The 144,179-nt window shown below is 36.6% G+C and overlaps 5 protein-coding genes across 13 annotated transcripts in view; 1 reads left to right on the top strand and 4 right to left on the bottom strand.

Moving 5' to 3' along the window:
* LOC121426710 overlaps positions 1 to 3,557 on the bottom strand; it is a 10,625-nt gene extending 7,068 nt beyond the window's left edge. The window contains exons 1-2 of the mRNA XM_041623084.1: positions 3,432 to 3,557; positions 277 to 327 (exon numbers count right to left, since the gene is read on the bottom strand). Of these exons, the coding sequence (XP_041479018.1) occupies positions 277 to 327; positions 3,432 to 3,437 (57 nt within the window). The 5' untranslated portion in view covers positions 3,438 to 3,557. The remainder of the gene's footprint in view (positions 1 to 276; positions 328 to 3,431) is intronic.
* Positions 3,558 to 8,358: 4,801 nt separating this feature from the next.
* LOC121426389 (spermatogenesis-associated protein 48-like) lies at positions 8,359 to 15,557 on the top strand. Its single transcript, XM_041622675.1, has 9 exons — positions 8,359 to 8,506; positions 9,332 to 9,908; positions 10,556 to 10,650; positions 11,980 to 12,050; positions 12,537 to 12,678; positions 13,551 to 13,618; positions 14,549 to 14,692; positions 14,997 to 15,104; positions 15,400 to 15,557. The coding sequence occupies exons 2-9, from the start codon at positions 9,338 to 9,340 to the stop codon at positions 15,533 to 15,535; spliced, it is 1,335 nt and encodes a 444-aa protein (XP_041478609.1). The 5' UTR covers positions 8,359 to 8,506; positions 9,332 to 9,337; the 3' UTR covers positions 15,536 to 15,557.
* Positions 15,558 to 26,310: 10,753 nt separating this feature from the next.
* Positions 26,311 to 52,224, bottom strand: LOC121426730 (protein boule-like). 2 transcript variants are annotated; one of them, XM_041623107.1, is made up of 11 exons: positions 51,938 to 52,224; positions 47,398 to 47,517; positions 43,022 to 43,116; positions 38,561 to 38,618; positions 37,855 to 37,914; positions 37,292 to 37,316; positions 36,176 to 36,342; positions 34,593 to 34,706; positions 33,235 to 33,279; positions 31,284 to 31,445; positions 26,311 to 27,485 (listed from the first exon to the last, which is right to left on the bottom strand). In XM_041623107.1, the coding sequence occupies exons 1-11, from the start codon at positions 51,956 to 51,958 to the stop codon at positions 27,090 to 27,092; spliced, it is 1,263 nt and encodes a 420-aa protein (XP_041479041.1). In that variant the 5' UTR covers positions 51,959 to 52,224; the 3' UTR covers positions 26,311 to 27,089. The 2 variants fall into 2 exon arrangements, with proteins under 2 accessions (XP_041479041.1, XP_041479042.1); XM_041623108.1 differs by having other exon boundaries at positions 43,022 to 43,113.
* An 11,754-nt stretch (positions 52,225 to 63,978) lies between these two features.
* Positions 63,979 to 95,128, bottom strand: LOC121426625 (solute carrier family 23 member 1-like). Of its 4 annotated transcripts, none has more exons than XM_041622985.1 (14): positions 94,716 to 95,128; positions 76,636 to 76,899; positions 75,547 to 75,704; positions 74,293 to 74,384; positions 73,683 to 73,789; positions 72,262 to 72,407; positions 71,664 to 71,787; positions 70,568 to 70,724; positions 69,257 to 69,510; positions 68,222 to 68,351; positions 67,877 to 68,026; positions 66,364 to 66,459; positions 65,723 to 65,932; positions 63,979 to 65,142 (listed from the first exon to the last, which is right to left on the bottom strand). In XM_041622985.1, the coding sequence occupies exons 2-14, from the start codon at positions 76,873 to 76,875 to the stop codon at positions 65,090 to 65,092; spliced, it is 1,917 nt and encodes a 638-aa protein (XP_041478919.1). In that variant the 5' UTR covers positions 76,876 to 76,899; positions 94,716 to 95,128; the 3' UTR covers positions 63,979 to 65,089. The 4 variants fall into 4 exon arrangements, with proteins under 4 accessions (XP_041478919.1, XP_041478917.1, XP_041478918.1 ...); XM_041622983.1 differs by having other exon boundaries at positions 94,721 to 95,127; XM_041622984.1 differs by lacking the exon at positions 94,716 to 95,128 and adding an exon at positions 88,344 to 88,630.
* A 4,420-nt stretch (positions 95,129 to 99,548) lies between these two features.
* LOC121426087 (solute carrier family 23 member 1-like) lies at positions 99,549 to 137,260 on the bottom strand. 5 transcript variants are annotated; one of them, XM_041622238.1, is made up of 15 exons: positions 136,806 to 137,260; positions 128,466 to 128,815; positions 124,934 to 125,164; positions 124,202 to 124,359; positions 123,493 to 123,584; positions 122,909 to 122,991; positions 122,005 to 122,150; positions 120,275 to 120,395; positions 116,344 to 116,500; positions 115,348 to 115,601; positions 114,448 to 114,577; positions 113,794 to 113,943; positions 112,963 to 113,058; positions 112,114 to 112,326; positions 99,549 to 99,633 (listed from the first exon to the last, which is right to left on the bottom strand). In XM_041622238.1, the coding sequence occupies exons 2-15, from the start codon at positions 128,523 to 128,525 to the stop codon at positions 99,584 to 99,586; spliced, it is 1,941 nt and encodes a 646-aa protein (XP_041478172.1). In that variant the 5' UTR covers positions 128,526 to 128,815; positions 136,806 to 137,260; the 3' UTR covers positions 99,549 to 99,583. The 5 variants fall into 5 exon arrangements, with proteins under 5 accessions (XP_041478172.1, XP_041478168.1, XP_041478170.1 ...); XM_041622234.1 differs by having other exon boundaries at positions 122,909 to 123,006; positions 136,806 to 137,259; XM_041622236.1 differs by having other exon boundaries at positions 122,909 to 123,006; positions 136,906 to 137,259.
* Between the last annotated feature and the right edge of the window lie 6,919 nt (positions 137,261 to 144,179).

The following is a 144,179-nucleotide window of genomic DNA, read 5'->3' as shown; positions in this document are numbered from 1 at the left end:
GACTTAAAAGTTTAAACTCTGTGAGTGGCCATTTTAGGGTTAATATTGCTTATTATCAACTCCTACATGTACAGGAATACTCAAACCAAACCCTGTGATGCACAGGTCAAAACCACTGCTCCATGACACATCCACACATTTGACTGATGTGCTTTTTTATTCAAGAAATAAAAAAACTTTTAATGATTTTCACTTGATTCACAATGGCTTAACCAAATTTAAATGAGCTCATAATTATTCATGAAATTTAGAGAAAAATACTCTGCTTCTACTTACATCATTGTTAAACAGGTCATCTTCATCCAGCTGAAAGAGATGGTCAGAGCCCTACACCAGGAAATAGAGATGGAGCACGCAGGAACAGAGAGCAGATGAGTAAGAGAGGGAGAGATTAAAGGAGAATGGAAGAGAGAGAGAGAAAAATGTAAAAATATACAATACATTTTATAAGGCCAAATTTTATACTTTCCCTAAAATTTACTTATGTAAATAAATAAGTATTGATAAGAAAACGTTATGGAATACATAAAATCTAAAAATTTAGGAATGTTGATCTTGATAACGTATTGTCTGATAACATGATGAAAAATGAATCATTTGAACATTTTGTCCCAAAATGGCCCAAACTGCTAGAGGGTAGAGTCCTACAGGTATTTCCAATATTGGCTGCTCTTGGCACAAAAATTCATTCCAACACAGTTGGTTTGAAATTTGAATAAAAATTTAATAAAATCAAGTTAACATAATGCTGAAAAAAGTTCATAAAAATGAAACATAAAGATGAAAATAAAAATATGTGTACACTTTTGAAAAATAAGAAAGCAAGATTTAAAACTTTACTATTTGTCATTACATGTACATAACAATTCTGAACAGAACTGGGCTTCATGCACGAGACACAATGCTTTTTGTTCATGCATGACGTTGACATTTTTTTCTCTCTTTTTTTCATGGAAAAGGATATGATTTGATGGGTGGGACCCATGAATGATGGGCTTTTTTTTCAACCTCATTTTTTTCAAAAATTATACCCCTGGCCGTGGCTGGGAAACTTGACCATATCTAGGCAGTAGGCACCTGCATCGCTGATTTTGGTGTGAGTGCTAACTTAGTGTGTGCACTCAAATTTCGAGCACACACACGATATTATAAGTGCGTGCAAATGAAATGAAGAGACACTCAGACAGAGACTGAGAGAGATGACAATCCTCACAGTTCTGTTCAATCAACATTTCACAATCAGTCACTCATCATACTCCTCAGCAAAGACCCTATATCTAGTCATAAACGTCATGGTATTGCATGCAATAAGTAGTCAGCCAGCTTACATGTAGCTAGCTGAACTCCATACACACAGCGTGGCGGTCGCTGGTGTTAGTATTAAGCAAGTGTAAGCCAATACCGAGATTTCTGGATAAAGATATAGGCCTACTCAAGAGAAGAAGGCTTTCGTTCAGCCTCATCCAGAGAATAGTCATGCTGCATGGAATTCATACAAAAAAAAAAAATCATTGATGCACTTGACGCAAGCGCCCGCAGTCAGACTGCAGGTCCCCAAAAAGTGGCTTCTTTCATCCAAGTGATATTCATGACTTGAGATGTTTTGCATATTTAATGAGCTTGATGCGGACCAAAACACCTCTTTTCATTCGGTCATTGCTGCTCTCATTGTGCATCGAATTTCATGAATTTGGTATCATTGTAAAGACAAAGAATCATTCTTTCATGTCATGTGTTTGGATTTATTCAAAGATTTTGTAATATAGGTTAAAAGTTTGATCTAAAATATGCTAAAAAATAAATATTTTCACCTGACAAAAGCTGCTATTTTCACACTTTATTTCTGCTTGAGCCCAAATGATTTTTATATCATGATAAAGCTGAATATGTATGCTTTGAAATGATATAGGTTTCAAAATAAGAATTGGTTTAATTGGGTCAAGATCACACTTTTCATTTGCCAAGTACATAAAGCAGTTTGAAAGCAAGAATACTGCACTCTGATTGGTCAAAGAGACCACACAATGGCAAATTCCAACGGTCCCAGTGCCTGGGTTCGTGGGAAGGTCACACTTCCCATGTGGTAATCTCCTCAAATACCCCGCGCCTGTTTTTCTGTGAACCTTATCCAGCCAATCAGAACTCTGGATTTCATGCAAGTACAAAATTTCAGAAATCTCGTCTTGTACCTTGGTGGGAAAAGTGTGATCTTGACCCGATTAAAAGGTGCCGCATATCAAGAGTGGCATTGTGAGAAAGTACAGAAGTTCAGCTTTATGGTGATATAGATATCATTGAGGCTCAAAATAAAAAGTTTTGCACAATTTGCAAAAGAAAACAGAGGAAGAAAATTCAGGTTTGAGGCACATTTTCAGGCCAGATATTTACTTATTTAACAAAATATTGTATACAAAATAAATGACCAAAATGAAAGAGTAACTTTTACTCTATCTGGTGGTGCAATAATATTTCATTTAACTTGAGGTTAAAACAGGTAAATTCTTAGTGAAAGAAAATCTCACGAATCACGAGATTTTGCAAGGAGGAGGATTCAGCCACGAGATGATTTGGATGAATCTGGCCTTTTTGCTCATTAGCATAGGGACCTGCGGTCTGACTGCCCGTATCGTGGGTGAAGAACACTAGAAAACAAGATAGCGGCGTAAACATCGGGCAAGTCTCTTCCTTCTTTTCATGATATTTTTCTCATTTTTTTGATGAATTCTTGTCTAAAAATAGAATCCATAGCATAGAAATGTCGGAAATGAAGTTGTATCCCATGGCCATGCACATGATTTAGCCTTTTAGGGCTAAATCTTTTAGAGAGAAAGTAGAAATCTCTGGAGCGAAAGTTTGAGGTTTTTTAGATAGTGGTACATGTAGTATGTACACACAAATGTATTTAAACTGGCTTCTTATGAGAGTAAACTTATGAGTACGTTAGTAAATGATATTTACTCTCTAAGACTCTAGTCTAGATCTACTCTCTCGAAGCCTCCTGCCAAGGAAGGAGTCAGTCAGGTTATATTCATAAACCTTGTTCATAGAATGAGTGGGAAATATTTAATATTATAGAGATCTACGACTATTGAATTCATATTATTAGGCCCTAGTGCAATCCAAAAAAAAAAGGCTTCAAAACTAGTATGTGTCCGGACACCCGACCCCAATCCTACTGACTGTACAAAGTCAAACTCAAAAGTCAAAGTGCGCATTTCGCACACTGCTCAGCTGCACTGCCGAGCTGATGGCCGCTTGGCCTCCTCATCACACCAGCTCACCAAAAAACGTGCCCACGGGTGCGGGACCCCTGACGATTGGCCTTCGCTGAGTGAGTGATGAGAACGTGAATGCGAATTCGATAATCGTATTTGGTCTACGAAATCACGCCCAACGATAGGCCTACCCCAAAATAATCAAACATAGATTACCTCCATATCTCTGGTTTATTTTTCAGCAACCCTTTCAGGAAGGGATGTTTGTCCAGATCAGATGTAGAGTTTCATTTTGAGTCATTTTTAACTCTGAGAGATTCGTGTTTACAAGACCACTCCGCAAATTCGTAAATCGCGGTGGTACATAAAAAGTGATATTCAGCATATGAATTCAATCTGTCATTTGTTGGTATACCGTGCATGTAGTAATAATTAAAAACGAAAGTCTTTAGTGATAATCGAAATCTTTTACTCTGTTAAAGTTTTATGGAAGTGGAATGTCTCTGGACACAGGGGCGAATCTAGCTTTTTTACAAGGAGGGGTTTGACCGAGAAATTAGAAAAGCCTCCCCCCAAAAAAAATGATAATATATAAATGAAATAAAATAAAGGAAAGAAAAAGGCTTCACTACAAAATGAAGGACATTCATGGTTCCGAAAAAAAATGACAAGCCCCCCCCCCCAATAAAAAAACCCCTCAAGGTTACACTAGCACACCACCAATTAAAGTAACTGCTTTTGTTTTTACTTGGCAACCCAAGGGGAGGGGTCGTTTAAACCCTTACCCCCCCCCCCACACACACACACATATATCCGCTACTGCTATTATCTTGCACCGGGATCTAGTAGGGCCCTGGCGGCCGGGGAACGAATTTTTTAGTGGGGGTGCTGATGTAAATTTGAAAAGCAAAAAAAAAAGAAAAGAGAAAAAGTTTTCCCTTCAAAAGGGAGATCAAATTGGTCCCGAAAATTTGGAAAGCCCCCCCCCCCCCCCATAAAAAAATGTTTTTACTACAAAAGGAGTGTGACATTTTTGCCTGAACATCTGGGGTGCAGCTGCCATGGTCCATGATCTTACCGTACAGATAGATAACCACACTCCCTCGATTTCCCCCTATCCCCTCAGTGTGGTGGTATAATACCAAGGGCGAGAGAAAATTTTTAACAGACCCCACTGACTTGGAAGGTTAAGGTTATATACATGAAGAAGAGATTTCACTAATAATGTGAGCGTGAAGCGCGAGGTGAAAAATCTAAGATTATAAATTGGGCGTTAGCAGTTAAATAAACAGGATGAGAATCTAAATAAAGACCAATGAGTACGTATCTCGCTAAAACAAAATAATGATATCACGAGAGGAATAATATGTGCATATTGACTTGAACCGCTGGATTTTCAGCCCAATGTTATCTTATTGAACACTTATCATTTATTAATCTCAATCAACAACCACTGCGAGCGAGAGAAGCGCGAGTGACTGGATGTGAACATTTTCAAAATTGTAAGAGTGAAAGTGCCAATTTGGAGCACGTGTGTATAGGGATGCTTTTAATAAATTTTCGATACATCTTTTTTTTTCATTTATCTTTTTTTTTTTTTTTTTTTTTGGGGGGGGGCAATGATCCTGACTACTGACTAGGGGAGGGCAAGTGCCTCCGTATACCCCCCCCGTGGTCCCACCATAAGTGTTCATTGCGATCGAGAGTATTTTGGGTGCTACGTTTTTTTTTAACAATGTTAATAGGCCTAAGTATTAGATTATAAAAATGGCGATCCTTTATATTAGAATAGTATTATCTTAATGTATGAAACCTCATGAATTTTCGACTGCTATTTCTGCTGAATTATGATATCATTTCTGTATACTTTGTTTTCCATTCCAGTCCACCCCTTTCCCTAGAACTTAAAATTCATTCTAAATTCTTAGGTGTAATTGTTGAGAAATCTTTGACTTGATATCGACACATTCAACATGTTACACTGTCCGTTTTTTTTAAAGGACAAGTCCACCCCAACAAAAACTTGATTTGAATAAAAAGAGGAAAATTCAACAAGCATAACACTGGAAATTTCATCAAAATCGGATGTAAAATAAGAAAGTTATGACATTTCAAAGTTTCGCTTATTTTCAACAAAATAGTTGTATGAACGAGCCAGTTACATCCAAATGAGAGAGTTTATGACATCACTCACTCACTATTTCTTTTGTATTTTATTATATGAAATATGAAATATTTTTATTTTCTCGTCATTGTCATGTGAAATGAAGTTTCATTCCTCCCTGAACACGTGGAATACCATTATTTTAACATTTTGTGCTTCAGGCAAGGAGGTCCTAATCGTAAAAATTGAAATATTGTATAATTCAAACAATAAAAAACAAAAGAAACAGTGAGTGAGTGACATCATCAACTCTCTCATTTGGATGTAACTGGCTCGTTCATATAATTATTTTGTTGAAAATAAGCGAAACTTTGAAATGTCATAACTTTCTTATTTTACATCCGATTTTGATGAAATTTTCAGCATTGTGCTTGTCTGATTTTTCTCTACTGATTCTAATCAACATTTTTCTGAGGTGGACTTGACCTTTAAGTATTGGGATAATTTCCAAGTTAAAATTCATCCTTGCTTATAAAACTTTATTCTTACTATTGGCCCTTCCTTATATACATTTTGCAATGTCTGTCGTTGGGGAAAATTGTGGTTGTTCTAAACTCAATTCTATCTTTAAAGTCAAACTTCACAAAAAATGAGCAATTCGTATGTACACATGCTGGGTCACCTTATTTGGCTCACACTGACCAATTGTTTTACACCCAAAACGTTAACAATTTCTGGGGCCCGTCTTACAAAGAGTTACACTTGATCCAATCAATCGTAACTTTATGGAAATCTATCAGTGTCATACTTTTTTACAGGAAATTTACACTATGTCTTTTGTAAACAAAGAGAAACACAGCGAATTGAGCGGGATGAATATACATACATCATAGTTAGAAAATAATTTTAACAAATACGCAATATATATTGACGTTGCTAGCCGTCCATAGTTGTGATTGATCGGATCAATCGTAACTCTTTGTAAAACGGGGCCCTGTTATCAATACGATTCTAGAGCTATCGTTATGTTCAAATATTTATATTTTCAAATAATCAACTCTCTCAGTCCTTTAACAGGGGCCGCGGAACGGTTTTCAAAGGGGGGGGGGGGCTGAACATGCTAAAAATCACAATCATATGGTCACTTTTACGTTTTTGTACACGGTTTTGGAAAAAAGGTGGGGGGGGGGGCTGAAGCCTCCCAGCCCCCCGGTTCCGCGGCCCCTGTTTAATTAGGTTCAACAGGTCTGTTCATTCCTATACCCAACCGGCACATGCAGGAAACCTCTACCATCCTAAAGTTATTCATAACACATAAATCAATTAATGCGACATTATGATCCTGATATTTAGACAATATTCCAGACAGTATCAAGTCGTGTTTAACAATATACTCATTGAATGGTACTATTGAAACAAAATCATAGAATCAATTTATGCATCCCCTTCTTAAAAAAAAAATAATAATTCAACTGCCTTCTACCGCAACAGTCCTGCACCTGCATGTACGGTGAAGAAAAGACTATTTTGACGATGCCACTTATTAATCGCTCACGATGACAGTCTTTTGCATTCTTTTAAATTATGACTTTTCTTTCAAATGAATAATGCATCTTGTTAATATTTATTTTTCTTTGCTTACATTAGGAATTTTGTATTATTGTATTTTGTTATAGCCTTTGTATAATTATGTTGTATTTTCATCATGAATGCAGAAATGAAATAAAATGAAATAGAATGAATGTGTGCCTTAGTAGTATGACTCCTTGCTCAACAAGCTTTGATTTGATTAGCAGTGATTACACTGTAGGGATTAATGAAATAGCCAAGCGGTGATGGTCGTATACATTCATAATTCCGAAGCTTCTTTATTCCAAAGGTTTGTTAATCCGAAAGCGAAATAAGGTTCGTTATTCCGAAGGTTCGACAATCCGAAAACGGAATGAGGTTCGTTGTTCCGAAGGTTCGTTTATCCGAAAATGAAATGAGGTTCGTTGTTCATTTCGTTTTCGGACTAATGAACCTTCGGAATTACGAACCTCATTTCGTTCTCGGATTAACGAACCTTCGGAATTACGACTCTCATTTCCTTTTCGGATTAACGAACCTTCGGAATTACGCCATAAATGTTAGGATTAACAAACCCTTTTTTCGTTTTCGGATTAACGAACATCGAGGTATAGGCAATTTACGTGTTTCGGAATTACGAACCTTCGGAATAAAGAACCTTCAGAATTACGAAGTGTAACCGTGATGGTAGCCCCCCCCCCCATCCACCCACCTCCAAGCCAAGACCCCCATTTTTTCGACCACAGAGAAAAATATAGATAGGCCTACATGTCGACCCTAATGTAAGTGTTGTGCGGTGTCCCATTTATGTCGCCAAGAGCTTTGAAATGAAAGCTTTTTCTTTTCAAATTCGAAATTTTTCGCTTGCAACATGCTCTCTCTCTCATGATGACATTTACACCCTCCCCCCCCCAAAAAAAAAAACAACAACGACACGATCTTGCAACCTGAAATAAATAAAAGTTTGTATATTGCTCAGGACCATTTCATTTAAATACAGTTTCTGTATAAACAAAAAATATATGCTTAAGAATGTCAGGTGACTCAAATGCACTGATCTGAATGATAACTCAGATCAAAATGTGAGAAGCAGACGAAAACTGAAAATGCACCCGATTGGTGGAAACTTCTGCTTAACTTATCGAAGAAGACGTAACAGGTGTTTGGATTCCTACATTCGTTTCAGAGGGGAAACCGGATAATAGTATCCAAAGTGAGCTAAAATAGTTTTGCCTCATTCACATTTAAACATTTATTTTCAAACATCAATCTTATATTCAGTAAAATATTGAATTATTCAAATGCATTAATTTCACGAGAAAACCCTTAGCTAGATATTATGTTTGAACATTTTAACCCCTTCAATATAATGGACTCTTCCAATCAGCTAGATTTGCGATCTCGCTGGAATCGATAAACATGATTGAACTCCGTTTCTTGGCAACTGTAGTATACTATTGTTGTTTCGGCAGACCACAGCACGGCATATACAGACATATATGACACAGACGAACACGAAAGCACTCGAGGAGAAGAGGAAAGTACAAGAAACTTATAAAACGAGCACCTCAAAAAAGTGGGAAAGGACATATCATCTAAAGCGGAGGACAGGCATTAGGTACGTATATGAATGCCATCTGTTTAATTCAGTAAATTTCGAAAAATATAGAAATACAATTAGGTTCGAGCAAAATATATCAGTGTGTAGTAGACTCTACCCCGGTCCCATATGCGAGTATTCGTGTTATGTATTTTTTTCTAATGTTTTAGATATACACACCAGGGCTGGGCCGAATTACCGATGTATGACTGAAGGGCCTAACTATAAATTGCTGATAGCAGTTCATGAAAATTCAATTATAAAACATCATGTTTAATTATTGTTGTATCATAAACCGTTATTCTTTTATTATATTTGTGATATCTGACTTCATCAAGACTTCGTGAAGTCTAAATTATACTTTGCGATATCACAAAAATAATCAAAATAATGGTTTGTGAAGTATTCGTGAATTGGATTCTTTCAATATGATTGTAAATATCTACTTGCGAATTGATCTGCAAAGTAATTAAAAAAAATTATTCCCTTTTTTCTGTGGGCCATACTAAAGATATATGAAAATGTTAATTTTGTCTGATCCAAAGCCAAGAAAAATTTAGCTCTCAGTCTCACATATACCTCCAGATAAGCTGCAGATATTCCAACATAAGTTTCAAAATTCAATGTAAAATTAGTAACAGCAACATTCCTATGGATTATTTCTTTAAAACCTCTGTCTCTGCCATTTTTAATGATCGATTCCATTTCAGGTCATTGTGAAGAATTTTCCAATTTTACAAGAAAATGAACAATTTTGCTATGATACATGTAGTATGCCGTTATTCCACAATCAATGAGCTAGAACTGTAATTCTTACCTGATTCTGGTATTTTTCAATTACAGATCAAGATGGCCGAAACTATGGTGAGGCCGAGGCCACTCGGTGATTTGAGACTTCATCTTCAAGTAGACACGAATGCCGGGGCTAACGACGTCCAAGGCATTGTGAGAAATCGGCGACAGCGCTTGATGAAACTGCCGATCTCAAGAGGACGTTTTGATGTAGCTAGCTTTCAAGATCACGGCCACCCAGGTTTTGTGAAATATAATGATGACACCCTTGCTCCTAATCGAGACAATTACCCAATTATTGACCCAACTAGTGGGTTTGTATCGGTTGCAGCAGATGTGGACAGAAATACGGGGGTCAAGAATATACCGAACATGCAGCAGTCGGACAATCCACCAAACACAGTCACCCCGTTCTCACCGCGACCGACGACCACTCTTGCTCACAGAGACAAGGTAAAGGAGTCTGACTCGCGGGAGAGCAGTGGAGCCATGAATCCTTTGAGAGCTTCTGCCCCTGCTTCCTTGCAATACAATGATCCTCAGTTGCAGAAGACAAGAGTTTTAAATGATCCCGGTACTTGGAATAGCAGGAAAATAAGCGATGCCATGATACGAGCAAAGCTAGGAGGTCAGTACTTCTGGTGCATTTTTTAAAAATATATAACGTTTTCAAAGAGAGTATGTTCAGACAGACTTAGTTAATTAGTACATTACACCTGTAGTTAACTACAGTAAGTTAATTTGAATCATCTTGTCCTGACTAAGAATTTTTGTTTAGGAAACAATAAAGATATCTTTATAGCATGTGATCCCTTGGAAGGACATATAAAAATGATTTATAGTTTTATTCTTTGATTACCTTGGATTCTGAGTTTTTGCAGTCAGGGGCCGCGGAACGGTTTTCAAAGTGGGGGGCTGAACCAAAAGTGGGGAGGGCTGACCATGCTAAAAATCACAATTATTTGGTCATTTTTTACGTTTTTGTACACGGTTTTGGAAAAAAAGTGGGGGGGGGGCTAAAGCCCCCCCTTCCCCCCGGTTTTGTGACCCCTTGGAGTGTCATGCAAATAATATACATATAGGCCTAATAACTTTCTCCACTCCCTGGGAAGCATTCCAGTAGAGGTTTTCAAACTGTATTGTTTAGGATACTATATTCACTTACTTTATTAACTAAATATTTATTTTCTGAAGATTATTCTAGTTAGACCTTCCAGAGTCATAGCAAGGGCGACTATAAAATAATATACTAAACTTCTCTCTCTCTTATTCCAGGCTGGACAAGTGATAAAGATCCCAGAAAGACAGAGAAAGAGCAGGACCTTATATGGCAACAGATTCATTCCAAGAACATTAAAAATCAAGCAAATGTAAGTGTACCATTCAACTTGAACATAATAATTTGCTTAAATACATGTATAGCATTCGATCAGAGGTTTAGATAGAATGGAGAAATGCAGCGCTCTCTTGTGCGTTGTTTGGTCAAATTATTGCTTATAATGATAGTGATTTTAATGGCGACTTGTTTTAAAACAAACTCAGGAATCCTTATGAAGAATAATCTTATGTATTTCATTAAACATTCATTGCGAGCGGGATACACAAGCAAAAATGTTTTATAGTTATGTAAATTTTCATTTTCATTTTCATTTTGCTATTAATTTGTTAAATAGTAAAAAAAAAAATGCTCCCTCCAAGTCATGGTATTTTTTTTCTGCCTCCCCCCATTGTAATTCCTATTTCCATCACGGATTACAAGAGTTAGCAGTCATTCAATATTTAGATTTCAATGACATTTGCCATAATCTTCATTGCCTTATGAATTAGGCCTTAGTTATGTGTTCTTAGGCCTTAGTTATGTGTTCTGGTCTAAGGGATAAAAGATGTGATGATAGAAAATTTTTTTCTTTCGTTGTTTATCATAATTCTTATCCTCTGCTTTACAAACTTTTGTATGACCAAAAATCTTGATATACTGAATATTTGTGATTGGAATGATTTAATTTGGATTTCCTTGTTAGGTAGTTTTCAGTGTGCTCCTTTAAATTGTTTAGGCCATTCTTTAAAGCCTGTATATAGCTTTGGTAAAGGGTCAATAATGTGATTGATAATCGAATATCATCTAATATGACAGTCTTACTGAAGCGTAGAGACCGTTAGATATTTTTCCAACTGCACTTCTCTGAGAAAATTTCAAATATTCAAATCTTGGATATATAGCGCCCTCTCTCGGCGATACTTGTTCAAATTAAAAAAATGGGCATTCAAGCACTTATCTTATAAATTTAGTGATTAGATATCCAAAAGTAACAGACAAAGAACATATCTTGAAAGTTTCAGCCCATTCCATGATTTGGAATAGGATTTAATTGAAAGACAAAAACACACCGATATTTTAATTTGATTGGGTGACCCGATCAAGTTAAATTTCCATGTAAAATTGCAAAATTTATCCTGTAAAACACATTTTCATTTCATATCCTCCACATCATAACTGTTATAGGGCATATCCATTCATATTAGCTAGCAATGAATTGGAATAGTGATAGACCTGTGCATTTTGGTGGATTTACCAAAACTATACACAAGCTTTAATACAAATATAGCAATTCATGTCAGTTACCTGTAGGCCTATATAGTGTGTACATAATGATTACAAGCCCTATTCAATAAATTTGATTCTAAATTTATCTTTGAAGGTCATTGACAAAGCTGAAGATTGGAAAGATGAGGCAGCACTGAGATATGTCTACTTACCCTCTACCCAAAGGTGAGTGTAGTAGATTTGACCCGAAAGGGGGTGGGGGTAGTCATTAAGTGGTTTGTAAAACTATGTGAATATGATTATATGAGACCTGGGGGTGTTTCATAGCTGTTTGTAAAGTTACGCACAGCTTTATGCACGACTGGAACATGTTCTTAGGTCATATATCAATTATACAGGGATATCATTTAGCACAAGAAAGGATCACCGGTCGTGCGTAAAGTCATTAGTATCTTGAGAACAGCTTTATGAAACACCTACCAGGATTACATACGTGTTTACATACTTATTTCATAGAATAAAACTATGGAGGCTCTACAGACTATTTGTGGTATGAACAAAAGTAAGATAGAAAGCCCACTATGTAGAAAATATTGATTTCCAATTCTGTACATCAAATATATTGATATGTAACAATATCCTCAGTATTTTTACATTCATATTGCTATTTTAGGGGTATTACTCTTAACTGTTCTCTTTTTCTTGATATAGGGCATATGAAGCGGTGAACTGGGATGCCAAATTGGCGCCCAAGGTCCTACCCCCAGCCACCACCCTGGAGAGACAACCAGACCCGGTTTCACATCGCTTCAGTGTGAACAAACGTTATGAGTCTGCCGCACAGCCATGGCAGGTATGTTCTCAGTTTATGGAGCCCTGTTTCATAAACACATTATTATCAATTCCTTGAATGTGTTTTGTCAGCCCAGCCTATTAAACTGAGGAAACTGTAGCCAGTGGGCACTTTGGCGGCATAGGAAAAGAAGTTGGACTGCAAAGTATCATGGGTAACACAAAAAGTGAAGACTGATCACTACATCGGAAGCATAGAATTCATATTATTGATTTGCGATTTTGATATTGTGTCCCAACCAAGAAAACAGTTTTTCCACCTTCTTATCCCCCATTTTAAATTATTTTGACTTGATTGCCGCGGTACCTTTGTAATCTACTTAACCTTATCTAGGCCGGGGGGGGGGCCTCGGAGGCCCCCCTCAACAAATCGCGCGATATTTTCGCCGTGCGAAATTTTTTGATCGCGCCGCTCGCTGAATTTTTACTTTCAAGTCTTGCGCAACTTTTGAGCATAATCACTTAATATCGATTCGCATGAAATAAATTACTATACAATCTTGTAGATTATGTCTCAGACAACCTGCGTGCCAATTTTCGGCGCGATCGCGCGGTCGACGGCCGAGATCTTAGGGGGGGGCCTGAGAGGCCCCCCCCCGGCCATAGGAACTCCCCAAATACCCCGGCCTAGATAGGGTTAATTGTCGAGGGTAAGCACTTTTTGGAACCGAGTTGAAGTATTGGTGTCTGATTATCTTATTTCTTTAAGTTTTGACATAAAATGTGAACAGAACAGATCAATGGGTAAGAAACATGAATTTGATGATTGGAATGATGTTATTGACAATAGACAGATATGACTGAATGCTGATACCATGTAGAAATAGGAGCAGAAGCAATTCTAATACCTATATTTTTTTCTTCTCCATCTAGAATCTTGGAAGATCATTTGACATGTTTCAGATCAGAGATGGTTTTCATATCAAAGGACCGATTGAATTGTAAGTACACAATTAAGTATAAAGTGGAATAGGTAAAACCCTTTTCAGATTATATTTTCCGATCCAGATGTTCTTTACTTGTTCTGAGTCAAAGTTTGCATATTTCAAATAGATCTCTGGGGTCCCAGTGGATTTTAACTTTTAGCAGACTCTCCTTTATTATATCATATGGTTTTGAAATCCTCTTCTGATGTTTGATAATGAATATATGCAGAAATTCCCAAGTGGTGATTTGTTTTACCAATTAAAGCCTTGTGATTTAGGTAAAATATACATGATTAGAGTGTCTGTCTTACAACTGGGAGGTCAGGAGTTCAAACCCGGCTGCTTCAGACCAAAAGACGTTAAGATATGGGAGTTGTTGCTGCCTTAATTGGCGTTCAACAATCCAAGGGATAGAGCTACATTGATCTGGCGCTGTGTAGTGAATGCCGGCCCACGATCAATTGGGCAAAAAAAAATTGGAGTAATTCTATTTCAGATTTCATTCTGAAAAATAAAATATGGATTTTTCATTTTCATGTTTGAAGGATGGTTTAATATGTAGATCTTATGGTCATTCATGTGGCATCTACCCTAACATTTACAAAATGTACTATAAAATTGTCATTCATCCTTTATAACAATAGGCTCATTCAATGCCGGGTATTTTAAATTTCATGCATACTAGTTTGTATTAAAGCAAACATTGACAATTTGCAATGCTCCCAGTGACTTGCCATATGTGCAACAATGAGTAATGTATCTGAATTGTTTTTGGAATACATCATTGCTAGGCCCATGGGGGAAGAGAAATCCAAGAGATGAATAGCCTAGCAAAGATGTAAATTTTATTATCAACAAGAGAAAGCTACTTTGCAGAATTGATTTTTTTAACAAACAATTTTACCCTAAATTGTTATTCCTAATTTCCTGTCTTTTTATCAACAGCTGTAGCCCCCATCGGAAGAACTACCAGATTCCCAACTACACTGGTTTTGTCGGAGGTTTTGGCGAGCGAGATCATCCTCAGCAGTATTTCTTCCCTTCTGCTGTCCAGAGAACCAGCCTTCCCTGGTACACAGACACAGCAAAGTAAGTTTTAGAGGGTTGTTTCCACAGAGCGTGTGTTTGTGAAATTTTTAATCAAGCAAGAATATTACAAGCATGATTTACATATTTGAAATGCCATTCTTTCAAGAGAATGTTCATCAAACTTTGATCAACTCTGATTCTATGACAATTATTGTTAAAGTTTAATTTATATCATCCATGATTTGGATTACTAGTGCAAATGTCAACTGCTTAACTAGCTGATATGCCCTTACATTAAAAAAATAAGGAGATTATCACAAGAGTTTTAAAACTGACCTGTTTGCTTCTTGATTTTTCTCCACAGTCGGCCAAACATCCCTGGTTATACAGGCTGTACACACTGGAAGTCTGAGAAACCAGCAAATGCTAATGTGCCCATCCCGCCACCACAAACTACAGCTAGAGTTCACAGGTAGGTTTGATTTATTTATGGTAGATTCCATATGTAGGGGCATCGTGGTCTAGTGGTTAAGACTCTCGTCTTTCAATCTGAGGGACGTGGGTTCGATTCGCAGTCATGGCATGCTTTCCTTCAGCAAGAAATTTACCCACATTTTATGTGCTGCACTCAACCCAGGTGAGGTGAATGGGGTACCTGGTACGAAGAAATTCCTTGAATGCTTCAATTATATAATCATTCTTTTATGTATTCATTCATTGTATTGATTCATTTATTCATTATCAATTCATTAATTCCTGTTCGACAGGATTGACCGGTATGACCCGAACCAGTCAGCGCACAAGAGGACGTCACGAATGTCCAAGATGGTCACTTTGGTACCACCCTGCAACCCGTTCAACAAAGTGGACAAGGATGAGAGGACATTAGAACAGTATAGGTAAAAGCCATGTTACCATGGTAACTGTAAACCTAGTTTTCAGCTTTTCCCAATCAGATCTTGAGCTTACTATGAGTATGGAGTGTTGTGGCTTAGTGGATAAGCATCCAGACTCGGGGAGTGTTTCATCAATATTTTCATTCGACAAGTTGTCAGGTTTGACATCTTTCCATGATTTTGATTGGCTGAGAGGCACTGTTCCTATGGTAACTGTCAGATAAAATGGGACTTGTCGGATAAAACGTCCGACCAGTCCTTTCATAAAATGCCCCCCCCCCCCTGAAGTGCAACGGTCCAAAGTACACTGCAGTACATGCATCCATTGGCAAGGCATTTATTTGTATTTGCCACCATCCATTCAGGTGTACTGGCAGGAAGAAATTCCTTAAATGAGTTACGCACCTGATCTGGGTAGCCATATCTAATACCAGTGTACACTGGCAGATTCAGGGGGGGGGGGTGGGACAATTAAAATTTTTAATGTAAAAATGCTGATAAAACAGAAGTGTGCCCCCCCCCCCCATCCTGGATCTGCCCCTGCCTGTGTTATGGTATTTAGGGTGGGGAAAGATTGTACTAAGTGCTTTTATACATGTAGCATATCATTATTATTTGCCAGTATTATTATTACTAAGTAAGGGCCACAAATAGTGGCTTTTTTGGAGGGGGAATAACCTTAAAATAACTATCCCAGTCAAATTTTCTTATGCAGTAACAACCTGTTTTCGGTGAATTTCAGCTAATTCTGAAGTGAATATGCACTAAACTTTTGGCTCTAGATTATAAATCCATCTCATCATCATCACATGCTATATATATATATACAAAAAAAGAGAAAATCTGAGATGCAATGCTTTTTTTTGTCCTCTTGTTTCATTTTTTTTTGTGGTTTTGCTGATAACTTCTAATTCAGTCTTAAACTCAAGGGACTAATCAGAAGAGTGAAAAAACATTTTTACCTATTTCCTCTGCATTAGTATTTTTAGTGAAAATATTTACAATAAGTATTTAAGGGAAATAATGGCTGTTAAGTTGTTATAAAGCATGAAGAGCTTATATGTATGCTGCCATTGCGTCACCTTTTCTTCACTTGAGTGTTAGAGTAACCTTTGCAACAGCTGTGTATACCCTTGTAACAGTGTATCTATATGGTTAGAGATCTATAAATTAATTGATCAAAATAAGTTATGAATTAACAGTTTTCTATAATCGTAGTATTCTTCCAGATGTAATATACTAAATATGCAACATGCATTCAATGTTTTAGGTGCCTTCTTCCGTAATTGTATTATCATTATATAGCAATACTGAGTATTTTGCCCCGCACCTGTATTTCATGTACGTGCACTAGATCTATGCAATTAAGTATGCCTTATACGACTATTTTGAATGCCTTTGCTACATTATTACATGTGTAAATGTTTGTCTTTAAACTGTATGTGCAATCATATGAAATTATGCAGTAGCCTATATGCTGTGAATAAGACAAGATTGGTTGAATAATTATGTTTTTATGATTGTATTTTGTGATGATAAGCTAAAATTATGATATCTTAATCCTCAACATTTACTGGACGATAGTATGTGTATATATAATTGATTGCTGCCTTTGAGGATATATCTGTCTATGTATAAAGTTTTATACTTGTTATGATATATATTAAAGATTTACTACATCTACTGTAAATTTGTTATTGCACTTTATTAAATCAAAATATTTAAGTTGAAACCCATGAGGATCAAATAGGATTTATAAAGTTATATTGGTCTCAATATTTTCATAATATTGATTTTAGGATCTTCAAATGTATGTATTTTGAAAAATATGGAAATACCTTTGTGACATTGTGTGAATATGAAGACCTATGAATCCTTTCTGGACTTGACACTTATTCAGTATTTCGAATATTCAGCATTATGATGTGCTTCAATGGCTATAGGCACAATTGAGAGATAATGAATATTCATGAGGGTCAATTCATGAAATGTGTCATTTTTATACTGAGATTGCAACTTATACATCATTCTTCCCAGATTTCTCTTGCCTCAAAAACTGAGTCGTTTAATTATCCACACACGCATTTTGCAATTGCTGATCATGTTTTTCTATGTGATTATTTTCTGAATATCATTTAGGAACAATGAGCATGATAGTCTTTTTTTAAATTTAATGAGAATTTGTATTATGTGGAATACAAAGCACTATATCTTATTCAGATTAAATTCTGGTGCGGTTGTAAATGCTGTAGGTTGAATAATAATATTTACTTTCTTTTAACATATTTTTTATTCAAGTATTTTTTTTTTATCTGAGAACAGATATATAACTTTTGTCTTTCAGTGTATAGCTTAATGTAAAATATGAGAACCTTCTCTTTTATGTAAGTTTTTGAATATTGGACCCCCCCTTTTTTTTTTTTACTTTTGTATGGGTATTATTATCATTGATAAAAAATGCATCCCTCTAAATCTAAATCTATATTGTAATCACTATATTACTCTATATTTGAAAAGCTGTTATTCAAAGTCGTTGGTTACTTTCTATACTTATAGATCATTATTTGGAATGATATGCAGTGCAAGATTGCAGTGGAACAATATGCAAAACTAATGTCTATTTTATTTTTTATGACAATGGTATCATTGGACACATTCTAGAAAAGCAATAGATATCCGTCCATGTCAAAATAAACTAAACAATAAGTGTTGTTTTATTTACTTCTGTGTGCACTTGAGCTGTAAATGGGGCCTGGTTCATGGTATTCACTTTAATAACTGTATTAAACATTCATGTACAGGCCCGTATTCTGATCGCAGGTTTAACTTAAACTCCGGTTTAAAGTTGTGGTGTAAGTATGGACAGCCAATCGTTACATAATCACTAACAGTATAGATATCATACTTCAGCTCATTTGGCTCTCAAATCATTCGTAATTGTCTAGGAAGTATAAATAGATGATTGTCTTCACCAGTGATGAATCAGGAAAGAGCACAGTAAACATAAGAAACATATAATAAAAATTTGATAATTTTGGCTTCCTATACTTAAACCACAACTTTAAACCCAAGTTTAAGTTAAACCTGCTATCAGAATACGGGCCACAATGGATAGCAACAGAAGGGTTGGGAGGGGGGGGGGGGGTCCTAGTGATTCCATAGAAAATTGTTACCCTCTATTTTATTCATTCCTTTTCATCTCTGAACTTCCTTGATGTTCTCTCTTTTGATTAAATGAACCCTACGTTTAATACCATAAACTAAAAGCAGGGTGCTACATAAGCACTTTCCCGAGGCAAGTAGACGTTAGAGTCGGGCAAGTATTTTGAAGTAAAGACCAAAACTACTTGCCAGAATTGGGCATGCAAAATTTCACAGTAGAATGACCAAAATTAGGGTCGATATGATATATCGACCCTTATTTTGGTCTTGGCAGGCCGAGGCAAGATAAAATCACTTTGGAAAAAGATATGCAATAAGAAAGATCAGTTCAAGGTCAATGTTGATAAAACCGCAAAACTTTCTTTTGAAGAGGTAAAACTTTTGTTTTCAATGAATTTTTGGGGCAATTGAAATAGATTTTTAGGCAAGTGTATTCCAGCTATTTAAAAACTTACCCTTATTTTGGTCTTGGCAGGCTGAGGCCAGATAAAATCACTTTGGAAAAAGATATGCAATAAGAAAGTAGATCAGTTCAAGGTCAATGTTTATAAAACCGCAAAACTTTCTTTTGAAGAGGTAAAACTTTTTTCAATGAATTTTTCGGGCAATTGAAATAGATTTTTAGGCAAGTGTATCCCAGCTATTTAAAAACTTACTTGCCCGACTGGACAAGTACCAAAAAAAAGTTATGTAGCACCCTGCTTAAAGCTTTTTTCAAATTGATATGGTGTAAACACATGATTTTACAAGTTTCAAAGAGAGATATCCCATGCACACACACCATGAAATCATATTTTCTTCTATATGTATTACCTTTATTTTTATAGTTTGCAATTTTGTTTACCCTTTATATTTTGACAACTTGGTCACATGTTCATAAATGCATTCATAATTTTATGACCAGTTTCATAATACATGAAACAGCCCCTCCTCAAGCGGCTTGCGAAAAAAAATTGGATTTGAAAGTACTCCCAGTCTTTTTAACACAAAGTATCGATCTTGCTATAAAAAATATAAAAGCAACTGTATTTCCCCTAGGTACACGTTCTACAATCAAGAAAAGAAAAAGATGTTCCTTTAAACATAAGCTAAATAGTTGCATATCTTAATATTAGGTTGAAATGTTTCGGGCAAGGGCAACATCTCCAGTTATAATTGATATTGAAAATATCTCAGAATTCACATAAAACACAATTTTCAGGTGATTTCTTGTTGAAAAATAGTGAAATTCGGGATACTCTTAAAGTAAAACCCCACAAACAAAATTGTACATCACCTATGAATGCAGAATTATAATTTTTTAAATGGAAATCTTGGGCCGGTTGCAAGACAAGCTGCATTTAGACATAACATGGTCAATTGCAAGTCTAGAATGCACTCTGTTGATTGGCTGAAAATCAGGTAGAGATTGATTATAATTCCTCCTGCAACAAACCCCACGAGTCGATATAATAATAATAATAATATAGGGTATTATATTGCACACTTATCCACCTTGTTAGGTGCTCAAGGCGCTCCTACATTACCCAGTTAGCTAGGCGTTCATAGCGCACACAGCTTTTTAAGGAATTACTTCCTACCGGTACCCATTTACCTCACCTTGGTTGAGTACAGCACATTGTGGATCAGTTTCTTGCTGAAGGAAATTACGCCGTGTCAGGGATTCGAACCCACGACCCTCTGTTTCAAAGTCCGAAGACTACTCCACTGTGCCACAACACTCCTTATAAAAAAATTACTTGAAGCTTACTCACATAAACAAAAGCAATGAATGAACATGATTTTTTTTCTATTCATCTTGTTTTATTGGTTGTCCACAGCATAAATTTCTTTATAAATCATTACTATAGTTCACAACAATCTGTCTCCTTATCTTTAATAATTTCATAGAAATCTTTTTATTTTTCTTTAAAGCACTGATCATACCCTTGATTTTACGTGTAAGCAGCACAAAACACACGAATACTCTGTGAAACTTGGTAACTATTTAACAAGGTAAACATTATAACTCTGAACATCGTCATGAAAGAACACTTTGGCAATTTTTTTTTTGACAAAACCATGTCTAAAAGTACACAAGGCATGAAATACAAATGGTGTATAGAAAACTACCACTCTTTTAAAGAATTGTGGCAAATACAAAATGCATGAGAATACAATTTTGAAAGATCACAAATAATGAAGTTACTTTTATTGCATTTTTCTGTATTATTTAGATATTAATTTTGAAAGAGCAAAGATAATTAAGTTATGTTTCATTGCATTTGTTATTATAATTCAGATATTCCAAATGGCCCATGCCGAAATTACAAACACCCTAGTACAAAATATTCCATGCCTGATATGACAAATTGCCCCCTGCTGAATATACAAACGCCCAAGTACAAAAACTCCCTGCTCAATAATGCATGTCATTTTAGTACTGTTATTCATTATCAACTTGCAAAAATCTCATAATTTGCTGGTTGAAAATTTGTTGGCAACCATACATTTACAAAGTTTTCCTAAAATATGGTGCCATATGAATTGCAACGAAAACAATTTCAGATACACAGAATAGGTGTCTTGAAGAAATCATACATTATGATTGTTGTACAATTAATGTGCACCTAAAATAACTTGACAAATTATGGTATTAACTAATAATTAAATCCTGTGACATACATTTTATATCATCCCAATTGTGATTGTTACATTATTATTTTAATACTTTTAAAATATCTCTGCACAATATATGTGGATATTATAATCATTCAAATTTGAACATCTCTGGCACAAGGAAGGCATCAACTTGATAACAATGTAGATTTATTAGCTAAATGAACTAGAATAAAACATTTTCAAAGAACCAGAACTTTTTCATAACATCTGAGCATTTAAGTTTTAACCAAGTCAAAAAAGGACAGAAATACTTGAAGGATGACGTCAACAGTCACATTTAAAACGGTAGCAAACCTTGAATAGGGTTTAGCAAACACAACAACATATCATCATAATCATTACAATCAAATGAAGAAACAATGGTGCATCAAATACCTTTATCAAAATGAGATTACACCAAAATCCAATAGCAGAAAGTAATTTCCACATAGTATCAAAGTGTTATTTCAATTTTTCTTCATAAGTTTGACTTTAAATCCAGTCCAAGAATACAACTTTTAATGAGGTGAACTTCCAAAGGTTAACCAATAATATTGTCAACCCAACTCTGAATTTATAAACTTTCCCTTTAATCAATATGAAATGCATATCCAAAATTTAACCTTGAATATTTTTTAAAACTCTGAACTTTTTAACCTTATCTTGTTTGAAAAAAATGTTTTGAACGCATTACCCAAACCCCAGCGGAGTTTAAATGGTCTCAGAATTGGAAATGTGTGAACACAAACGACAGATCATTCAGAAACAAAATACAAATGAACCCCAAAATAGAAACTTGCCAAAAGTTTGAACAAAAAGTGAACTTTAACATGGCAACTGGGTGTGCACTTACATTCCTTATCTTTCTGTAAAATGTCAAAATAAAATTCTATCATTTTTTGAAAAAGATATTCTTTCACTAAAAAAATTCATCGTAGCAAAATAGAGACCTCATTAGTTTGTACATAGTTGGTTTAAAAAATTGGATATATAAAAAGTAGACTATTTGACTGAAGTACAAAAACATTTCAAGTTGATTGACTCTTTTCACACAAAGAAAATCAAGTCTTTTGACATTAGAGTGTAAACCTTTTCATACTATTCATAATTGATAATCTTTACTTTTACAACCATGGTTCATTTTTCTTTGTGATGATCCAATTTCAGTTAAGCATTTTCAGCTTGGAAGACTTGCTGCTATATTTCATTTTGCAAGCAAAATTTTTCCACAAAATTGTTTTAACATACTAACAGGTAGGGGACAACACAAATATATTTCAACCATCAATTTTGGAGGCATTTATCTGGAAGACATTTGTGACTATATGTTTACTTGTTGCAATTATAAAAAAAACAATTTTTGTATTCATATTCTTCCCTTACTAGATCGCCAAAAGATGTTTAATCTGTTTACAACATCAACAACTTAAGTGGCATCTTTTAGCCATTTAAAGTGATACTTTTTTTAATTGATTAATTAATGATTATTTTAAGCCATTTAAAATTACACAATTAGTAGCATAATTACATAAAATGAAACTTGCCAAATCTCTTTTTTAATAAGTAAAATACTTAGTGTTATTTTTGAAACATTTCGAGTACAAAATATATACAAACACAAGGTAATGTTTCATACAAATATCTGACTGTCACCTGCCTTTTCTATAAATGACAAGGTAAGCTGCAAAAGGTTTCAAATCAGAGGAACTGTAAATACAGGTTAAGCTCACAAAGTTGTGCTACACAAATAAATATCCCATGTTTTCTATCCATATAGGGAATTCGTAGTTTGCATAAAGAAGGGGTAAAATTGTAAGTATTAATATTGTTCTTTTAACCAGTTACATGAGATTCCCATTTTAATAGAGTGCCGTGACCGATCCAACACAAAATCAGAATGAGATTAATCTCAACTTGTATCTTTCATGTACACAATTGAGATCAATTGAGTTTGATTGAATCAATCACTAGTCTTCTTGGCACAGGGCCCAATTAGATCAATATACATGTAAAATATTCGACTGATTATAACTGCTGTATTTCAACTGTATCCAAACTTACAGAATTAGACCCCGATGAGTATTGTAAGATCCAGTTGAAAGCAATTGGGAGCACCAAAAATCTTCTGGAATCTTTTCCCATTTTTGAAACTTAGTTTTGAAAGTTTCCAATTTTTTAAATAGACAAACATTACCCTGGATAGGGGAGAGAAAACATAAATCCTGGACCCCATCTTACAAAGTTACGATTGATCAAACCAACCTCAACTATGGAAAGCCAGCAATGTCAACGTCTGAATTATTTGTTTGTTATATTTTCTGAATATGACATGTATCCATCGATTCCTAGTTTCATAAAAATTCAGTGTGCTTATCTTTGTTTACAAAGGACAAATTTCCTGAAGAAAAAAATGTGACATTCATGGATTTCCATTTACCCGAGGTTGATCGGATCAATCACAACTCTCTGTAAGATGGGGCCCAGATCACTTTTTAGCAATCAGCAAAGATGACATACAAACCAGTTGTGAACATACGTCCATGAATCCATTTCTTCCACTTCAACTAGAACTAAATATAAGCCTCTATGAATAATATTTCCACTGTAAAATAAACTCATTTATGAGTACATTGCATATGATGCATTACAGTTGTACTTGAAAGAGTTGATGAAAACTAACCATAAACATAAATATCAAATTACTCCACATACAAAGAAATTCTCTTTACAAAGTCGTGTATGATGCATAGAGCAGTACTGTAACAAATAAGACAAACATAATATCAGTCGCACATAAAAGAGTCAATGAAAACTAAATCCTAAACACAAGTATGAAAGTACTCTTACATCATATATCCTTAAATTTTTCACACACAATGTTTAACCATTTTCACTTGCCTGTTAATTTTTCCATGAATATATGTTTTTTTCTACTTCATATAGCTTTGCTACAAATCTATACCACGAGACAGATGTTCTTACAGCGACAGGCGTATACTGGCTTTAGTTATTTAATCACACACTACTGACGGCATCTTAATTTACAAAATAATGAAGTTTGATGACTTTATTATTTGATGACCATGATACATGGCTAATGGACTATATAGGACTATCTACATGACTATTCATGGATTATATTTGACTATCTAAATGGCTAATCGTTTTTTACCATCTACTTGACTAATCATGGATTATATTTGACTACCCATGGCTTTCCTGTGACTATTCTAATGTATTGCATACCTGATAAAAATCAATATATACATATAGTGATTTAGTGTATATGTTCACATGCAGAGTAAATAATAGCAAATGTATTACTTGTTTGCCCAAATGTAGAATTCTTTTAAAGATACCTTCTCATTTGGGATATACTAGTATAATAATGCTACTAGAGTTGTTCAGTGTTACATAACCAACCCCTAAAAATAAATAAAAATGAATCACATAAGTTGGACTTTTATGCCATGGACTTTTTACAATGAATTTATCTCTGTCAGTCATTGACCCTTGATAGATAACTTTTATTTGATATGTAGTTACACTGTAATGCTGTTGCCATAAATCTCAAAGATTAAAATAAAAAAAAAAAAAATTATCTGAAGATCATGACGCCTTCTTCGCATACATTCGTAATTCCGAAGCTTCGTTATTCCGAAGGTTCGTTAGTGCGAAAACGAAATGAGGTTCATTAGTCCGAAAACGAAGTGAGGTTCGTAATTCTGAAGTTTCGTTATTCCGAAAACGAAATGAGGTACGTAATTCTGAAGGTTCGTTAGTCCGAAAACTAATGATTAACAAACCTTTTTTTGTTTTCAGACTAACGAACCTTCCGAACAACGAACCTTATTTCGTTTTCGGATTAACGAACCTTCGGAACAACGAACCTATTTTGTTTTTGGATTGACGAACCTTCGAAACATCAAACCTTATTTCGTTTTCGGATTATCGAACCTTGGAATAACACCATAAATATTCGGATTAACTAACTCTTACGTTTTGGGATTAACGAACATCAAGGTATAGGCAATTTACATGTTTCGGAATTACAAACCTTCGGAATTACGAAGTGTAACCCGCCTTCTTGTAGTTTAAACGAAAGTGATGTTTGAATGCCAAGTTTGGAGGATCAATTTTCTATTTTTCTTACTAAGTCCCTTAACTTAAAAAAAAAAAAAAAACATTGTTTTTAATTCAGATGACTAATGAACAGTCCCCCCCCCCCTCTCCCCCAAATTTAGATTCCTTTCAAAATACCTCTACTTCTTGCATTAAGAAAGGTAACATAGTTAGTGAATTGAAGACATGTTGCTCATGATATCACTTACAAGTACATGGTATCAGTTATACAAGATATATGACTACTGAGATATATATTTACAATTACAAGGGCAAGAATTTTACCATTTCAAGCAAGCTTTTGTGTCAGTATTTCAGGATGTCTAAATGGTACTGTGGGAACTGAGCTATCACAATTTAAATAAGCCCCTTTTTATCAAAGTGATTTATAGCAAGTAACCAGGAAACAATCAATATTTCTTACAAATAATAACTATGGATAAAATGAAAGCAATTTTAGCAAGATGTTTCAAAACAGTGATGTTGATTCAGCAACTAATGAAAAATCCCAGTCGTTTGTAAAGTCAATTACAACTTCCAAAAAGCTTTATGAAACATTTACCTGGTTATGAAATAACTTATCGAGCAAACTTTGGCACAAGAAAAACCCTTTTTTTGGTAATATCGGTATTTACAATTTGAGAAAATATTGCGCATTTCCTGAACGCTCGAGGTACATTGTGCATTCTGTTTGAGAACAAAATGTGACAAGGATTACAGCTAATCTATCTTCTTTCCAAAATAATTCTAGAGCACACATGATGTAATGGTAGTATTTTTTCAGTACTTGCATGACTGTTACATATATCCTCTTTAAGCACAAAATATGGCAAGGATCTTATGTTTTTCTATATTACTTCTCGCTGAAATAACAAGAGCACACATAATTTGTTTTATTACACTCACAAAAGTTTTATATTTCGTTTAAGCACAAAATGTGGCAAGGATTTCAGCTTTTTGTCTTTTTTTAATATGATATTAAACAAGAAAGCTCACACTACTGTACATGTAATTGTTTGACTACACTTGCAAGACTTGGCACAAGGTATATAATTTTCTTCATTTGACACTACATCCTTTGAGCACACATCAATATCTGTTGACTGAGTGGCAGACAGATGCGATCAAACTTATGCAAAATACTCATTACTGTATAACACCAATCCAAAACCCGTAGAATTTTCTTTATCAAAGCCTTTTGCACATAACTACTTCTGATAGTCCCATATCCCGTAATTGCAAGACAAATTTTCTTTGAGAAAATTCATGGAAGACACTTGGTTGCATATACCCTGATTGGAAAAAAAGACATCTATGATCTAACTGATTAGACTTACAAAAAGATGTATCAGATACAATTCTGATCTTCTTATGTATTAAACATATCTAAACTTTGAATGAAATATATACAGCAATCTAAGAAGTAAAATACTGCCATTTCAAAAAAAGATTTTCAACTTCACATTATAAATGACAGTATGTTTACAGCAGGCACTTTTGAAACATACACCTGCACATAGACAATAAGTTTAGGCACCTATTTAATAGCCTCTGTCAACACTTCAAGCATTACTATGATGGGACCGACATGTACACTTCTAAAATGGGTGTGGGATAGAAAAGGTGTAGGTTACGAGTTAGTTGTCCCCGCCTCCCGACACATGGGTGGCATTTCCCATGTGAGTCGAGTTGCCATATTGGGTGGGGCCAGCCATCATCATCGCCTCGTCCATTCTGGGTGGGGCCGCCATCATCATGGTCGGGTAACCGATGGGGGAGGTGCCGGGTTGGCCTGGGATGTCGGTCCGGATGGTCTTGACGGCGCGGTCCCCGCGTCTCGGCATCTTTATGGGGCGTTTGCCCGTGAACTTGGGTGTAACCTTCTGGACGATTGAGTTTGGGATGCTGTTGGGGTCATAGGAGGTTGTGTACGTCCCCTGGAGTTCGGAGACTGTCCCTATGTAGGGCTGATGGCGAGTAATGACTTGTGTTGGCATGTTTGAGTGCTCGCCAGTCTGTACTACAGTTGTGCCCTAGACGATACATACAAATTACAATAATAAAAACTATAACAATTTTTAAAGACACGAAATCTAAATCCTTAAATGGAGAGAAGCTAACACACAGACAGTCATTCTTTATCATATTATCACTAATGGTACAGTCCGACCTCTCTTATCCGGACACGTTGGGACCAGCACCAATCCGGATAAGGGATTTATCCGGATCTGGGAGACCCAATATTAAATACACGCAGCTGCGCTGCCGGCTGCCTCCCCAGGCCACCGGCGGTAGCTACACTGCACTGTTGTAGTGGGCGTACGGTAAAGACAATATTCACTGCAGAGTCAGTGCAAATTATAGGCAGTGTTTTTTATTGAAATGAAATCGATCGATGGCCAAAACTCTTGGATAATTTACCTGCTAAAAGGACTGAGGTATACATCGAGCATACTTCCAAAGAAAGTGAATGACTCGATGAAACCAAGTTTTAAAATTAGATCATCGCGGTGGGTATCGCAGCTTCGCAATGTCAGCCATTGTTCCACTGACTGTAGGCTCAAACATGATAGATGGCGCTGTCCGTATTGAGGCCTAAAGTTAGCTAGCAAGACATGTGTTGTTTTTCCCGCGAAGCAAAAAGAGAAACGTGATGAAATGTTTGCGCTGCACCCTGATTTACTGGAAATTATCATTCCTAAAGTTCTTTTGGTGATTTGGGTGAGATATTTTCATGAAAAATATGTTTGGTGTAGGGTGACTATGTTGGGAAATATATGTAATCAGAGTGGGTTTATGTATAGGATTGAGTTTAGATTGAAATCTCATTTCATCACGTACCTGTACTAGATAAAAAAAAAAAAAAATCTCGGCAAGTGTGCGTCCGGATAATAGAGAGATCTGGATAAGATTCTGTTTCCAAAGTGATATACTACAGTATGATAAAGTAGGATATTGTTGGCATGAAAGAATTCAAGTATGCACGTTTTGTTCTATGTGATGTTTATGTTTGATGACAGTTCCTTGGGATTCCGTTTCCAAAAATACCACAATATGATAAAGTAGGATATTGTTGGCAGGATAGAATTCAAGTATGCACGTCTTGTTCTATGTGATATTTTTGTTTGATGACAGTTCCTCAGGATTCCATTTCCAAAGTGGTGTACCACAGTATGATAAAGTATATTGCTGAAATGATAGAATTCAAGTATGCACTTCTTGTTCTATGTGATATTTTTCTTTGATGACGGTTCCAAAGTGGTGTACCACAGTATGATACAGTAGGATATTGTTGGAATGATAGAATTCAAGTACAAACAATGGCAAGGTACAAAATAGGCACACAAAAAAGTTCAGTACACAATATAACAAGAGCCAGGTTTTGAAGGATCAAATAAACTAATAGAAAACACACTATACAGGGATGACAATGAAAATAAAGTATGAGTATATGATCACATCAGTCAAAACAACATGCTATTCAAGTATCCCAATCAGGCAAGAAGATTTTTTTTAAGGGGGGGGGGGGGTACTTTTCATTTTAATAACTACTGCCTATCAAATCTGCAACACTTTGATAAGCTTTAACCCTAAGGGTCGGGTATTTGGACCCGTCTCACAGCCGAGGGGGGGGGGGGGTGGATTCCGCCCCCCCCCCGAAATCTCAGCCGCCGAACGCCGCAAAAAATTTGCACAGTGGTAGTGTGCGATAAAATCTACAAGGCTGTATGATTAATTTTTCTGAAAAAATTAAGATTTCTTTTTTTATGAATTAAGATTTTTATGAATAGCAGGCAGCAAGGTAATAGGGAGTTGTAGCTTTTACCTAGACAATGCATGGCGAACCAAGAATACATATTGTCAAATGCCCTTCATAACACAGAACAGCCGAGATCTTTGTCGAATGCATTTTCAATACATTTCCTGTGTTCTTGAATGCGTTGGGCATCCCAGTGTGCAAACTCCCCCAATGTTCTTCACAATCACTTTCCTTAAAATCCAGTTCTACAATGCTAGAATGTAGAATATGTGAATATGTAATGTGTACCCTAATAACCCCCTCTCCTCATGAATTTGAACGATTTTTTTTTTTTTTTAATTAATATGTGATTTTATATTTTTCCAATTTACTGTATATATTTGAATTTATGATGAATTGTCAGGCGTCTTGAGCATTCCTCGGAGTGGATATGTGCGCATTAGAAATATGGTTATTATTATAGAATGAACCACACCTCTGGATCAGTTAATTTCACACCTTTTCATGCAGACAGGCTAAAGCACATTTCTTTACATTGCACAAATGATGCAATTAAAGGGGAAGTTCACCCTGACAAAAAGTTTATTGTAAAAATAGCAGAAAAATTAATAAAAAATATTGCCGAAGGTTTGAGAAAAATTCATCAAATAATTAAAAAGTTATTAGAATTTCAATTATTTGAGTTGTGACGTCATATGCGAGCAGCATTCATACATAGCGAATGGTAAAAAATCAAAGAAATGTCATTTTCTCAGAAAATAGAAAAATGTTTTTCACTGTAGTACCTTTTGTATATCAATAGACAAATCATTTCACACCCGATCATGAAAAGAAAACAAAATTAAGTAATCAGGAACCATAAAAAATTTGAAATTCATTCATTTTATTACATAACACATGGGGCAGCTGCTCGTTTATGACGTCACAGATCCAAAACTTTGAACTCTAATAACTTTCTTACTTTTTAACGGATTTTCCTCAAACCTTCACCAATATTTTTTACTAATTTTTCTGCTATTTTTACAACAAAGTTTTCTTCAGGGTGAACTTCCCCTTTAAGGATTCAAAATTAGCCACAACTCACAAGTCATTGATGCTCGTTATGTTTTATGAACACATCTCACCTTTCATTGCTAATGGTACCTGTAACACTGAAGCTATGAAAGAAAGTAATCAAAATATTACGAGTTGAGGTAGCATAAAGGAACCCCCCCAAAAAAATTTGTTCCTTCCAATGTACAGGACTGCATACAGTATAATTTGTTATCGAAAGGTATGAGATTTATATTTGGAGAAAATGATTTAACCAGCTAAAGCTCTTCTACGCCCCATCCTCTGTACGAGTAAAATAAGCGAGTTATCAATGAGCTACTAGTAACGGGTGGTATAGAGCCCCACCTGGGTTCCATTTCATAAAGGACTTACAACTGTTTTAACTTTGCCATTATGGCAACTACCATGGTTAACTCGATTCTGATTGGCTGCTGAGCCCTGTTGCCATGGTAGTTGCCATAATAGCAAAGTTACAACAGTTGCAAGTCCTTCATGCAACTGACCCCTGATGGTCAACCACCTGTGTAGAAGGACCACCTTTATTTTCAAAGACCACAAGTTTGGTTTCCCCTGAAAAGTATTTCCTTCTGAAACAAGGACCTGGCATTGTAGGTCGGTGGTAGAGCGCCCCCCTCAAGAACGGGAGGTCGTGGGTTCGATCCTAGTCAAAACAAAGAATTTCAAGGGTCCTTCAGCCTTCTTGTAATTTGCTTGGCATGCTTGAATGGAGAAGGGTCATGACAATCGTGCAGGACCACCCAGAAGAACAAAGAATTTCACGAAGAATTAATTGTGACATAGAGTTACACTTAAATTCCCAGTTGTGTACGGTACAGAAGACGTCACCCCATTGGTCAGATCATGCGCATTAACGTGTATCCATCACTCAGATTGCGCATTGCATATCATGTGCATGACGGCATGTAGGTGTGACTCTAAGCCATACTAAATCTTTGTGTAACACCCCCTGGTCACAGTACATGGACTATACCACTATAGAATAGGGACGTTTCCTTACCTCTGCTGGTGAGGGTTCCATAATGGGTACCTCTGTGATCTCCGGTGACTGATAATGATGAGCCTGCTGGTAGATGACCTCATGGCTATGGGGCTGCGGAGGGCTGGGATAGATAGGAGAGACTGGAAGCATGCTGCCGTTCACCGCTGCGGCAGGAGGGGCCTGGGGGAAATGAGAATAAAGGTGATGGTTCACAAGAATTAAGCAAGACTTACAGTCAATCTTAGAAGCCAACAAACACTGTTATTCTGTGTTGTAGCAATATTCTTGTCTGCTACAAAGATATTGATACATATTTTGCTAAGTAAGACAGGCACGCATTTGGTAGTCATACTTTGTGCATATAGATATATAAAAATAATAATAATCATAATATGCAACATTAATATAGCATTTAGTACTTTTTTTGTAAATGTTTCTAAGTGCTGCATACCATTACCCCGGTTGCTGATCAGAGGTCAGCAACCATACCTGCAAACAAGGCAAAAGCAATTTTGTGTCTCGCCCAATTATGAAAATAACCAGAAATATCATGATTTGCGAGGGCACGCAAGAGGATTATATCGAAACTTCATTGTGAAATGACTGGGATGGAATAACACTTGTCATAAGAGCTTTGCATGTAAACTTTAATGTTGACCTGAAAATGACCTTTGACCTTACCATGTGACCTCAGACTGCAGCATAACATGCAGGTCGCCTTAGTACATCTACCATCCAAGTTTTGTTGAAAAGTAACTTACAGTTGCGGAGTTAGGTGTCATAAGAGTCTTGCATGTAAACATTAACGTTTTCCTCAAAATGACCTTTGACCTAACCATGTGACCTCCGACTGCACCATAATATGCATGTCCCCCAAGTCCACCTACCATCCAAGTTTGGTTGAAAGTGACTTATGGTTGCAGAGTTAGGTGTCATAAGAGAGTCTTGCGTGTAAACTTTAACGTTGACCTGAAATGACCTTTGACCTTACCATGTGACCTCTGACTGCAGCATAACATGCACATCCCTAAAGTCTATCTAACATCCAAGTTTGGTTGAAAAGTGACTTACGGTTGCCGAGTTAGGTGTCATAAGAGAGTCTTGCATGTAAAGTTTAACGTTGACCTGAAAATGACCTTTGACCATACCATGTGACCTCTGACTGCAGCATGACATGCAGGTCCCCCAAGTCCATCTACCATCCAAGTTTTGTTGAAAAGTAAATTACAGTTGTGGAATTAGGTGTCATAAGAGAGTCTTGCATGTAAACTTTAAAGTTGACCTGAAAATGACCTTTGACCTTACCATGTGACCTCGAACTGCAGCATAACATGCAAGTCCCCTAAGTCCATCCACCATCCAAGTTTGGTTGAAAAGCGACTTATGGTTGTGGAGTTGTATGTCATTACAGGTTTGTGACAGACGGACAACATTTGGATCCCTAAGTGACAAAGTCTCGCCTTCACCTCTGGTGGGCGAGAAAATAATACTTGGAGATAAAGGGGAACACCACAAAAGCAATTAATGTCTGACCCCTCCCCATTTTCTAAATTCCTATTTTACTTTATTAACTAAATTTAGGCAATAATAATCTGTGAGCATTACAGCTTTTCAGGGCCCCCGTCTTACAAAGAGTTACGATTAATCCGATCAATCTCAACTATATGGAAATCCATCCACACCATAATTTTTTTTTACAGGAATTTGGAAAATGTACTTGGTAAACAAAGAGAATCACACTGAATCTTCAAGAGAATGATGAATGTACATCATATCTAGAAAAATATTTTGAAAATGCATTTTAGATATTGACGTTGCTGGCCGTCCATAGTTTGATTGATTGGTTGAATCAATCGTAAGACGGGACCAAGATGAACTAGAAAACAGATAAATTATTTCCGGAAGGTCCCACTTTATAGGGGTTCACATGTACATATTTTATTGCATTGTCCAATATCATTATTTTTACCTGTGCTGGAACCCATCTCCACTGCGTCTGATACTGTGGAGCAGTCTGAATAAGAAACAGGACCAAAATCATGATTATAGTAGTGAATTACACAATCATATAAACTGGTTGAAGCCAGATGCCCATATTCTGTATTCAGATTGAGCTTAAAGGTAAATACCAGTTTTGGTAACAATATGAAAATGAGTTTGTAAAGAATAATGAAATGAACACCAAAGTGTCTGTTTGTATAAATAACATGCATGTGCCAAAGGATTCTGGAAGAAATTGTGTAACTACTGAGAAATCAGCAAATAAGCACAGAATTCAGGTCAAGCGTCGGGCCCGACATTCAATGCAGTAATTATACACCGTCCCTCGTGCTCTTTTCTGTGTTGGTGATCTTCAGTGTGAACATATTTCAGCGTAGATTTCAAGATTTCACAGAGTTCAGTTTATATAACTGTACCAGATCTAGATCCTTGATGATATACTGACAATTAAGCCTTATCTTACAGACTTTCTCATGAAAGCAGTGTTTACTGCAATTACTGGCATTTCTCAAACTTGGTCTAATGTTGAGGTTTAACTTTATTGAGGGCAAAACGTTAAACACATATCTCTATGATACTCTCTCACTAGATTATCAATTTATATCATCACATTTGGCAAAAAAAGCATAGCAAGCCACATTGAAATGAAAGATACAATAGCTTTCTTCAGCATAAATTAAACCATTGAAAAGATCCCCATCAATAAGCTCACAAGAGGCATAAAACAAATGTTTGACACAGAGCTCTCCATAACTTGAGCACAGACTTAAACCATAGGTTAATACATGCCAGAGTTTGTCCAACTAAGCAGCAACAAAATGGTATGTCATAAAACCCTTTACACTCGACAGAGGAAAGAAATATTCAATTAAGTAGAACAAATTTACTGCCCTAGGAATGTTGGTCCAAGAACTGCGCATCAATGAATTTGATATCACGCCAATTGACACAGAGAGGTAAAAATAAACAACTTTCAGCTACTTCCAAGGTATAAATAGAATACTTCAAAGTCCTATTTTACAAAGAAACACAATGGATCTGATCAATTTTTCACTATATGAAAATCCATTAATGTCGTAAATTTTATTCATGAAAATAGTAAAAATGTACCTTTGAAAACAAAAAGGAGTGCACTGCATTGTCAAGCCAACAATGGATGTATGAACACACATCATATTTAGAGAACATTTTTAAAACATGTATGCATTTTAGATTTTGATGTTGCTGGCTTTCCATAGTTGTGGTGGATGAGATCAATCGCAACTCTTTGTAAGACAGGCCCCAGTTCTGCTAGTAGAACAAATGGAAACAATCCCCATCACATACCTGTCTGACTGGCTGGGGCTGTTGGAAGGCAAACTGTTGATGCTGATTCGTCATGTAATGCTGTGGTCCTGGAGGGGGCAGCATAAATGGGACGGTGTACGGTGCATACTGGGGCTGTAGGGGAAAGCAAGCAGCAAAGAATAAACATATTCCTTGTAAACAAAGCTGCCAAGTTGTATTTTGCATTTTCAGTATTCTTATCCCCAAAAATCAGTATTTTGACAAAAAAATCCGTATTTTTACCATGAGATAAATATGCATGCATAATGGCAAATAAAGTTCGATCACTTCTTAGTTCTTACATGATTTTGCGCCCCACACCGTCGCACACGAGACCGAAAGCTTCAGTCTAGATTTTGGTTGTTCCGCTGAACTGCGTTGGCTCACTCACCAATGCATAGACTGAAGAATTTGGAGGCCCGTACGTACAGACAACGTATTAGCAGTAACGTTAGATCGAACATTCGACGGAAACCTGATTTTTTTCCGATCTTTTTTTGCACATAAAATCATAAAATGTCACATTATGAAAAAGAAATTGCATCCATATTTACGGAAAAATGTATGAAATTCAGAAATATCGTACCTTAGACCGCAGTTACTGCTAATTCGTTTCAAATTATGATCGAAACATCGTCATCTTCGATCCTTCCGTCGGTCAACGTAAGTTGCCATCTTGGATGACGTCATCATCCTTACAGACGTATTTACCAGTCGCAAAATATCGCGATTTGAGCCGCTGCTTTGCGCTTGTAAACTAGCTACGTGCGTGCGCTCGGAACTTGTCACCCGCATTGATTCGCCAGGATATCGAAAATTCTAATCGGAAAGCCTTGATGAAAGCATAACTCATTGAACGTAGAGGGCAGCAACACACGGCTGCCATTTTTTCATCTCCGCCCGAAAGCTCCCAGATGCTATAGTAGGGCGAACAATACCTTTGCTTCTCTAATTTTTTTTTCCCGTATTTTATCATGAAAAAGCGTACTGCCGTATTTTAAATTGATTTCCGTATGAAATACGGAAAAATCGTACTACTTGGCAGCTCTGTGTAAAGCATTACCAATGTGTCTATTGCCTTCATGACCATTGGACAAAAAAAAACGAGGAAGCAGTTTGATCCACATGTTTGGCAACAATCTGACCTCAAATCGGCTGCCTAATCATCTTCTCTCTTATCCGGCTGACTGACCATCCACAAAAAGATTACTACATGTATTTAGGCCCTTAAGTATCCTTGCAAAATAATTTAACAGAAACATTTCACTACAATAAATGATGTGACATGTCCTTCCATATCTGCACATACCATTGCAGGGGATCATTGCATTGCTTCATATCTGAACAACTCTTATTGACTGCTAATTTCCAGAGTTGCGTAATTCATTCCTTCAGACTCACTCAGTGGCAAAGTCCATATAAGTCAAAGGTCATCAATTATCATCTAAGTCAGAAAAACCTTTTTATATTACCGAGAATTTTTTTACAACTTCCTTGTTTTTTCCCTGACTCACAGTGTTGATTTCTATAAGTAAAACGCTATGTCAGTCAAGGCTGGAAGGTCAAAAGTCAACAAACGTTACCTGTGTCTGCTGTGGATGGTGGTGGGTAGCTATTGTTGTCTGAACTGGATGGCTGGCCGACTGTACGTCACCGCCTGGGTTGAAGTACGCAACTCCATTATGGTATGTATAGCTGTATGCACCGCTCGGTGAGTGGAACACCATCCCACTTGGAATAAGGGCTGGATCTGCAAGTTGATCACATGAAATATTCACAGAATTTCAGCAGGGGGAGGAGGATTAAACTAGGAAAACATACCTTGCAATCATTACAAGATAATGTATTGAAAAAGAAAATGCACAAAGCTTTCCCATTAAACATGTGGCTGCACCTCCACAAATTGCTATCACAACCATCATCACCATCATCACATCATTATTATGATCACCATCCACATCATTATGCTCATTATCACCATCATCATCATCATCATCATCAAAATGATGATCATGATCATGATCATCATCATCATCTGACATCATCATCACCACCATCATCATCACCATCATCATCGCCATCATCACCACCATCATCATCACCACCACCACCCTCATCATCATTATCATCATCATCATTATCACCATTATCATCATCGTCATCATCATTATCACCATCATTATCACCATCATCATCATCGCTATCATCATCATCTTCATCATCATCATTATCACCATCATCATCATCACCATCATCATCATCTTCATCATCATCATCATTATCACCATCATCATCATCAACTTTATCACTCCCAAACTTCAAATCTTAATTCTAATTTCTATTAACCCAGTTCTAAACCTAAAACCCTATCACAGCCCTAACCTTCGCATTATATCTTCAAGAAATAGCCGAGGAGCAATTGTCATAGGAGCAAATGTCTTCTTATCAATCTAACATCACCCAAGAAAGTAATGCTTTAATTAACAACTTTTTATCAATACAATACTGTGCCAGTTTGAAAAGCATTATCAATGCAAATGCCAAGTGCTAGTCACTAGATCATATCTATAAATTATCATTTAACTATTAAAAACAGACAAAGTCAAGCTGCCCATTAAACAGTTTGAAAAGCACACTACAAAGGCAACATGCAGTAAATCTACACTAAAAAAAAATGCAATAAAAATGCTGTAACTCACCCACATCTTTGGGGTATTTGATAGGCTGAAAATGAATGAGAACGTTGAAAAACTTGTCAACAAACTAATCTGCAAAAACTGAAAATTCTTCAATGCAGGGAAAATAACAAATTTCATAAGAGGTCTACCTACAGAACAGTAAAGTAACTTGTATTGGGGCTTATAAAGCATTTTCGGGAGCAAACATGACCTCAAGTTTCAGTATTCAAGTTCAGGAAAGTGGAAAAACTGCAGTACATTCAAAGCAACAAGAACAAATTTCAGAGTCCAAATTATGGTTCTGGAGGATATGAAATGTTCAATTTTCAAAACATATTCCATTTCCAGAATGTGCAACAAAGATATACCTTGAATTAATTTTGAAGAAAATCTAATTGGAATAACAAATTGACAAAAAATCATGAAAACAATGCTTCAATGGCAAAGACAAGACTTTAAAAGAAGAGGGACACTAAAACATTAAAATTAATGTGAGTGATGGAGAGCTATAAAAAGAAACATGCATACCTAGAATCATGCAACAAATCTATTTAAAAACAACCTCAAAATTGCACATTCCTCACCTGTTTTCTTATTGCTTGCCCAATGTTTAGCTTCTTCTCTTTGAACACTAAACTGTTGGCCTGTAAAGTGAATAAGGGGGAAAAAAACAATTTTGTACATGGTATAAAAGCCTGCTTCTAAGAATTCACAATTGATTAATATGGATGAAAAAAAGTAAAATTATAATTTCAAACCCCCAAATAATAACAAAGAAACAACAATAGTGATGTAGAACAGAAGTAAACCTACATGTAGGTAATAGTTGTACTAGAGGTTGGGGTGGGGCGATGTGGTAGTAGTGGTGGTAGTAGTAGTAGTAGTACATGATGATGATAACGATAATGATGATTATGATGGCGATGATGACGATGATGATGGTGACGATGATAATGATAGTAATAACTATGATGGTGATAATTATGATAATGATGACAATGATGAGGATGGTGATGATGATAACAACGGTAATGATTATGATGATGATGATTATGATGATGATAATGACAATGATGATAATGATGATGATGTCAATGAGGATGATGATAATGAAAACGATGACAACAACCATGACGATAATAATGATGATATCGATGATGATGTTGATGGTCATGAAGATTTTAACATCATAATAATTAGGACAATCATCATCATTATCCCCCAAAAAAAGAAATAAAATTTAAAAAATATTATCATTAAGAATTCAACCTTTCTGCATCGCATTCTTACATGTTCTTTTAGTATTCTATGTGCTTCCTCTGCAGTCTCAAATGTGATAAAACCATACCTGAAAGAAAAGATGAAAACTCTGCATAATAAAGGGAAATTGATTACAATCACTGTGAGCTATTAAGTCCTTTCCATTTCATCTAGAAAGAATAAAAATCACTCAGAGTACATGTAGTAATGTTCAAAATATGACAAAACCTGAATAAAAGTCCCACAATTTGTGCAAACTACTAGATGTAATACCATGGTCACATTTGCTCTACGGCGGCCGTACGGCGAGTCGAAAACAGTCGTTTCAACATTTTTTGTACCAACTACATATAGGTGGTTTGAATTGAAATTAATAAAACGGCTGTTGTCGACTAGCCGTGCGGCCACCGTAGATCAAATGAGACCAAGGTATAAGTCACAAACACCTTGTACATTGTACGCATTTGTTTTGTTTTAGTCGTAATAATTGTCTGAAGAAAACAAAAAAATTATTCTGAAGACACCAAACTCTAATTCTCCTGGTTCTCCAAGACAACATTTCCATATTAAAAATTAGGAAAATATTTCTTCCATAGGTCAAGTTCATGGGTTTGGGTCCCACTATCATAGGGCTAAATTTTCTAATTGAATGCACGTGATTCATGATTATAAATCAAGTCTGCAATCAATCACAAAGAAAGGCCCAAATTCACAAAGGTGGTCTTGAAAACCCAAGGTTGAGTTCATGGTTTCTGCAGATTTCCTGTATAAATTACGCTTACTTTACCGCGTACATCAAAAAATGTCCAATGCTTATGCACGCTTTTGTCACAGTGCGCCAAATTGATGCATGTTGCCGTGGTTATCCACGCTTTTTTCATGAGTCTACCATTTTGAATTAATGAGTCCACTCTTCTAACAGCGGACTCATGAATACCATGGTAACAGGCATCAATTTGGAGCACTGTGACAAATGCGCGCATCAGCATTGGACATTTATCATACATGCACCTGATATGCGGTAAATTAAATATAAATGTGGAGCGGTGTGGCCCAGTGGATAAGTCTTCTGACTTTGAAACAGAGGGTCGTGGGTGCAAATCCCAGCCATGGTGTAATTACTTTCAGCAATAAATTCGTCCACATTGTGCTGCACTCAACCCAGGTGAGGTGAATGGGTATAACTGGCACTAATTTATTCCTTGAAATGCGTGTGCGCTGTAATCTTAGTAATTACAACGTACGGCTGCCAAGCTACAGCTGACAGGGTAAAAATATCCAACTCCTTTGGAAGCACATAGAGACATTATTCATAATGTGATATGCGTTATACAAGAACTGTATTTTATTATTATTGTTATCATTAATTTATACAGGAAATCTGCACAATCCATGAATTTTCAAAACCACCTTTGTGAATTCGGGCCAATGTGTTGTGTTACTGGGCACTGTAGGTCCTGGGCCCTGGCAAAAAAAAATAATTTCATATTATCAGGGGCTACATTTTTTCAAAATTTATATGATTTAATCAAAGTGATTTCACATTCTACTGCCTACATGTAACTCAGGAACACTGAATTTATAACACTGCACCCTGGCACACAAAAAAAATCATATCAGGGGCTACATTTTTTCAAAATTTATTTGTTCAATCAAAGTGATTTCACATTCTATTGCCTACATGAAATTCAGGAACATTGAATTTATAAAATCGCAGTGAATCGGGATTTTCCAAGGATTGTTTTGAATTTTCCACGGCTCTGTCGAGCATTGCGGGGGCAAAATCACCCCGAGCCCCCAGTGTAATTTTGTCCCTGCCCTGGACTAATTTTAGCTCTGAAAGATGGGCTGGATCCCGCGAAGGCTGGATTTTCATTAATCTAAGACAGCTGATTTAGATCTCTGACCACAATGGCTGCAAAAATGTATTAATGACCACATTGGCTGGAAAAAAAGAAAGTGCAGCGAAAATAGGTCAAGTGCATGCATATGTACATGTACATGTAGTTATTCCTGATACCAATACCTCATGCCACATACCACATGTAATGTACATTGCTGCGGTTTAGACAGCTCTACCCTGGTACCATTGAATTAGTACTGATCAGTATGCCCAACCAATCATGGTATCACATACAGGTCTGGGCGGAGCTGTGACAGATAAACACAGCTGGTTTTAAAGGGGAATATCATTACCAAGCAGTGTTTCTCTGGCTTAGTTTAAAAGACAAGATAGTTTTGATAGGGTAAAAGTAGGAGTGGACCTAAAAAAAGACAAGTCACAGACTTACTTTAGCTTGATATTAAATTAACTGTAATTCAACATGGGTGAAACAAACTTGCAATAAATTTTATTGTATTAAAACTAGTACTACAGCTGCACAATATCATAATTTTTTTTTTTTTAATATATCATCTGGTTACTTTTCACCAATATTATCATCTCTTGAATAAAAGTTAAATGACCATCCATATTAAGGTTCTAATGGTCCTACATGTACATGTATCTTTCTTCATTACAATAAATGAGGATTTTTTTTCTCCAGAAATCTTTTTTAAAAAATTCCATGGCTCTTTTGAGCCTTTTAGGGGCAAAAAAGCCCCGAGCTGTAATACCTATGCCCTGTCATGAATGTGTGAGATCAATTTTTTTTACAATAGAAATACCGTAAGTGACCTTTATAAATTGTGGTGACGAAAAAGTAACAAGAAACTATAGGTGGAAATAACAGATAACCTTTAATTAGATCATAGACCTATGGTACTAGGTCCATGCATAAATGACCAACTAAGAAAACAGTCTCCAGACTGTCTGTAAGAATTAGATCCTCAAGCTGCTTTGACAGCAGCGACAAGTCAGGAGAGAGGTCAATGACCTATCGTGGCATTCTACAGACATGTCTTGGGCCTGCATACTTTCTTATAAACACTGTGTACAAGTGCGTGCACATGTACAAAGTGCATTCATATAGGCCTAGCAATGAACTACTCTTTATACAAGCAATGTGGAGGTGAACTCACAATGGATACATTTGGTTGTACTACAAATGTGTGATACATGTACATTGTACATCATTACAGATACTAGCATACAGATGCTGTGTGTCCGGAGAGTTTTGTGTATCCAGAGAAAACAACAGTTCGAACTTGAAAGAGTGCTACTGCCAGGGCCAAGTTACATGTATAGTACCCAGTTGTTATGTGTCAGGACAGGTTGTGTGTCCAGATGACCCATTTTAGAAAATCATTTGGAAAAATTTAAGCAAAGTTTCATCAATTTTTGTACAAAATGTTAGGAAATATTAGAGAACAAAATAGAAAATAATGTATTGAATTCATATTTTTAATGTGCCGTAATCCAAAGACAAAAAAGAAGGCTTCAAAAATATAAAGTGTCCAGACACCCCCCCCCCCATCCTATATAGCTTATTTCAGGGCCCCATTTCATTTTGACTTGTTACTACGGTAATTTTGCCACTGTGGCAACTACCATGGTAACAAAGCTTTAGCAGCCAATCACGATCAAATTTTTACGTAGTAATAGCATATATGGCAAAGTTATCATAATTGTGAAATCTTTAAAAAGGGCCCCTGGCAACCCAACTCTTATTTTATATCCAATTTGTCTTCCATGTTTGAACTGTCTTCTTAAGTGCAACATGTATATGTATGTATTTTGTTAATTGTGTTTGTCAACATAAAACGCAATCTACATTTGCTTTTCATTTCAATTACATTTTTTGTGTGTGTTAATGGGCCACTTATTTTATGACAATTACATTAGGTCCAAAACATCACATAACAATTTTTAAAAAGTTCTTCTTAAAAATATTAAAGAACAACCTTTGGCAATATCCAGGCTCTAGGGCAAAATCTTTTCCTGGATACCCCCCACCTTTTTTTTCTTAAAGTCAATACATACTGTCTGTGACTCATTCTATTTTTATACATGATCATCAAGTATAAGGTTACAGTTGTTTTGAATGGGATAATGTGCTGGAACTATATACAGTAGTCAAAGCATACAATGCTGCAACATATAGGCCTACATGGATGACACCAAATGACGCATCTCCATGCACCTCCTATACATGTATCGTGTACAATACATGTACATGATACATGTATGTGCAGATTAGAAAGCTGTGTTGATGAAACAAGAAGGGGGGGTATCCATATATAAACATGACTCTTTTCCCTGACATCCTCTGACCACATTTTTCTGACCCTGCTTTCCCCATTCACCTTTGTACAGGCAGCATGTTCATTAAAATATAATTGGGAAGTTTGAAAAGAATGGGGGGGGGAGGGGGACTGTTAATTACCTATTTTCATTGAAGAAATAACAAGCTAACAAAAAATTCAGCTCAAGGTGGAAGATCTTTTCAATGCATTGTATGAAAATCAAGTGAAAAATTAAGTATTCATGCCTTATTTCTTTGAGGATCACCTAAAAACAGGAGACGAAAAATCAAGACAAATTACGCTTACCCCTTTGACACCCCTGCTCTGTCTGCGATAATCTTTGCCTCTTTGACGTGACCGTACGCCGAGAAGAAATTCCTGAGCTCTGCATCGCTTGTCTGCTGAAAAACACAACAGCAAGACGGAGTTAGTAAATTTGATGAATTGACTGTGCCCCCAGGGGGATTAACACAATATGTGGTGTTGGTGTTAAGAATGTGGTGTCAAGTGTAGAGTGCTGGTGTTAAACCCTTTCTTCAGTTTTGGGAAAATGTGCAACAAAACCTAAAACCTTCACTAATATTTATTATTCTCTTTTCTGCTATTTTTTTTACGATGTGTTTGTCAAGGTGAACTTCCCCTTTAAAAGTAACTTGAAAACATACAGTGTACATGTACATACATGTAATAGGTTAATATCTACTAAAGATAATATACATGTGATACATTTTTACATGTACAGTACACACAACATGTACATGTATAGTATAAAATTGTAAGGTCACTTCAATATGGAAGTGTAGGCTACAGTAACTACCGTACCTTTATGGCTCAGGGCTATTTCCAGTACAGTATTTGAACTAGCACATCAATGATGTGGAGCTTATCTGGCATCTCACAACAAAATTAGACACAATTTTCAATTCAAGCCCAGTTGACAAAGGGAATTATATTGGTTACATAAATTGAGGAAACAGAATTGAAATTGATGAAGAAATGACAGAGTAGAAGCATATTTTTTGTGATTTATGAATAAATTTTGTATGAATAAGCATAAAAAATTTCTAGTCGGACGTGACAGCGGCGCGAAGAGTCCAAATCTGTAGTATCTTCTGAACTCTGTTCAGGGATACAATAATGAAAGTCCATATATTATTGTTCTAAATAGAAATCTGAAAATATAATATTCTGACAGTTCATTTTACCAATTTGATTGCGGGCCACTATGCAGCGCCAGATTGGCGAGACTCTATCCCTTAAATGCTGATCACTAAAATAGGGTAGACGCAACCCCCATCTTTTTACATATTTTGGTCTGACACAGCTGGGGTTTGAATTCCCGACCTCCTGGTTTCGGGACGGACGCTTTACCAACTGAGCTACATGTAAGAACACTGATTAAACTAGGCTAAAAAATAAAAATCATGGTACATTTTAAGGTATGCAAGGTGTACAGTAGCCAGTATGTGCTTTTTTTAAAATGTCTTCAGCAACTCTTTCTCAGGAGAGGAAAAAAAAACAGTGGCAGATACAGGAACAACGGCAATTTTTAAGAAAAGAAAAAATGATCAGCCAAATACTATAGATTTTGAGGACTTTCATGTCGAGTTTTAAAAGGAGTTATCTGACAGTAAAAAAAACATCATTTTATTCAGAGAGTAGGCATGTAAGGGTCTGTAATCAAACATTTCAAGGTGTACATTCACATGTACAATAGGGTCTGGAAACAAAGACTATTTTATACACAGCGATTACACTTCAAGGTCAAGAGCTTGTTCATTTGATTTTGATTGATGTTGCCTTGCACAGACAGATACAATGCCTCATCACACCAAAACATTGGACATCACCCACTCACTCACTGTAACATACTATGGGTACTATAAGGGTTTAAATTCCATAGCATACACATGTAAAGGCCTATACACCTTGGATGTTTAAAGGGCATGTAAAGTAGATTCGAACAAATTAAAATAAAATAATTGTGGGCTTATAATCGTGATAAGTACTCCGTCAGTCAGTCTAAATTGGCGATACGATAAAAACTAAATCTCTATTTGAATATGCAAATTAGCAAAATGTCAGTATGGTGTTTTATCATTAAAGGTAAAATGCCAGTCCGATCGTAACGAAATCAAAATGAGTTCGTACAGAATCCAATGAAATGACCACCATTTGTATAAAGAGAAATGCCAGTAGTTGCAGTAAACACTGATTTCATGAGAAAGTCTGTAAAACCAGGCTTAATTGTCAGAATATCATCGAGGATCTAGATCTGGCACAGTTACATAAACTGAACTTTGTGAAATCTTGAAATCTACGCTGAAAAATGTTCACACTGAAGATCACCAACACAGATACATGTAGGCACACGTGGGACAGTGTATTATTATTGCTGGAATAAAGACCCGACGGAAGTGACCGAATCCGCGCTTATTTTGCTTATTTCTCAGCAATTACACAATTTCTCCCAGAATCCTTTGGCACATATTTTTTATTCATATAAACAGACACTTGGGTGGTCATTTTATTAGATTCTGTCAAAAGTCATTTTGAGATCGTTACCAAAACTGGAATTTAGCTTTAATATGTGCAAAAGGATTGTGGAAGTAATTGTGCAATGGCTGAGAAATTAGCAAATAAGCACAGGATTCGGGTCAAGAATCAGGCCGACATTCAAAGCAATAATACACTGTCCCACATGTGCTTATCTGTGTTGATGATCTTCAGTGTGAACATTTTTCAGCCTACATTTCAAGATTTCACAAAGTTTAGTTTATGTAACTGTACCAGATCTAGATCCTTGATCAAGATGTACTGACAATTACCGTAAGTAACGGTGTATTAACCGCACCCCCAACTTTGGACTAAAAAAAAAAAAAAAAAAAAAATCTTCTCACATTTACATGCATATTTGAGGTACGAAGAAACAAAATCTAAGTTTTTTAAGATTTCAAAGTATCCAAAGAGATTACCGGTATGCAGATATATGCTGTTCTTGATCAATTCATCTACAAATGTTAGAAAGAAAGAACGGTCCCGACAATATTGGCAACTTACACACTCGCTCACCTCACAGTCACAGTGTACACACACAGCACTGCCATTACATTGCAAACTACGATACAGTACAAGTCATGCCAGTACATCTTATCAAATTATGATCTGTGTCTTTCCCAGGCCCAGCGTAGGAGGAAGAAACATTCACATTTCTTGCATCACAATCTCACAATCTATAGGTGGTTTCAGACCGCCTCGAAGTTCGCCAGTTCCAGGTATTCTCTGATCGGGAAATTTACCCCGATCAGAAAATACCAGGTATTTTGGTAATGTGAAAGCAAACTACGCGTAATCTCCCCGAAAGAAAATACCCGCTAAATAGTAGGTACTTGGCGAAATTACGAGAACTTTCGTGGGGATTTTTCCAAGGTCGCAGGATTTTTCCAAGGTCGCAGGTATTTAGGCGATGTGAAAGCAAATTACGGGAACTTTTATCCCAGCGTGTCGTTGGGCGCGGCGGCGTGGGTGGCTGCTGGGCTCGTGATTTTGAATCTCCCGCCTTGCCTGCTTATCAGACCACACTGCGCATGCTCGTAACTTCGGGAACTTATCCCGAAGGATGTGTTTCGGGGCGGTCTGAATGCAAGAATAATTAACGGGTATTTTTTAGCCTTAAAAAGTTCTCGTAATTTAACGGGGATTCTTGTGATCGAGGCGGTTTGAAACCGCCTACTTTCAGAAATTTGATGTCTTAGCATGAATTTTGGATACGGGATTATAGGAAGGTTCAAGAAACAAAGAAATTGGCATTTTTTCCATTTGTTTTTTACGGCTTCTTGCCGTCTCTCTCGTGCGTGGTTTACATGGTATCTTGTGAAAAGCAAACAGGAAGGAAAAAAAACAAGCTGGCGCGAAACGGGACTTTGTCGCAAAGTCGCACTATAACCACATTACAACGCAATCTCTAAGCTCACTCAACTCTCGCTCAGCGGTGACAAAATATTACCGAGTATGCTTGGCGTCTCTTTAAATTCGCCAGGGAACTTCACTACTTTGAATCGAGAATAAAGTCAAAATTAGTGTCATGATCAGGTGGGTGCGTTTGTTATGGACAACATTTAATTAATATTGCAATAATCGCTTCCCATTACCCGCGGCTCATATACCCCTCTAAACGACATTGCCTGGGCGGCTACGCCCGGCCACTCGATGTTGTGAACTGGCAGACATCGTACATGTACGGGAGGGGTTACGGCGGGCTGGCTCAGACCCGTCACCGTGTATAAACCGCACCCCCGACTTTTGCTTCTGCCCCGCCGAGAAAAAGGTGCGGTTAATACACCGTTACTTACGGTAAGCCTGGTTTTACAGACTTTCTCATGAAATCAGTGTTTACTGCAAATACTGGCGTTTCTCTTTAACTCTGACTTGTGTTACATTGTGTCTGTATTTTATGAAAATGATTAGAAATAAAAAATTGTTGCTACATGTAGTTTGAGGAATCAAAAGAAGATAAAAAGGGAGCTTACGAAAAGCTGTGTACATCTACATGTAGGATAAAGCACTGACTGGGATTTGAATCCAGCAGCCTCTGTTTGAAAGTGGAGTGTTTGAACTACTCGACCAAGATGCTTCACACCTTTTCATAGAAATTTTAGTACCGTAATCAAAACTATACTCACGCCAAATGCGATTCCACCGACGAATATCCTGTTGGGAATGATTGTTCCGTACCTCGGTGCGTTTGGTGCGCCCGTGACGGGGGAAGGGGCTTGGGAACTGGCTGCACTTTCAAGGGTTGGCTGTGATAAAAAAAGAATGGAAACATTGTTTACATGAGAGAAAGTTCTAGTGTTTGGGACCCATATACAAAAGAACATATTCATGACATTGGAAAGGTGCAAAGAAGGGCAGCCAGAATGGTATGTAATGACTATAGCCCCGGGGGGGGGGCACTTTCATTGACGAGTGGATAGTATTGCGTGACCATGAGATCTCAAAAAGCACCCTTAACAAGTATTTTCCATATTCTGAAAATACACCCCTTAACAAGTATTGACGTGCGAAACCCTACCCTTTACAAGTATTGGAAACAAAACGATACTATTGGCAAGTATTGGTTAATACCTATACCTACATGTACATGATTTGGGATAAGTACAGCCCCACTCGCGCGAATCGTACTGTAAACACATAGTGTTGACTCTTGGGGCAAAAAGTACATCCTTTTATACATTTTAGTCTTGATTTTTTAATACCCTCGCAAATTTGACCCTAAACACGTAGCTTTCCTATCGAAAATACATGTACATGTAGATACCCTACATGTATACCCTATCTTAAAAAAGATAAGGTATCCTTTTTACGTTTTTTTTGGTCGCGCATGGTATCCACTCGTCAATGTAAGTGCCCCCCCCTCCCCAGGCTATAGGCAAACCACCAGTGCTACCAAACTAATGCAGCGGTTAGGATGGGATCTCCTTTCGACAAGAAGGAAAGTTTCGAGGCTCGGTATACTGCACAAGGCCGGGGGGGGGGGGGTACAATTGGCACTGCCGGTTTCGGACTATCTAAGTCTGGCGACTCAAGCTACCAGACGCACATCAGGTACATGTAAATCCTTCATCCAGTAGTCAACTGCTTCAAAAACTTGTACATTCCACACACCATCAAGGACTGAAATTCTCTACCCCCGACATCCAGCCAATCTCAGACTCCGATGAACTTCAGAAAGCATGCAACTATATACCTTCGCAACAAAGACTTACGCAACAAGGAATAATAATAAACTAAGTGCGCACTCCCAATTCATCCCTCGGTTGGTTCCTGATATGGGACGTTGTGGAGTAAAGACAAAAAATAATAACTGTTAATTTTGCCATACTCTTTGGCCTGATTTCACAAAAGAGGTTTATAATTTTTTAATATACTGTAAACAGAAGCCCTGGGGAGTATTCTGGACACGAAGCACCTTGATAGTGCCTTCCACTGACAAATCTGTTCTCGGCCAACCAAATGCAAGGATTTCAGTAGCTTATAACAATACTCGGTGAGAATCAGCGACTATTTGTTTAATGAAATGCTCCCGCTGCCTGGTCCCGTTTCAACACAAAGGTTAGCAATTAATCGTACGCTTTATTTTCCCGATTGATTGCACATGCACATGGTGAAGTCAATGCAATCAATCGTAGAAAAATGTTCTACGATCAATTAAAGCTTTGTTACAAGACCCAGGTCATGAGCTAGAATTATCTGGAAGGAACCATTCTCAATGTAATAAGACTGGTTTTGGAATACATCTAAGAATTTTTTCTTAATCATTAAATTTATCAACTTCAATGAGTCACCTCTTCTACAGTACAGCACACAGGTATGGAGACATGGGACAAATATTCAGCCCCCCCATTCATTTTATTTTTTTTCATATTATTATTATCATTAACGATCTGAAAGGGATCTTATATTATTCTGTGGATATTGTTAGTTTGTTTAAATTTTATTCTAAATATCAAGAAAAGTTCATGAAAACTCGCAATGATTGTTTTCACCTCCAAGAGGTGTCCTCCATACATTGTGACTTCAAGGATCTAGTAGGCGAAAATAAGCACAAATCCCACATTGGCACACCTCAAGAAAATAGGCAATTCAGGATCAGATTGTGTGAATGGCTGCACATGATTTAAAAACTTGGGCACTGTAAACTTGAATCCTTTCCGAATCCAGGCTATTGAATCTTAAAATCTTATTTTCCTTCTTCTCTTTAATCCCTTACCTTTATTTCTACTTCTTCCATTATTTCTGTTTCTGCCGTATTTCCCGCTTTTTCCTTTTCCAATGATTCCCTCTTTTCTATAACTGCTTCCCTTTTCTTCAGTTTAATCCACTGTTTATTGATCCTGTATTTCATTCTTTTCAATCTTCTCCTCTCCTTCCCTTTTTTTATCTGCCTTCTCCTTCTCTGCTGTCTCAATGTCAGCCTACTACTGTACATCCTTGCACTGCTCTGCATTAAAAACAATGGGACCAAGTCATGTGAAAACCCTTTCAGCAATTTGTGAATAGATGCTGATCATTTATCTTCAAAGGAGGACGAGGAGGGTCCCATTGCATAAAAGTTACTACCGGCAGAGCGCTACATGATAAGCACTTGCCCGATTGCCTGGGGCAAGTAAAAATTTGAGTCGGGCAAGTATTTTGAAGTGAAGACCAAAACTAATCAGGCAAGCAAAATTTTCACAGTAGAATGACCAAAATTAGGGTTGATATGATATGATATTGACCCTGACTTTGGTCATCACAGGCAAGATAAAATCACTTTGGAAAAAGGAATGCAATAACATGGTAGATCAGTCCATGTCAAAAAAGAGAAAAAGGTCAATTGTTTATAAAACCACAAAACTTTCTTTTGAAGAGGTAAAACTTGTTTTTTCAAGGATTTTTTTCGGGAAAGTGTGATAGATTTCTAGGCAAGTATATTTTAAGTATTCATCAATCAAATATATTGCGATACACATGTGCGTGACCAAGGAATTTCCAAACACCCCTAAAATTTTTTTCTCTGTGTGCATAATAAGACCCTAAACAAGTTTTTCGCAGGATTTACACATTTTTGGCCCCTAAACAAGTTGTTGCCAAAATATGACCTCGGGAAAAAGCTTGGGGAAAAAACATACCCTAAACACAATTTGGCTAATTTAAAAAAAAAGTTTTTGGGGAAAAACATACCCTTAAATATGTTTGACCCCGCGATTGACCATTGACCAGTCTTTCAAAACCACTTTTTCTTGAAAATCTGTTTTTGACACCCTTAATGTGTCCACACGCGGGCCGCCTCCAAAACTGAAAAACACCCTTTAAACGCGTTTTTTGTGTCATGCGTGTGTACAGCTTTATATGGTGTGAGGTCTGGAATTATCTAGAATTTAGATCAAATATAGCATTCGGGGCAACTCAGTAACATGGGGTGGGTTGTACACGCATTCTTGTGCATGACCTAAATAATGAACTCCGTGCTTGTTTAGCCAAATGGATATACCGCACTCAGTCCTATGGACCTTGGAGCGTATTCCATTCTTCTCGCACATAGCTCATTATTTGGTCCTGCATGCATGCGCTTAAGTGCATTATTGGTATATTATTCTAACAAGTTAGAATACATGTACATGTAGATTTAGGTGGAATTCCTAATTTCCTGCATGAGTGAATTTGCCACCACAATTGATCCAGCAACTTCAAGGCTGTGTTCAATCCTTAAGATATATCATGATTTAACAAAAAAATAACAATTACAATATCTCTAGGCCTAGAGACTAGTCTCTAGCATTATCTTGGTTTGGACTGTCACACTGGGTCTTTGAAAATCATGATAGGCCTAGTAATAGAAGTTTAACGTTAGGATTGAACACAGCCTTGAAGTTGCAGGATCAATTGTGGTGGTAATTTCACTCATTTAACTTTTTTCTATTAAAGTTAGTGATGACTGTTATCAGTTACGTAACTGAATCTGAGGTAGGCCTAAGTTTAGTCTAGCTCTAGGCCTAACACTAAATATAGCATCAGATTTTACAAAGTAGGTCCTAGAAGTAGGGTATCTGGAGAAAAAAAATTATATTTTCTTAATAAAAAAAAATCACAAATCGTTTCTGTGGATTTATTCAACAATTTCTGACATTTTTTATACTATGTATTGGTGAGTGATTAACGTAAGACAGGCCTAACGTTTGGCCTAACACTAACAGATGCTAGACTATTGTGATACTAATTTTTTTGTGTTCCAATCTAAACACCAAAATCAATTAAAAAAAAGGATTGTCAGATTTACGAATCGTAAATCTGACAATCTTTTTTTACGATACTGTACTGTAGTTACTAAGTTAGCACAGTGTAGTTTTACTTGCTAACTTTAGTGTGGCTATTATTAATATTATAACAATAGCCAATATGATTTTGGGGTTTGTCTTGTCTTTGCAGCACTTTCCATGATTCATGGAACACTTACTCTTAGGCCCAATGTGTCATCTAGCGCTTGCAGTTGCAGCATGCATCATGCATCATCCATCTCTCCGCACTCATGTCATGCATGCTACTCGGGCTCCTCACAACGAATCTCATCACATTTTGTCTTTTCAATTTCAGAAGACAAGTTCCCAACAACACTGCAAATCATCGCACACGAAAGGAACTCCTAATATTACATAAATTGTCTCTGTTGGTCTGACTTACCGATGCTTGTGATTCCGACATATTTCAGGATCAACTTTCATCTCAAATAGGTCATTAAAAGATTGCACGTCATATCAACAACACCAGCGAATCAGAACCACTAAACTTGCGGATAGCTGTAGCATACCAGATACGTCAGCAGCACGGCCGCGGGGCGGGCGGCGGGCCGAGCGGTATGGCTTGAGCGGCCGAACTGGATGGGGTACCGGTACTCAGCGCTGGATAGTTGCAACGGCACGGTGATTGTCTTGCTGCATGAGCGAGCGTATAATGCACAGATTTGGCGCGGTAAAGTTGAAAGTACACATGCGAGTTCTACATTCCACTCATTCCATTAGGGAGGGGGATATTCTTGCATTTAAAACTCTAGACACTCATGCAAAAAAGTTAAAATGAGTAGGCCTAACCCTGTATCCAATTTCTGGAAATCTATAAATATTGTGAGAATAGACGTTATCGATTTTGCATCTGGAAATTATATGACATGGTCAATGATACTTTGATGATACACATTCTTTTTATTCCCCCTTATTCTCTACATGGACGATTCCGTCTGGAAAGTTTCTTTCATGAAAAAAAGGAAAAAACTTTAATGCCACGTGCGAATATCGTCTCACCTGGCGCTGCTACCACGTGCTGTTTTGTCATTTCAAAATGTAAAATAGAGATGCTCTACGGTCTACGATGCATCTCTGACCATCTCGAGTTATTTACTGCAATGTTTTGATTTGTTTTTTAATAGTCCGGCAGCCCAGGAGGTTTATTCAACCGAAAGCCGGACAAGCAAATGACCCCATAGCTGGATGGCATGGACCTTGAAGTTTACAAAAATGCATTGCTGCCGGGTTCTATGCGTGGTCTTCCCTCCGAAATGACGTAATATATGACGTCACTACAAAATGGCCCTATTTCACCATTTTTCAGACATTCTACACAAAGCATGAAGTCAAGGGAGAATATCTCAGCCAAATCATGCTTGTTTTGTATGAAATTTATACAATGTATTGTTCGAGTAGTGCACAAGAGATATGCAAAATTTCACGAACAGAAATTATTGTTTACATATGCAAATTACGTAATGAAATTTGCATATCATTAGTTTTGGAGATTTCTCGCATAAAAAATTGTCAAAAATCGATTCAGAAATTTATTTTCTTTTTTAGTGTACTTTATTTGATATTTTTCCTCTCAAGCATAATATCATTGTCTTTATCTATATCTCTACTTTAAGAAAATATATGTCAGTAATTGGAAATGACATTATAGACTGTGATTTCAGCCCCCTTTTCAATATGGTGCGCACATAGAAATCGTGCGTTTTTGGCCTATTTTCACCAAATAGCTGAGGTGGGCGACCGATATGCCTACTTTATTAGTGCTTCTTGCATTTTGCATGATATTAAATCTTCCAAACAACATATTTTCATCTTCATTTTGACTCTGGTGATACATCAATGATTTCAGCACAGATTGATTGCCCATTGGGCAGACTATAGGCTACGTTTTCAGCCTAGTTTTCAACAAAGAACCTATACCATGTAAGACTGCATCGTTGTAGTCGAGTCGGATAAGAGGTTCCTGTGTACCATCAAAATATTTTTCACTCAATTTTTCAATCAACGGTTTGGTATTATGTCTAAACTGTCTCGTTAATGAATCTTGATGTTCCCTTCCTAAAATCTTTGGCGGCCCTCTTGAACTTTTTAAAAATGAAAATCAATTATTTTCATATTTTATTGCACAGAGTCTGACAATGGGACAATCTTTTAATCAATACGCATTTCACTATGATTGGGATAGTAGAAATCGATTTAATTCGTTTTCTGTTGATATATTTTGAAATAAAATTTATCCCGAAATGGGCATGATTTTGGTCAAAAATTTGCATGTGCATTGATATCTATCTGTTCAATCATTAACATCAACAACTATTCCAAAATATCAGCATTCGACACGAAAGAGGATATAATATACCAATAATACTGTAACGCTTCATGATAATATGTATGTCTTTATTTGATTAGTTAAAGGGCAAATACCATTATTACCAATTTATTGGAAAATATACCACTTTGGAGCCCATATTAAGGCAAAAACGTTTCTGATATGGAATAAAGCCACTTTCATTCTTTTTAAACTACATGGAGATAAGAAGGGTAGAGTTTCCTCTACTAGCATACTGAAGCATACCCCCTTTAGGGAGCGTCGAAATCACCCACCCTTTTTCATATTTTACCTATTTGTGGGAAAATATGCTTTTTCAAGCCCCCATTGAGGCAAAAAGTGTTGCTGCTATGTAGTACGGCCACTTTCATTGTTTTTAAACTATGTGGAGACAAGAGTAGAGTTTTCTCTATCTGCTACAAAAAAGGTGTGCTGGTACAGCAAAGCCTACCCCCTATGAGGACTGGTAAAGTTACCCGATAATTATACGTATTTTGCCTGTTAATGGGAAAATATGCTATTTTAGAGCCCCCATTGGGGCAAAAAGTGCTTCTGCTATTTAGTAAAACCACGTTTATTATTTTCAAACTATATGGAGACGAAAGAGTAGAGTTTGTTCTATCTGCTACATATAAAGAGGTGTTGGCATATTGGAACATACCCCCTTAGGGGGTCTCCGAAATCACTTACCCTTTTTCCATATTTTACCTATTTATGGGAAAATATGCAATTTTCGAGCCCCCATTGAGGCAAAAATGTTTCTGCTATGTAGTAAGGCCACCTTTATTATTTTCAAACTATATGGAGACGAAAGAGTAGAGTTTCTTCTATCTGCTACATATAAAGAAGTGCTGGTACAGTAAAGCCTACCACCTTTGGGAACTGCCAAAGATACCCGCCCCTTTTACGTAATTTGCAAATTCATGGGAAAATGTGCTATTTTCGAGCCCCCATTGAGGCAAAAGGTGTTTCTGCTATGTGGTAAAACTACTCTTATTGCTTTTAAACTATATGGAGACAAAAGAGTAGAGTTTCCTCTATCTGCTACATATAAAGAGGTGTTGGTACCATAAAGCCTACCCCCTTTGGGAACTGCCAAAGTTACCCGCCCCTTTTACGTAATTTGCAAAATCATGGGAAAATGTGCTATTTTCGAGCCCCCATTGAGGCAAAAGGTGTTTCTCCTATGTAGTAAAACTACTTTTATTGCTTTTAAACTATATGGAGACGAAAGAGTAGAGTTTCCTCTATCTGCTACATATAAAGAGGTGTTGGCATATTGGAACATACCCCCTTAGGGGGTCACCAAAATCACCTACCCTATTTCATAATATAACTATTTTTGGGGAAAATATGCGATTTTCGAGCCCCCATTAAGGCAAAATGTGTTTCTGCTATGTAGTAAAACTACTCTTATTGCTTTTAAACTATATGGAGACGAAAGAGTAGAGTTTCCTCTATCTGCTACATATAAAGAGGTGCTGGTACCATAAAGCCTACCCCTTTGGGAACTGCCAAAGTTACCCGCCCCTTTTACGTAATTTGCAAAATCATGGGAAAATGTGCTATTTTCGAGCCCCCATTGAGGCAAAAGGTGTTTCTCCTATGTAGTAAAACTACTTTTATTGCTTTTAAACTATATGGAGACAAAAGAGTAGAGTTTCCTCTATCTGCTACATATAAAGAGGTGTTGGCATATTGGAACATACCCCCTTAGGGGGTCACCAAAATCACCTACCCTATTTCATAATATAACTATTTTGGGGGAAAATATGCTATTTTCGAGCCCCCATTGAGGCAAAAAGTGTTTCTGCTATGTGGTAAAACTACTCTTATTGCTTTTAAACTATATGGAGACAAAAGAGTAGAGTTTCCTCTATCTACTACATATAAAGAGGTGTTGGCATATTGGAATATACCCCCCTTAGGGAATCACCAAAATCACCTACCCTATTTCATATTTTAACTATTTATGGGAAAATATGCTATTTTCGAGCCCCCATTGAGGCAAAAGGTGTTTCTGCTATGTAGTAAAACTACTCTTATTGCTTTTAAATTATATGGAGACAAAAGAGTAGAGTTTCCTCTATCTGCTACATATAAAGAGGTGTTGGCATATTGGAACATACCCCCTTTGGGGGGTCACCAAAATCACCTACCCTTTTTCCATACTTTACCTGTTTATGAGAAAATGTGCTATTTTCGAGCCCCCATTCAGGCAAAAAGCGTTTCTGCTATATGGTGAAGCCACTTTCATTCTTTTGAAACTACATGGAATTAAAGGAGTAGACTTTCTTCAATCTGCCGCTAATAAGTGGTTGCACAGCAAAGTCTATCCCCTCCGGGGGTTCCGAAAGTCACCCACCCCTTTTCCATATTTTTCCAATTTTAGGGAAAATCTGCCAATCTTGGAGCCTCTGAAGAAGGTAGCAGTCGATGTGCCAGCACTTTTTTTAGCTGATAGAAAAAAAGCCTCTTCTTTTATTTCCAAGTGGTTTCCAAAATCAAAGCTAGCTTTACTATATAGCAGAAATGCCCTTTTGTCTGAATGGGGGCTCAAACATTGCATTTTTTTACAATAAAGAATGAAAACAGACATATGTAACTGATAAAGAAGATCCTACTTTGTCATCTTTATGTGGTTACAAAACAAAAACAAGGGCTTTACCGCAAGGCAGAAACACTGTTTGCCTCAAAATGACTTATTTTCCGAGAAACTGGCAAGACTGCAAGATACGAAAAAAAGATTGGATGACTTTGGCAGCCCCCTGAGGGGTAGGCTTTGCTATGCCCCAATTTCTTTATATGTAGCTGATAGAGAAAAGTGATTTAAAGGAAAAAATTACATACTCAAAACAAAATTTTACCACATTGGGGGCTCCGAAAAGCACGATATCATAATAGTCAAGCTATGGATAATGGTATGGTACTGTATGTAACATTTTACTGGTTCTTGTGGGACTATGCTTAAGGTGCCCGAGAGTAATTGCATGCAAAATGAAAATGCAGAGCAATGCCTCTTTTTCAAGAGATTTAATTATCATAAAAATTGTTTTATGTAGAAAATGCCTTTTACCCTCATACACATGATACAAGTAATACATACCTTTCTATCGATCGCTAAGTACGTTATTTTCTGCATGTTAGGCACATCAACAAAGATGTCAATGCACATGAACATTTTGGTTCAAAATTTTTGATGAATTCTTTTTTTTAATATATTATCCGGACTATTCAGAAAACAATTTCAACCGATTTCTACTATCCAAATCCTCGTGAAATGCGTATTGATTTAAAATTTCCCATTGTCAGACTTTGTGCAATAAAATATGAAAATAATTGATTTTAATTAAAAAAATTCCAAGAGGGCCGCCAAAGATATCAGTTTTGAACTCCGTTGGACACGATTTGGGGAAGGGAACATCAAGATTCATTAACTAGACACTTAAGGCAAATACCAAAACATTGAGAGAAAAATATTTTGATGGTACATATAGAAACCCCCTTATCCGACCCGACTACAACGATGCAGTCATACATGGTATAGGTTCGTTGTTGAAAACTAGGCTGAAAACGTAGCCTATAGACTGCCCAGTGGGCAATCAATTTTTGCTGAAATCATTGATTGATCACCAGAGACATAATGAAGAGGAAAATATGTTGTTTGGAAGATTTAATATCATGCAAAATGCAGGAAACATCAATAAAGTAGGCATATCGTTCGCACACCTCAGCCATATGGTGAAAATAGGCCAAAAACGCACGATTTCTACGTGCGCACCATATTGGAAAGGGGGCTGAAATCACAGTCTATAATGTCTTTTTCAATTACTGTTATATATTTTCTTAAAGTAGAGATATAGATAAAGACAATGATATTATGCTTGAGAGGAAAAATATCAAATAAAGTACACTAAAAAAGAAAATAAATTTCTGAATCGATTTTTGACAATTTTTTATGCGAGAAATCTCCAAAACTAATGATATGCAAATTTCATTACGTAATTTGCATATGTAAACAATAATGTCTGTTCGTGAAATTTTGCATATCTCTTGTGCACTACTTGAACAATATATTGTAAAAGTTTCATACAAAACAAGCATGATTTGGCTGAGATATTCTCCCTTGACTTCATGCTATGTGTACAATGTCTGCAAAATGGTAAAATAGGGCCATTTTGTAGTGACGTCATATATTACGTCATTTCGGAGGCAAGACCACGCATAGAACCCGGCAGCAATGCATTTTTGTAAACTTCAAGGTCCATGCCATCCAGCTATGGGGTCATTTGCTTGTCCGGCTTTCGGTTGAATAAACCTCCTGGGCTGCCGGACTATAACAAGGCACTGATGAAAACGAGTAGATGCTTACTCGGGCAATACAGAACCTACCCTTTTTTATTATGTGAAATGAATTAATGAATAAAGAAATGAGTAAACAAACAAATAAATAAATAAATGTATGAATGAATGAATAGATAAATAAATATAACTAAATAAATAATATTAGATGTCAATAATCAAAAACAGATAAATTAATAACATATTAATTAATAATAATAATATTTTTGTTTATTTCCATTTCCAACATCATTCATTTCTGTACATTTCGATTATATCATGTAAACATGTTGGGAGTAGAGGAGACTGCCCCCCCCCAAAAAAAAAGGGGGGAGCTCCGGTATAAGTTTTAAAACTGTTCCGCATTTCAATTGTTCGGGGAAGATTCTTGTAACCAGTTTCAATTATTTTACGCGCATTTCCCCTGCCCGAACTGAAATTAGTCTGCAGGCACAGACACTGATGGAAACTTTAATCAACAAATATGTCTCCACGCAAAGACTAGCACACATAAAACTTGCTATGGCCTTCAGTGCACAATGCATGAGTATATAGGCTGCAATTCAGACCCTTAACTCGAGTGGAGGGTTTGCACAGCAGATTAAACTGAATACAGTATAGATGGCAGGGGCTGAGGAACCGGGGGTGGGGGTCCCCCAGGCGCTGTTTTTTCAGTGTACATATAGGACTTGTAACGAAAAACATAGTTTTATGCTTATTTGTTTCATATTTTATTTTCTGAAGTATAATTGAAGTTCAAGTTTATAATCATACAGGGGCGTCGATCCATTTTTCAGATTGGGGGGGCAAAATCATGAATCAATTTTCCAAAGGCGCTCGATCACACAAACATACACATATGCCTATATATGTGTACATATATATATGTATATATATATACACACACACACACACACACACACATATATATATATATATATATATATATATATATACATACATATCTCACCAGCAGATTAATGCGAGCGCGAAGCGCGAGCTGAAAATTTTGATATTTCAATCTGAAAAAAAAATGAGTTTAATGGACCACAGCTCTATGCTTTAAACCCGTTTAAAACTGGATAAGAGAAATACTGTTGATGAGTAACCTAGGAAGAAAGACATACTCACTCTAAGATCGGATACAAGAATATAGCGATAAGAAATTGTCGAGTTTACAGGAGAGCTGAAAGATTGAAGAGAAACTAAAATAGGAAGAAAACCGCGGAAGTTTTGTGATCTGAAGATAGGGCGCTTGTATATACTATACTGTACTAGTAAAACTGGATGGGATCTGTGCGACTTGAATTTAGGAATTCCATAAAATACTACCTAATTACTGACGTACACATTGGGGGTATAGGGACGTTGCTCCCCCCCCCAAAAAAAAAAAAAAAGTTCCACAATCGACGAGAAAAAAGGGAAGTGAAAAAAAGGAAAAGAGTTAGATATGATTTTTTGGAGAAGGTTATCTTAAAATCTATTTAAAAAAAATCCCAGATTTTCCATGTTTAATAGGGTCGATGATTGTTTTGATCGCCCACCTTTAATCCTGTCACGAAAATTCCCCCGTATACGCTATAATTTCTGCTATCATTCTTTTTTTTTTACTCGATAGGACTTGCGTTAACTTAATGTGATGAAGGCGATTTTCTTGGATGCCTATAAACCCAAACTTTTATTTCGCAGTTTTTCTTTTTATTCTTTTTGTTATCGTTTTTCTATCATCCTCCTTTGCTCCTGTTTTTTTTTCTGCCCACGGCATTTGCGATTTCACAACAAAACTATTAAGTGGGGAAGTCAAACTGAACACCGTGCGAGAACTGATTCCCCCCCCCCCGTCCCCCGCCATAAAAATGAAGTAAGACCCACAAAGACTGAAGAAAATCTGAAGTAGCTATACACATTCCGGAATCTGCAAAAATTCAGACCATGTTTGGATTATCAAAATTTCCTCTGAACGGGTCACGTGGGAGGATGAAAACTCACATAATCATGATGATTCTAATCTATGTCATCGAATCAATGCAAATTTGAGCGATTCAAGTCAATTCAGATTACTATAATAAAAATGTGATAGTTTGAATGGATTGAGCTTGAAGCCCCTACAAACTTTGAATAGTAGATTTTGATTCGGGCACAAACTATGATTACAATTTGTTTATTGAATTTAGTGCATGTATTTCAGTTATCATTACCATATTATAGTTTTTTTTATAAATATCTTTGGAAATAATTTTGTAACGTGCTCTCATCTAGAATTACCTTGTAAGCAGGGGCGTCGATCCATTTTTCAGATTGGGGGGGCAAAATCATGAATCAATTTTCCAAAGGCGCTCGATCACACAAACATACACATATGCCTATATATGTGTACATATATATATGTATATATATATACACACACACACACACACACACACACATATATATATATATATATACATACATATCTCACCAGCAGATTAATGCGAGCGCGAAGCGCGAGCTGAAAATTTTGATATTTCGATCTGAAAAAAATGAGTTTAATGGACGTTTTTAATAAAGAACAAGATATATATATCCAACAAAAGATTATTGCAAATCGAAGTGGGAGTTCTTTTGAGGTTTAGAACTGAAAACGGGACCATATTCACCTATTTAATCATGGAAAGTATGGGTTTTTGTTACAAAAATGATGCGAGCGCGAAGCGCGAGCTGAAATTTTTTGATATTCCAATCTGAAAAGTGGACATTTTGAGCACGATTTTAGACAAAGAACGAGTTGTGTATCTCAATCTCGCTTGCTGATTTCTGTGTAACATTACAATCTTATTTTATTTTTAGCACATGCGGAATTATTGGGGGGGGGGGCAAAATGATATGTTTGCCCCCCAATATTTTCATTGGTGGGGCGATCGCCCCCCCTGCCCCCCCATAATCGACGCCTCTGTAATCATAGATAAACTCTATTAAAGGTCCGAGTCCACCTCAGAAAAATGTTGATTTGAATCAATAGAGAAAAATCAGACAAGCAAAATGCTAAAAATTTCATCAAAATCGGATGTAAAATAAGAAAGTTATGACATTTCAAAGTTTCACTTATTTTCAACAAAATAGTTATATGAACGAGCCAGTTACATCCAAATGAGAGAGTCGATGATGTCACTCACTCACTATTTCTTTTTTTTATTGTTTGAATTATACAATATTTCAATTTTTACGAATTTGACGATTAGGACCCCCAGTGGAATTCCATGTGTTCAGGGAGGAATGAAAATTCATTTTACATGACAATGACGAGAAAATAAAAATATTTTTTTCAAGTTTTTGTTTGGGTGGACTTGTCCTTTAAGGCCATTATAGAGAGAGAGAGATAAACCTCCATCAATTTAGAATTGAGAGTAATGATGTTTTTATCATACGGATAAACTATTATTTTGAAAGATTCTACAATATTTATATACTCCAACTGGATGTGTTGCTAATCACCCCCCCACACATACACACAACGAAAAACAGTGAGGTCTAGAAGATTTACAAAATAATGTAAATTTATTACATATAGCTTATAAACCACGTTGTATGTACAAGTAAATATTTATAAAACTTGAGTCTACAAAGTAATACTTTTTGTAATCCATGATCGATGATTATTATATACAACCCAAGGGCAGCGGAAACGGTTTTCAAAGTGGGGGTGGGGGGGGGGGCTGACCATGAAAAAATCCCAATATGGTCCTTTTTACGTTTTTCTTACACGGTTCTGGAAAAAAGTAGGGGGAAGCCCCCCCCCCCCTCGCTTCTGCGGCCCCTGCAACCTGAGCTAATTAGGCAGCGCTGATATCACCAACATTACGTAACCACCGGTCGAGATGAGCGAGATAAAGTTCATTTTTGTTTTACTCAACCGAGTAAAAGATCCCCCATAAGCATAAAGTACGCTTTCATTAAAGAAAACAGAACAACTAAAATATACACCACACGTTAATTCAATAGGCCTATATTTATATTTTATACATTGTTTTATGGTATAACACAATCATCGTGAAAGGTTGTCTTTAAACATGCAAGTTTATGGGAAATATGAAAAGGACCAATGAAAAGTGAACCATGCACTAAAAAACATAGACTTTGGTTCTGTTTCATATACCGGGGTTTCATATTCGCCGCTATCTTGCTCCACAACAACAATATTGAAAATATTGTGGTCGGCGGCTTTCCTTTGGAATTAGCCCCCTCACTGTATCAGTGACCAGTTTTCAGGCCTACTGTAGTTATCATTTTGTTTTCAAATAATGACTGTTTTCCTTCACATGCAAATCGTTAAGGAGGTCATTCCGATGTTTAGCAAACATTACACCTGCATATTTGAAAACTAAGTACAGATTCGAAGAAACATTCAATTCAATAAAAAAAATCAATTCGGAAAGGGGATGTAGCTCTATGAACTTGCACAACATACCAATACTAAAAAAAAACACCCCCAAAACTGTTTTCGTGGTTTCAAGAATATAACATGAAAAACGATGGGCAATGATAGTATAAAAATATTTTATCCCTCGACATAACATAGCACATCGCCACGAATAAACACACAACTTTAATCAACTTACCATCTGAGGAAGACATTTCTATCGTTAACATAGGTAAACAATGTTTTCTTTATATTATCATTTTATTATTGTTTTCCAGCAACTTTTGAAATACAAGAGAGGCTTTTTACTGAGCCAATCTTCAAGGTCAGGTGGGGGCAGCATAACACATAGGACAGTGGGCGACAACTACCTTCTATTTTTCAAGTAGCGGAGACAAAAGGAAATATGATCAAAAAATAATATCAAAAATAAATAAATATAAAATAATATCAAAAATAAAAGCATGCTGGGTCGTGTAATTATATCTACCTCAGCGACAAAATAAAAAACTTTCACTTTTGGTTGTCCCCTGAAATACCCCTGCACCACCCGGTTGGCGTTTCATAAAGCTGTTCGAAGTTAAGGCGACTTTAAGAACGACTGGTCATCCATTCTTGTGGTAAAATGATGATAATTATGTTCATTGGTGATAGCGCGTAAGAAATGTTCACCAGTCATTCTTAAAAGCCACTCTTAACTTACGAACAGCTTTATGAAACACCCACCTGAACACATTCACAAAAAAACTCATGATGCACGCATATTCTTCTCAATCTGTATACACTCTAAAAACAAATCAGTCAAAAATGACTAGTTAATAGGGTCAGCTGGGAGCAATTGTTATTCTAGTCATATTTGACTATTTTCTAGTCGTATTTTACTAGAACTTAGTTATTTCTGACTAGAATATACCTCAGACATGTGATTATCAGTGATTGCCATATCAGTTGCTCCCAGCTGACTTCTAGTCTATCAATTTGACTGATTTGTTTTAAGAGTGTAAGACTCAGAGGCCTGTATTCTGATAGCATGTTTAACTAAAACACAGGTTTAAAGTTGTGGTTTAAGTATGGATAGCCAATTGTTACATAAATCACTAACGGTAGAGATATCATATTTCAGCTCATTTGGCTCTCAAATCATTTATAATTGTCTAGGAAATATAAATAGATTATTGTCTTCACCATGGATGAATCCGGAAAGAACATAGAAAACACGAGAAACGTTCAACTTAATACAAAATTTTGATACTTTTGGCTTTCCATACTTAAACCACAACTTTAAACCTGGGTTTAAGTTAAACCTGCTATCAGAATACGGGCCAGAGTGTTTTTTTTTTATAGACATTGACTTATTGTTCAGACATGCATGCATTAAATGGAAATAGTTTTTGTTGTTCTGCTCTGAAGGGCCTTGAGCATCTAATGAAGATGGAAAATGCACAATACAAATCTCATGTATTATTATTATTATTATCAATCTTAGCCAGTACATCGGGCTGCATATAATTTTGGTATTAGAGATAAGGTTCGAAAGAAGTCGGTGAGGATCTATGATTTTCCAAAAGGAGGGGGTCACATTTTCTCTAGGAAAATAATTTATTTTCACTGCATTAAAATCAATATACTCGCCCCTGAAACATTGCAACCTATTTGAAATAATTGACTTCTAAGGATATACATAATTTTTTGTGCATAATTGACATCCTATATGAAAATTAATGTTCCATAAAACATAAAAAAATATATATCAAAATTCATAAAAATGGCACCGATTCCATCACAACAAAAGGGTGATTCATTTTAAAATGTGAAAGACAAAGCGGGAATAAATGATTGTTATCATGATTATATATATAAAAAAAAGTGGCCTGTGATCATAATTACCATGCTACAAACTAAATCACAGACATCTACTCCACAAGTTATCAAACCATTTTGTTTTTTTAGAAAAAAAAGAGTGGAAATCTTATTTTTTTATCATCCAACAAGTGCAATTTCATGCTGATATCAGCCTCAAAATGCTTGATCGTAATAAATTATGATTGATTCCAAAATCGTTATTCTCTTAAGGCCTTAATCTGAACATGATTATGCCACAATAATTTTGAATTATAAAACCAAACTTGCAATAAGTTACCAAAACCCTATCAACTTGTCGTAAATAATACTGATTTACTTCCAATAAATTTAGAGAGCAATAGCGAAAGTTTTCATGAAGGGTGAAAATAGGCATTATTTTGGTCTTTGACTCTACCTGTTTTTAAAGATAAGTTTAAATATATTTTAATAATATGTTGTCATAAAGTTAATATTGGCCTGCTTAAATATCAAACAGTAGTCGACCCGCCCTGTTCTAAAATCCTTCGCAAACTTCCAATTCGGTGGATGACCATTGGCGATTAGCCGCCCTCTACGTTGGACACGAGCAAGAATACCTTGTTTTATCTATCAGCATGTTGGAAGATGATTCAAAGTGGTGTTGTAGTAGATACGGCGTTTATGGCTTCTGGTTGTTCCGGGTCTAATTCAGAAAAGAAAGCGAAATTGGGATGAGGAAAGCCACCAAACTCATAAAGATTAAGAAATTTTATTATTGTGAATAATCAAATAAGTACTTTGAAGTTTGAACGAAAGCGAGGGATGAAAAGGACATTTTGTTTCATGACTGTATATCTACTTACGATGACGGTACTTCTCCAATAAATGGGGAATGATATAATTTGACAGTAGATCCTTTTTATTTGGAAATTTTTAGAATACAATTTTATCAATGATTCATGCTACCAAAACGGTATTGAATACATTTGGTATGTTATGAAAATGTATGCAGAATATCAAATCAAGTCAAATCAAATGAAAGAGACATTGACAGATAAGAGAGAAGAGAGAGGGAGAGAGAGAAAGGGGAGGGAGAGAGAGGGAGGGGGGTAGGAGGAGGGAGAAAGAGGGAGGAAAGTGCGCAGGAAGGGGCGATTATGACACTTAAGAGAGAAAGGCAGAGGAGAAGTTCACAAAAATCATTGCACTATCCTTGCATATTTTTTTACAACGGAATTGACTTACAAAGAAAAAGAAAAAAAAATAAAAACTTCTTCATTTACCAGATCGTTTCCGTCGTTTACAGCAACCAACGAAGTTCGGGCAGAATGGCAAATAATAGAAACAGGGTACCCTATTGACAATCTGCGTCAACAGCCACGGGAGCTCGTAGCACTTGTTAACGAGTTCAGACACCCTTTCGTTGACCGTGCCAGCCTCCCCATCTCCGGTGATGCGTTGCCATTTGTCAATTCCCCTCTCCTCTGCGGTTCCTGGAAAAGGATGATAACCGCGTAGAAATCTTCTTTTCAGTGTCTCTCCCACTTTATATCTTCTTTGAAATATTGAATTTAAACGGTGTACAACCTCTTTTAGGTCATTAGAAATACTAATAATTATATTAATAACAATAGCTGGATTTATAAAGCGCTTTTTGCCAGAAATCGCAAAGCTAATTAAGAAAAAAACTAAGCACGAGTTCGTTAACATTCCGAGTAAGGCCTACAGGCAAAATATCATACTTTTGTTTTGACACTTTGTTTTTGTTTCACATTTATTTGACTATTTTCTAGTCGTATTTTACTAGAACAGATTCATTTCTGACCAGAATATACTTCAGAATTGTGACTAGTCATATCAGTTGCACCCAACTGACTGATCTAGTCAACTGACTGATTTGTTTGTACAGTGTAGAGATACATACCTGGTATAGTGTTGTCGAGGATGAAACCAAAGAAACCTCCAACAAACATACTGGTGCTGAGGAGAACAATGATGATTTGATCTATTTCAGGGATGCCTAGAAAATAAGGAAAAAGGAGGATTGACAATCATTTCGGAAAATATTAAGAACGGACATACATCTGACATGACTGTATACTATAAATCAGTCAGAAATGACTAGTTAAGGGTCAGCTGGATGGAACTGTTATTCTAGTCATATTTTACAATAGAACAGAGTTATTTCTGTCTAGAATATATGTAAGAAATGTGACTAGATATATCAGTTGCACCTAGCTGAATACTGGTCAATATGACTAATTTGTTTTATGACTGTACACTCTTAAAAGAATCAGTCAAATTGAATAGATCAGTAGTCAGCTGGGTGCAACTGATATAGCAATCACTGATAGTCACATTTCTGACACATTCTAGTCAGAAATTACTCTGTTCTAGTAAAATACTACTTGAAAATAGTCAAATGTGACTAAAATAACAGTTGCACCCAGCTGACCCTATTAACTAGTCATTCTTTTAATTGATTTGTTCCTAGAGTGTATATAGCGTAATGTTCATTCACACGATTTTACTCCGATGAGCACACAATAATGGGAAAGCTTCAGGATGTGTTTTTTTATGTTAATCAGATAATTTCCGATTTTGTAGTACAAACCACTTCTTCATTATTCCTTTTCGTGTTAGAGAAGATATTCAAAAGAAAACCCATTTGAAAAGAGCAAGACGAGTGAAGTGTAACATTAAGGGATACGCTGGATATTTAGAATTGTAATTTTTGTAGGTCTGTGTAATTATGATTTGCCATGGACTTATACAACACAGTAAAATCGTTGATTGAAAATCTTATTCATAGCTGTTTAGGCTATGAACTTTACAATAGTTGTTTAATCGGTTTAAACAAGTGTATAAAATCTTTAACAACGGATTTAATTTGTTATATATAATTCTCAATAAATTGAGTATGATTGTTTAAACTATTAAACAACTTCTGTAAGGTTCATTATAATAAAACAGTGTTGTATAATTTTTCAAATAGAATTATTTACTAACTTTTATGTTCTAAGGCATGCACAAGACTTGAATGACTAAGATAAATCTTCTTTTTATTCAAGAAAAATGGATCAGAATACAATTTTATCAGATCTAGTTCAAATGGCTCGTCAAAATGTTTATTTCACCTGAATGAAATAACTTATGTTGGAGTCCATTTTCACTATTGATAAAGTACAGCACACATACATCAACGATGTGCATACTCTTATCTGCATAAAGTTAACCTTCTACTAATACGTGGCGGTAGCTTGAAATAAACATCATCCGAGTCAAAACGACTCGTTTTCTGGTCACGTCTTTTTTCATTAGGTTATTTTCTCGATATATGGCACACTGTTATGAGAATAGGAAGCAGTTTAAATTGAAATAAGTTTGACTTCAATCTGACCCAATACCACAGAAACAGGAATATGACAGGCCTATACCTGTGGCAATGTAATCTCTGTTGTTTCCAGTCTCGATCCAACTCGGCACACAGAGGCCAGAAAATATGGCAAAGCCAAGAACGAAGATATTTCTTGAGGAGTTAAGATCAACATACTGAAGGTTTGATAAGCCCACCGCTGCCACCATGCCTGTCAAACAAAATAAATGAAAAAAAATCAACATGGTTTTGGTTGATGGTATATCTGAGAGATCGCTGCATGATACCACTGCGAACTGATTAAAACAATGTGAATTTCTGATCCAAAATTACCTTTAAAGTATACTTTTTGTTTGTCTTTCTAAAAGTTGTAATGAAGAAAAACAAACAATTCGAGAAGGCTTACCAAACATAACGAAGAACATCCCTCCTACAATCGGATCAGGAATGGTGACGAAGATGGCTGAGAACTTCGGTAGACATCCAATCAGGACCATGATTGCTCCACCGGTTTGAATTACTCTCCTACTACCAACCTGGAACAAGTAAAATAACAGGGAGAAAGGGTGTACGGGCGATAAAATCTGTAAACCTCAATGCATACTATTTTTTCCTTTTTGTTCTATGAGATTTTTGTACGAATTATCTTTATTACTTGTGTTTTAATCCTTGGACCCCATGGAAGAATAGTACTGTCTATGGGCAGAGCTGAACTGGGTGTCCTTCCGATCTCACTAATCTTATGTCTCTTTGATATTGTTGTTTCTTTGTAAATGATTGCTCTAACTTGTTACTTTTATATCTTGCTTTTATATGTTCATTTGTACACTTATGTTTTTTTATTGTGAATTTCGGAGAATAAATTAATACAAATAAATACAAATACTATTTGCAAATGGACATTTTTTATCATTACTTTTAATTGATTGTGTATCAGTTATCCAGTCACCATCAGTGACCCATCCCCGTCCCATCCCAATTGAATAAACCTCAGAAAACCAGCAATCCCCGAGTCTGTGATGCATCAAAATAACAAACAAATTGTTACATGATGATGAGTAGGTAATAAAGGTTTATAATGTGAACATTCAATAATTCATCCCGAGATACCCCCTTGGCTTCGACTGGTTCCATTCTATCGCGTAATCGCATTAGTCGGTTCGTCGTGTAACCGGCCTCTTGTAAAGAGGGTTCCATAAAAATTATAGTTCCCGTTGGGTTACCTGGCGACTATCCGATGAAATGGAAAAGTCACCTCCTTTGATAATAGTCTAATCATTACAAAGTCAGCTTTATGGTTTTAAATATATAATTATACTAATAACGATTTTGAATTGTGACTTTTAATCACTTTGTCCTTTGTATGAGATTGATCATACATTGACACATGCCGCGTCCCTTGAAAAATATAAAGGGAAAAAAGGGGAAACAACTCACAAACCTTTGTTATACCAATGGCGCCTATGTTTTCACTGTACGATGTTGTCCCGTTCCCCGAGCCGATAGCTCCAGCGAGTACACACGAAAAGCCTTCGATGAATATACCTCGATTTACCGCATGAGTTGGAGGGGGAGGGGCTCCAGCTAGTCTTGCGCATGCGTAGTAGTCACCTACAGACTCGATCATTGATGCAAGAACGCCTGCTAGCATGCCGAAGACTCCGGCAACAGTGAGGGTAGGAAGACCCCATTGACCTATGGAAAGATAGAGAAATAAAAGTAAAATAATCGACATCTTCATCACTTCCATCCCTTTCATCATCATCATCATCATCATCACCATGATCATCATCATCATCACCATCATCATCATTATGATCATCATCATCATCACAATCATCATCATAATTATATCACCAACATGGTCAAAATTATCACCATCATCTTCATCATCATCATCATTATCATCACCATCACTATCATAACCAATTGTCATCATCACCATCATCAACACCACATTGATGCTTAGCATCATCGCTGTCATTCTCATCGTCATCATCACCATCAAAACATCAATAACATCATTGCCCCCCACAACCATCACCACTACACATCATCATCATGAAGGGGCGGTGATACGTGACGAAACCACACCCTTAAAACAAATTAGTCAAAATGACGAGATCAGTAGTCAGCTGAGTGCAACTATGTCTAGTCACAATTCTGACATATATTCTAGTCAGAAATAATAACATGCATAGTCAAATCTGACTAGAAGAACAGTATTGCCCAGCTTACCCGATTAATTAGTCATTTGACTAATTTGTTTTAAGAGTGTAGACTGTAAACATGGGTCAACTTAATAATTTGACAATAATCAGTCCAAACATAACATAATATGCCTGGATGATAAAAAGTAAGTACCGATCATTGTCAACATTCAAAACTTAACGGAGCTGATGTTGTGTTTCGTTCTCTTCAAATAATGTTTCTACACTATTAAAACAAATCAGTCAAAGTGACTACACCAGTAGTCAGCTAGGTGCAACTAATATGGCAATCACTGATAGGCACATTTCTGACATAATATTCTAGTAAGAAATTACTCTGTTCTAGTAAAATACGAATATAAAATAGTCAAATATGACTAGAATAACAGTTGCATCCAGCTGACCCTATAAGTAGTCATTTTTACTGATCTGTTTTTAGAGTGTACTTCACGACAGTTGGTATATAGGGACAAAAGTAATTTTTCATGCCTTCTTGTTGTCTCTTGAGTTTGCTCAGTGTTCAAGATTGTCACCGCACTTACCTGGATAAGGGAATCTAAACCAAGGGGCATCTTGAAGAACCGAAGTTCGGATATCCGTTCTTGCCGGGTATCCATAAACATCCGGACTGTCTGGAAAAACATCATACACTGTAAGGATGTAGGTGAAAGCCCATGAAAGAAGTATCGCCAAAATCACCTAAATGAAAATAAGAAGTAGGTTTACTAAAATAACAAATAATGTATACAGAAATATCATATTTCTTCATGTAATCATACATAAAGTATTTTTATGTGAATGTTATCAAACCCTAATACTTCTGAAATATTTTCTCCTCCTTCACTTAAAACATAAGTATTAAACTAAAATGGTAAATAAATGGCAATCTTTTTAACATAGCCATGGAAAGTGTGAGAGTGCTGAACAGCTGAACCACCCCTCCCCCGAAAAAAGTTCTTTACCACAATCACCGTCATTCGGGAAGACCTTTTTTTTGGGGGGAGGGGGGTGGAGAGCAAGTCAAATTATTCCTTACAAATTAGCACTCCCTCTTAGAAAATCCTTCCAAGTCCCCCTAATTTTTAGACTAGAGGACATGCAATAAATGTGGATTATTACATTAAAGTATGATACGATGAAAATAATGATGCATAATCATATTTAAAAATCAAGATTCGCCATTTTGCAGTTTTATTGACTATCGAACGAGATTAAAGTATGCCAATATTGATTGCGTCAAAGTGACCAGGGGCCGTTTATTAAAGCTGTTCGTAAGTTAAGAGTGACTTTAAGAACGACTGGTGATCCCTTTTTACGCGCTCAATCACCAATGAGGTGTATACTATTTACCACAAGGGCGGGCGACCAGTCGTTCTTAAAAGTCGCTCGTTACTTACGAATAGCTTTATGAAACATCCACCGATCTACATTGCCTATGACTTTAGCCTCTTGAGTACATAAATTTGTTTAGCATATTTGCTTCTCATGCTACTTAGATATAAAAATGGGGTGAGACGCAAAATAAGCAACAAAACAAAAATTTCATCCAACCAACAAATTTATTCAAAACTTCCGTGCTTTGGCTGATTTAAAACTGTGCTCAACAAGCTCAACATCGACTCATAATTTGTGACTCACAGGAAATAATCTGAAGATGTACATCTTGACTAGTCGAAGTTTATGCTGCGATCTCGAAAATGTACAGAATGGGATGTATGCACGTGACAAGTACTGGGAAAACAGGACCATTAATCCAATAGTACTGCAAAGGAGAGAAAACAAGAAAAGGGAGTGTGTTAATAATGAAAGTTTGTTCCTAAATCTTTAAAGGCCAAAATCCATTAAATAAGAACTTAATTTGAATGAAGACAGAAACATTACACAAAGTGGTAGGTTACCGTCTTATTTCGTAAACTCCATACCCTTTTTTAATTTCTGTTTTACATATCTTTTTTATCATCATCAATATCATCATTAAAAAACCAAATGAAATTCGGGTACCTACAGAGAGGATACTGACTTATTTTGTACACTCCTCATTTCTTAACACGTCTTGTGTTATATCATCATCATTATAATTATCATTAGATAAGAAATGAAAATTCCTGAACTTACATAGAGGGTTTACTGTCTTATCTCGTAAACTCCCATTTTTAATTAATATTTTTCTTTACATATCTGTTATTAATCATCATTATATTCATCGTTTACAATAAAAGAGTGTTCCGGTACTTACAAAAATGCTATACCCCAGTGTGAACCCGCAAAACTAGCCGCAGCAGGGAAGAGAGAAAGACCAATAAGAGCGATGGTAGGGGCGATTACTAGGGGTCCGAGAAACCGGAGCAAGAACCCGATCCCTCCTGTGATACCGATGATAACCTAGATATCAAACAAAATCATGAATAAATAGATAAACAAATAAATAGATATGCTAGTGAATAGAGAAAATTGACATGTCAATATAAAATTAATATAGACCAATGAATAAAACAAAAATATGCATTTTTTAACCAGTAAAGACAGTGGCGTACAGAGGGGTGGGGACTAGGCCCCTCCCCATTTTTTCAAAGACTAAAAAGAGAAACGGAGAGAGAAAGGTGAAATATAACCTTATTTTTTCTTAATATCATGACAAAATCTATCATAACATTGGACTTTGTTTTAAAAATGTCGAAATGTTTCCTCACTCGCTTCGCTCCCTCGCAACTTTGTATAAGTTTTGCCCGATATGCCATACCTCGTCCCCTCAAAATTTTTGGCTCATCACGCCACTGAGTGAAGGGGTGACAACGGGAGTATAAAGCCGTCTACCTGACACAAAATTTTCTTTCTCACCTTGTTGTTTTGAATAATGTAATTTGATGAATTTCGTACGTTTGAAAAAGAATGAAAATTCACAGTCTAAAACATATAAAAAGTGTATTTAGACAATTTTTTTTACTATATCACATCAATAGGTACAACATTCGTCTCTTGAAAAGGAGTGACATTAAATAAAATATTTATTCGGTAAGGAGTGAATCTAGACAAGACTGTGTCAACAGTAGAGAAATTAGCAAAATTTTCTGAGGGGGCCAAACATGGCATAAGGAACATTTCTTAAAAGCTACGAGCCAGCGAAGCGAGTGAACAAAATTTTAATTAAAATTCTAGTATTGTAATATATTTTGACATATACTATTCAGAAAATTATACATTTCACCCTTCCCCTTTAGAGGGTGGAGTCCCTTTCTCTCTTTGTCTTCTTTTTTTAGGGGGGGAATTTTTGGTGGGGGGGGGCTCCCACATCTCCCATCTCTACGCCCTTGAGTCTCAATGTAGATCTAACAGTACAAAATGTATAGTGAAAATGTGTCAGTCGGCTTCACTATATATAGGAATCAGAGATTTCTAGGCATTTTTTTTTTGTTTAACAGTGAGCGTTTACAATAATCGACAAGGGATATTGCGGGTAACACGGAACAATCTCAAAGTGTAGGGTTAGTTGTGGTGTTCTGGCTATGCAAACGTTTGTTAACGTTTATGACGTTTATTGAGAAGTGTGTGTGTGTGGGGGGGGGGTCTGAAGCCCCCGGTCACCACCGGTTAAGGGGCTTTTGAATTGCTAGTGAGGAAAGGAGAGAAATAGGCCTATTCCAGAAAATGTAATCATACCTGAAAGCACGAAGCAACCATGATGTCTCCCTGAAGTTCCCTCATTCTCCCCCTCCAGAACTCGGTCCTGTTTGCGAGCACCTCAGGCGGCACATCCGTGGAATTCTCTAAAAAAATATAAAATTATTATTTTTATACACAGTCTTAATCTGTTACTAATGATCCCCAGAGGTTCAGAATCTGAACTCAGCGACGTTCAAGTAGGGGGGGGGCGTGGTTGGTGGCATTATCACGATGTGTAATTTTATCGGTTAATGCAACTGTTTAGATGTGTGTGCATAGAAAATGAATATCATCAGAATTAATACAATATCATCCAAAGCGATATGATTGGAATACAACATTGAACTGTTTGTCTCCATGATTTGAAAAAAAAATAAAACCATTACATTTCTTTCTTGTTATTTTCAAAATAAATGAAATAAAATCAATTAAATATCATAAATTGACATTGGGTATAAGATCATAACATTAACAGAATAAGACACTTTTGACGTAAATGACTATGATCAAAATAATTTAATTACTTTTGTTTTAAATGGGAACAGTCATAGAAAAGAAGTTCTACTCTCATTTCTAGAATAAAACTTCTTTAAAAAGGATTTCCTACCTGGAAGTGGAGCTAAGCATTCACCTTTCAAAGCTAAAATGGCAAAACTGGGAGCTAAAAACGAGAATGTACCGCCCTGTACGATGGGTAATCTAAAGTTGAAGAGATTTAAAAAAAAAAAATGATAACAGTGACGGTGTTTTAGTGGAAACCCGATTTATGTTACATAGATTTCTTCAGAATAAGCCAACGCTGATTGAGATTGATAGTAAAACCGGATGTTCGCTCTGAACCGGATAGTTACCACTCAGGTGCATTGGACGTATGACGTATCTAAAATTCGATTTTGCGATATCTCCTATTTGAATTTGTGATATCACTAATTCGATTTCGTCATTTGTTGATCATGTTGTTGATGATTTCATTTTTTTCATAAACCATCAATATAAAACTAGTGTGCTTGGAAATGACCGTAGTTAGTGCCTAATGTATTATTATTTTAGGTATGATGAGATACAGGTTAATTTTTATGAAAGCATTTAAAACCCCTCTAAAACCTATATAAATGATAAGAACCAGATGAGCGATCGGTTAGGTATCCGATCCGATCTACAGTAGATGTGAAGTGATCCGAATCATTAAGGTTAATTTTAACATCATCGTCATCATTGTATAGTTGTCATCATTACCACTTAGCTTTGCAGCATGATAATCATCATCTTTAACTTAACCCCCCCCCCAAAAAAAAACATAATCATCATCATTGTCATCACCATCATCATTATAACCATCATCATACGTCGTTATTGTCATCATAATCATCCTATCATCATCATCAGCATCATCATCATCAGCAGCAGCAGCAGCAACATCATCATCATCATCACAGTCATCACCATCATCATCACCATCATCATTATCATACATCATCATCATCATCGTCATCACAATCATCATCATCAGCATCAGCATCATAGTCATCAGCAACATCATCATCATAATCATCATCATCACCATCATCATCACCATCATCGTCATCATAATCATCATTATTATTACCATCACTATCATCATCATCATTGTCATCACCATCATCATCACAACCATCATCATCATCATTATCATGCATCATCATCACCATCATCATCATCATCATCTCCATCGTCATCATCATCATCATCATCGTCATCATGATGATCATCATCATATCCATCATTACTACCATCATCACCACGAAATTACACTTTACTGCAACCACCAGTACCATAGTTATTATCACTATCTTCTTTCGATACCACTGTCCATCTCGCCTACCTGTTACCGATGAATGTTTGTAGGAGGGTCGCCACCCCGGACACAAAGAACATGGTCGCGATGACCTCGGCCAAGGCGACGTTGTCATCGCTGATGCACAGGGACGGCGCGAGGATGAGCGGGATGGCGATAGTCGAACCAATCATTGTCAAATAATGCTAGAATACATAAGAAACAGATAACAAAGGCCGAACAGTTCTTTATACGCATTGTTATAAACAAAGAACATTTTGAATGGACTGAAGAACAGGGCCCATCAATGTCCTTTGAAAACAAAAAGCCCATTGAATTGTCCAAAAACAGTGGATATTTATATAAATCATTATGTAGAAAATATTTTGAACAAACATGTCTTTTAGATGTTGACGTTGCTGGCTTTCCATGTGGTTGGTTCGTAAGACGGAGACCCGGGGGCGTTTCATCAATATTTTCGTCCGACAAGTTGTCATATCTGACAACTTTCCTGGATTCTGATTGGTTGAGAAGCACTGTTACTATAGTAACCGTCGGATTAATGGGACTAGTCGGATAAACCGTCTGACAAGTCCTTTCAGAAACGCTCCCCTGTTCTATGCTAATTTAGTGGAAGGCATGGCGTATCGACGAAGGGACAAGGAATTCCGAGGTGCCTCTTTTGAGAGGGGCGGGACGGACAAAAATGAACATGCATCTGCTTCAGTGCCACCCCCGATCCTGTTACCCCCCCCATGCAATTATAAGTGGATAGGCTGCTGAAATAAAGGGAAATAAACAGATGAGTGAAATGGAGAGGGGGGAGCATAGGCGACGAAAGCGCGGGGGGGGGGAGATGGGGGATATGTCCCCTCTAAATTTGAGGTGGTGGGACGTCCCCCTAAATTTTTTGCTGATGACCCCTGTTTTTTGCTTGTCCGCAATTTTGTTCCCTGTGTCTCCGCTCAAATTTTTGGTTGATAACCAATTTTTTTGTTGTCAAAGAATGTTGGTGGTACCCCCTAAAATTGTTGGCTTCCGCCGCCAGTGGGGGGGGGGGGGCTGGAGAGAAGGGATAAAAGAGAGGGGGAAGGATGGAAGAGAGATACAAAAATATAAACAATTGATATATCATACCTGAAAGCCGAGTAATATAGATGTATACCATGCCGGTGTGTCTTCGATCCCGTACGAGATATCACCCTTGAGTTTAGCGAGGATTTCATCCGCCTCTTTCCTTGCCGCATCCTCCGCATCGTCCTCCACCTCGTAACGAGTGGATGGCATCATTCCGTTGGTAGCAGAGGAGGTCGGGGAGGAGATGGTTGTTACGTGTATCCCGTCAACAGCGGGGTCGACTTCCTTACCGTTCTGCATGGCTTTGCGGCTGCGAGGGTGAGCCTGAAAATTTAGACGGTAAAGAATAGATTGTACATTGACATTGCTTCAGGTGGTTTTAACCGTGGCACATGCTTCCGGGTGGTTGTCACGACTCAAATTTGGGATCTTCCGTTGTACCGAGGGTCCACGAGGCCGTGGACAACGGTTGTCTTCACCAAGATTATTTCCTGCTTAGCATAATCTAATAAAAGCTAATTTCTTTTAGCTTCAAAACGAGTCCGAAGGTGCATTGTTGACTTCTACTCCGTCAAAATGACAACCAGGGCGTTTTCTGAAGACTGAAGTGGACATTTTTGTGTTTATATTGAAGATCAGACGAGTCCGAAGGTGCATTGTTGACTTCTACTCCGTCAAAATGACAACCAGGGCGTTTTCTGAAGACTGAAGTGGACATTTTTGTGTTTATATTGAAGATCAGACTAATTAGCGGAAAATCGGTGAATGTAAACATGACTTGGTCTTGTGGACCCTCTCCAATAAAATCTGTGATTTGACGATAAGAATATTACGAGTAGGGGAAGGCGGGGTAAGTTGAGCATAGGGGCAAGTTGAGCCACCAGCCCGAGGCCAATAAGAATGAGTCAGACATTGTGGTGGTGTCATGTATTGATGACCCATAGCATAACCCCTAACCCCACCACATTGTTTCCAACTTTGAAACAAAAAGTAGTTTTTTAGAGGGAAAATATGAATTTTAGCCAAAAAAGTAAAAAAAAGTGTGAAATAGATAAGTCCTTTATAAACACACACGTCTTTAAATATAATAAAGACATGATAACAACATTATTAGTCCAGGTATGGATCTTCATTCTTGTCATAGTCTTTTATATGATGGATGCATAATAAATGTGTGGATACAAAATTATCGCACTAAGTTCGGACTGGGGTAAGTTGAGCCAAACAGCATGGGGCAAGTTGAGCCATGGTAATTCCTATGGTAATGTATCTTAAAAAACAAACAAACCATAAAAATCGATTGAAATGCAGGCTGAAAGGAGCAAATTTACATGACTGCTCTTTTCCTTTTACAGGATGTTAGTATTTATAGAGAATTAGCAAGTGAAAAGACTTAAAACAAAAAATTGACATGCTGGTTCTCCCCCATACATTTTGTACATAGTTTTTGTGGCTCAACTTACCCCAGAAGGTGGCTCAAACTTACCCCATATATGGGGCAAGTTGAGCCATTTGACATCGTTTTTTTCAAAGGTCACGATGACTTTCAGTGTGGGGAAAGAAAGTTATATATAGGTGGAAAATATTTCAGAAGAATTAAATTTCAAGGCAAGGTACTTATTTCGACAAGATTATTAATCATATCAATTCTAACATGCAAAAAGCAAAAACTGTCACAACTTACCCCGCCTTCCCCTACAGATGGGGAGAGGAAAGATTCGTGACACTCGATGATAATATCTGATACCCTTTTCATAAACCCATCCTCCAATTAGCCGCCTAAGAGTAATGCGGATAATTCAATAAAAATTGCGTTCACAAACTCCGAAAATAATCCGCACTATTTTTACGAGCGCCCGTCCTGAAAAAGGCGGATAATCGTCATGACAACTGGACACGCCCCCTCCGATGCGGTCGTGTTGGAAAAGGATGACCTTGTGACCGCACCATGGCAATTATCCGCATTATTTGGAAATGCGTTCATAAAGTCAAAATCTGGTCCTGATGCAGATATTATGCAGATGATAGCAGCATCAAAATAATGCGGATAACTCTGGTCCTCCTCCGATTTTACGACCAAATTATGCTGCTATTAGCCGCATAATTGGGTTTATGAAAGGGTTATGAGGTTCGTCATTCCTCTGCAAATATGGTAAGAGAGAGAGAGAGAAGGGGAGGGGGGTATTTCATGAAGTATTCATCATATTCGTGATTATCAATAAAAGTGGGCATGAATGTGTTCAAGTGCGAAGACTCGACAAATATCAAAACTTCTCCTTTTCACGTATGTCATTCACATAGCTTCAAAAGCAAATAAAGAGACAATGTTCTTCAACGACACAAAAACCAACATATTTTCAAACGCGAAAATATGATTAGATAGCGCTAATTCTGATAATGGACATAAACTTGCAAATGAATACGATATACCACATTATTAATCCGGAAAATATGACAGCTTTAAAGTGCCGTCTAGACGAGATAGAGAGACATTTTTACCACTGGCGGATCCAGGGGGGGGTGGTACATCCGGCCCGTGCACCCCCCCCCCCTTGAGAGGCATAATTACATTATGTAATATAAATACGGCGTTCTGTGCCCCCTTGAAAGCGAGGACCTTTTCTTTTTTCCCTTTGTTTGTCAAATTTCCGAGGACGAAATTACCTTTAATTTTTTGGTGAAGACCTTTTTTGGGGCTTGTCAAATTTTCCTCGGGAAAATGTGCCATCTTTCTTGGAATGTTGTACACCATGTCGTATAGATAGTATTTAAATGTCGACATGGCAAGATATGTTCTCATGCAATGTTGACTCATAAAACACTAGGCCTACAGTTTTGTAGACATAGCCATGATAGCGAGATACGAGATACAAGGCAACTCATAAAATGTAATTTCGTCACGATGAGCATCCCAGCTTGTTGACATTCTACTTTTATATATAAGCCGGCTTAACATGACAGCGTAGCTGACAATGTCGACACATCTATATAAGTTGACTTGGCAGGATAACGTAACTTATCATGCTAAAAAGAAGACATAGACAGATGACTTATCTCGCCATGTCGTTAAGTATAATTATGTCCAACTTTAAAGCTTCAGCAGAAAAGAACCCTTATCTGTCTGTTACATATTTCGGCACGTCAACAAAAAAAAATTCTTATAAAATATATTTGGGCGGTTCAGGCGGTTCCACAATTTGAATACAAATGTCCCATCCGGCACCAACTTCAACATGTTTTGAATTCGTAAAATAACCCCAATCTATATATTTGGGGAGGTTCACGCGGTTTCGGTATTTTAATACAAAATTAATGTCCTATCCCCCTCCTCAAATAAAAACAAATGACAAACAGTTCACGGTTTAATAAATCATAACCTCGTTGGTGATCAGTAGAATCTTGTTATCATTATCACTGAGCATTAATAATCGGACAAGTAGGATGAAAGACACGCAATGAAAAAACATTTTCGTGACAATAAGTTTATACATTTTTACCTAAAATATCCTTTTGATATTTGATATACTATTATATTCACAATCATTGTACGTATAAACGACACCTCACACTTTAAGAATGGTCTGCGCCTCTGCGACCCAATTTTGGAACAAAACGTAATAAAATTTGATCTAATACTGACATCTGTGACTATTACCATATAAAATAAAAGCGAATTGAAAATATATCGTAATGATGACGTCGTGACAATCATGCGATTGGCTACGATTTAAAACAAATTTGGTCCTTACTAAAAGATAAAAAAATACTTGCAATCATCCAAAATTTTTATAATGAAATTCTTACAGCTGTGAAACTCAAGTAAATATACTTTTCATTTACATTTTCAGAAAAAGAGCAAAACGCGATTTGTTCCGAAATCGGATCGTGGACCAGTCGGAAGTTGTGCGGGTGGCCTTAAAAGGTGTCACTGTCACCATACATGTATATAATTGCAGGAGCATGCATGCACTTCCTAATATTTTTCAAATAATGAACAAAATAGGGGATGGGTGACAAATGAAGAAAGAAGAGAGTAAAAAGAAGATGCGTAGCCTGTGTCATTCTGTGATATCCTATAATTCAATCGACATTCATATGGCGTCACATTTAAGCCGTATTGTTCCCTCCCCAGCAATGCCAGCGTACCGGGATAACAATATCGGGTGACACATTTTACATTGTTATTATTTTTTTGTGTGTTCGAACCAGAGTACGACCCCCACCACGGCACCAATGTCCTTGAGCAATGCGTTTAATCGACAGTGCTCTTTTATCCACCATTCAAATAAAAGGAAATGCCGCATACATTTTTGGTAACTAGGTCTGCGCTTGTAGTGCAATGTAGAAACCTTGATTCAAAGAAAATAACGTTTAAAAGTTGTCCTTATTATTCCCCCTAAAACTATTAACTCAGCGTCCAAATGTTCTCATGTAAATATAGATGAAAGACACAACAAGCATAATTTGTCATGAAAAGTCCCCATTCTGACAACAAGTTCTTATTTGACTTCAATTTTCTTTTGAGGGTATACCCACACAATGGGTTTGAAAGCTGTTTACAATACTGCGTTCATTGTGCACGTACGTGAACCACCTATAGGCTATGTATCAACTCAGCGGAGCCCGCCATTATAAAAGCCCTCTCGCGGTAGGTCGCCTAGCAATCTTGTTAGCGACGCATGTGAGCACCGTCTTGCTCACTCTCCAAAATGTATGTGATATTAAAATCCTAAAAACTAATGGAATCGTTAAAATTTAGTAAGACTATGAATACTCATCATTTACATTGACTATCAGTGTATCAACCTATATCAGATTTACAAGCAAGTGTGGATAAGATTTCGAATTACCAGTAATTTTGATGAGTGATACAATATGCCAAAATTTATGAAAATATAGCGTAAATTTCATATAGCATTTCAAAATCGTTATTTTCAATATCTTCACAATTTTTCATTGTTTTAAAAAACATCTTATTACTTTAACTATAATTTTCCCGAACTGATAACGTTGGTAGGCTATTTTCTCCATCGCTTAAAAGGAAATGTCGGGCTTTCGAAATCAGGTTAATTTTTGTTATATTTCTAAAAGAAAATCGTTAGATTCGAGCTACTATACCATTGTTCTCCCGAAGAAGGGTTATCATCTCATTAATGTTGTGTAAATGATACATAACAATAAAACTTACGAGTGTAGCAATCCATGTTGGATAACATTTTTCAGAATGAGTTTCGTAATGAAGAGAAAAATTAGGTTCATTCCTAGCACGCGAGCCGCAGAATAATAAATTTTAGCGTGTGCAGACAGGGCTGATCGCCCTGACTGTCCGTTCGGATTATCCAGTCCGATACCGCGTCGGGTTGTATATTCCACGTACCTTTTCCCCTTGCGATGACCACTGTGCAGTTTTAGTGTTTAATTTTGATACTCAATCTGTGAAATTAATAGTTTACCGATATCTAAAAATGCTTGGAATATACCTGACACATAAATTATTTCATTTTCGGTAATTATTATTTCTTTCCTGAATTACAAAAAGTCAAACTGCCTAGTGTCAAGAATGTGTAACATTGACTGTATATAGTAAAAATTACAACATTATCAAGGTTTGGGAAATATCTTGTTAAGTTTGCCCAATGTCATCAGTATCTCACGGTATATGTTAAACAGAAAATATAGAACAAGTGTATATTTTGTAAATTCCACGGCCACCTTTACCATCATGCGACATATGAAACCGACCTGCATGGCCGCCGGGGGGGGGGGGGGGGTACTCAAATTATTTTAAAATCAAAGTAATAGCAATTTTATAGATCTGCAATATTCCTATCCATGCATGCTCGCGTGATAATGACTTAAAATCATGGTGAGTTGCAATGGGGAGGGGTCGATGAGGGATACTGAAAAGGGCCAAAATGAGATTGCAGGCCGGTAGAAATAAGAGGGGCAAATATTAATAGGTTAGTTTTATTGGAGGAGAGCTTGACCATAACAGAAGGGAAGGAATAATATGAGACGGTTGAAATTTAGATTGGGAGAGCTGATCTTTGAGATATAAAATGTCACAAACACAAAAACAAAGAAAGAGAGAACAGGGAGATATATAGAGGAAAAGAGAAGTCCTTGCAATAAAATATATCAAACAGGCACTTGTTTGGGACGAAAGTGAGTGATGATAACTTATGCCCGCCCCCCCCCCCTCCACTCCCTAGTCAGTCTTGGTAGCAGAGACACCGAGAAGATGATTGATGAAAAAGGGGCTAATGGGACCCGCAGAAAAAATAAGTAATCTTGAACAGGACAGCTTGAAAACTTATAGTAGGATCCTCATATTGTATAGAATTATAATTATGATAAAAAGTAAAATTCCACGATAAACAACAGGAATTAATATTAGAAAACAAGGTTATTTGAAAGAGAGTGGGAATAGAACCCCCCCCCCCTTTTCTCCCGATCCCGCTTGAGACACCTGAACCCGGCTCCCGGCCCTTCATCTTCTGTATATACCATCTCTTTAAAGGGGAAGTACACCCTGAAGAAAACTTTGTTGTAAAAATAGCAGAAAAAATAGTAAAAAATATTGGTGAAGGTTTGAGGAAAATCCGTTAAAGAGTAAGAAAGTTATTAGAGTTCAAAATTTTGGATTTATGACGTCATAAACGAGCAGCTGCCCCATGTGTTATATAATATAAAATGTATGAATTTCAAATTTTGTATGGTTCCTGATGACTTAATTTTGTTTTCTTTTCATGATCGGGTGTGAAATGATTTGTTTATTGATATACAAAAGTTACAGTGAAAACCATTTTCAATTTTCTGAGAAAACGACATTTCATTGTTTTTTTACCATTCGCTATGTAGGAATGCTGCTCGCATATGACGTCACAAATCAAATAATTGAAATTCTAATAACTTTTTGATTATTTGATGAATTTTTCTCAAACCTTCGGCAATATTTTTTATTATTTTTTCTGCTATTTTTACAATAAACTTTTTGTCAGGGTGAACTTCCTCTTTAAGTTCGTAAGGCGGCCGTGGAATTTACAAAAAATACATTTGTTCTATATTTTCTGTTTAACATACAGTGAGATACTGATGACATTGGGCAAACTTAACATGATATTTTCCAAATCTTGACAATTTCTATCATGATTCTTGACCTATAAGATTGATGTTTTGTAATTCATGCAGGAAAGAAATAATAATTCTCGAAAATGAAATCATTAATATGTGTCAGGTATATTCCGAGCATTTTTCGATATCGGTATTTCACAGATTGAGTATCAAAATGAAGCACTATATAACTCAACAGTGGTCACTGCAAGGGGACAAGGTACGTGGAATATACCACCAGTATGGGACTAGATAATCCCGCGCGACACACCAGGGGATCAGCCATGTCTGCGCGCGCTAAAAATTATCATTCTGCGGCTCGCGTGCTAAGAATGAACTTGATTTTTCTCTTCATTACGAAACTCATCCTAAAAAATGTTATCTAACATGGATTACTACACTCCTAAAATATATTGTAATGTATCATTTACACAACATTATGAGATGTTAACCCTCCTTCGGGCAAACAGTTGGTACAGTAGTTCGAATCTAACAATTTTCTTTTAGAAATATAAAAAAATTAACCTGATTTTGAAGGCCTGCCATTTCCTCATAAAGCCGAGAAACAGTAATCTATCAACGTTATCAGTTCGGGAAAATTGTACTAAATGTAATAAGATGTTTTTTAAAACAATGAAAAATTATGAAAATATTTAAATTAAGGATTTTGAAATGCTATATAAAATTTACACTATATTCTCATAAATGTTGGCACTTTGTATCACTCATTAAAATGGCTGATAATTCGTAATATAACCATCACTTGGTAAATTCGGTATGAGTTTGTACACCGATAGTCAATGTAAATGATAAACATTCATAGCCTTACTAAATTTTAACGATTCTATTGGTTTTTAGGATTTTAATATCGCAGACATTATGGAGAGTGAGCAGAACGATGCTTACAGGCGTGACTAACGGGGTTGCTAGGCGCGAAAATCCGATTTAGCTCCGCCCACTTTTTACACTGAGTTGGAGGGATTCACGTACGTGGGTGCTAACTGCATGAATGATTCCATTTCCTGCTCATCGTGTTCTATGTGATTGGTCAACCATCGATTGACCTTGAAAAAAGTGTTACAATAATATCTCTTAAGTTCAATAGAGTTACATCATGTAACTCTATTTACTTTAGAGATATTGTGATAACACGGATACATGTGTATATATAGAGAGAGAGAAAGAGGGAGCGAGGACCACAATATTCTGTAAAAAATGAACTGTTGCTGAAATTTAGTCGGTTAGTCCCATTCAAAAGGATTATAAAATAACTTAATGTAAAAATACGTTTCATTAGAAAAATCTTATTTACGTGACGGATTTTAACTCAATTTTCAGATCATAATTGTTTACCCTTTCTCCTTCATTCTTTGGAAATTTCGCTCGGTCGTAAAGCCTACATATAGATATACTATATACATATATATATATATATATATATATATATATATATATATATATATATATATATATATGTGTGTGTGTGTGTGTGTGTGTGTGTGTGTGTGTGTGTGTGTGTGTGTGTAAAGTTATACATGTACAACAGCTTTTTGCAACTCTTTTCATTTAAATATTGTAAAGAAATGGATGAAGAGAACAATGGTAGGCGTAGCTTAAATCAAGGTTCCCCAGAGCTATCTACCCTTTGGAAAAATTGGTGATGCCGAAAAAATGTCTCTGCCAGGAATCGAACCCGGGCCCCCAGCTTTGAACGCCGGTGCCTTAACCACTAGACCACAGAGACGGTTAGTAGCTAGGGCGAGCCCGATCCGATTGACCGTCAGATAGACAGATTTTCGACACTATACCAATTATATATTCCTTTGTCGGGTGAAGGTGAGTTTTGAACAATGACAAGCCGCCATGCCTCAGCTGGATCAAAGCTATTGCTTTGATACAGTACACATATGGGAGAAGAAATACAAATGTGTAAAGTTATACATGTACAACAGCTTTTGGCAACTCTTTTTTTTATTTAAATATTGTAAAGAAATAGATGAAGAGAACAATGGTAGGCGTAGCTTAAATCAAGGTTCCCCAGAGCTATCTACCCTTTGGAAAAATTGGTGATGCCGAAAAAATGTCTCTGCCAGGAATCGAACCCGGGCCCCCAGCTTTGAACGCCGGTGCCCTAACCACTAGACCACAGAGACGGTTAGTAGCTAGGGCGAGCCCGATCCGATTGACCGTCAGATAGACAGATTTTCGACACTATACCAATTATATATTCCTTTGTCGGGTGAAGGTGAGTTTTGAACAATGACAAGCCGCCATGCCTCAGCTGGATCAAAGCTATTGCTTTGATACAGTACACATATGGGAGAAGAAATACAAATGTGTAAAGTTATACATGTACAACAGCTTTTGGCAACTCTTTTTTTTATTTAAATATTGTAAAGAAATAGATGAAGAGAACAATGGTAGGCGTAGCTTAAATCAAGGTTCCCCAGAGCTATCTACCCTTTGGAAAAATTGGTGATGCCGAAAAATGTCTCTGCCAGGAATCGAACCCGGGCCCCCAGCTTTGAACGCCGGTGCCCTAACCACTAGACCACAGAGACGGTTAGTAGCTAGGGCGAGCCCGATCCGATTGACCGTCAGATAGACAGATTTTCGACACTATACCAATTATATATTCCTTTGTCGGGTGAAGGTGAGTTTTGAACAATGACAAGCCGCCATGCCTCAGCTGGATCAAAGCTATTGCTTTGATACAGTACACATATGGGAGAAGAAATACAAATGTGTAAAGTTATATATGTACAACAGCTTTTGGCAACTCTTTTTTTAATTTAAATATTGTAAAGAAATGGATGAAGAGAACAATGGTAGGCGTAGCTTAAATCAAGGTTCCCCAGAGCTATCTACCCTTTGGAAAAATTGGTGATGCCGAAAAAATGTCTCTGCCAGGAATCGAACCCGGGCCCCCAGCTTTGAACGCCGGTGCCCTAACCACTAGACCACAGAGACTGTTAGTAGCTAGGGCGAGCCCGATCCGATTGACCGTCAGATAGACAGATTTTCGACACTATACCAATTATATATTCCTTTGTCGGGTGAAGGTGAGTTTTGAACAATGACAAGCCGCCATGCCTCAGCTGGATCAAAGCTATTGCTTTGATACAGTACACATATGGGAGAAGAAATACAAATGTGTAAAGTTATACATGTACAACAGCTTTTGGCAACTCTTTTTTATTTAAACAAAGGAATATATCATTGGTATAGTGTCGAAAATCTGTCTATCTGACGGTCAATCGGATCGGGCTCGCCCTAGCTACTAACCGTCTCTGTGGTCTAGTGGTTAGGGCACCGGCGTTCAAAGCTGGGGGCCCGGGTTCGATTCCTGGCAGAGACATTTTTTCGGCATCACCAATTTTTCCAAAGGGTAGATAGCTCTGGGGAACCTTGATTTAAGCTACGCCTACCATTGTTCTCTTCATCCATTTCTTTACAATATTTAAATAAAAAAAAAGAGTTGCCAAAAGCTGTTGTACATGTATAACTTTACACATTTGTATTTCTTCTCCCATATGTGTACTGTATCAAAGCAATAGCTTTGATCCAGCTGAGGCATGGCGGCTTGTCATTTTTCAAAACTCACCTTCACCCGACAAAGGAATATATAATTGGTATAGTGTCGAAAATCTGTCTATCTGACGGTCAATCGGATCGGGCTCGCCCTAGCTACTAACCGTCTCTGTGGTCTAGTGGTTAGGGCACCGGCGTTCAAAGCTGGGGGCCCGGGTTCGATTCCTGGCAGAGACATTTTTTCGGCATCACCAATTTTTCCAAAGGGTAGATAGCTCTGGGGAACCTTGATTTAAGCTACGCCTACCATTGTTCTCTTCATCCATTTCTTTACAATATATATATATATATTCACTTTTTTATAGATGTTATGTATGCCATAATATATTTTGAAGTATACAGCACAGGAAAGAAAACGATAAATAACGAAAAACAGGCAAACAATCACGGCGAGGGGACCACATTTAAGTAGAGTATCTGCTCACGCTTTCAAGAAGAGTAAAATTATCACTAAATGAAAATCCATATTTTATTGTTCGAAATAGACATGAAATGAAATACTCCGAAAATTTGCTTTGCCCAATTGATCGTGGGCCCGGCAGCCGCTGTGCAGCGCCAGATCAAAGGCTCTATCCCTTTAATTGTTAAACGCCAAACAGGGTAGCAGCAACTCCCATCTTTTAACGTCTTTTGGTCTGACTACATTCATTCACGTTGTATTCACTGCAATTTAACTTATAATTCCCAAGATGAAAAATTCATCGTTACCATTACCACGAACGTCAGCAATATTCACGAGCAATAATTGCTTCTGGAATCTTCGGTGAGTGAAATGTCCAATACAATATTGTGCGATGCTATATAAAAAAGAAAGAAAGAAAAAAAAAAGGATCTGGAGGTGGACCCTACGTACCCGAAACTTCAACTTGAAATTTCACTCGGAACTTGAGAAGTGAGTCAATATCTGAAAAAATAGAATCCGTGTCCTGTTTCATAAAAAGAACTTGTTATACGAACAGATGCACAGATCTAAAACAAGTATACTATGACTGTTAATGCAAATTTGTTATTATCACAAGTTTTATGAAACGGCCTCAGAAGTCCGTCTTCCTAGTTCAACATACCACTGGTTCGCGAACGTCCAGTCAACCTTCTGATCAGTGCTCACAGGTCTCCAGTTATGGCCTACGTTAAAGGAACAGCCTATAGACTTGAATATTGTGACTCGAATCCCCAAGAGCACAGATTAATATCCAAAACATAGGTAATGATCACTAAAATATAAATCAACATTAAAATCATAACCGGAAAATTATACGAATGACTTCTGGAATCCCAAGCCGAACTCCTGCGAAAAATGGCACACCAAACAACAGTTCAAAGTGACAGCGGCACAGCGGGACTGAAATATCTTCGCACGAAAGATAGAGAGCGCCGCGCCGCGAAACTTTTCTTTGCACCGTCAGGAGCTACTCGAGTATATCAACCATAGATTTATTGACTCACCCTACGTTCATGGAAACACGGATGAAAATTGGTATCTCTTTCTATAAAAGATGGTATCAATGGGTACCTATTGTTGCCGCCGCCTTGCTCATCGTGACTAAACGCCATGTTCCCATGAGAATACATGTGATTTAAAGTTAAGATACCACTTTAGGTTCTGTCCTTGCTTAACTCCTATACCATTGGCGCTATGAGCCAACGATTCTGAAGAAGTTCATGAGGGAGAGGGGAGAAATCAGAAAAAGCGCGAGCGGGCAAGCAAAAAATGACCTTTTTAAATAGTAAATCTAATTTCGTAACAGATTTTAACATAATATTCAAAACATATTTTCCCTCTTCAATCTTCTCCTTATTGTGAAATTTCGGTCGGTCGGTTGTATTTTCTCCAGGGGGGGGGGGGGGTTCTCAAACCCCCATCTGTACGCCAGTGACTGGTTAGGTGTTCAAGTAAGGAATGACTTTCCGGATGAAGATTTCCGAAACTCCCAAACTTGCAGTTCGGTGGAGTGCAGAGTGTCTTTTTTTATTCCGTAATTATCATCGTGATACTAGATTGCTGTCAAGTCCGTCCAACATGTCCAAAGTAGCTAAAGAGTGTTTAGAGAAAATTAGGCAAGCGTAACAATGGGGAAAAACATGAAAATCAATGGTTGATTAGAAACAAATGTGGCACATGTTAACAAGAGTTCAGGTCCCTCGGAACCACTTTTGAAGAGGGTGCCGGTTTGGAAAAAAATGTAAGGTATTCGCTCCAAAACACCCACTTCCCATGGTCATGAAAAAAGAAAAGTTTACAAGGTACAAAGGGTAAAATTGCAATCTAATGTTTAAACCCAAATTGGACAGCATCATCTGCTAATAAACCAGTGTATAACTGGATTTTTAAACACTTTAAAAACGAATGAAAAAACCTTTAGAACATTAACACTTTCTTACGTCCGATGGCAATGGAAACATTAAAGTAGTGCTGATTGATTATGTACCCCTAATTATTGAAAAAAAATGCTGTAAAAGGTTGACTGCCTCTTCATAACAAATGCTATCCTTCAGAATATTCTTAACTAATTCAGTTCCGCCCATTCAGGTTCCAAAGTCGGGGGTTGGTAGGGAGGAAGATACGAGCCTTTAGTCACCATCACGAACGGCTTCTTTTTGTATTACTTGTTTGTTTTTCTACGAACTTTCATCGCTAGATGCCTTTAAGACTCATCATGTGTACAAAGAGGTTCTCGAGATGCGAATCAATAATTTCAATGAATGTCTGTGATCCTTACTTTTTTAATAGACCTACCCTATTGTACGAACAAATCATTTTATACTGCTTAAACGGATGGTCCGGGGTGACAATATTTATATCTTAATATATACATTCATTGAACAAAATGCCGAAAATTTCATCGAAATCGGATAACAAGTAATAAAGTTATTGAAATTTAAATTTGGCAACATTTTGTGAAAACAGTCGTCATGAATATTCATTAGGTGGGCTGATGAGGTCACATATCTCCACTTTCCGTTTTCTTATGTTATTAGATAAAATCATAATTTTTTCATTATTTCATACTGATGTGAATATGTCTCCCTTATAATAAAATAAGTTGCAGCAATAAAAATCTAATGCACTAAATCAGTTGTCAATCCATTTTTTCTAGTTCTTGGACGAAAAAAATTGAATAATTCTAATTTCATATAATGAAATACATAAGAACATGTGGGGATGTGACATCATCAGCCCACCTAATGAATATTCATGACGACTGTTTTCACAAAATATTGCTTAACTTTAAAATTCAATAACTTTGTTATTTGTTATCCGATTTTGATGAAATTTTCGGCATTTTGCTTAATGAATTCTACTCTATTTATTAAGCTATAAATACTTTCAGCCCGGACCATCCCTTTAAGTAACCCCACTTTGTACGAATGTTCAGATTAATGTGCTTGAAGATAAACAACTTTGGTCTAGTCATGTAACCGCCATTATTCAAGCAAACCTGTATAGTAACAAAAGATGACGATTCTTCTTAAGTTAAGAACAATTAGCTTCCTAGGAGCACATCATACGTCATAGTATGAATTCGGGAAAAAGAAGCATTTTCAAGATTATTGAATTACAATTGAAAGATACAAATCTGAGATGGGAAATATTATATTGTATATTGTAATTGTAAATATTTTGCATTGTGTTTTTGAACGCAGAAATAAATGCAAACAAACAAACAAATTTGCAAATCGTAAAGTATAATTGAAGATCTATCTATCTATATTTAATTTACATATATGTTAAGGGACCCTTCTATTCTCATTTTTTTGGGAAAGATATCCATAACTGTATTTTAAGCGACTTCCATTTGCGTTTTCAGAGAGAGAGAGAGAGAAAAAAAATCTTATTTCGAAGTGTCACCATGCCGATGCACTCTAAGAGTCTTTCTGTTTATGTGAAAAGCTCCTCACCGAGATACAATCCCGTGTGAACACGACTACCGCACCTCATGCGAACCAAAGCGGGGACAGGTAACCTATTCACACGATCAAATGTTATTGCGTTTGATTTTTCTATCGCCTATCTCTTCATGCTCTTTGTCATTATCTAACGGGCGGAAATCGATATGGGTGCAGAAAGTCAAACGTTAAGTGTGATCATTTCCATTCTGTTTACGAAAGAAGTGTGTCACGTCTACATCAAGTTTGTAACGAAGAAAAGGCCAATATTTATTCGGTGTTCTTTCCAAATAGTATGAATTGCACTTTAAATTCATTTTCATAGGGTCATCGCTTCGTGGTCATCGGAGGCGAAACGAAACACGTGTAGAAGACGAACTTCGACATAAAAATGACAATGGGATCTATATACTGTACATGTATATTTACTCCCGAGAGCGATAATTTCTTATTTCTATATTCCATTTTATTTGTAGAAGACTTGACATGGTTTGATATCATAATATGATCTATGATTTTTAATTCTCATAAATAAACCAACTGCCTCTATGTAAATGGTGTCTCTATTTCAAAACGCCTTTATCTGTTCTGTTTAATGACAAATATTATTCGATTTCAAAGATATTTAATCGTCGCGATTTAGGCCTTTACACACTAAAAACAAATCGCACCCTTTTTATGAAACAATTGCACCAATAACCTTTGGGGTGTAATCCTGCACCCAAAGTGGAAAAAGGTGCAAAAATGCACCTCTTTATTATATTTGCACCAAATAAATGCTCGTTTGCTCTCTTAAAGGTGCAACTTTCCAAAATACTTGACTTTATAAGGTGCAATTTTGCACCATTTGCACCTTAGTTCATCTCTGCAACCTTAACATGTTAACATGTTAATGGTGCTTAACATAGCGAACTGCCTCCCTAAGCATGCTAGGTGCACAGATGAGCAGAATTGTACTCATTAGCTTGGGTGCTGCTATTGCACCAACCACACCGTTCAAATTTGAATCCCTATTTCTTTAATAGTGTTTACATACTTCATCATGCTTTCACACTATACATTTTCTTAAACTTGTAAAGGTTTGTTCACACATCCACCAAATGCTGGCAAAAATCTGCTTCAAGATTTATAAGCAGCATTTAAAAGACAATATTTTTCATAACCGACAGTTGGTAAATTCACATTTGAAGCAACATGAAGCTGCATTTAATATGTTCCGATTGAGGTATGTGATTGGCTGCAAAACATATTTGTCTTATATTTAGAATTTAATTCATAACCCACATTAGGGAATGTCTTATTACTTTCAAAAACGTTTTTCTGTTGTTCAGCTCCATGATATTCTATAGAAATATTCATGACAAATTTAATCAAAAAAATGTTTTATTTCCTGTTATGAATCAGAATAGTCGAGTTAACAATGTTTCGTATTCATCATGTTCATGACTGATGAATTTAAACAATGATGTATCAAATACATCGAGCAGTCAGATTGGCATGATTCGGTCTACAAATAAATTAGATTTGTTCCAATGACATTCATAGAAAATATGAATATTTTGATGAGTGTATTGTGCGATACAAATGGATGAATTCATCAAAACTCTGTTTCTTTATATTAAAGGTAAAATCGTAAAATTGCGTTTTTGCAAATTGATAGAAATACAATGGGAAAGAAAAGTGAAATTTTATCTCTGGATAAAAAACGAATTACGTTATCAGAGGCTAATCATTAGATTATAATTTTATTTGCACGAGATAATCATTTATCAGTTTATCAGTTTATTGGGGTGCAAATGTATTTCCTGCACATAATTCTTCTTCCTCTTAATCTTCTTCTCCTCCTCCTGCTTCTCTTTCCCCCCTTCATTTACTGTCCCCTTGTCTTCTTCTGTTCCTCCTTCTGAAAATGACTTGGCTCCCAAGAAAGGTTTCTGCATAAATTTGAATCACTTGGTAAACAGGCAGACCTTATGTAAAAACGTGTTCGCAGCTCCACAGACGAACCAACAAGCAAATGAAGAACTTGCATGTGCACAAGAATTGCAGTTTATTCATGACCAAGATGTTAACGAATGCTTCGTTGCTCGGCTCCAAGAAACATCCATCATTTGCTAGTATACAGACTTGAATTGCTTTAAAGTGGCCTAGTTCCAGTCTCAAGTGTTTACATGAGGGAATATAAAAGCGATTCAAATTACTAGTACTAAGTGCAAATAGTTTTAAGTGGACTCTTTGTCAGAGACCTTAAAAAGAATAAAAAGAAATCAGGTACGGTACTCTACAATTGTCCCTTTCTACAATGGTGTTTAATCAGAACTATATAAGAGCACAACATAAGAATACTGTAACTCACAATTATGTACAAAGTAGTATAAACTATGCGTTAGCGGTGTTTACGCGAACGACCCCCAGAAAAAAGCAATATTTTGACAATTTTTGGACTTGGAAACTACCCTTTTTTAGTGCACGTTATCACAGCGGAGCTATACAATTGCCCCACACCCGAGTACTAATTCATTTATTAGAAATCTCTTCATGATTTTTATAAAAGTGGCTCAGGGGTCACTGCCATATTGTTACCATTTAAGACCGGTCTGTTTGTCGGTCATCTCATTGTAAATATTTAGGTCAAAATACAAAAAATAGTTTTATTTCTTTCTTTTGTGTAAGGGAGGTCATGTTTCAGATTCTAATGACCAATCATTGTTTTTTTCCTGTTTTCTGTTTCCTATACCGATGCCTTTTTCTTCTGAAGATGCCACTTTATTGAATGGTCGATTTGAACGCAACAGAGCATCCCATTCATTGGTATAGACACGTTCTGGGTGGTAATCATTCAAAAGTTACCTAGGAAGAAAAGTTCTGTGTTGTAATCATTCAAAAATTACCTATGAATAAAGATGAAGCGTAAAAATGAATGACCAGAAAATTGATAGAGGGAGAAGGCACCCGCCCAATGAAATATTTTCTTGCTTATTTTGTATATAAAAATGTACGAAAGAAATTGCAAATGTTGGAAATGTAAATAAACGAGATTAAATGAAACAACCGAACACTCTAAAAAATGAAGTGCTAATTTAGTTAAAGAGCGTGTATAGTTACTGCACTTCGGAGTGCTGATTTGTCTAGTTCAAATTTGAACTAGACAAATCAGCACTCCGAAGTGCAGTCACTATACACGCTCTTTAAGAGCTAAATTAGCACTTCATTTTTTAGAGTGAATGTGCCTTTAGGGATTTGAGCCACTAATACATCCTGAAAACGCGGATTGTTTGCTCGAACAAAGTTTCATAAGTTTTGTTTCAACGAGACTTATTTACCTTGTAGAGAATAGATACATTTAATGAAAAATATATTTGGTTGAAAAGTATGCCGACTTCAACACTTCAAACGACACACCTAGAAATCCAAATAACAAGTCCCGGTAACTGGTTTAGTTAGGTAAATCTTTACATTAACAAAAATGATAATTTTCGTCTCAGTTGTGGATCTCAAATCATGTTTAGTAAAGAAAGAAAAACTACCCGAAGATTTCAATGTCATACCTCACCTGTATTTGAAGTCGAGCTTCTTGCAAGTCAACAGCAACGCCCTTGAACCTCGTAAACAACGGTTAGCCCAAGACAAGTTCCTTCTGAAGGAAGTTTTGAAGCAAGTGTTCCAAGATCGGAGTGGTTATATGTCTTTATACCTTCGTCGTCATATGTTCACCCAACTAACATTACGAATTTATTCGCAGTAAAGATTTAGGAGGATTCACTTTGAATTTCTAATCAATGCGGTTGTTTTCAGAATATGATAAAGTTTATGAAGTCTCGACAATAAACATGATAAAGTCAGAGACTTCTCACACGTCGAGCGGTTGAGATATCGACCTCACGCACTGTTCCGAGCACGAACACTGTATGCTTTAGCTCTTCACTGTATCAATAGCATAAAGAATAAAACGGTTTGCTCAAAATGTGACTCTTGATCCAAATCATTTGTATAGCGGGAGGAGAGGAGGAAAATAGGGAACCAAACATTATAATATTGACACAGCAATGCTTTTTTACGGTTAACAACTATGCAGGCGACCGAATTCCGAGAGCACGTATGGATTGTTTAAGCAAAAGCAAAAAGTTCCTTGATAAACGTACGGGCAATCGCAGTATGGAGTCATTTGGGAATTGGATGGATGAGGGTGGGCTATCAAGGGAGCGAGACGGGGGGGGGGGGTATCTGCCATGATTATATGGTACGTACACTCCCTCATCCAGGACTACCCACGGGCGTCGATCGATGAATCGGATGTGGAGGGGGGGGGGGGGAAGTGAAAAATATGTCGACGATTTTCGGCGTATTCCGCGCACCAAATTATATTTTATAAAAAAATTGAGCACGAAGCGCTCCGAAAAATTACCAATTTTTATATTGAAAATGCGACTTATAAAGCGCCAAATCCACTCTGTAGAGTGCTCATGGCGCATAAAAAGCTGAGACTTAAATAAAAAAGTTTTTAGAAGACTTTTGAAAGTTTCGACAGAGGTACATTTTTTATGTCTTCAGGAAGGCTATTCCACAACATGTTCAATAGTAATTTATGACAAGTTTAATTGTTAACAGTACTTTACAGTGTTTTGAAAATATATGTTTGCACTGCATATTACAATATGCAATTAATTAAAATTTCCAATGGGGGGCGATCACCCCCAAATTGACCAGCTTATTTTAAACGTTTACTTTACCTCTTTCCCGCATCTCTTTGTTTATCTTGAAGATTTATCCCTCTTTCTTCTCCTGGACATTCTCTGTCACTCAGGAGCTCTCATTTCGACAACACTCGCAGCTCGTGTTTAGGGTCGAATTTGCGGGGATGATGAAACAAAATTAAAATGTTTTATAAAGGATGTCCTTTTTGCCCCAACACTTCGTGTTTAGAGTCTGATTTGCGCGAGGTGTAGTGGGATCGTAGTAAACCAAACTACTGTAAAGCCGACGACCGAATGACCCGTAATAATAAAACATTCCTGTACTTGTTTAGGGGTTCATTTCAGGGACTATTTGCCAAGAGTATCGTTTTGTTTCCAAAACTTGTTAAGGGTAGGGTTTCACACGCCAATACTTGTTAAGGGGTGCATTTTCAGAATATGGAAATTACGTGTTTAGGGTGCTTTTCGAGACCCCATGGTCGCGCATGGTATCCACTCGTGAATGGAAGTGGCCCCCCGGGGAGTGTCCCCTTCTACAAATTTCTGTACTCTCTCTGTTCTTCTCCCTCTAGCCTTTTGACGACCCCTGGCGGCTGCATTATATACACATATCTCGCTCCGCTCGCCAAGCCTATATTAGAGTAAAATAGCCACCATGGCCTCGACAAGAGGCTACCGTCTCCCCCTCTCTATATCTGTATGTGTCTCTCTCTTCCACCTCTTATAATATCATTTTCCTTTTGGGTTCCATCCAAAGCTTAGAAGTGTCAAACAGTTGACGAAATAAGAAGACAAGCAGGGTTAAATGACGAGAAGGCGAGATGTTGGAACTCAGCAATTCCACTTGTCTGGTACAAGAAGACAAAATGACGAAATGTTGATCATTGGCAAGTCGACTTATCCCTATAGCAAGTCGGCCTGCCACGTTTTCGATAATTCGTTATGTTTTCTTTATTTCCCAAACAAGTCGATTTACCAAGTTTCGATAACTCATCACCTCGTCTTCTTCCAAACAACAAGAACAAGTCTACTTGCCAAGTTTCAACAACTCGTCATCTTGTCCCAAACACGTCGACTTATCAATACTCAACAACTAGTCATCCGTGTCTTCTAGTGCCAGTCAAGTCAAATTGCTGAGTTTCAACAACTCGTCACCGTGTCTTCTTGTCCCAAACACGTCGACTTGTCTATACTCAACAATTCGTCATCTTGTCTTCTAGTGCCAGTCAAGTCAAATTGCTGAGTTTCAACAACTCGTCACCGTGTCTTCTTGTCCCAAACACGTCGACTTGTCTATGACTTGACTTGTCTAGTGCAAGTCAAGTCGATTTACCAAGTTTCAGCAACTCTTCACATTGTCTTCTAGTGCCAGATAAGTCGACTTGCATAGTTTCACATCGACTTTTCAATACTCAACAACTCGTCATCTTGTCTTGTCAAGTCGATATGCCAAGTTTCAGCAACTCGTCACATTGTTTTCTAGTGCCAGATAAGTCGACTTGCATAGTTTTAAGAACTCGCGTGATCTTGTATTCTTGTCCTAAACACATCGACTTTTTATTACTCAACAACTCGTCATCTTGTCCTCTAGTACAAGTCAAATCGATTTGCCAAGTTTCAGCAACTCGTCTTCTTGTCTCCCCACCTGGTCCCGTCACACAAATGTTAGCGATTAACTGCTAAGTGAAATGACCTATCAACATTATCGTTCCATGCGCAATTCGGCTCGATAGACCAATCAGATCTTTTCTTTCAAATTAGCGATTAATCGCCAACTTTGCGTTACGGGGCAGTACGTATTTAACTCTATGGATAGCACGCACTCGCAAGCTTCCGTACACAATCTCATTCCGAATCATGCCAATCAACGAACAAGGAGCCGTAAAATAATTCCAAAAAATAACAAAATTGCATATTGTACATATAAACATTTTATTTATCTCTTTGCATGAAACGAAGATCTATTTAAAGATTGTCAAGAGCTTGTTGATTCTTCTTATCAATGTAGATACATCTGTACATGTATTTACAGACTTCAAGTCAAAGAGACTTGTGTCAAAAATGTGCCAGTTTCGTAAAGATGTTCGTAGAGTAAAGCATTGACTTAACGAATGGCTGCGAAATTACGAGGCTCAGATTTTCGTCATAATAAAAAGAAACATGTCTATTTTATCAATCACTTTCGGCCAAATTGTGAAAATAATAACTAATGTATTATAATATGTTAAGAGAGAAAAAGCATCAAACATCGCCTGAAAGAGCGAGAGCTCAGTTGATAGAGTGGTGTTCTTTGAATCCGGCAACCAGGATTCGAAACCCTGTGCGCTTCACGCTCTTGGTATGGCGTTCACCCCATTATCAAATCGATCAGAAATGATTTTGGAGCCATCGGTCCTATGATGAAGTATACCATCGAGAAAACAATTAACTCCGGGAAGGGGGGGGCAAGACGGCCTAAAGGGGCGTCACATTTTGACTCAATTTTACTATAGGGTATCATAGACTTGCACTACCAAGACCTCTACTTTTTCTTTCCTTTTTTATCTCTCTATTTTTTTCTCACTTCTTGGAGGAGAAGGGGAGGGGGTATCCCCTACCCAACTCAGTGTGATGTCGCCCGTGTTTACGCTAATGAAAGTACATACAATTGAAGAAAAATTGGCTCGTCGTGTTCTAGTCATATTATTAGTCAAATCATGCGCCTTCGTCATGCGTAAATCTACCAACAATATTGAAACATGCTCCTGGTAAAATTGTCAATCTCATTGGAGCGATTCTTGAGACTTTGTATTTCTATCTATATTGGCCTTGTCCTTGTAAATCGTCAGAGTGCAGTGAGTGGACACATGATATTTACTTTACGGGTTTCTCCATAAAACGATAAAGGTTTTGAGTGGGAATTTCATTTCAATAAAAAAATATTGTGCGTACAAGTTTTGCCCCTGGGCATGCAATAATTCATACATATCGTTTGCTTTGAAGACCGGGAACCATATCAATCAAGTTTAAAAAGGCGACCGTTGGTGACATTGGCAATAGGTCACGCTCTAAAATATTTTCATTGTTATGTATGGAGGTGTGGGCTTTATTATGCGCCGAGTGGGGATATGAGGAGAGTGTACTTTCGGAATCATTTCCCATAACCCGAAATCCGAAACGTTATATATATAGTTTAGATGATATATATTCTAGGTAAATGCGATTTTGAAGAAACATAAATCGCACATAAGGGGCGTTTCCAAAATTTTCACCTTCTACATATTCACTACACGACGCATATAAAAGTTTTCACACATATTTTCTCATCAGATTTTAATGACATTGTCAGCGTTTTGCTCGTTTGATTTTAACTCCATTTATTTAAATATCATTTTCGGCCCGAATTAACCCTTTAACAGGTCTTGTTACTGAGGGAAATAATAAAAATGTATAAAGCCTCACAATGAGTGTCTATACTTTCTTAATCACCATTGTCATACTCAAAAATTACTGTTTTGGAATTAGGTTATCGTCTTGAATTTTCATTGGGTTGGTAATAAAAAATCATTTACTCATGCAGATTTCAAAAAGTAATAAAAAAATCATCACTATATACACATTCTTCCACTGAAGGCACAGTATAATGTTCAGAACATGGTGAAAATCACACTGATGGAAGACAAAATGGCGGTAGGTGATCAAGACATCGCTTTGATGACCTGATGACGTCAGCGAGGTCAAATTTACACTTCGGCAGATGACCTGAAACGAGCTGGCACAAGCCGATAGAACGCTTTAAATGAAAGAAAGAAAAACAATATTTGGGGTAATTTTAAAGATTTTTTTTTTCAAGTTCAATTTATTAAATTTTCTCACTAAAATAGAATCAATCTACAATATGTACAAGAATGAAAATGACATGTATGAGAGAAAAACGGAAACTACTGAAAAGTTCATGGAAACTTGTGAGTTGTAGCTCCCAGTAAAACAAGGTAAATTACACATGAAAATCAAATGAAAAATATATTCACATCATTAGCAATCATCACCATACAAACAAAAAAGGGGGGGGGGCAGTCGGTGTAAGTGTAGGATTAGGCTCGAAAAATTACTTTGAATATTCTCTTAAGGCACACGAATGCCATGTTCGGTAAACTGCAGATTTGTATATTGCCAACTCGTCCACTCATCCGTCTACCTTCATTAAGTCTAATGCCATTCCGTCCATCAGGTTTTCGTCTAACAGCCATTAGGTCCAATAACCATTTGGTCCAAGAATCACTTCATATAATCACCAGTTCGTCTATGACCATTTCGTCTAATTAGGCCACATGGTAGGTTATATAGACTAAATGGCTATCGGACCAACTGGTTATAAGACGAAATGTGAGCATGGTGAGTGGAAGAAATGGTGGTTAAGGCATATGGATAGTGGATGAACTGATGGTGGACAAAATTGGACGATTTGGCATTAGACCAACTGAAAAAAACATTTTCTAACCGACCCGCTTTTCAACAAAGAAAATATATATATTTGCAAAAATTTGCCTACTAACTAACTGAACCCTGAGACTATTATGTCTAAGATAGGAGTTGAAATGTGAAGTATTCTTGTAATGTGGAGCGAGAAAGTCAATAGAATTGATTGGAACACAAAAGTGCAATGTTGTTGACAGCATTTACATTAAAGTTCAATTGGTTTATGACATTGACAAGTAAGATATTTGTATTGGCTGAGGTCTGCGTATTTATTTTCATCACATTTTTGCCTTGAACACAACAGTCAGTGCATGCATGCGTGAAGACACGTACGTGCAGAAAAGGCACCAAATATTCTCCGCTTTAGAATAAACGATTTCATTCTGGAAAGGTTCTATTCTTCCTTCGAAATAATCATTACAGAAAGATAAAATATGTAGGGTGGTAAAAGAAGAAAGAAGGAATGGGAGCATGCAAAAATAATTATCTGGGTCGTGTTGGGATATAATACCCGGATAATACCCCTTTTATTTCGCTGAGAGAGAAAACAGGTGGCCCCAAATGCCCCGATGTTTATCAAAATATATCGGCGTGGTAATGTGAATGTGAGTACGTGTTGATGTGAGTGTGTGCGTGGAAGAGGTTATGTTTGGGAGTGGGTGGGTATAATGTGTCATGATATGGGAAAAGGTGCGTGTGTGGGTGTGTGCTCGAGGTTATGTTTGGGAGTGGGTGGGTATAATGTGTCATGATATGGGGAAAGGTGTGGCAATGTGAATGTGAGTGCGTGTGTGGGTGTGTGCGAGGGTTTGGGAGTGGGTGTGTATAATGTGTCACGATATGGGAAAAGGTGCGTGTGTGGGTGTGTGCGCGAGGTTATGTTTGGGAGTGGGTGGGTATAATGTGTCATGATATGGGGAAAGGTGTGGCAATGTGAATGTGAGTGGGTGTGTGCGAGGGTTTGGGAGTGGGTGTGTATAATGTGTCACGATATGGGAAAAGGTGCGTGTGTGCTCGAGGTTATGTTTGGGAGTGGGTGGGTATAATGTGTCATGATATGGGGAAAGGTGTGGCAATGTGAATGTGAGTGCGTGTGTGGGTGTGTGCGAGGGTTTGGGAGTGGGTGTGTATAATGTGTCATGATATGGGGAAAGGTGCGTGTGTGGGTGTGTGCAAGAGGTTATGTTTGGGAATGGGTGGGTATAACGTTTTATGATATGAGAAAAGGTGTGGCAATGATGTGAATGTGACTGTGTGAGCGCGAGGGTGTCTGCGTGTGTGCTCGATGTTATGTTTGGGAGTGGGTGTGTATAATGTGTCATGATATTGGAAAGGTATGGCAATGATGTGAATGTGAGTGTGTGAGCACGAGGGTGTTTGCGTGTGTAGGTGTGTGCGAGAGGTTATGTCTGGGAGTGGGTGTGTATAATGTGTCATGATATGGGGAAAGATCTGGCAATGTGAATGTGACTGCGTGTTGGGGTGGGTGTGTGGGTGTGCGTGCGAGAGGTTATGTTTGGGAGTGGGTGTGTATAATGTTTTATTTCATTTTCGTTTCATTTCGTTTATTTCCACAATAACAGCAAAGATAATTATTTTACAACAGAAATGTGAGTATAGAATAAATTAACAATTAGAAATATTGAAATAGTTCACAAAGGTCCAGTACACAGATATAATGTATAATTGAATTTTAGAAAGTTCAGTTTTAACTTAAATGCTAGCTGTATATTGTGGGGGAAACCTTGGAAAGCGGAGCTTGTAATTCAGGTTCCCCAAAATAATATTACAGTATCATTAATTAATGAAAATGGTATAAAAAGATACAAACTAGACGGGACGATACAAGACTACACTAAACGGGACAAGTACATCAGAACAACTCAAGCACAAACATGGGACAATGAACAGCCTCCTGCAGGAAAATCATAGTGTAACATTATAGTTATTTATCAGTGTAGTCTTAAGCTTATGTTTGAACGAAAATAAGCTTGGTGTCAGTTTTAAAGATTCATCTAGAGAATTCCAAAAATGGGGACCAGTATAAACATTAGTCTTCTGTTTGTAAAAGGTTCTGAGCTTCGGAAGATGGAAAGATGACGATAATCTGGTGGGGTAGCTGTGCAAAATCTCGTTTCTTAAAAACAGTAAACTTAAGGAAGTTGGCAGCTCTCCTTGGTTTAACTGAAACATAAAGCAGCCCAGGCGAAGAGAGTACAAATCCTGTATTTTTAAAACTTTATTGGAGAAGAACAATTGATCTGAGTGAGCTAATCTGTGTTTATGACAAATGATTCTCATTATTCTTTTCTGTGTAAGTAGTAGTCTATCCAACTGATTTCTAGAGGAACTGCCCCAAGCTAATATCCCATAATTTAAGTAAGAAAGAATAAGGGTATTATACAAATTTGATAAAACGTTTGGAGGCAAAAAAGTTTTTAGTTTGTTTATGACGCCAACATTTCTAGATAAAAGTTTTGATAAATACGTAATGTGCGGCTTCCATGAAAATTTGTTATCTATATATAGACCAAGAAATTTCGTTGAATCGACAATATCGATTAAAATATTATTAAGAAAGACGTTCCTGGGTAGAGCTGTGATTGAATTACTAAAAAGCATGCACTGGGTCTTTGCAACATTTAAAGAAAGTTTGTTACAACAGATCCATTCATGAATACATCTGAGTTCAGTATTTACTATGTTTACAAGAGTATCAGGATTTTTATGTGAAAAGAAAACACTGGTGTCATCTGCATATAATATGAAAGACAAGGCCTTTGATGAATCCTGAAAATCGTTGATATATAGAATGAATAATAATGGCCCCAAAAGCGAACCCTGGGGTACTCCGCAAATCATGTCATTATAATCGGAATTAGAATTGTTTATGGAGACAAACTGTTTTCTTCCAGTAAGATAACTTCTGTACCACTCCAAGGCCTTCCCCCTAATTCCATAATGTGATAGTTTAGACAATAAGATTTCATGGTCAATGGTGTCAAAGGCCTTGGAGAGGTCCAGAAAGATACCAAGAGTGTGAAGGTGGTCGTCAACAGCAGTCGCTATATGATTAATGAAATATAAGATTGCATGTGTTGTTGAATGCTTTTGCCTAAAGCCAAATTGTGATTCTGATAAAAGACCAAAACTCCTCACACATTTTATTGTACGATTGTATATAATTTTTTCTAAGACTTTGGAAATAGAAGATAAGAGAGATATAGGTCTATAATTACTTATATCGGACGGATCTCCCTTTTTGTAGGTGGTCGCATTTCATAAGTTGGGTATGCAAAAAGGGTGGCGTATGAACAATTTTCCACACAGTGCCATGGATAAATTGTTGCTACATCACAGCATCTTGACCAAATTTATTGAGTAATATCTCATTTTGAAGCTAGAACTATAGGCTAAATATATTACTATGAATTAAATCAATACAATATCAGGAACAAAAACTATAGCACATTAAGTTTGAAGTAACAGGGGTGGTGGAGCCGGTGGATGCGGAGCCGGTGGATGTGGTAAATGATAAAATATTAATTAAACCTAATTAACAACTTACTATAATATGTAATATGACTGTTATCCTCATATTTCTGGGTGTTTTACAGCAGGGAACAACTAAATGTCATAAAAATTTGACAATTTTGAAAATATGCAGCAATGGAATACATGTGTATGTCAGCTCTGATCTGCAACCTAATCAATTAGTAAACCGGAGAGATTTGGTTAATTATCTAATTTGTAATCTTAGTTTTTAGTACAAATGTTGTGTATCATTGCAACAAACATTTCTACCCATGATATTGTCATTTTGCCAAGCATATAAATACAGTGACAGGTATTTGGGGGCAAAAATGTGAAAGTAAATACTGTTAATTAATTAGTATAATTAATATGCATACAATAATAGATAATTATTTAATTTTTGGTACAGATTTAATTATTGATGTTTAAAGATTATAACTGCAAAATACTAGGGTGATCCAACGTTGCATTAACTTTTGACACCATTTTATGTGCAGCAGGTCCAATTTGAGAAAAACACATTTCAAAATTCACATTTACATTGACGTCTATGTAATAATTATCTGTTAATTAGTCATTTTAAGGAAAAATAAAGGTATTCGAGACTTAAAACTTTTTCATTATTTAGAGATTGGTAATAGCTATAACATATCAAAAAATAAAATTTTTGACCATTTTTACCCTGTTCGCGAAATTGGACCACCTTATGACATGCGACCAGATAGGAACTACCTTCGCAATTTTCATTCGGTCGGGAACTATACCATTAACAAGAGATAAATTCATGACGTGTTCTAAAGGAATAACAATTTCGTTAATGATATCTTTTAACAAGTCATTACTTATTTCATCATAGCCTGGACTTTTTTTACTTTTAAGTTCTTTTACTATCTTTATGATTTCATTAGCATCGGTTGGAATAAAAAATAGTGAATGTGGGTTTTGGTTCTTTAGAAAGCATTCAAAGGTTTTATCTGTGTGTGGTATTTCGTTGGCAAGATTTGGACCAATGCCTGAGAAATAATTATTAAAGTTCGTAGCTATATCAAAATTATCATCAATAACTGAATTGTTGATCTTCACATGTTTTATAGTATTGCGATCTTTTTTCTTATTTAAGACATCATTGATTACTTTCCATGTATCTTTTATATTATTTGAACTCGCTGCAAATTTAGAACAATAAAATTTCTTTTTTTCAGATCTCAAAAAGTGTTGTCAAGGTGTTTTTATATTTGACGTATTTTTCACGAGCAGCATCTGACGGGTTTGCACGATACTTGTAATAAAGGTTATTTTTTCTATTGATAGATCTTAAAAGTGATTTACTAACCCAGGGGTTTCGTGGTGTCCGTTTGTTGTTTGGTTTATATTTTACAAGAGGGATACATTCATTAAAAGAATCGAGAAGGATAGTCATGAAATTATCATATGATTCGTTAACATCGTTTGTAACTAATACTTCGTTCCATTTGAGTGAACTTAGCTTATCCTTGAGTTTGGCAATCTTTTCAGGGGTAATTTTCCTAACCATTTTTACATGAGAAGAGTACGAGTTGTTATCAAGGAAAGATAGTATCCTAGCGAAAATAAGAAAATGGTCAGAGATGTCAGACAGAATGACACCAGAATCAATTTCTCTCTCAACGTTTGAAAAAATATTGTCAATTAAAGTTCCTGAATGAGAAGAAAATCTAGTGGGTCTGGTAATCAACGGAATAAATGAAAATGATAATAAAGTGTTTAGAAAATCTTGAGAGAAATTATCCTCTCTGCATTTTAAGAGGTCAACATTAAAATCGCCCATCAAAAAGCAATGTTTATTTTGAAGCAAAGGATTAGAAAGCAGTTGTTGTAATTCATTTAGAAACGTATTATGAAGGTGGACGATAAACTGTACCTATAACTACGTTTTTTCTTTTGGATAATGTTATTTCGATAAAAACCGTCTCCATCGTTTCATTCATCAGATTTAAGTCATGAAGTACAATGTAATGCAGGTGTATTGGAACGTACAGTGCTACTCCACCACCTCGCCTATTTACTCTATTATTAAATATAAGGTTATGCTGAGACAAGGAATGTATAGTGTGAGGAACATCCGTAAACCAGGTTTCGGTCAGGCCAATAACAAAAGAATCTACTTTAGTATTATCTAATAATAAGCTCAGTTGTTCGAAATTTTTATTTGCACTGCGGATGTTAAGATGCAAAAGGTTCAAGTCATTCTTTCCAGCTGACTTTAAATTGTTGACAAATTGGTTCTGGGTGTAGTATTGAGATTTAACAAAGGATTTGTCATTGACATCAAAAGTATATTCAAATTCTTCTACGTTGTTGTTCATAGTGTCAGAAATATTTTGTTCATATTGTTCGTCAGAAATCGAAAAACTGCCAGCATTATGCTGTAATTGAAAAAGAAGGTTCAAATCAAAGTCACTGACATCACTAAATGGAAAACTACTCATGCCAAGTAAAACAAGACTGAAAAATGAATATTTCCAGGTGAAGCAAGACTACATAATCAATTGAGGTTAAACAAATAAGGAGCACCAAAGAAACTTCAGGCAACAGCTGCAGAAGGCCACATAGAACGAATAAACAGAACATGAATTTGAACGGAAAATTTAAGCACATATAACTACAACGATAAGCATACGTGTAGATTTTCCTCTGTAGATGGCAGCTAAATCAGCTGTGGCTTTCAGCCTATGCCCTATACATGTATACAAAGATCAATATCATTTGCAATTAAATCTTGTAATAATCTTGACTGAATGAACTTAACAATTATGTTTATGATATGAGAAAAGGTGGGGCAATGTGAATGTGACTGTGTGAGCGCGAGGGTGTCTGCGTGTTTGCTCGATGTTATGTTTGGGAATGGGTGTGTATAATGTGTCATGATATTATATTGGAAAGGTATGGCAATGATGTGAATGTGAGTGTGTGGGCGCGAGGGTGTCTGCGTGTGTAGGTGTGTGCGAGAGGTTATGTCTGGGAGTGGGTGTGTATAATGTGTCATGATATGGGGAAAGATGTGGCAATGTGAATGTGACTGCGTGTTGGGGTGGGTGTGTGGGTGTGCGTGAAAGAGGTTATGTTTGGGAGTGGGTGTGTATAATGTGTCATGATATGGGAAAAGGTGCGTGTGTGGGTGTGTGCTCGAGGTTATGTTTGGGAGTGGGTGGGTATAATGTGTCATGATATGGGGAAAGGTGTGGCAATGTGAATGTGTGTGCGTGTGTGGGTGTGTGCGAGGGTGTGGGAGTGGGTGTGTATAATGTGTCATGATATGGGAAAAGGTGCGTGTGTGGGTGTGTGCGAGAGGTTATGTTTGGGAATGGGTGGGTATAACGTTTTATGATATGAGAAAAGGTGTGGCAATGTGAATGTGACTGTGTGAGCGCGAGGGTGTCTGCGTGTGTGCTCGATGTTATGTTTGGGAGTGGGTGTGTATAATGTGTCATGATATGGGAAAGGTATGGCAATGATGTGAATGTGAGTGTGTGAGCGCGAGGGTGTCTGCGTGTGTGGGTGTGTGCGAGAGGTCATGTTTGGGAGTGATGGGTATAATGTGTCATGATATTATGGTAAAACGTGTGTCAATGCGAATGTGAGTGTGTGAGCGCGAGGGTGGGTGCGTGTGTGGGTGTGTGCGGGAGGTAATGTTTGGGAGTGGGTGGGTATAATGTGTCATGATATCGGAAAAGGTGTGGCAATGTGAGTGTGTGGGTGTGCGAGGTTGTGTGGGTGGGCGTGGGTGTGCATTTGTGTCATATGAAATTCATAATTTATGTCCATTGATTAATTATGATTATTGTAATAATGTGAACTTTTGAAAAAAAACAAGGGAGAAAAATGTTGGTTGGACATAAGGAGGTGTTGATGGGAGAGTGTGTTTAAACACCGTTATCATGTATTTACATATTCTATCTTAAATACATTTTTAGTGGAGTCTTTGCCAATTGGAGTATTTGCCAATCACTGTTTTATCATTTTTCCCCTATAAAACATGTTTAGGTTTTACTCCATGCACTTTTTTGCCATTTAATCCTTTAAAATTTAGAAAGATTTTCAATCTAAAGTGATGTCATTTTGAAACATTGAGAAGTGGTTTGTTTGTATTTCGTTTGATTTTTTCAACTCTCTGAAAAGGTTACAAGATTTTTTTTCTAAAGAAATGTCTATAATCCATATTCTTTCTTCGCATCATTTCCTCCATATTTTCTTTCCTTCAATTTTCTAATCGTCATCTACCATTGACTTCCAGCATTAGCTTGCTATTTTCTTATCTCGAACAGCGCTTCTCAAGTTATACCCTGTTTTACTCGATGACCACTTTGACTCTCAGATTTTTGTCGAGACCCACCTACCAAAATTTTAAGAAGACGTCAATTTTGATGACAAAATATTTCGTGAAATTTGAACATAAATCTGAAGCACATTCGAAACAAACAGATTGAGAACTAATCTGCATTTGCAAATGTCCGGTAAATGTGCGACAATTAACTACGTACACAATATGCATGCACATGGGTTTTCATCAAAGTTGGATCGAAACCACCATAGTGTGCATACCTTGCAACATACATGATACCTAATCGTGCTTTAATTGTTTGTCCCACGTAGACCGATCGGGCAGGTCTAACTGATTGATTGATTTATTTATTAGAACATATAGAGGTAGAGAAGATCAGTATAAAACTGTTTTTCATCAATGGCCTGATGAAAACATAAAGAACAACATAAATCATCACATCATACATGAAAATAAAGTCAAAATCTAAATCAAAGATAACAATACTTAGTAACATAAATAAACAAATATTGTTACTTAAATGATAATATGAATCGAACTAAAATATTTTTAATTATTGAAAGGGAACAGTCACTAATTTCAATACTACTAATTGTATAATTTATTCGCTGATAAAAACAATGAACAATGAAATAATTCTGGCACAATAGAAAATCGAGTGAAAAAAAATGGCAATCAGTTATAAATGTATGTTTAACTATATAGGGATAGGATCATTACAAATAAAAGCAATGTAACATCAATGTTAAAGAGGAATAGGGGAATTTTATGTTACAACATAATGAAATATAATTAAGGGTTATCATAGACAAAATCATTGGATTACTATACTATCTGAAAAGATTTAAAAGTATAGGAATATCGGTATTAACCATGGTAACATGAAAGTAAGGAGAGATGAAGAATAGAGATGCAATCAAATGCTCATAGTGATTGTGGCAGCTATTGTGAGTCGAAAATTGACATGATATTATAGGAAATCCATTTTTTAAAGGATAATTTAAAAGAAGTTACTGTAACTGCATTCTGAAGTGAATCTGGTAAATTGTTCCAGACCCGTGCGGCGGAGAACATAAAAGATTTTTTGAAGCATTCAATATTTGGTTTAGGGGGAACAAAATTTAGTGTATTATAACTACGTGTTCTAACATTGTCTTTCACAAACCATTTCAATATTATTACCTAAACGAGATGGGGCCATTCACTGAATACATTTATATACTAGTATATACATTAAGTTTGCTAAAAAATAATCCCTTCTTTGTTCAATAGATGTCCATTTAATATCCTTAACAATCTGTTCCCCACTATAATTTATAAAATCGAAATTACTAGTAACGTATCGGGCAGCTCGTTTCTGAAGTCTATGAAGTTTTGAGAGGGCATTAGAACCTATTTTAATCCCCCAGACCGATATGGCATAGTCAAAACAGGGTTGTATATTGGATTTATATAATATATCTAATAGGTTTTCATTAAGGATATGACGTAATTTACCAAGTGAAAATATCTTATAAGCTAAACTTTTAGACAACATAGCAATATGTGAATTCCATTTTAGATTTTCGTCTATTTCTACCCCAAGCTATCTAATAGTTTTAACTTGTTCTACTGGCTTATCGTCAATGAATAAGTGAAGTTTATCGGTGGATCTATTTTTAAGCAACATGACTTTTGTCTTATCAACAATAATTGTAAGATGATTGGTGTCATACCATTATTTTTATTTTATCCAAGTTATTTTGCATATCAATATTTATTGTTATATTTGGACCAATATTATATATGACAACATCTGTGAAATATACTATAGTTTTTTTCCCCTATTTTGTCTCCCTCTGGAGCTTCTTGCGGCCCACCAGTGGGCTGATCTAGAAGATATCGCACAGGTTCAGATTACAGTTCAGAATCAGCGCCGTCTACGAGAAGAATAAATATCATAAAAATGAATCGTTCTGAATCTTGATGAATCAGTATGCAGTCACACTATGCAGTGCAAAAGACACCGAGTGGAAACAAAGTCCATTCCACAAATCGTTACACCCATAAATCAACAGGTGTTTCTATGAAAAAAAGGGGGCGACGAGAAAAGGAGAAGAAATGAAGATGAAAGGGGGGTAAATAAACAAAGGGTGCGAAATGCCTTTGATATTTTGTTTGTAAATGTAAGGAAACAATGCATCTTTATGATTCGCGGGGCGGATCATCCCAGATTGGCAAACCGAGTCATATATCCGTATCAGACCCTGCATTACCATAATACAGATACGCTGTGACTCATTATGGCACCATACCCGGTGTACCGGCATTTCCCTGGGGTGGGGGGAATGAGCTTGCTGCATTTTGACCTAAGTCTGCCAGGATATACACGGTAAAAAATCTTAAGCTGTCATCCAGTTAAGCAATGGAGGATCAGAATATTTGCAATAGGATGGGCCGGGGGGGGGGGGGGGGGGTTTTGCAAAACAACCTAAGGATGATACCATATTTTTTGTATTGTAAGTGTAATAATCTAGCTACAAAGAGTCTATCACGTCCGTACGCTTCAAACTTGTTACATAATTCCGCCATTTTTAAAAACTAGTGAGCAAAACCACAGAGGGTTCCTGCCCCCTCCCCTTGTCCCCCTCCCCCGTCCTACCCTCTTTGGCACTGCACTTTCCAATGAGTAATGGATTGACGCCGAATGGTTTAAAAACCCTAGACTTTTTAAAAGATCTTGACGACGCCTTAGTGCCTGATAAGGCCCTCCTTTCGATGCCTTTTCTGGACGAATGAAGTATCAATCCATGGGGGGGGGGTGTGCACATAGTAACAATAGTAATATTCCACTTTTCTATAGCGCTCAATACGTCGGAATGACATCTCGCAGCGCTTTACAGATATATCATTACCCTGGTCATCCGATCCTGGCATGCCCGCACACAATGTATACACTTTCTCCACTCCCTGTGGAGCATCCCACAGAGTTTTAAGACTCGATTGCTAGGTATACTACACAGGCTTTCGCATCCTACCGTGTACCCATTTAACACCTGGGTGGAGAGTGGTGTGGATTGACGCCTTGCGCAGGCCGCGGTGGGACTCGAACACACAACCCTTTGATTATGAGTCGAGAGTCCGAACCGCTACACCAGGACGCTTCCACACATGCGTCAGATTGAGAATATAATGAAGAGAGCGAAAAAAATTATCTTAGGGTTTTACACACGATGGGAATTTCCTAAGATGTTCACAACAAAAAATGAAGAATTTCAGGGTCAGATAATGATGTATGCATTCCAGATATTCAGGGTCATAGGAGATGACACAAATATCATCGTTTCAGCTTCTGAAATGTCACTCATCGTATTTTTTTGTTTGATCGCGTTTGCATTATATTTATTCAGTCAATGACGTATGTTTGCAGGTTAAACAATATTGTTTATTTTTGTTGACAAGTTAAGCAATGCATGTTTTCTTTGGACATGTTTGGGTGTTAAAATTGAAATGAACAAGGTCGGCTTTGAGGTGATGAACTTTCGGGGTGATGAACCCGATCTGAAAGGCGTTTACGTATTGGTAGCATTTTCACAGTTATCTCATTCAACGTTGTTCATTTTGAACTCCTCGTACTCAGTAGAATGCTGCCCTCTCGAATGGAAGAGGGCAGATTATTTCAATGAATGCGTTTTGGCCATGGGGGGGGGGGGGGTGGAGACCACGAACTTACTTGTGTACCTCTACTTTGTCTATTCGTCCTCTACTCCAACCCAACACAGAAATGTTTCTCCTCTTCCTCCTCCTCATACTCCTTCTCATGTTTCGCCTTCTTTCTCTTTATCTTATCCATCACACTTCAGTAAAATGCAAAACAGATACAGACACATTGATGAACTAAACATTAACATTTTAAACGCAATATAGATATAATTATGATAAAAGTGAAATAATACTTACCTGATCGTCTGCCGCAATGACAGCATCCCCTACATCTCCAGCCTTTGAAGGTAGGTGAGAAGGGCAAATACGAAAAGAAATCTTTGCTCCGAATCCATGCCATCCCGAATGGTAGTTCGTAGCAGCGAAATACAAGATCATTTACGGCATCGTCCTCCCCATCGCCTCCCGAGAACCGCTGCCAAGCTCCGATACCCCTTTCCTTTTTAGTTCCTTTTAGTTTGAACAAAATAGTTATTTGACACATTCTCAGAACATTTTACGAGTAAACCTTGAAGGATCTAATGACTGCATTTTTATTTGAATAATGTCTAAGTTGATAATTATAGGAAAGTCTCAATACCCAAAACGAACCATCTATGTCATCATACTTTGGTTAGATTATAGAAAAACAATTGTATAATCTTTATTCAAAAACTGACACGCAATTATCTTCATCATAGCAGTTGTTGTCGTTTTCTCATTCGTTAATTTCATTATCATCATTATCATCGTCTTCATCATCTTCATCATCATCTTCAACAATCATCATCATCATCTTCATCATCATGATCATCATGATCATCATCTTCATCATAATCATCATCACCATCATCATCATCATCAGCATCATCATCAGCAGCATGATCAACATCAACATCATCATCATCATCATCATCATCACCATCATCATGATCATCATCATCCTCCTCATCATCATCATTATCATCATCATCATATCATGACCGTCACCACCATTGACAGTGGAGCAACTTGCTGGAGCCCTTTGACCTTTCATCTTTGGAAATGATGCGGATATTGTAAAATAAAAAATGCTCGAAATAAAACAAATAATCACGTTATTCTCACCCGGTATCGTGTTGTCAAGCAGGAATCCAAAGAATCCTCCCACAAACATACCAGTCTTGAGCAGTACCACAATGATCAGGTCCAACTCACTCAAACCTAAGGAAATAATACACAAATTTGGGCATCTTTTAACAAAATACGGAAGATTTAAAGTGCCATTTTGGGCGATTTGTATCTTTTTCAAGGGCGACTTTTATAATATTATGAGTCCTGTCGCCATGGTGATTGGCAAGGTATACCAGGTCGTCATGATGACAGCTTTTTTGGATTATGTCTGTTTAGAAAGATACCCGATGTGTCGACTTAAAAAGAAATAAGTCGACAGGATTGGAATATAAAGCTTCTCAAGTAGAATGGCATTTCATAACTTCCATACTTAATGTATGATATTAATGCAAATCATTATCAAGAAATCTTAGTTACCATAGTAAGAGAGTTTCCTAATACAAACTGAGAACTTCATTGAAGGTGTTATAACAACGAATTTTTAATTTATGAAAACTAACTATATATGAAGATTTGAGGTAAGAATTGTTCAAAACTAATCGAAATACGTTAATAAAACTTGGGATACAGGACGAAAGAACAAGACAGCTTTTGAGGATTCTTCTTCGTGACTTTAAAAAGTAAATAACCTACGCCTTCCCAAGGAAAACTGCTCAAGGAAAACCTCGATTTATAACAGCAAATATGACTCTCACAAAAAACGATGACCAAGCTCGGTTTACGATTCCTCTTCATATCCCCTTCCACAGCAACAAAAAAATCTGCACAAAATTTCGAAAATGAGGTTATGATTTAAATCTTACAAACGAAAAAACAAAATCTTACCAGTTTTAATGTACTGGTCATTGTTTCCCGATTTCATCCAGTTTGGAATACACAAACCCATGAAGAGAGAGAATCCGAGAATGAATAGGTTTCGAGATGAGTTGAGGTCAACGAACTGTAAGTTGGACAATCCCACCGCTGCCACCATTCCTAAAAGTTTGTCGAAATAACCATGGTTATCAGGTAAATAGTGTATTTATATACCATTTTATTTTTCATATTTGACGGTCTTATACCGTACCTCACCCACACGGAGGAGAATCCTTCACATGAGTTTTGACAATAATTATTTAATGACAACAACAAATCGGTTCTTGAAAATATTTAGTGATTTTTTTTTAATGTAATGCCTGTATTGATGGTATCACTGTTAAATAGCCAACATGTTTATTTAGTGGAGCAAATAGTATAGAGGAGGATGATGCATTATGGGTCTTCAATTGAGACCCTATTTCTTACCTGATTGCTAAGAAAGCATGAATGCTTGAAATCAAGCAACCGGGGACCTAGGAAAGAAGATTAATCTCATTGAAAGATTTTGTAATTCGACTCTCTAAATTGTGAAAACACTGATGCAGTGTAATGAACTATTACTTAAAAGGAATACACTAAATAAGAAGTGAATTATCCCGGAGATAGAAGGTTCTTACTTACCAAACATGATACAAAACATGCCACCCACTATCGGGTCAGGTATCATAACAAAGATGGCGCTAAACTTTGTAAATGTTCCAAGAACAAGCATGATGATCGCTCCATATTGAATCACACGTCGACTGCCAACCTGTAGAGAATCCAATATTTGACATTAGAACAAGATAAAAGCATATCATGTGCGAAGGCGAAATAAAGGTAAAAGAGTAAATTCAAAATATCTTTTATTTTTCTTCTTCATGTCGATTTCAAATGTTGAAAATTTCCCATATTCCGTTCAGACTTTTCTTGTATATAAATTTTCTGTATATAGTACAAAATCCTGCTCTATATCTATCTTTAATTTCTTCGCACAAATTTAAGTAAGAATATTGCTGTTTAATTCCGGGGATACAGTGTATGGAGGATTCTTTGGGAACAAGAACAACTTCTCGTTTATCTGCATCACCTTGAAGCAATTCTCATACTGGATGAAAATTGGACGATCCGAGAAGTTTATCGGCATTCAGATTTTAATTCCTCTTTATCATGATTGTATATGATTGGTACACGAACTTTAAAATGGCGCCACTTCATAAAAAAGTTATCAGTCTCTGACTGTTACCATAGCAAAAACGACAAACTGGTGCTTCTCAGTCAATGAATCAAAATCAAGGAATTCACTGAAGTATTCTAGGTAATGAGTTCCTCAATGAAATTGTGCCAATAGCAAAGATTATATATGACATACAAGAAATGAAATGTAAAGTTTTGTTTTATTGAATCTTTATTCATTAGAAAATTGGATTACACACACATTGAAAAAAAAAGATGATTAATAATATTAACACACAAGCAAAAAAAAAGAGAAGAAAAGAAAAAGGAAGACACGAAATCAATAAACTTTCACACAAGAATTACCTTTGTAATTCCTATAGCACCAATGTTCTCACTGTATGACGTCGTTCCGTTCCCCGATCCGATCGCCCCCGCGATCATGCAGGCGATACCTTCCATACCTATCCCACGATTCACTGCATGGTTGGGAGGGGGCGGGGCTCCAGCTAGACGTGCGCAGCCGTAGTAGTCGCCCACGGATTCGACCATGGAGGCGATGACACCGGCGAGCATGCCGAAGACTCCGGCGACGGTGACGGTTGGGAGACCCCATTGACCTGAAGAAGAGGATCAAGGGGGTCTGAGAAATTAAATACCCGGTTATAATTAAACAAAATAATCTTTCCTATCAAATTTCATGACCTTCGGTGGGGGGGGGGGCAACAAGAGAAAAGGGTAGGCCCTATTTACTTGTCTTATCAATAAAATAATGATAGGATTATAACAATTTGTTATTTTTCTGAAATGACATATATACGGAAGTCGGAGTAAGTTTTTAATAAAGTTAAATGACCAAGATCTCCGTTTTTATGCACATCTTTCTTTTTTTCCCCCTTTTCCCATTCCCTCTTCTTTCCCGTATCTTTTTAGTACTCTAAAAAATATCAGCATCGCCACCACTGACATTCCACTATTTTGACACAACAACAACAACAAACTTAGACATTATTTTTCTAGTATGGTTTTTAGTAACATGATGCCTAATGAACATTCATTGGTCTGTGCAATCGCTGATGGAAAGAGAAATGAGAACATTTTTGAGAAGAGAAGGAGGGAAGGAGGTTGGGATAGATGTGGAGGGGGGGGGGGGTGGGAGGGGAGGGGAGATAGAGAGAGATGGAGGGATTGGTTTAGCTGTGGGAGGCAAATATAGAAAATATACTTGGAGTTGGGTAACAATACAAAAATTGTATATCAGTGCAGACAATTTTAGAATACTAGAACGATACTATAAAAAATATATATATCTAAACACATAAAAAAGTGTGATTAAGCATAGTATACGAGAAGCTTCCATACCGGGGTACGGAACTCGAAACCACGATGCCTCCTGTAAAACTTGAAGTCGAGTGTCGGTCCTGGCTTGGAACCCGTAGTCATCGCTCTCGGTCGGAAAGACGTCCGTGGCCGTCAGGATGGCACAGAAGATCCAAGAGATTAGGATGGCTAAAATAACCTGCGTAGACAATAAAAAAATATAGATGAGCCAAAATTTGAGAGGTCTCAATGTATTTGGGAAATAAACGAAATTTCCCCCAACTGAATCGTTGAGGAGGGGCAGTTACCGAGTGGTCCTGAGGCGAATTTTAGGCATAGACCCACAGCAAAAATTAAAAAATCAAAATAAGCGCCAAAACCTATTTCTTTAACGACAAAACTATAAAAGCAATTTTCTGCAAAGTTGACTGGAAATAGAAAGAATTTAATAATACATATGTGGAATGTCCTGATAGATTCGAACTCCTACCTATGGTCAAGGTGACACAACATGGAACATTTAACAATCGGAATAGATACATTACTTCTGCTTTTTTTAAGTAAGGGGGGTTTCTGATTTTATTTATTTTTGATTATTTTCATTTATCTACTTTATCTATCTATCTATTTATTTTATTTTATTCATTCATTTATTTATTTATTTATTTATTTATTTATCTATTTATTTATTAATTCATTTTTATTTTCATCTTTTTTTTTGGGGGGGGGGGGCTGGGGGGGAACTGCATGATTCTCACAAGTTCGGTTCATCTACTTTCTTACTGACCAGTGGCATTACTCATAAAAAGGGATCAACAATGTACAATTATGCAAAAGAGGGGAGGGGCATCCCCCCATTACCTACCCCCCCCCCCTTCTGAGCTTCTGTGTTAGATTGACCTACACCGTAGATGGCGGAAGACCACAATGTTCCACTATTCTTATTTAACTTCGGTGCCCTTCTTGGCAATTTTGTCATTTTGATAGAATAGTCATATCTACTGGTTATAAAATTAAAATCAATCACTTTAACCCTAAAAAGACTGGGGGGCTGATTCAGCCCCCCCCCCTCGACATTTTTCGTGATAAATCTGCCGCGCAAAATTTTTTGACCGCGTCGCTCGCTGACTTTTTACTTTCAAATCTCGCGCAACTTTTGAGACCAAAATTGTGACCCCCGGGTACGCAGTTCGGAAATTACGCAACATTTCGTAAGTGCATGCAGACCAAAAATTACTCAAAAACGTGAATTTGTGTACAAATCCAATGCAAATAGTGTTTTTAGCCAAAATTCATAAATGTATCATTATTTTTTTTATTATCATTTTTACTGCTTAAAATCAATTAATTTTATCTTTTTTATGGTCCAAATAAAGTCCCAGAAAATTTCCATTGAAAAAACAATAAAAAACAAAAAGTCGAAAAACAAAGAAATACATAAGAAATTAAGAAAACAATAGAATACATAAGAAAATAAATGTGATGTTGAAATTTTTTAAAAATAAATTTGATTAGATGCCTATCTAGAGTATGTGAAACAAAAATTAGCATTTTAGAGGCATTATTTTATTAACTACAGCAAACTTATGATTTTACGCATAAATTAGCATAATTAATGAAACATGAGATTTTTTGCAGAATTTGATGTTATAGTTTTGTAGATAATGCCATGGGTAACGCGTGTGCCAATTTTCGTCTCGATCGCGCGATCGACGGCCGAAATCATAAGGGGGGGGGGGGGGGCTGAATCAGCCAGTCTTCTTAGGCGTCGAAATAGCCCAGTCTATTTAGGGTTAATGCACCCAGGGAATCGAATTATAAGATAGATCAAAAAACACATATTATCCTCAATCATATCAGAAGGTAAATTCATTCGAACAACTTATAAATAGATTATATCGGGATATCAGAACCCCGTCTTACAAAGACTTACGGTTGATCCGATCAATCGTAACTCTATGGAAATCCATCAGAGTCATATTTTTTTCTACGAAAAATTCGCACAACGTCCTTTTTATGCAAAGAGAAGCGCAGTGAATTTTCAAGAAAACAATGAATGCATGAATATACATCACAGCTAGAAAATATGTAGAATGCACAATAGATGTTGTCGATGCTGGACGTACATAGTTGCAATCGATCGGATCAATCGTAACTCATTGTAAGACGGGCCCAGAATTACATTATTCATCGGGTGGGTGGCTGTTTCATAAAGCTGTTCGTAAGTTACGAACGACTTTACGACTGACTGGTGATCCTTTTTTATGAACTACATCAACACCAATTAAAATCTGGTGTGCATCATTTACGACAAGAAAGGACCACCTTTCATTCGTAAAGCCGCTCGTAACTTATGACCAACTTTAACTGAGGTCGTTGACTCTAACCCGACTTCTTAGTGTCGAATTGTATTTCACTTTCCTAACAGGCCCTACAAACAGGATATGTTGAGGAAATAGGATGCCCAAATACCCTCCTTACTTGTGATCAGAGGTAATCAATCATACAACTGATACCCGCATATAAGCAAACTTGATATTTATATACACCTTTTATGATAATGTATTCTGTGCATTTTTAGCATTTCCAATTTGTCCCCATCGTAAAGGTCCTGTTATATATATATATATACACCCAAGTTTGGATTAATAAAATGGAAACTTATACTAAATTTAATCAAATCGGACGTTGGATAAGACGGTTATACATGTAACGTATCTAAATTTCTTTTTTCTTTAGTAAATGGTCACATATGCATCGTTTTATGTGTTTAGAATTATAAACAAGAGGCCTCCTATATAAAAACCCTTTTAAAAAGAATTTCGTGTTGACTAGCCGGTTACAACATGAAGGTGCTGTAACAGACAAAGTAAAGGTCAATTCCACCCCAGAAAAATGTTGATTAGCATCAACAGATAAAAATCAACAAGCATAACGCTCACAATACCATCAAAATCGTGTTAAATACGATAGTTATCATGACATTTCAAAATTTCGCTTATTTTTCGCAAAACAGTATGCACAATTCAGTGGTGTGCAAGTGAGAGAGGTCAAATGATGTTCCTCACTCACTATTTCTTCTTTTGCATTGTTTGAAACAGATAATATCTCAATTTCACCAATTTGACAATAAGGACCATCTTGACTGAACCATAACATGTTCAGACGATGGTTATTCTACATATTCGGAGAGGAATAAAACTTTGTTTCACAGGACAATGAGGAGAAATTAGAATATTTCATATTTCAGAGCATAAAATACAAAATAAATAGTGAGTGAGTGACTTCATCGGTCCCCTCATTTGCATACCGACCTGGATATGCATTTAACTGTTTTGTAAAATTAAGCGAAACTTAAAAATGGCAATTTTTTTAAATTTCACATCCGATTTTGATGAAATTTTTAGTGTTGGATTTTTCTCTTTCTATTCAAATAAACTTTTCTTCACATCAACCTTCAATGAAACACAGTCAGAAGATCAAATTTTAAGTCACAACTATGTGCTTCTGATTGCTGGGGTGAAAAGGTGACGTTTGATTGCAGGTTTGAATGAATGACTGATTGACTGAAGACTGACTGATCGGGGGATTTATTGATTTGACTGAATCGTTGATTCCTTGCTTTTTCGGTTGGTTATTGGTTGGTTGGTTGATTGGTTAGTTGATTGATTAATTGGTTGGTTGATTATGATAGGTTGGGTGATTGATTGATTAGTTGGTTGGTTGATTGATTGATTGATTGATCGATTGGTTGATTGATTGATTGATTGATTGATCGATTGGTTGGTTGGTTGATTGACTTTTGGGGGTGATTGATCAATTAGTTGGTTGATTGATCGATTGATTGATTGATCGATCGATGGTCGATTGGTTGATTTGATTGGTTGGTTGATTGGTTTGGTTGGTTAGTTGATTATTGATTGATTCATTGACTGTTTGACTTGATGGACTGATTGACTGACTATATACTCACCGGGAACAGTTTAAAGATGAAGACGTTCTTGGAGTGGCATTTCTTTTCTTTAGTGTAACGGAAGAATGGAACTCCAAATCGTGCGATGTACTGCGAAAATATCGTCATCAACGCCATCGTCCTAATGGAGAAGAAGATTGAATTTCATTCATTGCAATATTTGGCGATAAAGCATGTTTCCCTTGTCAAAAGCCAACTTTCATCAGTACTGAGCTTATCCAATGAATCTCCTTTTCTAATACTTGAAATATAAAATTGGATAGTCATGACTTAATACAATAAACTCAATAAAAATGGAAAGATGACATCATCAGCCCGGTCACTGCATATTTGTGAAGACCTGCATAGAATCGTTGCATTAAAATAATGCATATCCAACTTCAATAACCTTTCAGTATTTTATTCGTCCGATTTCACTCACATTATTCTCAACGTGGAGTAAAGTTAGATCGCAAAATCTGAATTCGAATCTATTTCTAACCAGGCAACTTTTTTTAATACAAAATCTTGTTTGATAAAATACACGGCTCAATTTAAATTCCTTAAACAGTAAGAAGTGTGCAACCTGATAGCAAGTTGGTTTTAATAGAAGCATAAAAAATATAGAAAAGTACTGTTGAAGATTCGACGAAAATCCGTTAAATAATAACCGGAGTTATAAAGCTTCAACTTTTGATTTGATTGACATCACACATGAACAGCTCCGATGTTATGTTATAAAAATAGATTCCCCAACACGCAATTTTCTCCTAAATTTGAAATTGATTTCATTTCTGCGGAGGATATTATGATCAGACACCTCAGTTACATGATATATGGCAAGCCTGATGGGGAAACTGCTTGAATATGAGGTCACAAATTTTGAAATTCAAATATTCATAACGCCTTTATTCTTTAATGGATTTTGATCAAAACGTCACCAATATTTTTCTAAAGTTATTTTCTGCTTTTATCAACACCATCTTCTCATCTTGGTGACCTTCTCGTTAAAGGACAAGTCACCCCAACAAAAACTTTATCTGAATAAGAAGAGAAAAATTCAACAAGCATAACACTGAAAATTTCATCAAAATCGGATGTAAAATAAGAAAGTTATGGCATTTTAAAGTTTCGCTTCATTTCACAAAACAGTTATATGCACATCTCGGTCGGTATGCGAATGAGGAACTGATGACATCACTCACTCACTATTTCTTTTGTATTTTATTATATGAAATATGAAATATTTTTATTTTCTCGTCATTGTCATGAGAAATGAAGTTTCATTCCTCCCTGAACACGTGGAATTCCATTATTTTAACATTTTGTGCTTCAGGCAAGGAGGGCATAATCGTCAAATTCGTAAAAATTGAAATATTGTATAATTCAAACAATAAAAAACAAAAGAAATAGTGAGTGAGTGACATCATCGACTCTCTCATTTGGATGTAACTGGCTCGTTCATATAACTATTTTGTTAAAAATAAGCGAAACTTTGAAATGTCATAACTTTCTTATTTTACATCCGATTTTGATGAAATTTTCAGCATTGTGCTTGTCTGATTTTTCTCTATTGATTTAAATCAACATTTTTACTGAGATGGACTTGACCTTTAAAGTTCGGCTGGCAAAATATAGCTCTACATGGTTCCATTCATTGAGCCCCCTGCCACACACCCCGCCCCTGACAAAAACACCCACAACAAAAACATCGTTTCTGAGACACTTTTGCGCAGATGTGATCAACTTACATGAAAGCAATACCCCAATGGCCCGACGCAAAGTCCGCTGCCTCCTTGAAGAGGGCGAGTCCAATCAGACATATGGTAGGGGTGATAGAGAGGGGGCCAATAAAACGAAGCATGATGCCGATGGTTCCTGTAAACCCTATCACCACCTGTTGATAATGATGGAGATAAATAATTGATTACAAATGTTATGTTTTTATGATAATTATGATAATCCTACAATACCTATAAATCATACCGATTATTGCAAACGTTTCTCAAATATAATATGTGCCATTCCTGTGTATAACACGTAATCTGAGAGCAGAATATACTCATCATTCTTCTGGACTGCTTTCTCATGTTTTTAAGTGCTGCTTTAGGAATTTTAAAAGCAAGTGTTCATGAAGTTTATTCCAACTTGGTGGGACATACCCGTTTACTTCACATGGGCGGGGAGAGGTATATAGACGTAACGATTACCTATGAAATTACAGACAATCTCAGAATATTTAATTTTTGTTCCCCGGTTTTGTTTCCTCTCAGACATCGTGGAACATGATACTAGTAACCGATTTTCAAAAAGACACTCACTATCAATAGTAATAACTTTGTTAAAAGTAAAAATATTCAGTAATTGGTGTAATTTTGTGAATTGTTTTGCCCTATGTAATACTGATCACATTAAAAGAGGAAAATGCAACGAAGGCCATACCATCATACAACAAAGAGAGAGAGAGAGAGGGGGGGGGGGGTGATTGAGCGAGAAAGATAGATTGTTGAGGGTGGTGGTATAAAAATATTAAAGGGGAAGTGCCTAACATGGTGATAAAACAATGATGCCACATCATTTTTATTCGGACTTGATTTCGTGATTTCTATGACACTTGTTAAATGACGTAACAATAATTATTACAAAAGAAAATACCTGAAAGAGAGATGCCACCATGATATCGCCCTGTATCTCTCTTATCCTACTCTGAAACACCTCTGTTTGGTTCGCTACCTCTTCTGCCGAGGCGTTTACTTAAAATAAGAACAGAGAAAGAGAATTAGTTCCGTTGCAAAAAAAGGAATTTGTAACAACGGCTATTGTAAGCAATTTTGCCTCTGTGTTCTTTCAGAGGAAATCGTGATAGTTCTTCTTTCTTTTCTTTCGAAATATAGCGATCAATGTTTGTTTGAATCTGAGCCTCCGGTCGCTCAAGTACTGAGTTTCAAAAGTTTAGGGTCCACAAGTAGGGTTGAATCCAGAGTTTCCCAATCGTGGGAGCACAGAATATCAATACACTTGTAAAAAATATCGTTTTTTCTAACCACATGTTACCAATTTTGTACATTTTTATGTTCCAACATGTCCAATGTGGTGGTAGTGGTGGGGGGGGGGGGGGGGTAAACTCTCTGCCCGAGGAAACAATAATGGGTCAACATCAGAATGGGCGTTTCATCTTCGGTATACGGATTTTACACTCTGTCTGAACGGAGGGTTTGATGTCTAATATGAAATCTTACCTGAGAGAGGAGGCGGACAGGGCCCTTTCACACTCAGGATGGCAAACGTAGGTGCCAAGAAGGAGAATGTTCCACCTTGTACGATAGGTAGTCTGTAGAGTATAAAAAACATGGTAATGATCAGAATTACATATTTTTTTTTAATACGTTTGTGAAATTATCTATACACTGGGGTGTTTTACACAGATGGATATAGAACTGAAGTATGTGTTAAAGTACTGCTTATTTCTCTGAAAATGACATTAAATCGGCTTTGACTTTGCACTAACGGTACACAGTAAAAAAAAATATACAACGCTGTTTGCTATATGAACCTTACAGCGACTGTTTAAACAGTTTAAACAAGTGTTTAAATTTTAAGCAACAAAGCATTTAACTTTCAATATCTAATCTTCAATAAATTAAACATGATTGTTTAAACGATTAAACAAATACTGTAAGGTTCATAAAGTAAACAGCGTTGTATAAAATCTTGAACAGTGTTGGTCAACGTAATACAGACAAAAGTCGTCAAATAGTAACCTATCCATCTAGTTTCATGCCTCCCTGGGCATTCCTCTTATTGTTCTTTCTTCGTTTCCTTTACTTTTAATATGTCTTTGTTATGAACGTACGATTCGTTGCGCCTGTTCAGATCCATATTATAACTTTAGTATCATCCATAGAGATGAAAGCCCAATTTAGATCCTGATCTTTGATATATACCCACCGACTGCCGAACGTGGTCTGAAGTAGTGTTGCTATGCCAGAGACGAAGAAGATTGTGGCAATGAGCTCGGCTACCGTGACGTAATCTTCAGCGATGCACAGTGCTGATTTCAGAAACAGTGGGACAGCGACCGTAGCCCCAACCATCGTTAGGTAATGCTGGATAATGCAAAAGTAATATTGATATGATTGAGTTCGAATCAATAGATGTGAAGAATTACGACATAGTTTGAATTGCCCAACGATTTTCGAAACATATTTATACATCTCATTTTCTTATTTCATTGAACTCTACACAATGATAAAGATAAATGGGTCCAGCAGCGTACCTTAGGATTATGGATCAAGGGGAGGGGGAGGGGGATGTCCCCTGTCAGTGTTGTTGACCTTATTTCTGTTTAGTTATAAGAAAAACCTAGACGGATAAGTTCTTATAGCATGGCAGAAGCAGTTAAACTTTTTTTAGCTCGCTAGTCAGACTTTTTTGTTTTTATTTATTTCTTTATTCATTCATTCATTTATTCTTTTATTTATTCATTTATCTATCTATTTACCATTGTTATTATTATTATTTGGGGGGATGGTTCCGGGAATGCTGGTGAGTAGTGGTTTTTTTTTTGGTAATCCAAGTACGTAAGTGATTCAGTCAACATCCTAGCACCAATTTTTGTCAAATTCAACCTATGAGGGCGCAAGTCAATATTGTCATTTTATTCTTACTTCAAATGCTTACCTGAAAACCAAGCAATATGGCGGTATACCAGGCAGGGGCATCGTCTATCCCATAGCTGAGCTCCCCTCTTAGATTACGGAGGATCTCGGCTGCTTTCTGCTCGTGAGGGGCGGGGGAAGGACCGCCTCCGTTCTCCATCAAACCTGTCTCCACGTCTTCGTTGCCGTGGTGGCCATTCTGCGTTGCCATGGCAACATCTTTCTCCTCCGTACCCTCTGCATGTTTGTGACTCTGTAATTAGTTTAAAGAGAAATTCCAGTAGTTGCAGTAAACATTGATTTCATGAGAAAGTCTGTAAAACAAGGCTTAATTGTCAGTATATCATCGAGGATCTAGATCTGGTACAATTACATAAACTGAACTTTGTGAAATCTTGAAATCTACGCTGAAAAACATTTACACTGAAGATCACCAACACATATAGGCACACGTGGGACAGTGTATTATTATTGCTGGAATAAAGACCCGACGGAAGTGACCGAATCCGCGCTTATTTTGCTTATTTCTCAGCAATTACACAATTTCTCCCAGAATCCTTTGGCACATATTTTTTATTCAAACAAACAGACACTTGGGTGGTCATTATATTAGATTCTGTCAAAAGTCATTTTGAGATCGTTACCAAAACTGGAATTTATCTTTAAGGAATAGAAAAAGACAAACCTGCAACACCTCATTAAAGTCAACAACTCAGATTAATGGTGAAATAAGGATATTGATAATAATCATGGAAGATACACTTACAAAAATTGTTAGTCAAAAATTCAGGTTTGACCAGTCAGTTGGACAAAGAATTTTGCTTGTCCGGATTGGGAAAAACTTGTGACCAACTGTCGAAAAAAACACCATTGGATGGTTAGAATGTGAGCTAATAGTTGTTCAAATGCAGTTATTGACCCTTATTTGACTAATAAAATTATAAAGCAATTTGTCAAAAAATCAGGTTTTGACCAGTCAGTTGGTCAGAGATTTTTGCTTATCCGGATTGGGAAAAACTTGTCACCAACTGTCGAACAAAACACCATTGAATGGTTAGAATGTCGGCCAATAGTTGTTCAAATCCAGCTTTTGACCCTTATTTGACTAATAAAATTATAAAGAATTTGCTAATAAAAAAAAAGACTTTTTGTTAGACTGTATAATGATTCAGACGAGAAACGAGAAAAGCAGTGTTAGCTTTCGATTTTCAAAGGTGGCTATTGATAATAAACCATAGCTATTAAGATTTTGCAATATGTTATTTTAAGAGGATGGCATAGAATTCTGTAGGATACAAGAAAAACCAGCGGGGCAAAACCATTCTCAGAAATTAATTTCAGTAGGCCGACCAGATACTGATGACTATCCTATGGCCTAATGAGTCTACAATTTTGAAGGGGAAGAGATGGGCGGGGGAGGTGAATTTTTTAAAAGCTGCGTATATGCTAAAATTGTGATTTTTTTTATACGAAAATTTAATTTTGGGATTGCAATGACTTGAAGGAAAATGAAACCTTTGAAACAAGATAGCTTGTGTGAAAATAGAAAAATAAAAAAAGGTCACATTTCATAAGTTGGGTATGCAAAAAGGGTGGCGTATGAACAATTTTCCACACAGTGCCATGGATAAATTGTTGCTACATCACAGCATCTTGACCAAATTTATTGAGTAATATCTCATTTTGAAGCTAGAACTATAGGCTAAATATATTACTATGAATTAGATCAATACAATATCAGGAACAAAAACTATAGCACATTAAGTATGAAGTAACAGGGGTGGTGGAGCCGGTGGATGCGGAGCCGGTGGATGCGGTAAATGATAAAATATTAATTAAACCTAATTAACAACTTACTATAATATGTAATATGACTGATATCCTCATATTTCTGGGCATTTTAAAGCAGGGAACAACTAAATGTCATAAAAATTTGACAATTTTGAAAATATGCAGCAATGGAATACATGTGTATGTCAGCTCTGATCTGCAACCTTATCAATTAGTAAACCGGACAGATTTGGTTAATTATCTAATTTGTAATCTTAATTTTTAGTACAAATGTTGTGTATCATTGCAACAAACATTTCTACCCATGATGTTGTCATTTTGCCAAGCATACAAATACAGTGACAGGTATTTTGGGGGCAAAAATGTGAAATTAAATACTGTTAATTAATTAGTATAATTAATATGCATAAAATAATAGATGATTATTCAATTTTTGGTACAGATTTAATCATTGATGTTTCAAGATTATAACTGCAAAATACTAGGGTGATCCAATGTTGCATTAACTTTTGACACCATTTTATGTGCAGCAGGTCCAATTTGAGAAAAACACATTTCAAAATTCACATTTACATTGACATCTATGTAATAATTAGCTGTTAATTAGTCATTTTAAGGAAAAATAACGGTATTTGAGACTTCAAACTTTTTCATTATTTAGAGAATGGTAATAGCTATAACATATCAAAAAATAAGATTTTTGACCATTTTTACCCTGTTCGCGAAATTGGACCACCTTATGACATGCGACCAGAAACAGATTAACGAAAGTATGAGAAAAGTCAGACAAATAATAAAACAGTTATGAGTATTTGAATTTTGCGATCACTAATGCCATGGAGATCCTCAAATTAGCAATGCGACAAAGATGTGTGATTTCACTTGTGAACAACTCTCCCCATTACTTTAGTATATATTTCACTTAAACTGCCTCTTTTTCACATCTATCAGTAGAGTATATATTCTTTCTATAAGAGGGTATGTAATACAGATTTTTAAAGAATTCATTATGAATAAAGAGTTTCGATCACCATAAAGAAAAAGCAAAAAGAGACATTTTGAAGGTATTTTATAGTCCATCAAAGGGAAAGTTGTTCACATGTGACATAACACATCCTCGTCGCAGTGTCAATGGGAGGATCTTTATAGCATTAGTGATTGCAATATTCAAATGCTCATAACATTCTCATTATTTGTCCGATTTTTCTCAAACTTTCTTTGTTCTTATTCTTTGATTTTTCTGTTTCGACACAAGCCTACTTGTTCCAAGGGTATCATTCCCCTTTAATATTCACAAAAAACATTATTTTCATAGTTTACCCTTTTATTTTACCCTTTTGTTTTCTTCTTGTTTCCCTCATTCCTAATCGTGACACTTTTGAATCTATCCAAGCCACACCACCCCCATCCGTACACAACTGTTTTTTCCCCTATATACACTGTAAAGACGTTGTTAAAATTTTTAACACAGTGCATAAGCCCGTCACTCTAACAACTACTGTTTAAACTTTTTAAACAACTGTTTAAACTTTTTAAACAACTGTTTCAACTTTCTAAACAACTGTTTCAACTTTTTAAACAACTGTTTGAAACTTCTTACACAAGTTGTTTTTAAAGTTAAAATAATTACACAGAAAGGTAAACAACTTATTATCTTTGACAGGCTTAAACATTGTGCTATTTTTCATTATGTTCGTAGTTTATTTCTATCTTCTTAAAAGATAGACCAGACAAATTGGAACTACTAATGATGAATGACTTACGTTTGGCTGACTGGAAAGCTCAATGTCTCCATTCTTCTTCAGTTCATCTGATTCCTCCATTTTATTTATTACAAATTATTGTTCCCTTCTTCTGATTGGTCAGTCAACTGGTTTCCTGTACTCTGATTGGTCAGAAGGTGGTGTCCCTCCAAGTTGACTGGCTTTGAGATGACTTGTAATGAATCCAATTGGCTGGAGGATGGCGTATCTATCTTTTGATTGGCTAGAAAGTCCTTGGATTCGGATTGGTTAAAAGGTGACGTTTCTTTGTTGTGACTGATTAAAAGGACGATCGTTCAAATCCAACAAATATTTGGCATGTTGTGACTGACCAGAGGACAAACGAACATCTGTAGACAAGAACAGAAACGCAGACGAAGATAATGATTAAATCTTCTTCACCAATGGCATGAAACCCCTACTTTTAATACATTAGATATAAATATACCTCCTATTAAGGAACCAAAGACATTAATCAATCATTGACAAAAGTCGCCAGCTCCTATTCAAAACGTTCACCCAAAGTGCGCCAACAAAAAACTTATTAAGAAAGACAAAAATGCACAACTTTATACAAGTCAGGACAGTTACAAAATCCAACGGCGCATGGATATAAGTCTAATTCTGCCTAATTATGAATCAGAAACGCAAAGTAAAAAAGCGGAAAAGCGGAAAAAACAAGCCTGTTTTCATAAGTCGCAGATCAAATTCTGGCTCACAAGAGTACAAAAATAAGAGTGGTCACAAGGTGCATAAACAGTACACTCACTTTATCAAGTATAGTTTGGGAGTTTTGAATACTGCCTTGGCTCTATGTAGATGAAGGATGAAGCGCTATATTATCCGCGATATGGCCATGAAAGATGATAGACAATGGTACTGGTCAATAATACCAGTCCATGATAATACCGAGGTATTCAATATTATATAAATAGTGTACAATCTATTGTACAATATACTGGATTATATGTACGACAAATATAAAATTATCCCGAGTGCAGGTTTATTTCACCGAGGCCGAAGGCCGAGGTGAAATAGGCTTGCACGAGGGATAATTTTATATTTGGAGTTCATATAGGCCAGTAATATTGTATGATAGAACGTTCACTATTTATTATAGTAAATAGATCCCTTAATCTAAGCCCCCATCGTGGATTTTGCCATCCAAAAATCGAAAGTTATATTGTACATATGTACAATATAACTTTTTGAAGGGAGGTCACGTGGTACAAATCCAGCCAATCACAGCTCGTATTTTACTACCACTATTTACTATAATTATATATATTGCTTTGCCAATAGGGTCATACAACTTTATCGGAAAGGTGTTGCAAATCGAGAGTGTGTCTAACGGAAATGGTGGAGGGTATATTATCATTTAGTCTAATTGTATATTTTCGGAAGCAGTGACCGCTAGATTAACTCGTGAACGAAATAAAAGGTATAAATTCATTCAAACTTTAGCTTGGTACGAACCTGATTATTGAGTTTTTTAATGTGAGGCAGACCATCAGCCTTTTAAAATCATATTGCTTATTCAGCGGATTAGACTTAATCCTTAAACTCTCAGACAAAATACGTGCAGTTAAGACCATGAATCCGTCATTGCGCCGTCATTGCCCGTCGCAAAATGAGTTGCAATCGGACTCACGTTAATTCTGAGATCAGGATTTGAATTTTATGAGAAGGGGCATGTAGAGAAGAGGGATTTTATCATTGGACGTAGGATCACCATCATAGACCGATTGATATGATTTATAATACAACATAGAACAGGCCCCCATAACGTACAACACTACCACCATCTTAATCATCATCATCACCATGATTACCATCATCGCCATCATCATCATCATCGTCATCATCATCAATCATCATCAGTATCGTCGTCATCATCATCATCATCATCGTCGTCGTCATCGTTGTCGTCATCATCATCATTGTGACAATGTGTGTCACCTGTGTTATGAGGGGTTATTAATTTTCACATGTGATTTGGGTAGTAGCACATGACACCTGTTGTTTTCAACTGGACAGGTCCCAGGTCAATCCTACCTGTCACAATTATGAGTCCATGATGATATTTCATGTTATGTTCTGACCAGTTTCTGACCATGGCTCATCCATGTTGCACACGTTCCCATCTCATCCATGTAACCATGTTGTTTAATGGTCAGCTGCTTTTAGGGGAAGAAAGTCCTGTCAGCATCATTGGGTTGGGATGCTTGAAACTTACTGAGATGTAAATATTCGATTGGACAATTCCAGTTTCCAAGGGGAGGGCTTTCACCTTATATAAATGTTATGTTTTGTTTGCCAGAAGTGACAAGAGATTCATTTGAATAAATTTAGGTATAAATATGGGAAACTGGGGGAGATGGGAGTTAGTTAGTCTTCCACCATCAACAGGACGCCTAACTCATTGAGTGTACATACGGTCACTCTCTTATCAAACATTGGAACTTGGAACTTTGTGAAGTTTTGAAGAACCTGAATAAATACTCATGTGTACATAGTAAATGTACATGATTGTCTCTTGAGTTATCATTTCAACGAGGTTGCTTCATCCCAATCATCATCATTATCATCATCATCATCATCATCATCATCGTCATCATCATCATCATCACCATCATCATCACTATCATCATCATCATCATCATCATCGTCATCATCATCATCATCATCAACATCATCATCATCAACATCATCATCATCATCACCAGCATCATCATCACCAGCATCATCATCATCACCATCACCATGCTAACCTCCACTGCTACAACCACCGCAATTAACACCATCACTCCCCTCCCCGTAAATCATAACTTTTGAGCAGCTGGGTGTCACATGTATGTTTTCTTCTTGAGCCCTTCCCTCAAAACACAAGTTCAATCATCAAGCACTTAAGCGATTTATTATGGTGAATTCATGCGACCCCTGTGGTCCTATCGTGTGGTGCATCGCTTCAATCTTAAACAAAAAATAAGAGATTCAAAGGGGTTTCCCGGCTTCCTAGACAGGTAAAATCATTATTTCTGTTGACGATATATAGCGACATCGAAGATTCATAACATTGCAACACTATGATCATCGAAGTCGGAAAAAGAGCAAATAAATTGTAAAAGTTTCTCATCGCACCAGCTGATAGGGATTATGATGTTAAAGGTCAAAACCACCTCAGAAAAATCAGACAAGTACAATGCTGAAAATTTCATCAAAATCGGAAGCAAAATAATAAAGTTATGACATTTCAAAGTTTCGCTTATTCTTAACCAAATAGTTATACGAACGAGCCAGTTACATCCAAATGTAGAGTCGATGATGTCACTCACTCACTATTTCTTTTGTTTTTTATTGTTTGAATTATTTCATTATTTCAATTTTACGAATTTGATGATTATCCCTTGCCTGAACAACAAAATGTTAAAATAATGGAATTCCACGTATTCAGGGAGGAATAAAACTTCATTTCACATGACAATGACAAGAAAATCAAAATATTTCATTTTTCATATAATAAAATACAAAAGAAATAGTGAGTGAGTGATGACATCAGTTCCCTCATTTGCATACAGACCGAGATCTGCATATAACTGTTTTGTGAAATGAAGCGAAAATTTAAAATATCATAACTTTCTTATTTTACATCCGATTTTGATGAAATTTTCAGTGTTATGCTTGTTGAATTTTTCTCTTTTTATTCAAATCAAGTTTTTGTTGGGATGGACTAGTCCTTTAAGGTGTGGTCATCCAGGGATGCACTATATTCGTGGGGTGGGAAACAAAATGTCTTTCGTCTTTTATGGAGTTCATTTCCTTTTCTTAAAATAACTAGAAAATAAAAATTAGGCTATCATAACTCATGGAGGGAATATTCTCGCATTTTTTATTACTTTATCATTTGACAATAATATTCCGTTCCTTTCTGTCCCTTTCTGAAAATAATTCTTTTTTTGTTTTAAGAAATTAAGCGCATACCAGCGCGAGCTCATCACCGTTGCAAAACATAGAATACAGACACTGATCAATACACAAGTATGAAAGAAGTATCATAAATGTAAAGATTTCATAAAATGAAACAAATAAAATGGAAGGAGGCGATTTGACATCATAATCTCACTCATTTACCGAAGTAGAACACAACTTTGAAATTCAGTTATTTGGTTATCCGATTTCGATATATAAGCTTTTTTCGAATCTGTAATTTTATTGTTCATTTGGGGCCAGAGTACATCTTTAAATCCTTTCTGCGCTCAAATAAGACTCGCAGTAAACAGACGGATCAAAATATTTGCACAAGTAACATAAACGTAATAAATCTGGGATTATGTTGTCGATATCACGTCTTTTGTTTCCCCTCGGGGAAAGTGTGCTGTTTCTTTTCCCAAGCGCATCTTGTGCGTGTGAATGCGAGGAACATTGACAACCCCAAAAGTATTACCTACTAATGAAAAAAATGAGATGACATAAGCGCCTGCACATTTAAAATGTTGGGCAACATACTGTTCACTGTGTTGGGTAATGTATGTTTGTAAAAAATAATTTTTATTCTGGGTAATTATTATCCATTTAAGCAAATTTATAACCCAGTTATTAGTTGTTATTACCCGATTTGGGCAGATTTTAACCAATAGTTGTGTGGAGACTATGTTGCCCAGGGTTGCTTAAAAGTTGCGAATTTTTTACCCAACTATTTTACGAGTGTGTAATAAAACCAAAACGATATCCAACGTGGTCAAGCACATGTGCTTTGCTTGTTGAATGTGTTTTCTTTCTTGAATGTTAATCAGTTGTTTTGGTTTTTTTAAATTATTTGTGCGTTAGTATGTAGAGGGGGGGGGGGGGCTCTCAGTTTATTTAAGATTATTACATGTGTATTTTTTAATCAAGTCAAATGAATGTTTAAACAATTACACACCTACACTTGTTGTATTAGGTCACTCGAAAATGAATTACACTGTATTGAATGAAGTCAATAAAAGCAACTTCAAACCCGCGGGCTTCAAACAAAAATAGATGAATATCATGTGATATTTACATGAAAATAAACCAACTTTGAAATTCGGTAAAAAATTAATCATAATATTAATATTCATCCAACCTTATACTCATGGAAGAAGTTTTATTTTGGTTTGAGGCTTGGAAAATAAATAAATGAGTTTATAAAACAAATAATGTACAAAAAACACAACAATGAATGCTTATGGGTGATTGCGAGCTACGAATCAAAATCAACAACAATAAAAAAAACCAATGATAATCCTGCCAATTCGTCCTTATTTTCAAAGTAATTTTGTAAAAATAATATACGATTTTTCAGATTAAAGCAAAATGCAGGGGGTAAGATGTACGAAACGTGAATTGAAATACTGTTACATTTTTTTTGCCAATCATCATCATAACCATAGCACCGATTACCTGACAACAAAAGTAATTGACAGGCATCAATTTCACGGAATGCGATCGAGAACTTTGGCGGTGATTCTGCATTGCGTGCTTTCAATTGACCATGTCACGCAGAGAAAACATAAAATATTGAATTTCACTTGTAAAGATCCACCACTTACGAAACAACTTGACACCTTTTTTGTATAAAGGGGGTATTTGTGGAGGCTTGGAACTTAAAGTGGTGGTGTTTGGAAGAAAAACAGACGATTTTGTAAGAATTTGTTTCGTTCAACTACCAAGGTTATATTGTGATCGGGGATCCAAACGGGTGTAGAGGTGGGGTGCAAAAGAAGAGTGGAAATCATAGCTAAATTAGCTATGACCTCACAATGTACTCTGTGCATTTTCAACAATCATGACACCAATGCTGATACAAAATATAGAATATATACCGAAAAGGGTAATAAGAAATAGAATCATAATAAATTTAGATTCGAATTTACTGTAGGATTAAGTTGTTTCCCAGAAGTGGTGGTGCATTAAAAAAAAACTAATGCCTCTGGAAATTATAAAAAGCACAGCTGTCGAGTATAATCTGGGTAATTTTTGTTGTTGCTGCTGCTACTGCTGCTGATAAAGAAAGGTAATCGTTTAGCGCCATTGGTCTGTGAAAACATTCAAATGTGACAACATTTGTTTAATATCTTTTAATATTTAGCCTCTGGGATGACTACATTTTTTTTTGGGGGGGCGCCCCAGGGGGAAATTCTTATAAATAGAAAAGTATACATTTCTGGCCCTGCATGTCGTCGAGGGAGCTGTATGATTTGGGTTAATGTCAATGAATTAATGGACTTGGGTTGTTCAAAAGGAGTCGGGCCTTTAACCTTTTTTTACTCGTTTTCTTGTCCGACTTCCTGTCAAACTTTTTGAAGAAAAAGTGGACCCCCTTTTTCCTTTTGTGCCTCCTCCTCCCTAAGAAATCCTGGATCCGCCACTGGCAGGAGTGTACACTAAAATGATAGGCAATCACCGCTCTCGGATATTCATCCGCCATGTCAGTGATCTTACCCTTGACCTCAGTCGCGTCTGCTAAAAGTACTTTTTTTGTTTGACTTGCCAAAAAAGAAACTAAAAAGTGCACTCTCTTCAAACAAAGACCTTTAATTTGAAGGATCAATTCCGCTCTCGGCTTTCAAGGCAAGACCGCGAAGACGTGCCAAGAAGGGATAAAGAGAAACATTCTTGTCACCCTCTGCAACCTGTTTAAAAAATCGGTTTCAGTAACGAATTCTGAGATTCTTTAAAAATTTGCTCCCAACCAATCAAATCGCACGATTGTCGTAGCTTTCATCAGGTGTTATGATCACAACTTCCAGTGGCATTCAAATCCGATTCGTTGTTCTTATTGCCTCATGTACCTCACTTTTGGGAGGAGGGGGGGGCATAGGCGGCGGAGCAGAGGATTATTTATTGTGTTTGGGGGGGACGCAACAATAGCCGTCCCCCCCCCCCCCAAACACAAAAGATAATCTTCTGCTCCGCCGCCAATGGGGGGGGGTACTGCCCTCCGAAAAGTTCCACGACCGAGAAAAAAAAAACCAAGGAGAAAAGAAAATAACCATAAAAGGTAAAAATTGTGAAATAGGATATAATTTTCAGATACTCAGGCTTTTAAAATCTATTCCGATATTTGATTTTTAGTAAAAAAAGGGACCAAATCCTCGCTTCGTTTGCGAATTTGTAAAAAGTACGCCCCATACACCATATGCCCTCCTCTCATTTGTTTTGATTGGCTTGTTGCGCCACTGAATCAACCCAAGGTTTAGATGAAAAATGAAAATAATATTAACTTAGATTCTTTTCATGATTCATTGACTCATTTGTGAGTAAATCAACATAGATACATGATTTCATTATTGTGCTTATAATGACGAATGTGGAAGGCTTTCGTAAAAAAAGTGGGGGAGTAAGAAATCTATTGTTATTCTAAACAATAAACTTGATCAACTGACATGACAGAGCAGCTGAGTGGCATTAATAAAGTGTAGAATTCATTCTTGTGTAGGCTACCCAGAGGAGGCGATGTTGTTTGTTAAATTAATTGCAATACATTCTGATCCAGAAAGAGGAGGATTATTTTAACACATTTTACGTAAACTGGACCAAGACGGGTATAAATGGTACGGTTATGGAAGAAACTCGTAATGCAATTTAAATGAAATGCAATTGATAGTTATCGTCGTACTGATTTTTACAATGGTAATGATCTAAAGTTGACCCTCGCTAATGATGGAATGATGATCATTATAACACATGATTGTTATGATAATAGTAATAACAACGACATTGTATCAATGAGTTTCACAAATCACCATATAATGGCAAATCGTTCAAAATTGTTAAGTATAAAACTGATTAATTTGATTCAGTTTAAATTCAATGATATAATCTTATCCCAGTGTATACACTGGGATATTTATGGACATGATGGAGAAAAAATGCTCGGAATCGCGCTAGCATGTGCGTGTAATTTGGAAATGGATAGATCATAATGTAACGGAAACTATTAATTGATTTTCGACTGCGCACCAACACACAACATATTTTGTCAGCACATGCGGAACATCTTGAAGCGCAGTTAGTGAATGGATAAAACTTCAGTGATCAAGTCACGAAAACAATTCAAGAGCATCTAATTTAGAAATATGCGCCAAGAAATATATAATTACTAAGTCCTTTAGCGTTCCGAAGATCTGTCATAAATATGTATATATATACATATACATATATATATATATATATATATATATATATATATATATATATATATATATATATATATATATATATATAGGCTTATATATTTATATTCAAACATTTCGCTGCTTAGTTTAATTTACTGCTTTAATATGATTTTAAAATGAATGTAATTTATATGTTGCTTACCTATCCCATTACATCTGGTGAACGTTCTTCAGCGTTCCGAAAACGTTCCTCCAAGAGAGCTCGTGTCATTATATATACATGTATAAAGATCTATATGTACCTACAGTTTGCCAGCTGCGATAGCTCGATAGGCTGTACAGACGGTAGATCGCAGACGTCTCGCACAACCGAAAATGTATAATGATCAAATACAGGATGACAGAATCTAGACGACTGAAACATGAAACTCTGACAAGACAGTCAAACTTTATAGCTCATTTTCCATGTTCCCATTCTACGGCATGCTCCGAAGAGCTTCATTCCTTGTCAACGTAAGATAGATATACCATGCATTAGACGGTAGCGTGCACTAAAACACTATTCGGTGTTGAATCACTGAAGACCAGACCAAGACAATAACATGGCTTTTAGACTCAGGTTAATCAATATTTAAAGAATAGCAGTTTCTGTCTTAGACATGCGAAGTTCTGTTGGCTGAAAAGTTTACTCAATTGGCTGTTATCAAGCATGTCGCCGGGTGATAAAAGCAGGAAAAGAAAATATTTATTACGTCACAGTCTCCTATTTCATGTGCCCCTTCCACCCGGGAGGGGGAGGGGTGGGGGCACTTACATTGACGAGTGGATACCATGCGCGACCCCCCCCCCTCCCAAAAAAAAAACGTAAAAAGGATGTCTTTTTCAAGATAGGGCACGTTACGTAACGTAATAAGGGTGTCAAAATCACTAAAATAATCAAAAATGGGAATATATTTTCGCGAGGAAGGCGACGTGTTTAGGGTCAAATTTGCGAGGGTATACAAAATTAAGAATAAAATGTTTCATAAAGGATGCACTTTTTGCCCCAAGGGCCAACACGATGTGTTCAGAGTAAGATTTGCGCGAGGACTGTGGGAGGTGGGGCTGTACTACAGCCCCACCGTCCAAATCCACCTACATGGGTTTATTTAAAACCGACGGCCGACGTCCGTGATATAACAATTGAAATATCCCGGGAAATATCGCTGTACTTGATTAGGGGTCAATTCAAGGAATACTTGCCAATGGTATCAGGGGCGGATCCAGCTTTTTAAAAAGGGGAGCGAGGAAGCGTAGCGACCGAGTCCAAGCGAGCGGAGCGAGCGAGGGGGGGAGGGTGTGGGAGGGGGTGTCCCGGACTGTCCCCCCTCCCACAGTAGGGAAATTTTTTGAATATCTGTGTGTGAAAATGGCGTTTTCTTGCATCTAAAACACCACTATTTTTGGTATAGATGTCGTTGCCAAATTAACCCCCATGAAAATTTGTAAAATTAAGTTGCATTTTCCTGCAATGTAAGGCCAGTTAACAACACAGATACAAAGAATTGGGGACCTTGGAATAAGCACTGTTAGCCTAATACCTTTATTATGAACAGCTTGTCACTGATACTCACTGGCAAATCTCAGTCAAATATCAACAATCCCCCAATTTTTTTTTTTAATGTGGGGATTTTGGGGATGAGAATCGGCAACGCTGGCCTAGCTTGTCACTTCGGCGGTGGCTCGTGTCCTCAAAAAAGCTGATGGGGGGGGGGGGGCAAGGGACTCTGTGACATTTGTTCGCCGAACCCCCCCCAAAAAAAAAAATAATAATAATGAAATAAATAAATACATAGAATAAAATTACTAGTTTAAAAAAAAAATAAGATTAAAAAAAAAGGTCCCCAGGTTTTTTTTTTGGTGTGTGTGTGTGGGGGGGGGGGATTGCAACACCCCCCTCTAAATCCGCTTCTGGGTATATCGTTTTGTTTTCAATACTTGTTAAGGGTAGGGTTTCATACGCCAATACTCGTTAAGTGATGCATTTTCAGAATATGGAAAATACGTGTTTAGGGTGCTTTTCGAGACCCCGTGGTCGATTATGCTATCCACTCGTTAATGGAAGTGCCCCCGGGCTTCCACCCTCTCCCCTAAGAAAGAGAATGGGCGATATAGCCAATGAATGTTGCACGCATGTGCTTTACTAGTATAGAGGTATTTTCGTGATAAACTTATATAACTTTATTTCTTGTATATATATTTACTTGTTTATCTACCTGTTTAGTTTCTGTGTAGAGAATTCGTATTGCTACAATAGGAAAGGGTAGACTACCTCCTATGCCTATTTTCAAGCAGTGAAAAGTGGAAGAAAAATAGGGGGGGGGGGATAATAGGTCTGAGAAGTGCAACTTTATATTCCATAGTTATTCATCTGCAAAATCGATACATATGAGATCTCTTGTATCAAGATGTACGGATGATTTTACTATTGTAATATTGTAACTGACCATACCTGATGGTCAGTGCACTCAGGCGGGGTGTACGGAGATCTTGATTTGATGTCCTTTTTTTATTTCTTTTCTTTTTTTTAGAAAGGTAATAATTTAAATTTCATTTAAGAAAATGTCCTCGTATTGTTGATTATACACCTCTTTTTATTTACTCTACTTTAAAAAAAAAGTTCATTCATCCCTTTAAGCATGTTCTATATGGCTTGATGGTTCAAACTTCATTCAGGTTGATAGCAGAATGACAGGAAGATATTTTTGATGAGTGGGAAATACAAGGTCACAAACTTGCCCTAAACTAGTTAACCATGTCACTGTACTATAAGAAATGTAGCGGCGCTGAGTAGCCCACCCGCATCACTTACGCACAGAGATGGCTGGGGGTGCACCCCACATTTTTCACTACCAACTGAAAAAACAAAGAAAGAGAGAAGGGCAAAATATGGAATTATTTTCTGAATATCATGTCAAAATCCTATCACAAAATCGGAGTTTTGTAATACATATGTCGAAATGTTTGCTCGCAACTTTTATAAATTTTGCCCGACACGCTATTTTTTTTAAGGAAACACTAAAATGGTTCAGAAAATAGTATTTTCAAATAAGTTTGGGGAAGTCCCACCTTTTCTAAAAAGATATTTTTACGACGTCCGAAGTGGCCAGGATTCTAAGCCCTTCAGTTCTTAGATATCTCCCTTTCTTACAAAATATGGATATTCTGTCATCAGGGTGGGGGGTGGATCTCAGGCAGCCAACTATTATGTTTTTCATGACAGGGCATTAACTTCACAGATTGCTGCTTCAATGAACATAAAACGCCCAATTAACAATAAGGTATAGTGAACGTGCACAAGTATGTAATACTATTTGTCAAATCTTAACAGGAGTGACTGCTGTTTATTGAAATATGACGTTATTAAGGTCATGTTCTTTTTTAATATACCCTTGAATTGATGGAAATTGTGGTAATGCTGCATCTTTTTAAAAAATTCATTTATTTTATTTCATTTCATTATATTTTATTCATTTTGTATAAATAACAAATAATTCAGGATTTGTATAGCCAAGAAGCTTGGTACAGCGCACGTATCCACCTTGCTGCGTGGTCTAGGCGCTCCTTTATTACCCTGGCTATGCTAGTCTACCGATTCTGGTGCGCACAGCTTTTGAGGAATTACTTCCTGCCGGTACCCATTTACCTCACCTGGGTCGAGTGCAGCACATTGTGGATAAATTTCTTGCTGAAGGAAAACACGCCATGGCTAGGATTCGAACCCAAGACCCTCTGTTTGAAAGGCAAGAGTCAGAACCACTAGACCACGACGCACCCCCTATTTATTTATTTGTTTATTTATTCATTTTATCTATCTATTTATATATTTATTTACTTACTTATTTATTTATTTACTTATTTATTTATTTATATATTTATATATTTATTTATTTTTATTTTATTATTAATATTATTATCTTTTTTTTTAGGGGGGGGGGTACTGCTGTTAATTCAGATTGTGTGAATGATTTATCATAATAAATTACCTGTGTATTTTTCTTGTTTACTTAAAACCTCTTTTAAAGCATAGAATGGACTGACAACTCCATAATCCTATCTCTGTAGCTTTCCAATTTTGAATTTGTAAATTATGTACTCAGAGGGCTAATAGAGAGGTCGCTAGTAGTCAAAGTCAGTCAGTCGAATTCTAATCATCAGGGAGAGATGAGGGGGAGGGGGTGTGGGAGGTAAGGTTATGAGTGTGTAGGGACGCTTTTTTAGGCTAATAACCTTCCTCTACTTAACGTTTATTTTTTTTTAATTCTTGTATATACAATTATGCAAAAGAGATTATTTTGATTCTGTTCAGGGTAAAAAGACACCTTTTTACAAAGTCTGATTTTTTTGTCGATTGATATGTTCCCCCCCCCCCTGCTTTCACATTATTATGGAAGCGAAATATTTTTGAGCAGTTAACTTCATTGTAATAATTTCGAAAAATTGTAATCTCATTGATACTGATAAGTCATGTTCAAAATCTGATTTATATGAATTGTGATTGTAAACTTATCGATTTGAAAGAGGAAGAAATAAAATTAAAAAAACTTAAAAAGAATCATCAGATTTTCCTTCGTAATATTGGAATGTTGGATGATATCCAGGGGAGCGTTTCATGAAAGGATTTTATCCGACAAGTCCTGTTTTATCCGACAATTACCATAGTAACATTGCTTCTCAACCAATCAGAATCAAGGAAAGATGTCAGATCTGACAACTCGTCTTACAAAAATGTTGATGAAACGCCCCCAGGTATAATTCAAATTACGGCGACACGACATTTGCTCCTGCGACGATTGCTCCGGGCTTCATTTCAATATAAAGGTTTGGCTTCCAAAAGGATTTTATTTTAGGTTTAGGGTTTGGGTTATTAGAATAGGTTGTAGTGTTAAATCCAGGGTTGAAGTTGGCAAACCAATTAGTTCGTGGAATTTACAGCGGAGCAATAGTCGCCAGAGCAAATGTCATGAATGGAACCTAAAATTATTGACCATCGCTACCTGCTTTAGACGAGCTTTAACTTCTTTCAGTCTTACATGAAATCATTTCAAAAGAAACATTTCAGGAAAAGTTGGCACACAGAGTCAAGTGAATTCTTATAAGTTTTAGTTCGTGAATATCTCTTACAGTCTTACACGACATTATTTCAAAAGAAATTTGATTTTAGGAAGAAGTCGGTACACAGAGCCCAAAGATCATTATATCAAATATTATAATAAGCTGATTTCATGTCCATTTTATTGCTAACTTTAGTACCCTCCGAAAAAAAAATCTATAGGCTCCTCGACATTCAATAACGACTTAAGAATTTCGCAGTTCTATTTGTGTTTTTTTTCATCTTATATAAAAATGATATTGGGGGTAAGTTCAGAAACGACATCGCAAAAATTACACCAACCCCCCAAAAATAAATAAAAAAGGGGGTGGGTAGAAATTGCCATTCTCTTGGTTGAAAATGTGTCCAACCGAAAAAAAGGTCACAATCAACCAAATTATTATTTAAAATCTACTAGGAATTGTTTTGACATTGACAAATTTTCTCGGTAATTTTGACCACATCACGTCCCTTGTATGGGTTGTGATTCGTCAGGGGGCAGTCTCCCCCCTCTGCCCCCCCCCCCCCCTAGGTACGCTAGTGGTGACGTCCCATATTACTACCCGGCCAGACATAGGGGTATGGTGTAAAATTTTCCTTGAAAGATTTCTTGGAGTTCAGAAACCCCGTTTCCATGGATACTCATTTGATTACAATGAATACTGCCGCGAGGTCAATGTCTCGTATTACGTGCCAGACAGTGTTCTCCAAAGCAAACCAAATAAAAAAACGACACCAGGCGCAGATCCCAGGTCCAGGTGACCCTCCCCCCCCCCCTTCATCAAAGAGGATGGCATGTAATAGAAAATAGAATACCCTATTTTATGTAGCGCTCCTTAGCTTTCTTTCTGATATTCTATTAGAAGCAATTACCTCCCTTGTTTGAAACAACTTCATTTTTTAAAGCGAGCTAGAGCGTTGGATACCTCGGGAAATTTTGAGCAACTGCTTCCATCATGTCTATTTTCTCAAGTTCGGTGGGAAGCCTTTCCTGCGAGCTGCGACTATTTGTTGTAAGAGAAATCCCTTACAAACATTACAAACGAAAATGTTCTAGTCTGCAGGCACAAACCCGGCATTGGTTCTCATAATTTGAGTATATAGTGCACAATGCAGGGTCTGGAGTAGTAAGACTATGTAGATTTACTAGAGTAGGGGATATTTTGCATTTTATGTATTTATTATTTATTATTTATTCATATTTCACCAGGGTAGCTCATTCAACAAAAGTTGATCTTCCATGAGGCCCTGGATAACAAGCAATACAACTATATACAATTAAAAACAGTCAATGGTGACAATACATATACATGTACAATCATCAGTCCATATGCAATTGTTAAAATACAGACGCATAAAGCATGATAAAGTGATTATATAAAGTAGTTGATAGCATCAGTCTTAAAAGGGGGAATTTCGCGATACATCATTTATCTTATGCATGACAAAAGAAATGATATATTTCGCTAGACAACATGTTTTCAGAAAATATTTGTAGATCACAATTACATTCATTTCATGATTCTTACTCATGTGAAAATTAGTTTCTTCATTCGCATATTACGAGGCATATTGCATCTATTTTGAATTTCAAAATACAACGTTAATTACCGAAAGAGCGAAGGAAATATACTTCTCGTTAGAAATCATGTTGTGATTGTTGTCAGACATTGTTAGACGATATTTCGCAATTATTGGCATTTTATAGTCAAGAAAATTCATACGTCAGAATTATGTGTCCCCTTTATCCCTCTTATGTATTGTCCAGAATATTAGGGGTTTATGACAGCCACCTTGAATATCATAATACAGTATTTACCACATAGTATACATCCACAATGACAGTTTTTTTGTTAATAATCGTATTTTCAGACAGTAGTCCACTCATTAGATCGCGATCACATGCAATAATAGTCCTCTTGTTTTGAAATTATTTTTCCCCATATTCTACATCATGCAGTGACATGGACATATGGCGGCCATTTGGACTATCAAGAAAATTATTTTTGTATAAAAAAAAAAAAAAAATCAGAGTATTGTACTCCTGCATCACAACTACATGTATTTTATGTGCGGGCAATTTTATGATTTTGATGGGTGCGATTTGCATATTTTGGAGGCCATATTAGATTTTGCCAATTTGCGGAGCATGCTCCAGGTTACACGTGCACGTGTGGCATCAATCACGTTCGAAATCAACGCTCTCTAAATGACAAGAAAGAATACAACAATTGTATATATGAAAAAACAAGGTTTAGTCCATTTCTAAAGGGGCTTAGCCTGGATGTCCTGTGACTGGCTTGAGTTTGGCATCTTGTCTTCACTCTAGTCTTAACATGGAATAATTGGTATAAGTGTGAAATATGAGTCTGTACTTACAGACTAAAAATGTTCCTCAAAAATATATTATTATAAAACTTAATAAATCAGCACCTGGTATTGTGA

This window comes from Lytechinus variegatus, chromosome 13 (genome assembly GCF_018143015.1).
Source record: "Lytechinus variegatus isolate NC3 chromosome 13, Lvar_3.0, whole genome shotgun sequence".
NCBI lineage: Eukaryota > Metazoa > Echinodermata > Echinoidea > Temnopleuroida > Toxopneustidae > Lytechinus > Lytechinus variegatus.
Note: the sequence above shows the minus strand (reverse complement) of the source record. Positions and strands in the feature narration are given on the sequence as shown.

Excerpts from the sequence above, each read along its gene's own strand:
- LOC121426389 (XM_041622675.1), top strand. The coding sequence starts at position 9,338 with ATGGCCGAAACTATGGTGAGGCCGAGGCCACTCGGTGATTTGAGACTT. Across the intron at positions 12,679-13,550 it reads CTGCCGCACAGCCATGGCAG|AATCTTGGAAGATCATTTGA; the intron begins GTATGTTCTCAG and ends TTCTCCATCTAG. Across the intron at positions 15,105-15,399 it reads ACTACAGCTAGAGTTCACAG|GATTGACCGGTATGACCCGA; the intron begins GTAGGTTTGATT and ends CCTGTTCGACAG.
- LOC121426730 (XM_041623107.1), bottom strand. The coding sequence starts at position 51,958 with ATGTCGGAATCACAAGCATCG. Across the intron at positions 37,915-38,560 it reads ATAGAATACTAAAAGAACAT|GCCAACAGTTTAGTGTTCAA; the intron begins GTAAGAATGCGA and ends TTCACTTTACAG. Across the intron at positions 27,486-31,283 it reads TGGAACCCTCACCAGCAGAG|GGCACAACTGTAGTACAGAC; the intron begins GTAAGGAAACGT and ends TGTATCGTCTAG.
- LOC121426625 (XM_041622985.1), bottom strand. The coding sequence starts at position 76,875 with ATGCAGAACGGTAAGGAAGTCGACCCCGCTGTTGACGGGATACACGTA. Across the intron at positions 75,705-76,635 it reads CTATATTACTCGGCTTTCAG|CATTATTTGACAATGATTGG; the intron begins GTATGATATATC and ends TATGTATTCTAG. Across the intron at positions 65,933-66,363 it reads CCTCGACAACACTATACCAG|GAACCGCAGAGGAGAGGGGA; the intron begins GTATGTATCTCT and ends ATCCTTTTCCAG.
- LOC121426087 (XM_041622234.1), bottom strand. The coding sequence starts at position 128,525 with ATGGAGGAATCAGATGAACTGAAGAAGAATGGAGACATTGAGCTTTCC. Across the intron at positions 123,585-124,201 it reads CAGACCACGTTCGGCAGTCG|ACTACCTATCGTACAAGGTG; the intron begins GTGGGTATATAT and ends TATACTCTACAG. Across the intron at positions 113,059-113,793 it reads TGACCAGTACATTAAAACTG|GTTTGAGTGAGTTGGACCTG; the intron begins GTAAGATTTTGT and ends TTATTTCCTTAG.